This window comes from Epinephelus lanceolatus, chromosome 4, assembly GCF_041903045.1.
Source record: "Epinephelus lanceolatus isolate andai-2023 chromosome 4, ASM4190304v1, whole genome shotgun sequence".
NCBI classification, from domain to species: Eukaryota; Metazoa; Chordata; class Actinopteri; order Perciformes; family Serranidae; genus Epinephelus; species Epinephelus lanceolatus.
Window position 1 is genome coordinate 26,568,473 of NC_135737.1, and position 144,179 is coordinate 26,712,651.

Here is a 144,179-nt window from a genome sequence, read left to right on the forward strand (position 1 = left end):
GTTTTTGTTCTCTGTAAAGCGTCTTTGAATATCCAGAAAAGTGCTGTATAATCCAAATTATTATTGTTCTTATTGTTTTTATTATCATTATTATCATTAATATAATAATAATAAAAATAATAAATAATACCATTACTACTATTGTTATTATTATTTTTTTTAAAAAATATATTTATTATTATTTATAATTTTTTTTTATTATTATATAGCAGACAAAATCACGGTCTTTGTGTCGTGGAGATTTTTTATTTTATTTTAACATTAAACTGGAAACAAAGTTGTGGATAATATTGGCTAACTTTACTATTCTCAAACATCCCAGTTCACAAAATGGCAGGAAATGAACTCCCCTAGCGACACGTTCATTGTGTATTACAGCAATCACGGTCCTTTATTTGTCAGCCACAGTGGGCATTTCCAGCAAACACAAGGAGGAGGAAACAAATCCGGGATATACAAAATAAGAGCGGCAAAAATCATTTTAATACCTGCTCTGAGGGATAGACCTTTAAGGGCCATACTCCGATGTTACTTTAGTAAATATATACAGAATGGAGAATTGATGCTAAATACGGTTTATTGGTGATTAAATAGGCCACGTTGGTGCAGATATGTAGCTTGGTGGTGTTTTATTTTGAAGGTTTGAAAGCGGAAGTGTAGTATTTTGCTGTCTGAATAGTAATTTTGCTCTGTGCTTGTGAGAAAAGGAAGAAAAGAGGGTAGCCTTTAGCGAGGTGCTGCTGGGTTGGAAGAAGGGTCCGAGGTACTTTTCTATTATTATTGTTCCTACACTCCGCCCGTTTCCACCTCCTTGTCCTGGCGAAAGGTTGAACCGTTAAAATGGAGGCGGATAGATCCGGCGGAGGACCAAACCCGAACTCCGGAGGCGGCGGCAGCAGCGGAGCGGGGCGCAACCCAAACGGGCCCAAAGCAGCACCGGGCCAGGCGACATCAGCTGCGGCGACCGGGGCGATGGCACCAGCAGTGGCGGCGGCGGCGGCGGCGGCGGCAGCCGGGGCCATGCCCGGATCGTCGCAGGCTCGGGAGCTACAGGACGGGGACTCGGGTATGACGCTTCCTGGGATCCTGCACTTCATCCAGTACGAGTGGGGACGCTTCCAGGCCGAGAAATACCGCTGGGAGGCTGAGAGAGACGAACTCAGGGTAAATTTGTTTATCATTTAACATGCGTCTGTAACGTTAACGCCAAAGAAAGGCCAGAGCGGATATTGCAGGAGCTCTGTTACAGTGGCTTTGTGACAGCACACATGCCCAACAATCAATTTCGGGTTGCCAAAATGCTAACGGGCTAACATTACACCCTATCATATTGTATTGCCCAGGATGTGTTATTACTAGACAGTATAAGACAATGAAGGGACTCCATGACCTCCAGCTGATCATCACATAAAGCCAAACACCCCCCTGTAGGCTTTAAACATACAATAAACAGCATTTTTGGCCTTTAAATGACCAGTTATATATATATATATATATATATATATATATATATACTACAGATATACACATCACAAAGCTACATGTTAAAGGTCAGCATATGTCAGCCGAAAGCAAGCAAGCTATCCTGCAAATAACAAAGGTAGGTAAACAGAGGCTAGGTGTGGCTACCTTGCACTGTCTTCTTGCAGGTGCACATCAAAAGCATGCCTGTATCAGACTCCTCTTAGGATGGACTGTATTTTGGTATTTAAGTGGCCACATAGTTTGTTGAGTATGTCGACCATTATTGGGTTTTCATATCCTACAGGGACAGATTAAGTGATCTGTGGCTGTATTTTTGAGGTTAACAGGTTATGACAGTGTCACCAAGTTGTGGCTACCCTTTGAAATCACTGCTTTTAATAATCATGATAATTTGAGCATCAGCTGTCAAAGTGGTGTCCTTGCACAAAGAAAACCCCTATTAAAATAAGGAATAGTTAATATATACTACATAGGAGATGTTAAATTTTATTTTTATTCGCCAGGCAGATGGCACGGTGAGAGAAAGTGACCAGGGTGACCTTTGAACGAAGGCTTTCACTCTTACCTTGCAAACCATACTGCAGTTTTTGTATTAAATATTTTGCTGCAACATGTCCTCAGAGGTATAATCTTAAAGACAGTGGATAATAATCTGTCAGCATTGAACCAAATCCACATTTTGAATTGAGGACTGTCGTATAGATTAGTTATTGGTGTATTTGTAGTGTAATTGTCAGTTTCCTCATGCTCTATTGAGCCCCTTAGATCATCATCAGTCACGTACGATCCTATCTACGACTAAACTTGCCACTTACAAACACATATTTCATGTGCGTTCCTCCCTCAGATTAGAGAAGTGAGCTTGTGTCCTTAAAGGTCATCAGTTTGAGTTGATGAAATGGCAAGAAAAATGTCATTTCTGTTGCAATGCCCTTGAGCAAGGCATGCGTCCCCTAATGGTCCCAGTTATTCAGAGACTGACAGCAGGAGACAGAGGTTGCACTGTGCAACATTTCCTACATGTGTGCGTTTAGCATAGCATTGCTGGGCAAGATTGTGCTTACTCATCAGATTGTTCCAGGTTAGGAAAACATACACACATTCACCCATGTTTTCGCTCTGCGTTTGGAACGAAGGGATGAACAGTTCATCTTTTCATTCCTAAACATAAGTGGGCCTTCCTCCTGTAACCACACTTGTAATTAGGATGAACTGTCTTCCGGAGTTCATGAGCTTGACACAGAAAACACAGAAAAAAAACACATCATCGCCTCTACTCTGTCACAGTGCTTCCCACGTTGCCCCCGACTCAAACCTACGTAGTTATAAATAGGAGCCGCGATAAAATATGGATGAACAATAACAAACTGGTTGTGCTCGCTGCCTTTATAGTCGTGTGCAGGGAGGAGTGGGAAGGGAAGGCAGAAGTGGGCCATCTCTATGTCCAACACGCCATTAGTGCTTGTTATGGAACTTTGTTTGAGTATTTGCTGCACATGGTCTGGTTTCACGGGTACAATTAGTACTACGGCCTGTGCTGAGAGAAAGAGAGGATAGCTGGAGTGCCAGGCTGAAATATTGACCTAGCTTACATTTTAACACCCACAGGCCACAGGCCTCTGGCTTTTGTTGCCAATTTGCTGGCGGGGCTCTCAACATGCCAGTAAGCATGCTCCCCCCTCGGTCACGTCCTGTGTCGTTAGCACCATACTGTACATGTTGACTACACATGGCATTTTGTTCTGACATTCGTAAAGCTAGCAAGGAAGCTGCATGTAAAATCTAAGATGCCAGCAGCAGCAAAACCATCAACAATATTTGAGATCAGCACTATCATGTTGCGATTATGTGACTCTGTGTTTGCAGCGCAGTGTGTATCTGCGAGACTGTAACACATGCTGCCTCTGTGAGTGTGTTTTTGGTGTGAAAGGCACCTGTGGTATTGTGTCTCCAGTGACAAGCCAGGAACGACGGCCCTCCCCGCTCTGGGCCAGGTGGGGCGTCCCAGCGTGACCATGGGGGGCAGGTGGCGCTGGCCTTGTCTCTCTGTCCTTCAGACACACAAGAAGCTTTTGCCAGTGTATTGTTTCAAATTACACTACTACTGCACTGCGAACAAGCTTGTATTCGCCTGGTCCTCATTATAATTTAATTGACAAACACGCTGAGCAGCCGACATCGAACCCAGTCACTACTATCACTCCACAGGGAAAAGGGCAGACCTTTACCCGTCCCTCTTTGAGTTATTCTCATTTTCAGCCTTTTAATTTTATTAACAGTGTCAGTAGTTGTGTAGAATAGATTACTGGTGACCCAAATGACATCACTTCCTGTTGAGTGTGGCCTAGGGGGCCCCTGGGTACACATCTCTAATTAATAGCTCTGCGCTCTCAGCCATGACACACATATGACATCCATATGTACTGCATTATTACAGTGTGTGCCTCCCACATACAAACACTTGCAGCAGTCCTGTTCTGTGTGTGATCTGACCTTTCTTTTTGTCGTGTTTCTCAGTTTCCATCTCAGCTCTTCCCTTTAAATCCTAAAAATCTAATGACTTGATGTGCTTCCCTCTCTTTTGAAAGGATGACATGCAGTATTTTTGCTTCCCATTGCACACCAAACATCTCCTAATCAAACTTAGGCAGCAAGCCCAACTTTTTAGGATGCCATCCTCCAGCTAAATACCTCCCGCACACACACACACTCAACGCACTCTGACACGCTCCATCAAAGCGCACTGTCCCAGAAAAGTTCATTGCTCTACTTGTTGGCTCATGGATTCTCCCATGGGGATGAGGGGATGAGAAGATGGAGGGTGGCTAGTGGAAGAGGAAAGCTGCCCTTGACCCTGTTCTGCAGCTTGTAGAGGCACACTGACAGAAAAGGCTAAATGTGTCACTTCACCATGCTACAGCAAACCCTGGAAAGGTCAGCAGCAGCTGGCCACATGGAGGAAAACCCAGCCACCCACAGGAAAGAGAGATCAGATGGCACGACAGGTTCGCTCGTTCCTTTGTACTTTGTTAGTTGACCAACATGATACAAAGAAAATAAGGTCAGTGTCGGTGTTAGCAGGGTGTTATCAAATGGAAAAATAGTATAACTTTCTTTATGAATGCTGTGATGTCTGTTGACCTGCTGCTTTATTTTGGCTCTAATTTGAAGTGTTAACACCTTTTTAATAGCTGATGAATGGACTGCCTTGTCTCACTTATTTTGGCTGGGTCCCACACACGAGTAAAGACAAGCAAGTCCCAGTTTGAACCAGACAAAGGCCAGAATAACAGAGACAAGTCAAACCTAAACAATGTGTATTATAATAGTAGATTTGTTTTTCATGTTAAAGTATTCACGCATCTTAATAGGAGCTTTTGGGATCTTATGTTACAGACAAGCTAATCTATTGAAAGCTGCATTTTTGTTCTTGTCTCTATAACAGCCAGTGTGTGCTGAGGTAAATTAATCCTCTCTAACATCATATTTTACCCACTGACCCCCATTACCCAAATAATGAGCAAGTAAAACCAGGTCAGAGTCAAAGAATGAGTGGTTAAGTCATAGATCCAGAATGACATACAGCAGTTAACCCTTTTACACACTAATCTGACTATTTTGGCTACCTTAGTGTGTGTGTGTGTGTGTGTGTGTGTGTGTGTGTGTGTCTGTCCACATGCAGCCTTGGCTCTATCTTGGGCCAATAAAGCAGCGTCAGGGATTTAAGGTTTCGGACAGCGCTGGGAACCTGTCCTTTTAGGAGCACAGTGTGACACCGGTGCACAGGGGTGTGATGGTTATCTCAGCGTGTGAGCAGGTTGTAGCTCGTCTGTGTGCGTGAGTAGGAGTAGAAACACGTGCCCTGCCCCCAAAGGATGAACTACACATTCCTTTCAGAGGTGGAAATTACAAAGCATTTTGCTGATTCGAATATATAGTTAAAAGATTCACTGACTATCTACTTTGTTTTTTTGTTTGAGCCAAGCAGTTGCATCAGTGTTCATACTAGGACGATGTTACTGTGACTGTTTTCAGCAAGCTGCTGTTGGTTCAAGCTCTTTTGTTCAGTTCAGTACATATTAGGCCTACATAGGGCTGTGTTAACAAGTACTTCAATTTGATACCTATAGTTCTACTTGATCCTGTGTCGATCATGTGAGTGGAAGCATTCAGTTGCTTGACATGGTACAGACGCCACAGATGTGTAGTATGCCAACTACCAACTTCGACAAATATTGGCTGTGAGCAAAACCATACAAATGGTATTCTAGATCTACATATAGGTACAAAAGGAGTTGAATGCAGGCACTGTTTGACTAGAGAAGTTTTGATAGTACGTGGTACTGTTATTTCAGTCGATACCTTAAAGGTACCCAGCCCAAGGCCTACATAAAAACTGTTTACAAAGTCAAGAGCTCAGCATCCATCTCTCTGCAGCTAGTTGTCACACCATTATTTTAGTTCATGGTGTGACATCTAGTTTTAAACTAGACTGTGTATCAATGCTGAGCTGACAATGGTGTTTTCATGCATCGAGAAGCAGCCGAGTCAGTACACTGAGGATTCTGTGTTCGAGATTTGTTTATTTGCCTCAGACTCCACTCTGGTCCCTCCTGAATTCGACAGATTTTAGCCAAGTTGTCTCCACTTGACCCACAGCACATCACAGTATTTTAAAGCTCTCTCTCATTATTGTGGATGCCAAGCCAAGCTTGTTACCTTCATTGACAGACGCAAATAATTTGCCATTTCACTTAGAATATCTTAATGTGAGCTGGGATTTAAGTTGCGCTCCATCTGTTTCCCACCATTTATAGTGCCCAGTATATATGTACATGCTGCTATCTGTTATCTAAACCTCCCACAGTGTGACACTGCCCAGCTAGCGACACAGCTGAGCTCTGCTTGGCTTGTGTTTTAGCATGTAAGTATTTACGTCTGATTATGTCCCACACACAGCAAGAGTTTCTGCTTGTGTGAAAAATGCAAACGCAGTATCACATTTAACATCACAAAACACGGCGACGACACAGTTACTTGTGTGCGGCTGAAAATGCTAAGTAGCTTCTGCAGCTAACCCTGTGCTAGCTGTTTCTATCAACCACATAACCACAAATGATATGTTATTACATAGCTGTTCATACAAATTTATGTTTCACTGGTCCTCCTGGCTTGTTAAATGAATGCATTGCTTTTCACCCTATCCTGTCAGTGCTCCACATACAGAAACACTGCTAATTGATTTGTTATTTTACTTATTTTAGAGGCTGAGCTGCTCCAAAAGTATAAACTACATAAAGTTATTCGTATTCCACAACCTCTTAGATCATGCCTGCAGTGTTGACATGCTAGCTTTGACAATTATCTCCAAAACTCTCCGATAAGCGTTCAAAATCACATTGCATTAATCAGGATTACTCAGCAGCAGCAGTAGTAAGGTTTGCTTGGCAGATTATCCTGTGTTCCACTCGCCCTCCTAGCTGGTTACATGACCGTGTGTGTGTGTGTGCATGCGTGTGTAAGTGTGTGTGCACACTTTCCCGGGTGATTGACTACCCTCTCAAGTAGACCGAGTGCCTGCCCCATGAGATAGTGTTTTTAGACTGTTCTAGTTTTACAGAACTGCGTATGCGTGTGGGAGCCGACTTGTGGACACACACACAGGGACGTGCAGAGGAGAAATGGACTGTAAAACAATCGGTATTAATGCTCCAGCACCGCTTGGCACAGCAGAAATAGAGAGAGAGAGAGGACAGGGAGAGGGTGAAAATGCCAAACTATTGTGCCTACCGTCACCTGCATGCAAATCCAGAGAGCGAAACAGGGGCAGGCCTTTTTAACTAACTACTAAGTGGGATCACTGTTTGTTTTTTCACTAGGGCATTTTTCTCCTCCAGCCAATAGAGGGCAGGGTTTTTATTGTCTGGTGTAAACCACAGTTTGACCCACTGCGATGCATCACCTGAATCAAAATACAGCATGTTATAAATGTCATAAATCATTTTCATCCACTCTGCCAGCCATAACACATCTTTCTCAAGTCTTGTCATATGATGCCTTACCCAAGGGAAGACCTTGTCTAAAGATAGTGCTCGTCAAATGTCGACAGCATCATCATCCTGCATTCTCTCATTATCACGTTTTCTCTTCCTCTCACGAAACCCTTTAATTGTTCGCCATATGGCGAGAACGGGCAGCGAGCATCTATTTCCTCAAGGTAAGAATTTTATCAGCTCAGTGAGGAAGGAAACGAGCGGAAACTGAGAGGGGAAGCACACAAAGGAAGGATGTGTCTTAAAAGAGGGTATTTGAATTTGGCTGGTGTGTGTCTTGTTTTTCCTCCTCTGCAGATGCGCACTGAGGCCCTCGGTTAGGAGAAGTTAAAAATAAGAGCCCTGTTCCACAACCCTCTACTTATTCCTCTGGGTTCTCAGAAGTCATGTTTGTTATGCTCGTCACATCGAACTTTTTCCCCTTCACAGTCTCCGCTTGTGATCACTGTTGATATCAAATGCCGTTCTCGTTTTAATGGAGACCGTTAATACCTTTTTCATCCACTGCAGTTATGGTGTCAATATAAATTGATTTTGCAATAATGTGTGTTTGTGAATCTTTGCTGTGTGTGTGTGTGTTCCTTTTTTTGAAGGTACTTTGTGTTCCTTACCATCCTGTATGTGTGTGTTTCAGGCTCAGGTGGCGTTCCTACAGGGTGAGAGGAAAGGGCAGGAGAATATGAAACAGGACCTGGTGAGGCGGATCAAAATGCTGGAGTATGCTCTCAAACAAGAGAGGTAAGACAAATGCCTTCTTTCTCTTCCTGTGTCCTCCTGTCTGTTCTCCACTCAGCCTGCTGTCATATTGTTTTGCGTGCTTTAGGCATAGTGATGTGATAGTGAAAGCTTTTCCTATATTTGCTTGTAATGCTTCCCTCATGTGGTGTTTTGTGGGGTTGCAGGGCTAAGCACCAGAAGCTGAAGACGGGGAACGACCAGAGTCCCGGAGACAAGAAACCAGAGACAGAGGCAGACCAACGTATGTCTAACCAAGCTTTCATACACTCTGTCACTGCTGCTTTGCTTTCAGAGCAACTCAAAGTTTCTGCTCTTCTCTTTTCTTGCTCATGCCTCGCTGTTGCATCACTATTGACCAATCTATTTTCTGTAGTTCCCAATGGGCCGGCTGAGTCAGACTCTGAGCCAGCCAATCAGATGTCCTGGAAGGAGGGACGTCAGCTACTACGCAAGTAAGCCCTCTCCGTCATCAGCTCCTTTTTATCTTCGCACCATACTAATGTGTTCCATCAGCACTTTATCATTAAAAACTTGTGACTTAGACAAGAGGGATTGATTTATACGGCTGTGTGTGAATATTTCTGTGTGCTCTTCCCTGTGAATATAGATATCTCGAGGAAGTGGGTTATTCAGACACTATCCTGGACATGCGGTCTAAGCGTGTGCGCTCCCTGCTTGGGCGGAGCAGCCCCGAGGCTAACGGGCCTCCACCCAGTGAAACCTGTCCCGAGCCTGAGCCCCGGGCAGGTGGAGAGTCATTGTTGGTCAGACAGATAGAGGAACAGATCAAGAGGTGAGACTGTGGAGGCAGACATGCTTTCTTTCTCTCTGCTGTTGCTCCACTGATCAGAGTAGATGAGAGGCCCAAATCATGACGCTTCATATGAGTGTTTGTTTTTCTCCTCTTCATTAAATTACTCAACAAGTATGATCTTTCCATACTAGCGCTAAAAAACTGCACACATTTTCCACCTAATCAACATATAATGTCCATGCACTTGTTGTCAAACTCCTTTTAGCAGATATTGATACCATAGGCCTTCAGTCTTGCAGCACCCCTTATAGACCCTTTATTTACACGTCACACCATTATCTGATTATCTATTCACAGACATAAAATATTATGGTATGTTGAATTGGGGTATTTCAGTGCAGTGAGTAGAATTTGACTCGGCCTGTGTATTACTAAGTGCAATGTTGTTATAAACTGTGCTACACTAGAAACACGTAATGGATTTACAGGACAGAAAATGTGCAGATGACTAAAGCATAGTTAAGATATTGACAGGACTTCCTAAGTTCAGTTTAGACCAAACATTGTGATGAGACGAGTTGAAACTTGTAACTGCTCACAATGTGCCGGTCTGTGACGTTCTGAAAACCTGCCAGTTTATACCAGTGCAACGAGACGAGATGTTGTATTGTCTCTATAGCAACAAAATTTCCAACTTTTAAAGCTTATTTTGTTGCTGAATATCATTTTATAGCTTCTTAAAAAGGAGTGAAGATAGTGAGAGTGAGATACTTGGTTACAGTTGCACCTCTAGTAATAATGAAACAGTGAAAACAAATGCAAAACCATCTGAGCCTCAGGTGGACTATATTCATAATAAATATGCCACAATAATTTAAATTACTAGTGCCAGTTAATGAGTTAATGAGTGTGACGTGCACAGGATGTTTGAACAGTTTGATTCAGCTAACTTCGCTACAAGTATGTTGCTGTTGAAACAGGCGACGTGCCAATTGTTCTAAAAACCAGCCGCTGGTGACTTGACAAGCTGAGTCGCAGGTGACACCATCAGCTCACCGGCCAGTTCACACTGCTGCTACTTCTCTGCAGCATTTTAAAATGGTTTCGTCTCGTCATGAGTCTTTGGTCTAAACTGGGCTGAACTCACTGCAGTCGTAACACAAGAAAGTTTGTCATTGTATCATGAGGTTGCTTTGTGAGTAGCATTTGTCTGTAGCAGAAATGTAAAGACAGTGAAACAATAGCACTTCCTAATCTCAAAAGCCAACAGAACAAGACACAGGAAAGATGTCTAAAACGGAGGGCATCCTCCATCATGAGAACATGGTAAGATAATTAAAAAAAAAAAAAAAAGCAGACATCTAGTAAGATTTTAATTGATCTTTCGTTAAGCCCCGCCCCTTTGTGATGGTCCGACAAGCTGTCGGAGTAAGCATGGAGCCCACACTGAAAGAAAATCTTATCTTGCTTTTGGGAGAAATGAAACAGTGATTCCAGAGGGAAGCAGACAGAGGGGTCTACAGTCTGTGTTTGAAGGATATATCCAGGATGTCAAACTGACTCAGCAGCAACAACAGGTTAAAAAGACAAAGATAGTTAGAAGCTAAAGCCCAACTATAGGCTACAGATCACAGTGTAAAAGTGAACCACCACATCACTGCTGATCGCCACAGAAGACAATGAATATAAAGGGAAACTTTGCTGATATTGAACCAGCTGTGTGGCATCACAGTGTGTGCAGATGTCACTTCACTAGTTCCTATACAGCAGGGTTGTTTTTTTTTTATAATCATTAAAAAGCAAAAGCAGCATGTGTTCAACATTCAGTAGGTTATATCTTCAGTAGCTAGCTAGCTAACCCTACACTTTTCAGGGTTTGATTTTGGTTTTGGAACAGGGAGGAAACGTATATCTTTTTCCAACCTCTCCAGGGAACGAGTATCATTAATACACGACGTGCCCCAGGCACAACATTTAGCTCCAAATCCACAAAACCAGCCTGAAAATGAAGGAAGTCTGAAACGATTGCATTAGAGTCAATGGAGCACAGCTGTGTTCGTGTCGGATCCTGGTTGGCCAGTACGCGTCCAGCGGCGGGACTTATCGAAGGGTCAATTGCACAGAAAATATATGTACATATCAGACAGGTATCTTGCAATGTAAAGATTAAATCTGTGAGTGGAAGTATCTTAGTAAAAAAAAAAAAAATCATAGAAAAAACTCTTAGTTGTTGCACTTGTAAAACCTTGTTAAGATAAAGAAAATCCAAAAGCTGTACTTGCTGTGGCCAAAATGTATAATATGGGATTATATAAGTATAATTGGGGTCATCCTGTCTCTGCAAGTAATGTCCTAAATAATGTCTTTGTCTTTCATAACTTGGCATGGAGGGAATAACCATGTGTGCATTTGTAGGAACGCGGGCAAGGAAAGCTCGAAGGAACGTCTGGGCGGCTCGGTGCTCGATAAGATCCCCTTCCTGCATGGCTGCGAGGACGACGATGAGGACGACAGCGACGAGGAAGATGACTTCCAAGGCATGGCCACTGACTGCATCGATGGACCGCGCAAGAACAAGAAGTCTCGTGTAAAGGTGCGACCAGTGATTAGACATTGAGCGACTAAACAGGAACTATAAACTGTGAGTTTTCTTAATGACTAATGGCGTAACTATCCCTTTTTCTCTGCTCTCCTGTCCAGATGGGTTCAGAGCCCATGACCACAGACCTGGACCCGGAGGACGAGGAGGACGAAGACGACTCGGAAGACGCCCTCAGTGAATTTGACTTCCTGGGCTCGGGGGAGGATGGGGAGGGGGCGGGAGAGGCCCGGATCTCGGGGGACGGACGGGAGTTAGGTACGCTGTTGCCATAGCAACACCATCAGCATCAGCACTGCCAGAATCACTGCCACCAGTGTATCTGTCTTTTTTGCCCCCTCACCCGACCCCAACACCCACCCCCACTTCCTCCCTGCTCACCTTTTTATCTTTTACTTCTCATTGTGTCTTGGCATCTCTTCTTGTCAATAAAACCAACCTCTTTTCCCAACCACCTGTCTCTCTGTCCTGTTTCACAAGCTGTCAGTCTGTGACTCCTTAGAGCTGTGTAGCTGTCACCTCTGTCTGTAGATGTAATTACTACGGTGCAGGGTCACTTCCAAGGTTATCACGCATGCTGCCTTCTCTTTCTGTATGTCCACATTTCACTCTTTGAGCCACATTTACACTGTAACCCTGTGCTTTTATCTATTTCATCCTCTCACGCAAAGAATCTTTAAAATTTGATGTTTTGTATTGTAAAGAATGAAGTCTTATCTTTTTGTCTACATTCGTTTTGTCTCATCTGTCCATCTGCTGGCCTCTCCGTCTGTCCTCCGCCTCTCTGCATGACTGGATGTTTTGTGTCTCTCTCCTCTTGCCGGGTTCAGAGAACCGCAGGAACAAGTTACAAGGCATGATGTCGGACTTCCCCCCTAAACCTACCCCGCCCCCCACTGTACCAGGACAGGCTCGCTCCGGAGAAGGTAAGACTGCCCCACAGAAAACCGTAGATCATCCTCTACTACCACCTACTATCCCACGCGCATGATTGTAGCTTAGACGTTGCATCACAAATTTAGATGCTGTCTCAGTTTTGTTCAATTTTAAAACCTGCGTAGGGGTAAACTTACAAAACTGTTCCTGCACCTATAAATATTTCCTCTGGTACACAGTGTGGGAGTGAGGAAACAAGATGAATGGACTCTTGCCAGGGAGATCTAAGATCCACTGCTATGTTTTCCATTCTCCTCATTTCAGCTTGTATTAATAGGGCCGTGATGTTTTGTCATAACTTGTGCTTTTCCACCTCCGACCTGCAGGTGGTGCCCTGGGTTTTTCCTCTGACGTCTTCATCATGGATGCCGTCGGAGGAGGGGACATGAACCTGGGTGAACTGGCTGATCTCACCGTCGCCAATGACAACGATCTCTCCATGGATGTAATTACACATTCGTTCTGGGCTGGGTGTGATCCAACCTGTGTGAAAATATGTGAATGCTGACTCTTTTTCTTTTTTAATGCGTGTCCTGTCAGATGCAGGATAACAGAGAGGAGTTTAAGAAGACATGGAACCCTCGTTTTACACTACGCAGCCACTTTGATGCCATCCGCGCTTTGACCTTTCACCCCAGCCAGGCGGTGCTGCTCACTGCCTCTGAGGACGGGACACTAAAACTGTGGAACCTCAACAAGGCCATGCACTCTAAAAAGTAAGAACACTTAGATCCACAGGGAGTGAGGGACAAGAAATACATTCATACAGTAATTTTTTATACTCGTAGCTCACTCCAAAGCCTTTTCTAAACAGTAGAAGGACAGATAACTTACAAATGTAAACTCAAACACAGCAAACAAAACTTAGAAGCAAATTTAACAGCATGTGTCCATCCACAGGAACGCAGCGTTGGATGTTGAGCCCATCTACACATTTAGAGCACACAGGTGAGTTGAAATTCTTGTGCGCAAACCTGCCACAGACTGACTCAGATGCAGTGTGAAAACTAATGCCTCTCTCTTTGTGTCTAGTGGAGCTGTTCTGTCACTAACCATGGGTGAAGAGGGAGAATCCTGCTACAGCGGAGGTCTAGATGGAACCGTCAGATGTTGGAAGATGCCTGACCTCAATGTTGATCCTTATGATAACTACGGTGAGTCCTCGCCTGCTGAGTTATAATAATTATATTCCAATTTAGAGGTGTATCCCTTTTTTTAACATGTGCTTTTATTCATCCAGATCCTGGCATCGAGAGCAGCGTACTAGCAGGCCACGAGGACAGTGTGTGGGGTCTGACTTACTCGGCAGTGCACCACCGGCTCGCCTCATGCTCAGCTGATGGCACCATTCGCATCTGGGACCCTCAGAACTCGTCTCCCTGCCTGTCTGTCTTCAATAAGGAGAGAGGTAGGCGTCTTTGTCGAGTCCTTACATGTGCTTTTTGAGCTTTTATATTGCATCCGTGCCTCAAAACTTCCTGTCTTCTGCCAGAGCACGGAACGCCCACCTCTGTAGCCTTTGTGGCCACTGACCCCAACCAGGTGGTGGTGTCGTTTGACGCCGGTGAGACGCTTCTCTACGACCTCAACACGGAGCAGAGCGTCACGGCACTAGAGACACAGACCAAGGATGGTATGTTGTGGACCTTATTTGTGACAGCTAACGAGTAATATCACCCACTCTGAGATCAGTTGAAAATAAAGAGCAGATACAACAGTTGGATTCAAATGGAGTTGTTTGTCTGTCTTTGCAGGCAGTGAGCTGATCAACCGTGTGGTCAGTCACCCATCTGAGCCCGTCTCCATCACTGCACATGAGAACCGCACCATTCGGTTCCTAGACAACAAGACAGGTATCTGCAAGAGGTCTTTTATTTGTCATCGGTTAATTTTCTCTGTTTGAATGCATCTACAAACAATTGCTTTGTGTGTGTGTGTGTGTGTGTGTGTGTGTGTGTGCAGGTAAAGTTGTCCACTCAATGGTGGCTCACTTGGATGCGGTCACCTGTCTCACTACAGACCCTAAAGGCACTTACCTCATCTCCGGCAGTGAGTACTACTCAGCTTCACTGTGCCCTTATTTAGCCGAACGTCTCAGATTAGGGTTTCCTCTGGAGTAAAGACAGTCTCTATCATTTTAAAAAATACTGTAAACTATGATCTAATTCTTGTGCATACTCTGTTTTTATATATCATTGTACCCAAAGAGAGGTTTGAGTTTCAGTTTCATCTATTCTGTACACAAGGAGGAATTTGTTTAGGAGTTAATTAATAGGTAATGTCAATTTTAGAATGAAACAAATTGTCAGTGGTTAGTTACACACCATCAAACTCATGTTTAGACAGAATGAAACAGTCACAAAGCCGCTGTACAGTCTGAAGTCCAGGCTAAAAATTACACAGCCTTTCAGAAGAAGCCGTGCATTACGCCTATCTTGTAAAACAATCTAAAGGATTCCCTTACGCTCCGCAGTGATCTTTGCCCCGCATAACACTGCTGTCTTTGTTTCCGCCCGCTCTCCGCCCCCTGCAGGCCACGACTGCTCGGTGCGCCTGTGGATGCTGGACAACAGGACGTGCGTGCAGGAGATCACGGCTCACAGGAAGAAGCACGACGAGGCCATCCATGACGTGGCCTTCCACTCTTCGCAGCCCTTCATCGCCAGCGCTGGGGCAGATGCACTTGCCAAGATCTTTGTCTGACAGCGCTGTTGTCATTTTGGTGAGACAAGGGGTGATTTAAAATATTTAACAGAAAGCCTGTTTTACAAACTGGGGGTGTGGAGTTTGATGGAGGGATGTTTAACAGGCAGTGAGGGGTTGAATGAAAGACTACAGAGCTGCATTATGGGATACTGTAGAACTAAGAACTTAAAGTGGGGATATCTCAGCCTCTGATGCTTCTCTTTTGACCACTCATGTTTAAAATCTGTGTCTTGACTCCACTCGCAAATATCTGCATGGGACTGAGCTCGAAATGCGACCATGCCTGTGTGTATTTCCAAAGCGCTGTCAGTCACAAAGGGGTTCAGCCTTTTAGACAATTCCTCCAGTCATCATGCATACACCGAGCATCCTCTCCCGCCTACCGCTCCATTAGGTCCCAGGGAAGCTGAGCCTCCCTGGAAGTGACGATTTTGTCGCATTTATCCAATGACTGTCTCACTTTGCTGTATCAGAAAAACCTGCTCAGTGCTGTCTCATAGGAATGCTTGGAGGCTCCGCATCCACCATGCTGACACGAGAATGTATGACAGGGAGGTCGCATTTGAAAACTGGTGATAAACAGCTGACGTTTGAACATCATAGTCATGATGTTAAATGCATCCTAACGCACGTTTAATGCAGTGTAGATTCTTATTTTAATGTAAATTCAATAGTACATATTTGAGCATTTCTTCTACGAAATTTTAGGGGAAGTTCAGCCTCCCTTGTTGTCTCAGAGCAATTGCCCCTGATGTATACAGATTTTTTACTTAAAAAAAAAATTCTTTACACACAGCTTTCATTTTTCAGAATATCTCCGCACACGCTAGAACGCAAAAGCAACTCCAGACGCTTACGGTCTTCCACAATCTCCCCTCACCACAAAGGTAGCAAAGTGTGCATCCTACCTTTGTCAAACACTCAAAGATTGACCGATGCTTTGGACATGCAAAAGTTTTCCTTTCAGTCATCGACAGCAATCCCATTCTAGAAATTGTCCCACCATCTGCTGGTTTGACTGTTCCTGATCCCAAACCGTTGTTTCTGTAGAACTTTATACCGCAGACGTTGAGGTAGATCAAATAACACTGGGTGCAGGAGATGCCTCTGGTCATCTGTGAAGTGATGCAGCTATACTAAATTAAGATGTGAAGTAGTCAGTAGACCTAGCAGTGCTGAAAAAAACCTAAACAAACTGGTAGTGAGCTGTTGTTGTTGTTGCTGTTTTCTTGCTCATGCTGATCACATCCACTTCTCTTCAACCGATCACAACCAAAATTTTATCATCTGTTTCTTGTCCCATTATCAACCTTTCCTGAATTTCATCAAAATCCGTTCAGGACTTTTTAAGTTATTTTGCAGACAAACAGACCAACGCCGGCAAAAACATAACCTCCTTGGCGGAGGTAATAATGGAACAATGGGCATGCACACATGTCCACATAGGTAAAATTAACTGGAGTTTTCAAAAATCTGTACCTAAGAAGGCATTTGGAAGAATCTCCATTGTAGTAACTTAAAAATTTGAGTGTGGACGGAAGCCCAAATGTAAAGGAAAATATTAAATTTAAAAAATATAGACAGTGTAGACAGGGCCTAAATTTGCAGTGGACCTCAAGACATTTACTCTTTTAACAGAAATTTAGATTATTCTGAAACATTCTTTAAAAAGTCTATTTATTTTAGATCAGCTGAACTTTACAAATTGACTTTAAAACTATTTTTTTTTAGATCCCCTCAGGCTTAAATCTTACCGATTTAGGAATTTTAAATGCTTACCTTTTCCCCATTATATTATCACTATTACAATTATTACATGACCCCCAAATTAGAATTAGATTCAGTGAATAGCTTCTTTTTTATCATTTATGTGATCTTGTTAGATTTTTACAACTCTGAATTGTCAGATTGAGTCTTTCATGTCAGTGTCATGAACAGTTCTGAACGACTATCTAACTGTGTTTACTCTTTCTGCTTTTAGAGTCCAACAAAAACAACTGGGCCAAAAGAGACTGAAGACTACAGTGGACAAATTTCACCTGCTTACACACACAGACACACACACACTCACACCTGTCCTGCACCCCACTGGTTGGGTCATCACCACAGGACGTCACCTCCCTTCAATCCCTTACTGTCCTCTGATGCCTCAGTGACTTCTTGTAATACTAATCACACTGCTTTTTTATAAAATCCCGGCTGCTCCGTTTTCGAATAATCACATTTGGAGTAACACTTTTTCTACACTACAATATTCTGTTCTGCTTTTTTGTTCGTTCTACCAACACTTATTACAAACCACCATGTGTGTGCGTTTGTGCGCTTGAACTGCTGACACACTACTCACACTTCACCGAGAAACCACAGAGGGAACGCTCGCACTGCACAGCGCACACGATGCACCACTGCATTTCATTTGGGATCTTTTTTTTTAATGACTTGCTTGTGGCTAACATAGATATGTAGGCATGACTATAAACAGTTATCCTTCCCAGTGTCGGCAGAATTCACCTGACCAACCTCCGTTGGGAATTAATGTATTACATTCCAAAGACTCCAGGTAGAGTGTGTGTGGTGTCGTATTCGGGGGTTGGAGAATGTAAAAGTGAGTTGTGTGATGTGATGAGGCATTAGACAGTTGCTAACCAGTGTTGAACAAATAGCTTTAATTTCAACTTTACGGCCAAGACACCAAGTCTCACTGTATGTCTGAGTATTATAGCGTCCCCATGATTCTGCCTCTACTTGTGTGTGTGTGTGTGTGTGTGTGTGAGATACAATGTCACCCTGCTGTACAAGATAAATGAACATATTTCCACAATCATGGTCCATTTTTACAGACGTTACAGTTCGAACTGTGCAGACTGATGCTCCAACACCAAATTAACCACCTAAAGATAGATATCATGAGAGTGCAGTTAAAGTTCGTGGACTTAACAGGGGTGGTGAGGCCAGTCTGGATGCTCTCAACAAATGACGCGGATTGTGTCATTTGGTGCTTTTTACTGTACAGAAGACGAGTGCGTGCGTGTGTCTGTTTATGCACTAGTTAAATCACGGTGCTACGAAAGACCTTGTCAGTCTTGAGTCAGAATCAGGGACCTGCTTTGTGTGTGTATGTGTGTGTGTATACGCGTGAGAAAGAGAGACTGTGTTTCTCGCTCATCGGGCTACAGATCTCCACGGAGTGAATCTGCTTTTTAAATGACATTTCATCGTTGAATCATTTCATTAACTGTGGTCACATTTTAGAATTAGCGGTCACTGTTAATGTCTCTCATTAGAGGGATGTGAATAATGTCGGGCTTTGATCGTTTCAGGCTTGAGGAGTGTACAGAGCTGATGATAATTTTATTACAGTGAGGACCACTTGGACTGAAAACGTTTTCCTGATTTCCTGAGATGAGAGCTGCTTGGATCGTCTTTTTCATTTCATCGAGTCGGTGCCAGTTTGTAGGCGGTGCTTGGTTCTGGCTTGTTATTTATTCAGGCTTTCAAAAAATAAAAATAAAAAAATAAATAAAGCTTGACTTTACCTTCAGTTGTGTGATGAGGTGAGGTCCCCTCATCTTGTTTTTGATGTGCATCAGTTGCACAGTAGCACATTACCCAGAGAGCTAATGATGTGAAGCTGCTCTCCTCTTTCAAAGGAGGTGCGCTGGGAGAAAAGTCCATTTAAAATTCAGCCACTTTGTCATTTCAGAAAGGAAAAAACGATTGATTTAAGATGTGTGGGTGTCAGTTAATATTCGTAACATGACTCGGCACCTAACCTATTTTCAATGTAACCTCGAGAGCATTTGGCTTAGCTGGAAACGTTCCTTTGAGACACCTCACATCTATCTCTGTCTGTGTCGTGCATTTACACTGATACCTGCAGGACACGTTTGCTTTAGATGACCTGACTTCAAATTACCTGACCAATCATTTTATCTCATTACCTTGAGAAGACTGATAGAATCTGGTGTTAAATCAGTTGGTTAAGGGGCACCCTCCACCTCTTAAAGATTACAGGGTCACACTAGGGGTTGGAGGTCAGATCTAAGGGTTCAAAGTATCCTGGAGGTAAATACTTCCCTCCTTTCCCTGTCACTGGGGACACTAGCATTTATAGTTCAGATATTTTGTTTCCTGAAACAGGGTGGTGGACTGTGGACATTATTGTACTGCTGCTGGACATAACGTCCTGGTGTCACATTTAACTACTACTTGGCTCCACTTTGCACTACATCTAACAGTGGGAGCTTCTGGTGAGGAGTGGTTACACACAGGGTGCAGAAATAATGTGTTGCAGGTATTTCTTATACAATCTGGAGTAAATACTACAAAGGCGGAACCTGCTGTGGCTCACGGTTATATGATAGTGAGAGCTACTGATGGCCAACTTTCTTTTCACTCTGAGCAACTACGCCCCCTCTCTGAGAATAAAGACAAATCACTATGACACATCAAAAAAGAAAAAAAAAGAAATCGAAACAGAGGTTGTAAATGATGACTAGAGATGCCATTACGTGCTGTAAATGTCCATCATTTCCTTGTTTTCTTTCTTGCATTTCTTTTCTTTGATTATGAATATGATTAATGAGATGTAAGAATACTGTAGTATCATAAGTGAATCATTCTTCCTTGCTAGGCATAGAACTTGCTTGTGATTGATAATGGCAATGTATAACTTGTAAAAAAGCAAAACGGTTAAAAAACACGAAAAATGTCAAAAATAAGTTAAAAAAAAATCTGTTACCAGTCAGAGGCCAAGGTAAAGGACTCTCATTTCTTTGTGTTTTTATTTTTTTATTAGCAATTTATCACTGTGTGATATTTTGTACATCATATTAAGCTGTATTCAAACTATTTCCTCTAACTACAAGGGATAAGAGACCTGCTTTTTATTAATTTTGTTTTATTATATATTTTTGAACTGCATTCTAGCTTGTATCAAATGACTTTCTCTTTTTGTTTACGGGTCCCCTGTTGTATGTCATTAAGGAAGAAAAAAACAAAAAATGAAGATTTTGTACAGTGAATTGAGAGTTGTGTTTCTGTTGTCTTTCTTGCCATCTACTAACAGATAGAACACTTACAAAAACAACTGGATACATGGAAGTATTGTCCTTTACCTGTCTGAAAAGAAAGAAAAACTAAATGCTGTAGGAGTATCCTGATATTACTAATAAAAGCACACTCAGGCAATCTAGTTGAGGAACTCTTAAGAGACAGGTTAAAGGTCTAGTGTGTTGGATTTAGTGTCATCTAGTGGTGAGGTAGCAGATTGCAACCAACTGAAAGTTTTACCATGTTCTAACGCTAGGGATGGGTACAGAAACCCAGTATTAAACGAGCCCCACGGCTAACGTGTCAAAGACCATAGAATTGATGAGCATCGACATTATCGGGTCTTTTATCTGTACTTTTAAACAATTTGGTTTAAGCCATTATCATCCTGTTGCATCTCACCTGCCCTCTGAGCCAGGGCTGACCTCCTCCACATACACACAACCACGTGAAGTCAGAGAGGCTGTAGTGGAACTAAAGTGAAGATAACTTACTCAAGTTGGCAGCAACTACGCTTGTGACTTTAAGTGTGATTAAACATTCGCGTGTAAAAAGCCAGTACAGTGATATTTCATTCTGCCCATCCCGCAGTCTCTCATCCACGGCCACGAGCATTATGTTTTACACAAGGACAGCATGCTAGTTTGGCTAATAGTAAATTATTACAAATATGCTAAAATGACAGCTGTCTGCATGTAGTCTGCACATTTAGCTTGGTTTGCTACTCATCTTAAAAGTGGGCAAATACTTTTTAACTAAGCTGCTGGCTAACCCTAACCCTAACCCTGAAACAAACAGCTCCTCCTCTCTCTACCAGCGGTAATGTTACCAGCACGCAGTGAATCACATCAGCAGAGAGGAAGCAGGACAGAGGACAGGAGGAATGACTTATAGTGACCAATAAAAACTATAGCCCACACTTCACTCAGTACTGTGATGTCAGAAATATTATTTATATAGTGACTTTACTGTTGTGAAAAATACTGTTGCTGCTCTAGAAATAACATTCATTGATTCATTCATTCATTTTCTGTAACCGCTTATCCTGTAAGGATTTCTCGGGGGCCTGGAGCCTATCCCAGCTGACACTGGGCGAAAGGTGGGGTACTGTACGTCGCCAGACTGTCACAGGGCTGACACATAGAGGCAGACAACCATTCACACTCACATTCACACCTACAGACAATTTGGAGTCACCAATTAACCTGCATGTCTTTGGACTGTGGGAAGAAGGTGGAGTACCTTGAGAAAACCCAGGCTGACACAGGGAGAACATGCAAACTCCACACAGAAGGGCTCGACCACCCTAGAGTTCGAACCCCCCCCACTCTGGGTTTGAACCAGGAACCCTCTTGCTGTGAGTTTATTCTTCCTAAGTTATTTTAGTTTCTAAAAGCAATTATTTAGAAATGAAAAAGAACCGGTAAGAGTACCGATAAAAGTAGTAGTATTGATCAAATCTTAATGACTGTATGAGAATTACGGTGGCTGATGCAAGAACATGCACAGCCCTATCTAGAGTCAGCATTTGGTTTGTCCGCTCTGGGCTACTGTAGAAACAACATGGTGGACTCTGTAGGAGAAGACCCGCTCTGTATGTAGATATAAAAGACTCATTCAAACAATATTTCTTATTTTCAGGTGTTTATACACTAATGAAAACATACTTATTATATTTCATCTCTGCTGATATATCCCCCTAAATCTTGCATACTGGAACTATATGGTTAAAATTTGTGCATCAACGCTGCATGTCACACTACCCATAACACGATTTGATAGCATCTCTCATTGGACCCTCCATGCTTGGTAGCACTGACATTATTCACATCCCTGTAAAGAGGTAAGTCTCAAGCCCAAGCCAAGATAACATTGATGGCATCATCAGGATCATTTTCTCAGGCTTATAAAAGGTCCATCATGGGAACAGAAGACAAGCATGTGTAGCCAAAAAATCGGACTCAAGTTTTTCCCTATGGCTTTCAGCCACATCTCACAACGAAAGGAGTTTACTCAGTTGTCATAAGCTAAAGATCATCTCTGTTTGAAAGGAATTTGGTGCTTTGAATAATCATGTTTGGTGTGATTTTGCTACAATAAAGTTTGATTACCTTTTCAAAACTCCTAAAACACTACTCCAAAATCTATGACCATACAAATATTGTTCATTTGACTTTTTTTTTCTGTCAAATGACTTTTTCCAAAGTCAAGAATTAATTTTCACACCCAACATCCTCTTGCTGTTTTCATGGGCTGAGTAGTCTGAGTCTGAGTCTTCATGATGAGTAAACTAGTGATGAGTAAATAGATGTGGTTCCCCTTTAAAGGTCCAGTGTGTAGGATTTAGTGGCATCTACCAATGAGGATGCAGAACTGAAACTTCTCTTGTATGCCAAGTTTGTGGAGCTACAGTAGCAGACGTGAAAACACAAATGACTATCTAGACTGAGCAAGTGTTTGGTTTGTCCATTCTGGGCTTCTGTAGAACAACATGGTGGAGTCTCATATGAATGGCTCATTCTAAGGTAATGAAAATACAACAACTCTTAATTTCAGGTGATTATAAACTAATGAAAACATAGCTATGAATATTATGTACCATTTCTGCCAATAGATGTCCCTAAATCCTACACACTGGACCTTTCACATGGAAATAGATATGTTTTTTGCTCTAACTCATCATTATGAAGTCAATATTGGTTGGTTGATTTAATGGCTATAGAATAATGACAGCATTAGCGTTCAGATTGGTTTCCTAAGAGCCTCACTGTCACAATCTGCTGGGAAAATGAAAGCTGGATTTACGACACAAAGGGAGTGCGTCAACCACTGAGCATTTAAAACAGGGAATGGATAGCGCTTTTGTTTCCCCTGGTAGGTATTGGCAGCTATCCCCAGTTACCAAAGAGTATCAGACCTTTGCAGTCACTACCCACAGTAGTGGCAGACTGTGGAACCACTGAAGTAACTGCAGAGAAACAAAATGCAGAGTGTCCTGTGTTGTTGGTAGTTGTTGGGTTCTGAGTAAAATGGAAAGCAATCTGTCTGTCTTTGGGACAGCGGTGCCAATAATCCACTTGGAAACACTAGAGGAGAGCTGAAGAGTTGTCTGTTTCCACTTTTTTCTTCACCACACCATAAAATCTTCAAAAATGCTGTATAATATAAGCACCTGGGGAAATAAGATTTGTAAAAACATGCTGTGACGTCATCACACTACTCAGGATTGTGTTCGTTTTATATTGCATGTCCATTATATGAGACCAAGCGAGAGCAGCCCTATGGCCTCATCTCTGCCTTAAAATGACTTATCCAGTACCCATCTGTAACAAACATCGCCCTCTTGTGGTCCAAAGCAGAATCCGAGCACGCATTATTGGCAGCTGCTGAGTTATAGATGTCTCCTGTCACATCAGCAGAGCGCAGTTGCCTGTGGTTAATTACTTTAATGAATTGGAAATTGAAAAATAGCTGCACAGAGAGAGGGATGATGTGATGGCCTTGGGAGGAGGTGAGATGATGAACTTAATGTGGTTAGAGAGTTTCAGCATTACAATCCAGGGAGGTGTTCATGTGCAAGGTAATAAGTCAGTATTTTCATCTGCGTGCTCTCAATGAGCGCGTTTACACGCACACTAATAAACTGATCATTATCTGATTTCTGGAAGTTACCTGACTATTCAAGTGGTCATGTAAACAGCATAATCCGATAGGCTTTATCAGATAAAAGCCATTATCTGATTATGAGAAATCAGATAAACACACCTAGCTTTTTCCCCAATAGTCAGATTATTGGGTGCATGTATATCCTTTAATCTGGTTTCTTTTGGGTTTTGCTATTTTATACTCCTACTCCACTACATTTTAGAGGGAAATATTGTACTTTCTACTCCACTACGTTAATCTGACAGCTTTTGTTTCCTTTCAGATAAAGATTTTACACAAAATAATATATTTTTATATTCTCAGTGTTTAAATTGTCACTTTTATTTTATCTTACTTATATGTTATGCACTTTGTGTGACAAGTTTATATACAATACACTTGTATATTGCACTTTGCAGTACTTTTACTCCGAATCTACCCGAAGTATGTAAAATTGGCTCCACATTGATAAACTACACATTAGAATGCTCTCACATGTATTTGTTAATGATAAAACAAACAGTACTGTAAGAATATAAGCTGTCAGCATGATGAGTGCTTTATTTTGCAAATATATGACTTGCGTACTTTTCGAGGTTTTTCAAGGATATGAGTACCTACTGTAACAGGAAGTTTGAGTTTTATGTCATGTACTTGGGGAGAAATCCAACTGAAGGACTGAATCATGTAAACCAGGTTTTTCTGATTATCAGATTATTGAAGTACACGTAAACACGTCAAATTGGATTATTACCATTACCTGATTATTCACAGTTATCTGATTATTGTGCGCATGTAACCGTGCTCATTGAAAGAAAAGATTGATGGTGTCGAGTCACAGTCATGTTGATGATTGCAGTAACTCAGCATGTTTTCTAAGCATATGGTATATCCCGGTGTGTGCAAAGTACCACCCTCTTTGCCATGAAAGTTCCCTATTTTACTGTCAACTTTGCACAAATCAACTCTGCAGTAGGTGTGGTCCCATTCTGCAGTCTGGCAGAGGTGTGTCTGCTAAAACTGCAAAGAGAAAAGGTGTTACAAAGGAAAAAATAAGTCAGGAAACAGAGTTTCGTGCAGTACAGGGGAAGATGAGACAGACATGGGAGGGTTTTTGAGTGTGGAGCTGCCCCCTCAGGCAGTGTAAGAAGATCTTTGCTGGCCTGGACTCAGGAAGGGAGCAAACAAGACCAATAACCCCAAAGTAAGGAAGGGAGAGAGAAAGAGGAAAAGGGAGGAGGGAGAAGCCTGGGAGAAGGGAGTCAAAGGGCGGGACTGTCTGAGAGGTTATTGGCTTCAGGCTGTGTCAGTCATTTCACTTCCTCCTTGGCTGAGGCAAGAACACAGATGAGAGGGCAGGAGGGAGGGGGAGAGGGAGGTACCCTCAGACAGCTCTCTCTCTCTCTCTCTCTCTCTCTCTCTCTCTCTCTCTCTCTCTCTCTCTCTGTGCTTTTTCACAAAAAAGACTGAAGTGGAGCTGAAACTGAAACAGGGCAAGTACTCGTAAAAGGAGTGCAGCCTCTTGCTCTCCTTCATTCTCACAGTTTCCTGTTTAAGGAGGCCATTTTGTAACTCAGCCTGGAGAAGAGGCACAACAAAGTTTGGCATTGTTTTTGTTTTCTCTCACCCACGGCCGGGGAGTTTCACAATCGAGTTTGGACTTTCTCCCCTGCAGAGCAACTTCTTTGGACAGCAGAGGTGAAGGAGGGAAGAAGGTGGAGGAGGGCAAAGCAGCACGAGAGAAGTTTTCTCCCACTCAGTGTGTCTTTCTTTTATGAGCCTCTCACAAACATTGCTCATGCTTGTCATGCCGAGACAATAACAGGAGTCTGAAGACGACAGAGCACAAAAGAAGTGGCAGGAGGGAAGACAAAAACACAACTTCCTGGATAAGGATTTCTTCCTTGATCCACTGGGAGGGGGTGGACACAGGACACAGAGGAACCGGGACTCTCTGCTCAGTGTGTGTGTGTCCATGTGTCAGTGTGTGGACCCCTATCTCCTCCGCTGAGACAGTTTGAATGAGTGCGGGTTTTCTGACAACTCTAGACTGCACCTGGGTGTGTGTTTCTGAGCGTGTATGTTGAGAGCTTCAGGCAGCTAACAGACAGAACTCTGAATGGCTAATGCTAGCCCTTGCATGTCTTCAGGGGCCATGGCCCAGGTTTTCTTTCCCCCTGGGGGCTCCTCGCCACCAGGCTCGGCTGTGATACAGCAGGGGACCCCCATATCCATGCCCTCTATGCCCACTCAGGGTGGTTTTCCCATGATGGACCTGACACCAGTGCAGGGTCCAGGTGGGGTTGTGATACCCTCACTGCCTCCCACTCCAGCCGGGGTGTCCTTCATCATCCAGATTGGCCTGACTAGAGAATCTGTCCTGATGCCCCAGAGTGCGGACCTGGCCTATGTGAAACAGATGGCCTGCTCCATTGTTGACACCAAGGTAAGACGTGTGTGTGTTTCTCTGGGGTGAGGGTTCATATGTGTAAACTGGGAAGGGTGGCATGTCAGGTAAAGCTGATTTCTCCAGGTGGAAAGCTGTTTATCGACAAGGCTCTCGTGCCACACTTTCATATTTGTTCTCAAGCAGTTTGACAGTTTGGGTTCTTATTTTTTCTCTTTTACTCTGTTTTTGTGTCTCAGTCTTACACAAAAACCTTTATTTACACTCTCATATTCTCATAGGTAAACGACACGGTTCAAGCATGCAAGCAGGCAAAGTCTTTGAATGGACAGCTGTGACAGACTCTGAGAAAATGTCCAAAATGTCACAATTTTACTCCACTCTAATTACTGCAATTAGCATTCCCCCCCCTCACACACAGTAGGAAGAGAACACAGTGTTCAATTAGGCTTTGTTATGTCACATCCAGCACTGCAGACTAGCAGAGGGATGTTTGATTGGCTTAGCGTTGGAGACAGTTTGATCTGGCTCCATTCATGCATGGGCCAACACATCTGCTGTACATGAAACAGGAAATGTAGGTCGATAATTGCAGCAATTAACGTGACTTATTTCACCGTATAGCATGTCTCAACATGCAGTTAAACAAAAAGAAGTCAATATCTCATTGCTCAGGAGTGTAGTAACTTCATTTCCCATCGGTTAAACAGACTAAATGTGAAGCTAGTTACAGGACGGGATGCTTCTTTCTATCAGAAGACAAAATCCTCCATGCCTATGATCTTTCTTTGAGATGGTCAAAAGTCCCTTTCACTTCTACTTAGTGCAACATCAGAGGTTTTGCATTTCATGCCCAAAGAGCTGATCACATTAGGCCAATTTTAGTCACTTTGGTGAGCACCTCACTGAATTGTGCCTTTTTTGTTGCCATCACTGAACACATTTAAGTCATAGCTTTGTACTTCCCACATCTGTTAAACTTGCTGAAGGACAAGACCATAATTAAGGTCTTGTTTTTTATGCTTTCCAAACAATTTGAGCAATGAAATCAGCTCCTTCACTGTGTTTTACATTACTAGTTCACAATTTAAAACACGAGGAGGGCGTTCGTTTTTCTACACAAGCAGCTGAGACTTTAACGTGCGGTCGATCAAGTAAAAGACCTGTGGGAATAACAACTTCAAACACATGATCTTCTTCACTAAACTGAAAAAGAAAACTTCAAAACAAATGTGCAGGGTCGGGGAGGGGGGGAGAAGTAGTGACATCCTCTTTGCAACAGGAAGCTGTGAGTGTTATGGGAAATATGGTCTTCACAGTATTTGAGAACCACCAACACAAAGTCATTCAACTATGTAGGGCAGCAAATTTTCACTATATGTAGAGTAGAAAACACACACAGGGAATAACATTATCCTACGCTGGTGTTGCAGTTTGAGAAGGCCATTAGTTCTCATACACCAGTGAGGCTGGTAGGTGTTTAGCAGATTTCCACAGCCTGCTCAGAGCAGCTTTGTAAAACTCCCCACATTCGCAAATCTTCCAGGAAACACTGGTGGCTGTCTCCAGCCAGCTTACCCTCTCTGCTAATCTGTTGCTGTGCACAGCAGTCTTTGTTTTCCCCTCTCATATACTGTAAGTGGTTCTCTGTCATGCACTTTAATTTCATGAGCTGATGCAGCTGTACCGTGCATCTGATGCTGGATGGCTGACATCAGTAGCTGTAGTGTGGCGTGCTCCCAGCTGTGTTTCCATATGATTTGAGCAGCTATGGCTGGAACAAGAGGTGTCGCTTACCATAATCAAAATGTAAACAGCAGCTGCATGTCCGTGCCAGTCCACTTCACATGAGGCTTCATCTTCTTCTCTTCCTCTTTTTGTGTTCCTCTGACAAATTCAAACCCTTCTGTGCAATGCTGTTTTGAGTTTTCATTCAGCAAGGCTTTTATGTCTTTATTTTACTTTGCCTTGCTTTTCCAGGGCTGGCAGAGTATTCAAAATTCTTCCTTGCATGGTTTTCAGCTGGGGCCACAAAATGTCCAGATAAAGATTTGTGTTACCCAGCCAGTTACCTCTGTGACTCAACAAAACCTGCAGCTGCTTCACAGTAGAGCTGCAACGATTAGTCGACTAATCAATGACTAATCGACTATTGAAATCATCGATGACTAATTTAGTAGTCGACTAATTGGTATGAGTGATTTTTCATAGAAAAGTACGATAAAAGTACCCCAAAATACTCTTACTGCAGCTTCTTACGTTCAAATATTGGCAGCTTTACACACTCTCCCGTGACAGTGAACTAAAACCCTTTGGTGTGAGTACGAAACAAGATGACACAATTTTGGGGTTAGGGAGAGACAGACCGATATTTTTCGATATTTTTCAACATTTTAACACATTTTTCGATAAAATGATTAGTCGACTAATCGAAGAAATAATCAACAGATTAGTCGACAATGAAAATAATCGTTAGTTGCAGCCCTACTTCACAGTAAATGTTATATTAAAAGCCCTCATTGTTGCATAAGGTGTTTACATTTACATTTTGTTGTACATTAGAAACACATTGGATCCAAACATGATTGGAAAGCTTAATAAAAGCCATGTGACACTGCTGCTGGGCGGCTTTTTGTAGGTCACCATGCTCGACCAACAAGAGCTAAGGTGCCTCTACATTTAGATTTCGAATCCCTTTAATACTTTGTATTCTTTGTTGATCAGTTTAAAGACATACAAGAAAGAAATTGATGTCATCACACCTCTGGAATAACAATGGTGAAACAGCTTCCATCCATGACTAATCAGGGCAGCAACCCCTATGTCACAACATGCTTAAACCAATTGGTTAACTGTGATTTTAATACAACGTGGATTAGAGTGTCCCCGTTTTAGCCCTGCTTGCAAGTATGTAAATAGCACAAATCGCACATTTTGAATGTATAATGAAGCATGGGATGATGCAGTACGATTTGTGTGTGTGTGTGTGTGTGTGTGTGTGTGTGTGTGTGTGTGTGTGTTTGGGTAACTCCACACAAGGAGCGACGTGTTGCTGTGAGGAAAAGAGTCAGATGCAAGGAAGGAAGTAGAGGGGTCAGTCTGACATGCTGTAAGGTCGCACTAAGGGTAATTAATAAACAACCTAGGCAACGGTACAGCTGAGAATGATGGTCACAAACCCACTGAACTTCCAACATGGTAACACCCATCTAGACTTAACATTTTCGGTGTTTTTAGACACAGAAAGGAATGCTGATTCGTCTGCAGAATTCTATATATACATTGGGTACCAGTTTGTGGTTCTCGCTCCACAGCATCTAATTTAGAAAAAAGTCTACCTCGTCAGCAAAAGAAGAGAAATAAACTTTCTTTTATGGTTTGGTTCTTCCACACTTCTTCCTCTTCAGCATCTTTAGTCTCACTGTCCCAGCCACAGGCCAGTCAATACTCTGATCCCAATATGTGACTGAATTATGGGAAAATGTGTATAAATTATGCACGAAACATCTAAAACATATTTAAATTTGATTGAAAGGTGCAGCCTTATAACGAACAAGCTATACATTGGAGTATTTTTCTCAGTATAAACATTAGGGATGGGAGTCACCAGAGTCTCCATGATACGTTATTACTGTGATTTTAAATGTGTTGACGATATGCTATAGTATTGCGATTTATTACATGTTTTCAACTGCAATTAATGAGCCCAAAGAAAAACTTTGTCAACATCTTTTTTATTTAATAAGATAAAGTTTTCGGTCTGTTCATCTCACCTCAGTCATTTTTTGCAGCCAAACTTTATGTGGTGGACTATTATATTATTCAAGAAGGCTTCCTAAAGTTTAACTTGTAGTTGTAGTATTAAAAATTTATGTAATAAAAAAACCAAAACATTACATGGCACCGTGTGACGATACGATATTGCCTCACAAAAATATCGCGATACTGTGCTGTATCAATTTTTTTCCCCCCACCCCTAATAAACATTGTACACTTTTGATAAAGCTGGAACGAGATGATGAAGTACACTGCCTGGCCAAAAAAAAAGTCACCACCAAAAAAAAAGGTCATACACTCTAATATTTCGTTGGACCGCCTTTAGCTTTGATTACGGCACGCATTTGCTGTGGCATTGTTTCGATAAGCTTCTGCAATGTCACAAGATTTATTTCCATCCAGTGTTGCATTAATTTTTCACCAAGATCTTGCATTGATGATGGTAGAGTCTGACCGCTGCACAAAGCCTTCTCCAGCACATCCCAAAGATTCTCAATGGGGTTAAGGTCTGGACTCTGTGGTGGCCAATCCATGTGTGAAAATGATGTCTCATGCTCCCTGAACCAGTCTTTCACAATTTGAGCCCGATGAATCCTGGCATTGTCATCTTGGAATATGCCCGTGCCATCAGGGAAGAAAAAATCCATTGATGGAATAACCTGGCCATTCAGTATATTCAGGTAGTCAGCTGACCTTATTCTTTGAGCACATACTGTTGCTGAACCTAGACCTGACCAACTGCAGCAACCCCAGATCATAACACTGCCCCCACAGGCTTGTACAGTAGGCACTAGGCATGATGGGTGCATCACTTCATCTGCCTCTCTTCTTACCCTGATGCGCCCATCACTCTGGAACAGGGTAAATCTGGACTCATCAGACCACATGACCTTCTTCCATTGCTCCAGAGTCCAATCTTTATGCTCCCCAGCAAATTGAAGCCTTTTTTTCTGGTTAGCCTCACTGATTAGTGGTTTTCTTAAGGCTACACAGCTGTTCAGTCCCAATCCCTTGAGTTCCCTTCGCATTGTGCGTGTGGAAATGCTCTTACTTTCACTATTAAACATAGCCCTGAGTTCTACTGTTGTTTTTCTTCGATTTGATCTCACCAAACGTTTAAGTGATCGCCAATCACGATCACTGAGGATTTTTTTCCGGCCACATTTCTTCCTCGAAGACGATGGGTCCCCACTATCCTTCCAGTTTTTAATAATGCATTGGACAGTTCTTAACCCAATTTTAGTAGTTTCTGCAATCTCCTTAGATGTTTTCTCTGCTTGATGCATGCCAATGATTTGACCCTTCTCAAACAGACTAACATCTTTTCCACGACCACGGGATGTGTCTTTCGACATGGTTGTTTAGGAAATGAGAAGCAACTCATTGCACCAGTTGGGGTTAAATAACTTGTTGCCAGCTGAAAGATAATCGCCCATGCAGTAATTATCCAATAGGAGGCTCGTACCTATTTGCTTAGTTAAATCCAGGTGGCGACTTTTTTTTTGGCCAGGCAGTGTATGTGATACTATGAGACCTTGTAAAATAAGCTGATTTTCCCCGACTTGAAAGATATATACAGTATATGAAAGGGAGCTGAGTTATTTGAATGTACATGAGTTGATTTAGTGACTAATAACTCACAGATGTATTTAAGCATTAAGCTTGAAGTGTTTATTTGCCTAATTTGCACCTCCCTTGGTTTGACTAATAGTGATGGGTGAGGCCTGTTGTGAGATAACTGCACTACAGATCAGTTTGAGTCATTCTGTGCAAGGTTTGCATGTTCTCCTTGTGTTTCCTCCCATCCCAAAGGATATGAAAGATAGAAATGAAGATACTCTTGCTTGTGATGTTGACCTCAGCCAAAGATAGCTGTCCATGACTCCTAAATGGTAATGATGGGTCAAATGTAGAGCATGAATTTCCCCACAGGGATTAATTGAAGTTTAGTTTCTCTAATGTCTGTTGTTCAAAACTTCAGTATAATGGCTGGTGTTTCATTCTCCCTTGTAGTGTACAGTTCAGAGGTGTCTTTGTTGAGTATGGTCCAGAGGGAAGAAGTGATCATGTCCAGAGCCATTTCTATTCCTTGTCCACCCCTGAGTTATTTTGAAAATCAAGCAAGCAAGAGAAAAAAGCTTTCATTCCTCCAAACACAAACACACTCAGAGCGTGATCTTTCTCAAGCCCTGTAGAGCAGTCACACACACTCTCGGCAATCCCCAAAATCCCCTGGATACAGAATTCCTGCCCTGCTCAGAGCTACAGCTTTAGGTGGGAGATTTGGACAATCGACGGCTTGTCCTGGTCAGGCTAACTAAGTGTGACACATGAGTTGGACTGTGTGTGCACACATGAATGCCTGCTTTTTTTGTGTTTAGGGGGGTACTGAAGGCAGTTTGGTACCCCACACCCCCGCCCACGGTCATCTCTCCCATCCCAGAAAGGGTGAGTCACCGATTCTGTTTATTCACAGGCTCCCTCCTTGTGTTCCATTGACACGTTTTTCCATTCACTTCTCTGTGGAGGAGCACGCACTCCCCTGGCCTCAACACCAACCCGGAGTTAAAGGCGACCTATTATGCTTTTCTTTATTTTCTGTCATAACCTATATGTAATGCTACAATGTTGGATGTCCATATTAAACGTGACCAAAGTTTCAAACAACAAGATAAACGTGTGTAGAGGTAACAATCTAAGGTTTCCAACCGTTCTGAATACTCTGTTTCTAGTGGTTTTTTTTGGTCTTCTTTTGAGACAAGGTGACTGATTTCTTTATATGGTAATTTACTCCAGGCACACTGCCGCAAGTGTTTACATTACGTAGCCTACACTGCTACATGTAGCAACATGCTAACGCTAGGGAACCCTGTCATCTTGGTTGCCTGTTGTTGTTAATTTCTCCCAGATTTTGGATCATTTTCTCTCTGGAACATATTCGATTGTGTTTAGGAGCTTTTATTGGTGATTTTCCACATAAGAAAGTGCCACTACTCTCTGTTACGGCCATTCCTATAGAGGCTGACTGATCAGACAGCAGGTGAATACAAGTATTTCAGTATGAGCCAAATACAGTGTTTTTGACCTTTTAAAGTATGTAAACATGTCCCAGTAGAAATGAAAATACAAGTTTGAACCTTAAAATGAGTATTATAGGGCCCCTTTAACGCCCATCCTATAGCTCTTGTCTTCAGAGCATTAAGCCCAGTCTCTCAGGCCCAAAATCAAAACCCACCTTCAGTCACAAACACTATCTACACTCTATACTTCCCATACCCTCCTAAAACCTAGCTTGGCTGTATACCTGGCATTAGTGCTTGCCAAAATCCCATTTAGCCGGCTTACCTCCAGCTGCCCAAACCCCCTCCTCCTCCTGATGGAACAAGAACTAATGGTGTGGCCTGGAAACCAGAGGTCTGTCTCCATTCAACCATGATGCAGCTCTGATGTGTTTGCTCTTTTGCTGGACAGGCCTCACTGACCCCCTTCTTTTTTCCCATAGCTATTTCCTTTCCACATTTTACCTTCCAATCAGCAATGTTCTTATTCTGTCACTTGCGTTTTTATGTTACTCCTAATGGTTTTTTATATTCTGTGTGGTGTTTCCTGAAAAAAAAAAAAAAAAAAATCTGAATATTTTTTTTCTACAACTATGATAATGTTGGAAAAAGTCAGATGGGTCTCCTTATCCTGCCTTATCGTTCTCCCTTTTCCTCTCCATTCTCTTTCCTTTCCATATCCTCCTCTCCTCTTTGAGACTTGGGATAAAAGCTACTGACATTGTTTATCTCTCACTGTCTTTGGAACTGCCTCCAACTATTCGTTCTCTCGTGCCTTTCCCTCTCCAGATCCTGTACATCCTCTCCTTATCCGCTCATCTCCGGCCCCCTCTGCCTGCCTTATCGTCAACTTCCTCTTACGCTCTGTGTCCTCTTCCTCCACGCATCCCACCTCCCATTCATTCACTTTCCTCTCTTTGCACTCGTCCACCCACTGCCACTGCCCTTCCTGTCAGCCTCACCTTTTAAGTAGGTTGTTTGTCCTTTTGAACACACGTCAAGTGAGTGAACAAATATGGTAAAAGTCACACTCTTGCCCGGTCGTACAGGGCATGACGATACAGGTTTGGAGGACGTTTACTTTCTATTAAGTGATGAGTCAAAAAATCCAGTACTCCCACCTCACCTCAGCCAGAATTAATCATGTTTTCCGGTGAATATTAGACATTGGTGACGGGTTAAGCGACGCGTTGCAGTTTAAAACACAAGGAGCTACAGATCAGTACAGTTAACATATTGTGTGGTGAGGTTTGGCTTTGTATTCCCCCCTTTGCCTAGTTTGCCAAAAGGTGTGTCGTCTCAAAAGCCTCTACGCTTCCAACACTAACAAGTTGTCGTATTCCGTCATTAATGAGATGCACGGCGAGCTGCGCTGATGTCAGTGGGTGTGTTACAGTGTATGTGTGTCACCGTGTGAACGCAAGTGAGAACCTGCTGAGTCCTGTCAGTGCTCGCTGTGGTCACATTACTGGATTGTTAAACATGTCTGCAGACTAATCTGTGATGACACATTTAACAGGCAGCGAGCTGTGTCGAATCCAGCAGTGGATGGGCATGGAGCACAGCACACTGCTGAGAATTCATTTGTATTGTAGAAATTTGCTGAACATTCAGTCTTTCATAATAGATGTCTGTTTAGCGATGCCGTTTAGTGCTGTGACGTGATCAACTTGCACCTAAGTTTTCATTCTTTCTTTATAATGGAACAAGAAATGCACTGATTGAACAGTTGTAAGCAGGACCAAAGTTTCTTTTGTTCTGTAGTTAGATGGTTAAAACACAAAGGAATCACAGCAACTACACACACACACACACACACACACACACAGCTGTGGCTGAGAGCCCCTGCCCTGGCCATTGTTCCCACCTCCGTTTTGGAAGGGTCTGTTTCTTTATCTCTCTCCCTGGAGAAGCAGTTTGGCGCTGGGAATGGGATCATATACACCACCTCCTGTTTACCTCACTCTCTTGCACATGTATGCCACCCACACACATACACACATGCACACACACTTTGTAAAGTAACGTAACAGTTGGCCCTGATTTTCCAGATAAAGGCTCAGTGTGACAGACAAGGTCGTATTGTTTGTATGAAATCAGGACAGTTCCGCGTTCAGCGCTGCTGCTGTAGGTGAGGACTGACTTAATTTGGTCTGAATTACAACCCACAGCTACACTTTCGTCCACTGTACTGATCGAATGTCATGGGGGGGTTTTGTCTTGCTACTTGGTTTATTAAAAAGCCTCCTGTATGCGTCTGAGCTACTGGGCAAATACACTCTGCTTATCTGCCCAAACCTTTGTTGATCAATGAATAAATGCCAGTTAATTAGCAAGAGACAGGCAGGTGGACACACAAGTGAGAGAACAAACCACACCTTTATCTGCATGACATCTGATGATTGAGTGAAGATTACACAGCCGCTGACTGACCAAACGCAGCAGCTTTGGTTAAACGCTACAAACCTCACAGAGGCTTTATCTGCTAAAACCTTACAGCTGTAAGGGAAAACATGTCTATTTTTAAAAAAAGGGTAGACCCACAGCAGCGTGTATCAGTTCTGCTTACCCCTCTCTCACTGTGTGTGTGTGTGTGTGTGTGTGTGTGTGTGTGTGTGTGTGTGTGTCTTTGCTACATTTGCATGGTAGCGGAACAGCTTTGCATGACTGACCGTGCCTGCTGTCCCCTGGCTATTAGCGGCAAACTGCAGGAGAGGCTTCGTATGCACAAGGACATTTGATTATTCAAAGCACACACTGCTGGTCGGAGCCCTGTGACAGGGATGTGTATCAGCTGGAGAGTCAGGTGGAGAAGGTGGGATGATGGGTGGAGATTTGAGGGGTTTGAATCTTGCTTGAATCAGCTGAGACTGTGATCCTGAAGTAAACATTTATGAGAAGGCACAGACTCAAATCTGAAGCCCTGGACAGGGTATTAAAGGATGATTTTATTTCTACTGGTAACACTGTACTCACCAAGTTAATGCTAAAAACTGGGGCCACAGCAACATCTCCCAAAGAGAAGTCTGATGGAGAAAGACGCCATCATTGTACATGTTTTAAACAAACTCCTTGTTTGGTCAAACTTATGTGGAAGAGAAAAAGGTTAGCAGTAAACATCACTCCAACCATCCACTATAAACACATTCAATATCACAGTTTAGAGACTAACTTCCTGTTCACTATTAACTTTTTCCTTAGTCATACTGAGAGTCTGAGAACCCTACTTTAACTGCAAAAGTGCATTTTGGTTCATTATTTGTATTTGTTTTAATTAGATTCATTTGTTCAGTAATGGTTGAAATGTACATTAGAAGAAGTTGATGTAGCTGTTTACATGACTGCACTAATCCAGGGCTACTTCCATTTTATTGCATGAGATCCCTCTGTAACAGCCGGGTGTCATTTGCATGTGATTTAATCAATGGATGGTCGTGCAGTGGCACAGGGCTCTGGCAGGTTGTGTTCTCTACAGATTGTAAAACCCTTAGAAGCAAATTAGTGATTTTGGGCTCGATCAAGCGTCAGCCTCCAGGGCTGAAAAATGACGCCAACATGAAAGTGCCAAAAACTGCAGTTCCCTGAATGGCCACTTGAGGCTGGCTCCAAACGCAAGTAAATTCGTAAATATGTTAAAATACCCAACTTTACAGCAGAAATACACATTTACAGCCTGGTACGAAAAACAGTTTTGGTCTCTATAGATAATTTTCCCTTCTTGACAACTGTATGAGGGATGCATTTTTATGTAACTCACCTGTTTACATTTAATTAAGGCTTAAGTTATACATGATCAAGGCCGAGCCGCTTTGAGTGACAGGCTGTCTGCTGATAGTGTCCAAGGCTTCTCAGTCAGATCTGCCCCCCTCAGCTCCAGCCTCTCGCCCAAATATGGTCACCTTTGGCTCCAAAAAACAAAGATGGCAACAGCCAAAATGGCGAACTTGAGACTTTAAAACAGGAGTCCACAAACCAATGGTTGGCATCACTGTAGCTACAGCCATTATTCTTACAGTCTATGGGCTAGATAGGCTACATAGAATTAATTTGAATTGACCTTTGACCTTATGTACTTGCCATAGTTTTGTGGCCTATGCAGTGCACACAGTTTTCCTGTGTAATGAGGGATGGCTGCAGGCATTCTGGATTGGTCAACTCTTGGTTTTATATTCACATTGACCTTATGTGACTATGCCAACGTTTTAGTCAACTTGTCTTATAATCTGAAGTGTCTTGATTCCGTTGTTTTGATGTCATTGTGTTCCTAGATCCAATCAATTATTTGTTAGAGGACAATGTTTTCATACCCAGCAGAAATGATGTGCAAAACTAATAAAATGAGACCCAAGAGTTTGAGTTTTTTTGGCATTTGTGTGTTTCTAGGGCCCGTTCGGCCTCTCAGACTCCCACATTCCTTCTCTTGTTCTTAGCAAAAGAGACCTTATGATACTAATCTGGCGATTAGCATCTGTAAAAACGGTTTTGTGCTGTAATCCAATTGGGAGCTGCAGAGCAGAGCTGAGCGGCATTTGGTGGCATGTGGAGAGTTTGTACCAGCCGGTTGGAGAGAATTTCTTCTCATGTCAGGGAAACAGCACAACACAGGGTTCTTTTAGAGAAGGGGGGACACTGGACACACACACACATACATACACACACACACACACACTTTCATGACACAGGAAGAGACTGAAGTTAGTAAGGCCTGTCTTGATATTTATTGCCACTGCAATAGCTGAAAACTGAGGGACCTATAAGGGACCAGACTTTGTAAGTGTCACACTTTTGGTTCTTTAGCCTCATTTAGTGACGTTTAAAGGATCCTGATTTTAGTATAGATGATAATAGAAGGCAATACGTCCACGTGAGGCAGACAGTGAAGCACAGTAAGATATCTTGCACGATCCACAATGTCATAGAAAAGAAGAGCTGCGTTGCTACAGGGCATGAAACTATTTGCTGCTATACCGTCAGGTGTGTGTGTGTATGTGTGAGTGTGCCTTGGGAGGACCGCAGACAGTGGACTCAGTGTGAGGGTTAACAGGGTGGGTTGTGTTGGTCTGGGGCACTGGTGTGTCGTGCATAGTGCAGCGTGTGTTAGTGTGCCCTGACGTGTGTATGTCTGCATGCAGGGGACGCTCAGTTATGAGGGGAAATGGGCAAAACCACAGTCTTACCTCAGTAGATAAACACATGACATCAATACTGAAGACTGGTCAGTGGAAGAAGCAACTGGAAAATAATGACAGGCCCTTTAGTTGTGAAAAGGGAGTCGTTTTTTCCCTTAATGATTTAAATTTCACATTAAACAGTGATCACAAGTCCATTATGTACAAAATAAAAAAGACTTTTCAAACACAGCCCACACTCTCAACCCTGCTTCTTGCCTTACAGCATTAGTCACACATTTTGGAAAATACTTTTGTTTTTTGCTGTCTTGCCAAGAGTTAGACGAGAAGATCAACATCGGTCACATTTGTCCATTAAATATGAAGCTAGAGCCAGAAGACACATAGCTGAGCTTATCTTAGATTAGCTTATTTTAGCACACAGACCAGAAACAGGGAGAAAATCTAGCCTGGCTCTGTTGAATGGTAACACAATCCATCTGCTAACACCTCTAAAGCTCATAAATGAACACTCTCTAACTCTGCCAGAAAGCAAAGAAGCATATTTTCCAAATTGTGGAACTATTGCTTTAATGCTCAGTTATGTAGATGTGGTTGCAGTTGTGCAGAATACTAAAAAGATGTTGGCTGTAGTATTTGTGCAGAGCGAAGCATGAGATGCTTTAGTAGATTTACAATCACAATTTCAAGAGAAGCGTGGTTTGGTAAGAGCTGAGACGCCAACAACTCAGCTCCATAAATGTAGCCACACGTTTGTCATATGACTGGAGTTCAGTGTGTAGAGCCTGTAGTGTTCTCTTCTCCCCTCTTTTCTTTCAATTAGGATCTAAAGCCGTGCCACACATGGGAGAGAGGGGACGAGTACAAAGAGGGGGAGAAAGACCAGCATGTGGAGAGGAGAGTGGAGCAGGCAATAAAGGAAAGGGGGATGACTCAGAGTGCAGTTATGTGCCTATTGTGGGCCTCAGCATGCAGCACTAAGTGTTTGTGTGTCCATGGCACACATTGGCGCATGGACAATGTGCTTCTCATGGCCCAGTGTGGTGTGTAGTATTTTTCTGTGGTCACTCTTGAGAACTCCTTAAGGTAGATGTGTCAGTCTGTCAAAAAGGATAGATGATTGGCAGTAAATGGATGAAGGGCAGAGCAAAGAGCAGATCAGTAAGGTGACACATGGCAAACCAATCACTGGAATAAATGCTCTGTACATTTCTGCAAACCACAGATAAGTTGAACCTTTATGTTTCTTTACATTTCAATTTTCAGTTTTATGCACTACAACAGTGTTGTTAACGTGTGATTAGGCTTAAGAACAAACATCACTTGGTTAAGGTCAGGAAAACATCACGTTGTGGCTTAAAATACCTCGTATGGTTGCCACAAACACTGCTGGAAATGTGTCATTAAAAAATACCTGATTTTTCATAACAGACATGGCGAGAAATGTTCTGACTTGTCGCCTTCCACCATTCCCTCCTCCTGATGAGATAAACATCTCATACACATGTAGTCTGACTTAGAATGACTTTAGAAATGTCGATATGATTCACATGAAATGTACAAGTGTAACATCTGTGGTTTGTAGGAACATACAATGCCAACATTTTATTCTGGAGACGACTTGTAATGTGTAATTGTAGGGAGATGTCACCACAGGACTCAGAAGCACCTGTGTTTACAGTCGTCATTCTCAGTTTATATTATTATCGCTCATTTGATTTTTGTTGTTGGTGTGTCATTTGATCTGACGGCACCATTACCACTATAGGGACTTTTTCTGCTGTCAGGTCACAGATGCTTCAACAGTGAATAGATCGTCACGGGTTAATTTATGATCAGTCATGCAGAGAAGTGAGAATGCTTCTCTTTCCTCATATTTCAGCATGATTGTCACTGCGGATGAAAACAATAATTTTTGTCAGTTCTGCAGCGACAGTATATTAATTGAGGTATAACTGGCTGAACTAGTCTGTGAAATTGATCTTAAATTTCCTTGGAAAGGTTCCTTGCTTCACTAAGAACAGTGTGTGTAATTATCTGCATTGAGAAGCTGCACTTAAAGGTCTTTCTGCTTAGCTACAGTAGTTGAGTTGGTGAAGTGATGAAGAGAACATGTGATGGAAATGAATGATGGAAAATATTTTTTGGAATACATTATGATAATGAGCGATGATCTGCTTTCACTTCTTCTATTATATCCTGTGTTGTAGGTTCACTATGTGGTGCTGTAGCACTCCACCAGCAAATACACCACACAGTAGACCTATATTACAAATTAAACACGTAACTAATACTAAGTATGTGCCATTATGTTGCACAATGGAAGGCAGTAATGTTATCATAGAACATATTTTCTAAGTTGGGTATTTCCCTCTGAATCATCTGTTCAACTGCACCGGAATGTTGAATTTCTTTGTTGCTGTCGAGGCGGAGAAGGTTAGTTTCTGTCATACAGAGGTGAGCACGTATGTAGCACATACCTGCACTACAATGGAGAGTTAGCGGAAAGACAGTTTGATTGGATATTGTATGCTATTGTTTGGGGAAAAAAAGATGAATGCATATAATCTAAAGGGATGTTAGAAAGGTTTTAGTCCAAATGTACAAATGTTTTTTGAAAAGTTAAAAAACTGTGAAAACCAATCTGATTCCATACTGTTGTTCCATAACAGTAGCCCCTTTTACACTGCCAGATTTTCCGTGAATGTTGGGCCGTTTTGCCGGCAAGCTGCGAGCGTTTAGACACACAGAGCCGGACTGGCGAGTTGATCCGAAGTGCCCAATTTTCCGCCTCGTAGGGTAGTCATATTGGCAGAACCCTTTTAGTTTAAACAGACCAAGGCAGCCTTCCGCAACGGGAGGGGCTGTTGAAGACTTGTGGGAGGAGCTGTTGATGACGCAGCACGTGTGACCCACTGGCGGTGGATAAACAGGAAACAGCTGATAGCAGGAATTAGCGAGCAGCTAGTAGCAAGTTTGTCCTTGCAAATTAAGAGGCCACGGTGAAGGACGGGCCAACTTATGAGAGAATCGCCGAAGGACTGACTAGCCGCGGCTTCCCTCCCACATCACTGTTTACGTCACATGCAGAGCTACACGTTTTGTTACTTGCTCACACCCCCCATTGCCCCGAAAAAGGCGCATTCTGTATAAACAAAAGTAGGCAGGTGGCATTTTGCTGCACTCCCTGATTTTGTTTTTATAATGCCAATGCTGAAAAAAGACTGATTGGGCTTTCCTGCAAATTTGCACAATTCCTTTTTAAAAAGGGCTAGTGAAGAATAGAATAAAAACTTTATTGTCTGAACCAAATGGTACCAGAAGTTCCTCTTTGACAGGGCTCAACATAACATTTACACATGCAAGACATTACAGACATTATACAAGGACCTAAGAATCTAAAAAATACACGGGATGGAAAATCAACAACACACATCGATACATTAAAGAAAAGGACCAGCGGCATTAGCAAACCATTACTGTGGCACTGAAATTCCTCTACTGTTGAGGGCTGTTATTGCATTTGGAATGAATGATTTTTTATAGATTGTTTTTCCTGCCTGATGGGAGGAGACTGAATGAATGATGGAGGGGATGAGAGGGTTCCTCTGTAATCAGGGTGGCCTTCCTGATAACAGAGTGCTCATATAGATGGGACAGTGGGGTTTGTGGTGAACCGATTATTTTGCTGGCTTGATCTGTGGCACAACAAGACACAAAACAAGTGGCGTGCATTCACAGTACAGTCATCAAGTATTTTCTAGAATCAGGGCGCTCCAAGGGGCCTAGGGTGTTGTAAATGTAATTGCAATGTTACTAGTTCTAGTCTGACCTGGGCTCTTTGTTGCATGTCATCCCCCGTCTCTCCTCATTTCCTGTCACCAGGTAGGTATAGCTGTGTGACTAGAGCAGCTATGTGACCCGCGCACTAGCTACATGAGTTGCCCACTGTACCGATCAGCCCTGTTCGGCCTTGGTCTGGAAGCGGAAGCGGCTATGAAGTGTTATGCTAAAAGAGAGGTGGTGCAGACGCAGGTGCAGGCCGTACGTGCTAGTAGGTTGTTGACTGTTGTCTTTGCAGTGTGTTCAAGTGCAACTTCTTGGCTGAGACACAGGCAACGTGAGGCGACTCAACAGTTGATCTTCTTGCCAATACAGTAGTTCTTTGACAGCAGTGTGGTGAGTCTGGGCCTTAAAACACACACACAGTATTTCACAAAGAAGTCTGATAAAGTAGTTTCAGCATCAGCACTCTTCTTTGTTGCTCATTTTGTTTCCATCCATCCCTATTTTCCTCTTTACTCGTCACTCAAACTCGCCGTCTCATCTGTCATGAAGGCCTGTTTTCTGTCTCTCCCTCTTGTCATGAATCAGTGACTTGTTCACTGCACAGAGTGGACTGAATCCAAGGTTCCTATCAGCTTACCTGCTCAGGAGCAAGCCAAGGAAAGACAGAGAGGTGGAGGAGGATGGGTGGGGGCTGATGGAGACAGGAGCTGCTACCAACAAAGGCTGCTTCATAATAGCAGTGCGTGTCTCCTTTATCCCCAGACCCCTCTCTCATGCCTGGTCACGGCTCTCATGTTACCTCCCCGTCCTCCTTGATGCTTGGAGCAGAATGAGACGCTTTGTCCTTGCGCTCCTGCTTGAGTCTAAGCCTCTTCCACTTACTGGCTGCACACACACACACACACACACACACACACACACACACACACACACACTGTAAAAGGCTCTTTATGTCTGTCTTTTCAATGAACTTTGTCTATTTCTATTAACTCTATGGTTAGTCTCTCTCTGTCTTGACCTGTTCTTTTCATGCACGCTGTTTTTAAAATATTTTTGCAGGAAACATATCAAATTTGTTTTATTGCAGTGCGTACATGTGTGTGTGTGTGTCATGTGCTTAAGGGTTTTTTCCACTGTGAAATTATTAGGTGTGCATGTTTGTGAGTTTTGTGTAGGAATCCATTTATGTGTGCATGTTAACGTCATCACTGTTGCATTTTTGTGTTGTTTTGTGTGTTGCACCCTGACTGTTTGTGTGTGTCTGGGTCTCGTGAGGTTTTTTTTTTTTTGCATTTTGCATTTTGTGTGTTTGTGTGTATGTGTTTTCCACTCCCCCCTCCAGTCTCGCAGGTTTACACAGTTATCTCTGGTATGTAGAAACTAGCAGGTCAGGAATGTAAACCTGATTATGTTTCTGCACACGCAAACACACACACACACACACACACACACGCACACACACACACACACACACACACACACACATACATAGAAAACATGAGTCAGGGGAAAACCACAGTGTACAGTACTGTGCAGCATTAGTCATGCTAATTATTAAGAAAATTAAACTTAATACCTTCACCTTTACTTTGTCTCTCTGCCATGCTTACACGAGGAAAACCATTAGACTTTGACCATGTAGACTGGGCAAAAAAAGACACACCTGCATTTTCTTTTTGAGACCCCAAATTTTAGCCTCTTCTAATAAATAAATCTGCCTTTGTACCCCCAGTGGATGTCCCATTGGTTTACACTTTTAAAACATCCATTCCAGGTTTCTTGTCCTTCCTCAGTATCAGGTTTCAACAGGAAACACATTAGATCCAGGAAGAAAGAAGCTTGTGGCTTTTAATGTCTCATTGCAAAGATCATGATTGTACTGAATGGATTCTCATTATCGCCTGTGATAAACCATATCCTGCTGCTGCACAAGCCCTCAAGTCACTTTGAAGTTCTTGCCACCATTAACTGTAAAAACAGTGGATGTAGCTATTGTGTTGAAATCCATTGGTTTGTGGACTGCTGTTTTGAAGACTTGAGTTCAGCATTATGGCTGTTGGCATGTTGGTATTTTGGAGCAAGAAGTGATCATATTTGGGCAAGAGGCTGGCGCTTTGGAGGAGCAAGGGGTGGATAGCACAGAGAAGCCAAGGACAATGTTGGCAGCCAATCTGTCACTAGAAACCTTAATTATGTATAACTTTAAGCCTTAATAAAATGTAAACAGGAGAATATTAAAAAGAATCACCCCCTGTACAGCTGTCATGAAGAAGGAAATTAGCTGTAGAGACTTGTACCAGGCTGTAAACATGTTTATTTCTGCTGCCTTTAACATGGAGGTCTATGGGGATTGACTCTCTTTTGGTGCCAGCCTCAAATGGCCATTCAAAGAACTGCAATTTTTGACACGTCCGCGTTGGCTTCATTTTTCAGCCCTGAAGGCTGCTGCTTCCTTGCCATGTTTTTGTAGTCACACAGGTACTTTCTGTCACATGCAGTTATTTCTGTGTAAGTGTGTATACATCTACGTGAGGAGTATTGACGGTGACAAACAGACAAAGGAAATAGGAAGGCTCAGATCCATCCTTAATCCACACTCAAGTGAGTGAACAAGTTATGGTTTGTGACATCATGAGGGCATGGGTAATTGCACTACGTCTTGTAGCTTTTCAGCTGTCCTTCCTTGTGTACACACTTTTCTGTGTTGATTCATCGTCATTGCGTTTTCCTTCTTTGTGTCTGCCAAGCCCAGCACTTAGCTGACGTCATGGATATCACCCAACCGCTTGTGCTCCTGGCACAGAGCTGTCACTCACCGCTGTGATTTCATGTGTGGTGATCTAAAGAGTGTTTTATGAATAAAAATATATTTTAAAAAATTGTAAGGCCAACAGGTCATGTTCTTTTATTGTTTCCTTAAAGCCAGCGTGAGCACAGACTACAGGTGACTGAAAGGACAGGGAGAGCAGGGATGGCTTTCATTTTCGTCGTCTGCTCCATATCTTCGTCAGCATGTGACCTCATTGGGGTTAAAAATAGAACGTCCGGATCTGTGACACATTTGTTCTATCACTAACACTGTCAGCACAAAAGGAAAAATTCCTGCGTTACGCCAAGTTGTTGTCAGGAGCTAATGAGGGCAGATCGTTGACGTCTTTACATGCCCATTGCCACGGCAACCCCTCATTAAACACCTCATCACTTGCAGAGAGGTGGGGTGGTTCTTTCTGAGTCCCGTGCCTGACATGTTAACAAGGATAGAGGGAGTTATGGTCCAACAATCAGGGGCTTTGTCTTCAGGAGAAGGATGCAAATAGATGCAGAAACACACACACACACACACACACACACACACACACACACACACACACACACACACACACACACAGAGTAAAGTGCAGGTGCATTACAATCCTCCAGCATGATCACAGAGAATACGAGTGTGTATGCACACACGTGTGCAGGAGGTTGTATGATTTGTTACACAGTAAGACGTGGATGTTTAAACAATGTCTGTTGTTTGAAGGGATGCAGCATGTTTCCTCTTGACTATAAAATGGCTGGATCAGGTTCCTGTTGTGATAACCAGCTTCTGTTGCAGAAACACATCAGCGTGTAGGACCATGTAAGGCTATAGAGGTCACACTGTTTACAGAGCTGAGCCTGCAGTGTCACACACAGCATGTGTTGTATCTTGGCCATGCAGATTCTCAGTTGTTCATCATGTGGTGTCATCACTGCCGTTTGACCTGAGTGATTCTGCAGAGCTGCAGAGTCTCTGTACCGTAGTGTGCTGTGTAAACACAAATCCAGCTTCTGTCACTGTGTCATCTCAGTCCCCCAGTTGTTCTTTACTGCACTATTAAAAATTAAAGCAACCACTGCGAAGAACACTTTAAGTGCACAATATTTTTTATTCCATTTCAATCTTAACTTCAACTTGTTGCAGGGACATAAAACTGACAGTTTAGTTAATGTTCCCTGAAGGTGGCTGTTCACTGTACTTTCAGTGCCATTTTGAAATTACTCTGCCATGTTATTGTAACAAGATGTGAAACCTTAAGTTCTTTATATATTCACTGATCAGAAAAATAAACTGAATTAACATAATAGCTGATATTGCAGGGGTTTTTTTTTGTTTTACTTTTTTATATTTTCGTGTTTGATACAGAGTGTGTGTAAATGGACTGCACTTGTATAGCACCTTTCTAGTCTTACCACCACTTGAAGTGCTTTTTACACTACGAGTCACATTCACACACTGGTGGCCAAGGCTACCATACAAGGTGCCACCTGCTACACAGCTTTAACACTCTTTCAAACTGATGGAACAGCCATTGGGAGCAATTTGGGGTTCAGTATCTTGCTCAACGATACTTCCAGTGATCAACTTGCAGATCTTCCGATTTGTGGACGACCCACTCTATCTCTGAGCCATGGTCGTCCCTCTGTGTGTGAAAACATTCTCAATTAAAGTGGCAATGATTATTTTCATAATATTTTGTTTATATTGTATTAATAACGTTAAAGTTAAATTATCCATTTTGACAGAAGTGAAGAAAGTCGCTGTGGGAAACAAACACTCATTAGGTGAAAGAATGGGTATAGACAGTTCCACTGCAGTAACTGGAGGTCCCCTCTTTGAGAGACGTTGCTCAGGAATGCAAGCCGCCTCTTGGCAATTTCTTTAAAAATGTATAAAAAGCACCTTTGCAATAGAATAATGGGAAATGACCTCAAAAGTAAATTTTCTCTTCTATTTTTGTTTTTTCAAAATGACCAGAAAGAGAGGTCCACACTTGGTGGGGCTATAGTGACAGTCCACTGTTGGTAATGTAGGTGTGTAAGTGTGTGTTTGTGTGTGACTGTGGTAACTACCTTATATTTATCATGCTTACTCTTCCTCCTCAGACCGACATTGCTTATAGGTATATTACTTTACACCTTTGAAGTGCTATAAACCACATTCTCAAGGTTGCAGTTTCCTGTGTTGTGGAGGTAACGGATACTACTTGTGCTAGTCAATATAATACAAAAAAATGACTGGTAATCATGCTACTGGCACTTAGTAAATAAGTATAAATGTTCTTATACTGTGAATTGTACCGATGTATAAAAGTATAGCAGTGGAGTAGAAGCCTCGTGGCCCGAGGCAACCAGAAAAGGACTTTCTTTGACCTTGTGAAGTTTCCCTTTATGTGGGGAAAAACATATGAAAGAAACCAACAACAACTCCTAATAGCTGACAGAGCACTTAATAGAGGATAAGTTACGCCCCAAGTGTCGTGCACTTTATGTAAATTCCCAGTGTTACAGTAAAAGTTGCTTTCATTCGAGCCATTTGCATCCTTTCATGAAGTAAAACTAAGGACCAAAAACACCCTTTAGGGTTGCATAAGAATCATTCCATCAGTCAGTCATTCAACAAGTGACTATCTAAATTTGTTGCATGTCTAAAAGAAAGAGCTTGACTAGATGGCATCGAAGCTGTTGCATCAATCTGATCATGTGCGAGTGCTCGCGTGTTTTGTGCGGCTTGGTGGTCGAAGGTGGCTCTTGCTGAGCTGCTGGAGGGGAAGTGATGGGGATGATGAAAAGCAGAAGCGAGCGGCTTTCTCAGCAGGACATAAAAGTCTTTGTGTTCTTCACACATGCAGCATCTTTATATAAAGAGGGTCTATATTTAGAAGCTCTACACTTCAGCCGTTTGACAAGCCCTCAAGGTCGAACTGAAATGGCCTCAACTGGACATCGATGCTGGTGCTTGTGTAGTAAGCATCAGCTTGTTGGAGGTGACGCTAAACTGTTGCTGAACTGTTGCTGAACTGAATCTCTAATGTAGTGTCTTGTTATAAAACCATCAATCATTTATTAATTTCTCAGAGAGGTTATTAATATTCCTGTACACCGTGCATGTAGCAGCACAAACATACAGCATAGTTAACTGGAAGAGGAAGGAGAAATTAGGTCATCGTTTCATACTCTACAGGTTCCAGTTTGTCTGCACTTCAGGCAAAAGATCTCAATAGCTATCTCTGTACTTGTGACCTGCATCGTATGACCAGAGGTGGTCAAAGAGAGAGTAAACCAACAGAAAAAGAGCTCACAGGAGAGGAAGTGGCAGCCAGCACTGTGGCATCATGTGTGTGTGTGTGTCATGTGCGTGTTTGAATACAATGTTTTTGAGCTCAAATTTCACTTACAAAAGCCTTGTTCCATGACATCACGCTGATATGATGAGAAAGGTGTTTCTGTGTTTGTAGCGTACACAGAGTGACATCACTTGTTTTCTCTGATCCTTTTGTGTGACTGTGTGTTTTTAATAATGACTGAGTAATGTTTGACCTTATCGACGTGAACAAGTGACAGTTGTCATTGCTTAGGGCGATGATGACAAGAGATCCAGCATCAGCTGTGTATTTCTGTAGTTAGTTTATAGCGTTCGTGCTCCAATATGAACAGCTTGGACTAGTTCCTGTTAACCCCATCAGTCCCAATGTACCACCTACTATATTGCACATGAACTGAATGGATAAGGATTAGGATTAAGGGAGATATATTGGCAGAAATGGAATGAAATATATCTTTAGTGTATAACCGCCTAAAGATAAGCATTGTGTTTTCATTACATTAGAATGAGCCGTTTCTATCTACGTAGGGAATAAGTCTACGTCCACTGAGTCTGCCATGTTGTGCCACTAAGAACAGACAAACCAAACACTGGCTCTCAACAGGGCCATTCATGTTTTTGTGTTTTCATGTTTTCATGTTGGCCATTGTGGTTAGCAGGAGGAGACCTCTACGGGGGTTCACGCTTGGCACACAGGAGAAGTTTAAGCTGTTTGCAATCTACAATCTGCAGTCCTCTGCCAAACGCCACTAAGTACCACACACTGTTCCTTTTAAACACCTTCGTAATCCTAATAACATGCATTTTGGAGCAGATCTGTTCTAGTTGAATCTAAATCCCACATGTGGTACATGTAATCCAGCATAAGTATTTAAAAAAAGACAAATAAATAGAAATCTTGACTTAAGCTTCTCGAAACTAGAAAATACATCCAGGGTTAGAACTAATTGTTTCTATTGTCAGTTAATGTTTAGTTTGAATAAAATGTCAAAATAAAATAATGAAAAATGTCCATTACAATTTCCTACAGCCCAAAGTGATGTCAGTGAATTGGCTGTTTTGTCAAGCCAGTGTCCCAGTGCCCAAATGTGTTTAATTTACTGTCATATGTGACAAAATACAAACAGCAAATCCTCACATCTGAGAAGCTGGAACCATTAACTGACTGAAACAGTTAAACGAAAATATTAAAATATATAACTTGTGTAACCATGTAAAATATGGAACTAATCAGCTAATCATCACAGCTCTAACTACATCCATATTTAAAAGGTATAGCAGTGTGTAGGATTTATTGGCATATAGCAGTGACGACTGCAGATTGCAACCAACTGAAACTTCTCTTGTGTGCCAAGTGTGAACTCCCGGTTAGGATTCCTTCAATGTTAATTGTTTAGGAACTTTTTTCCGGAAGATGAACTATATGCAGAGGTCTCTTCCTCTCCAAAACAAATGGACCAGGTGATTAAACCCAGTAAAAACACTGAATAAAGCAGTTTTACGCTAAAAGTTTCAGTTTCACGCTAAGTGTTTTTGGATGCTGTTCCAGCTCATTGTGGAGGAGCTGCTAACTATGGTGGCCGACATGAATACATGAATGGCCCTATCTTGAGTCAGTGTTTGATTTGTCCATTCTGGGCTACTGTAGATACATGGCAGAGCAATAAGGGGGACTCCATGAATGAGTACCGGCTCCCTATGTAGCCATAAACAGCTCCTCCTAAGGTAACGAAAACGCGACAATTCTAATTTTTAGGTGATTATAAACTAATGAAAACATACTCGTTACATGGTATTCCTTTTCTGGCAATGGGTGCCCCTGAAGCCCACACACTGGACCTTTAAAAGACACATAAAGGACATGAAAGTAGACATGGGACTTAGATAGTTCAGTAAGAAAAAGAAATAGAGAATTTTAAAAGTGTTTTTAGTCTCTTTGTGCTGCATTGATTTCTAGATTTCTTTGCTCAGTGTACCTACGTGGAAAATCATTTCATCATGCCCTGAGCAGAACGCAGCATCGAACCTTTGAAGAAAGGTTAGTTAAGTCATTGGCGAGGACATGCGCCGCTGGCCGACCTTAACATTACGTCAGCTTGCGAGAGAGGGAGTGGACCACATTGAGGGCAAAATTAGTGAAGATCAGAAAAGATGACACAATGCTTTTCCTTCTGCATCCTTGTTTCTGTCTCATATGTTGTTCCTTTACAGAGAGGCTCATAAAACATTGTGGTAAAAAAAAAAAAGAAGAGATTGATATCTGATAAGGACAGCTGGACAGCCCAGAAGAGAAAACTAAGGAGAGGTTGATAAACAAGGCACTGAGGAGGAAATTAAGAGTGATAGGAGAAAAAGAGGGAGGGGTTGGGGTAAAGAAAGCCTAGTCCATAATTCATTTCACTCATAATGGCTTCATTGGCCCGAAGAGCTGCAGGAATAGCGCAGGCAGCGCAGGGCAACCTGATCCCTGGTAACCCAAAGAAACCAGCTAGAGACACAGCCCTGACTTCAGGCAAGCCACACTACACTATACTACAGTATGTATGATAATACAGCCAGCTCTTTGTCTGCAGACTTGACACACATGCACACACATGATACTCCTAACCTCTACCCTCACAGCAAGATATACTGTGTACACACAAACATTTAGAGCTGGTTATGTAATTACAAGACAAATAGTTTTTTTTTTTTACCATATTGACATACAGACAGAAGTATTGTGTGGCTTTCGTGCTCTTCCCACCCTGTATTTTCTTTGAGAACTGGGACACGGAGAGAAGAAAAGCAGAAAATGGTCATTTTCTCTGAGGTAACTGTGGTTTGGGGGAGCTGGGATATTGTGCCTCTCAGTCGAGCTGTAAAGACTTGTGGTCTGCACAGACGTGGCAACTGCAGTTGCGGTCAGCACATTGTGTATGTTTTGGACAGAAGGCGTAGGATAATATGACTTGCCTTGTTTCTTGAGTTGCTCAGGAAAGAAGCGACAGTAACAGTAACAGTGTGGGGTTAATGGCAGAGTGGCTGGCATCAAACGGCGCTGTGGGACTTACAAATGACTTAGGCCGAGGGTTGTCTGTGGATTTGGGCTGAGCTGGGAGTCTCCTCTGATCTGGGCTCTGTGGGTGTTTTGTAATTACAAGTGGCAGCAGTTGGTCTTATTTGTGGCAACCCCAGGTACTGATGCATGTAGTTATTACATGATTCACTCCTGTCAGAGAGCTTGTGGGTTTTTTAAGTCTGGTCTTGGTAAAGTTTGGAGCCTCTTCTTATTAGCATCTGTATCGTCTAATTGACCTGTAGACAGAACCATTAATGTAGACGTCTGTTTGGGTTAAAGGCCCTGTTCACCAACAAAGAGCATATTTTTCTCTTGTACTGCTAGTGGTATCTAGACATGTAGATAGTTCTGGTTTTATCTGGTCATCACAAATTGGGATTTGGGTTGCTCACAGCATTTAAAAACTGCTAAACTACTACCAGAGAAATAGTCCTTATTGACATTGAGTTTATGGCTTATTCAGACTGGAGGGTTACGGACTCATGAAAGACACAATGCTGCTGAATTTTTAGAGTTCTGTGATCACTGCTAATGAAACAAAGTTCAGGCAGCCCAACTCGAATCCCTGCTGCACTCACATGTCACTGAAACACATCTAACACTTCCTTATTATCAAGGCAGTGCACTTAAAGCCATCAGTGCTCTGCTTACTCTTTTACTGTTCACCTGCTAGCTGGGATTTTGCTCACTAGTACTGTTGGCACCACTGCTGCTGCTGTTCATATAGTGCTTCAAAAGTCCCACCTCCACCCTAGCATCCATCTGTAGGCCCTGAGACAACATTCCCACAAGAAGGGGAAGTTGTTATCACCACTCTGCACTCCCTGCTTTGCTGAACTCGGTGCTTCCTTGTGAGAAACCAAGCCAAGCATTAATGTTTAACATATTAATTCACATACAATTTAGCAGCTAAAATGAGTTTCCTTTGTAGGGTGGCTGGGCTCAGCTTTAGAGGTAAGGAGTTTGGACTTCTGGAGGGAGCTCGGAGTAGAGCCGCTGCTCCTTTGTGTTGAAAGTGGTTGTTGAGGTGGTTCGGATGATGTGTTCCCAGGTGTATCAGGTGAGATGATATCTCATCTGACCTGGGAACACCTTGGCGTCCCCCAAGAGGAGCTGGAAAGTGTTGCTGGGGAGAAGGATGTCTGGGGTGCTTTGCTTGGACTGCTGCCCCCGAGACCCTGCCCCGGATAAACGGATGAAGTTTGCTGACTGAAGTAAAATCTTTTCCACCAAGCCATGGTCAAAGTCTACACTCCAGAGCCGCTGTGAGCTCTGCTCCCTGATGTTCTGATCACCTCATCACCCAGAGAACCTTATAGTCTTTCTCTGTGATGGCTATTGTACTCACAGTGATGTTGTAGCCTTGAACACTGTATCAAACAAGATGCACATATGTTCAGAGACAGTGAGGTCTCCAATGGAGAGACTGTTTGGTCCTAAACCAAGTGTAAACTAGGTTGAGTGTGTGTGTGTCTACGGTTGTGGGCTGGACCAGTATTGTAGTCCAGACCACCTGAAATCGAGACCAAGTCATGAACAAGACCAGAGCATATCAAGACCAAGTCAAGACCAAGACCAGTGACACACTTAAAATAAAATGTAGAACATGCAAACCATGCAGCAGGCGCTCCTGAAATTCCCATAAAAACAACCACAGAAAACTAATGAAAATTCCTTTATATTCACCTCTTTTATTGCTAAACTGATTATAAGTGTTTATGTACAAGGGTACCATAAGATTTGTCTTAATAAAGTTAAGGCTGCAATGGTGAATTTTATGTGTGGGGATTTCCCTTTGTTTTGTACAAGTCAGCAGTTACAGACAAAAACTAAGGAGCTGAAATAAAGGTAACCATCTTTACTCAACACTCCTTTCTTGAACAGGCAATTTGGCGATAATCCCACAGTTGTGGTTCTGAAATAAAATCCAGAGTCCTCTTCGTCCGAGACTGAGACAAGACTGAGTAAAAATGCAGTCGACTACGAGATGACACTGATCTTGAGTAGTACAACACTGGTGGACCACACACATGTTGGACCAAATTGTTGGACTCTGTAATATTTAAGCCCTGAAATAGTCTGGCAACCTGTCCAGGGTGTACCCCACCTCTTGCCCAATGTCAGCGGGGATAGGCTCCAGCCCCCGTGACCCCTAACAGGATAAGCAATTACAGACAATGAGTGATATATTTAAAAACCCAGTTGTTGCATGATTTGAAGTGTTTAAAGTCACTTACAATCATGATTTTTCCTCACTTGCAAACCACAGATGATAAAAAAATCTGCAACAAAAACCACATGATGAAATGTTGGGGATAAATCACCAACAGATAAGGTCACACTTGAAATTATTTTTAAAAAGATATTCTTCTGTACTCTCTGTGTGAGAAAGCCTCTGGGGTTTCCTTTGCCAAGTTTGTGAATCAACTTTGCATAATAAGTCTGCTTAACAAACAGAGGTATTATTTAAATGGATGCAATACATTGATTTGCTTTCACCTCTCAGGGTTTGTATTCCACCTCCTTCTAATTATCTTTTTTTTTTGGGGGGGGGGGTTGACCTTATGTCTGTGGTTTTAATGTTTGTTTATCAGGTCAAGGATCCTCTGCAGGTTTTGAAAAAAGGCCACTGCATGCTTTTCATGTCTTGTAGTTGATTGTGAGGTCAGCAGCAGTAGCCCACTGCTGGGGCGTGGTGGACTCACTGTGTAGCTTGGCAGTGGTACAAACCAGGCCTGGATTTCAGATGTGGTGATGTGGAGAGCCTGTTGGGAAACTAAGAGGGAGGTGTGTGTGTGTGTGTGTGTGTGTGTGTGTGTATGTGTGTGTGTGTGTGTGTGTGTGTGTGTGTGTGTGTGTGTGTGTTTCGGAGAAAAGAAGGGAAATAGGGGGGGAAGAGAGGGTGCATGTTGCTGTTTGTAAGGAGGGTGTGTCTGTTGGTAAGTGAGGAGGAGGTGTATATGTGTCATTGTGTCGTTCCAAGGTGGAGACCACGGTTCCCCTTCCTGTAAGTTGTTAGAGTCTGGCCAGATGGTGAATCTTGACTCCGCTACAGGAAAAACAACAACAACAGAGACGGGGAGAATATTTTCTTCCGTCTTCTTCTTTCTCCTTCTGGTCTCACCAAGTGTGTCCGGAGTATTCTTACTACTAGTCAAGTTTTAAAACTCCGTGAATATCTTCCTCTCTTTCTCTCTGTCTGTTTTCCTATGTGTGTGTGTGTGCGCGCATGTCTGTGTGTGTATATAGCCATGGTGTCCTGTGTGATGTGGCCACTGAAGTGAACCAGACAGTATTAACTATTCAGGAGAGCAGGGTTTCCCTATGACAGCCTCCTTTGCTCTGCTGACTTCTGACTGACACACTCATCTCTCATATCTTCTTTGGAAGAGCTTCATGGAAACGCCTGTGTGTGTGTGTGTGTGTGTGTGTGTGTACTTGTATATGAATAACAGGAAGATAGGATAGAGTTTCTCCATGTCTTGCTTTCCTCATTGCCCAAGTTGCTTGATTTGTGTAATTCAGTCAGTGGTTCTTGTATATCAACGGTTACATTTGTGTGTGTGTGTGTGTGTGTGTGTGTGAGGTGTGGGGGGTATATGGTTGTTTGCTCATGTTTGTGTTGGCTGCTATATATTCCAGGGGCTTTACACAGCATGGCATGATATAATTAGCTGAGGACATACAGACATGTCATATGCTTGAGTGCATATAGACATTCCTGTGTTGTATCTACATGTACCATGTTTACAGCTCTAAATGTGATGTTTCTAAATGTTACAGTAGATGATTACTGTAGATGAAAATGGCAGAGCAGTGACTGTTTAGGATGTTTGGTGTAGCGTTGAGTATAGTATGGAATTTCTTATTGAAGTTGTAAAAAATTACCTGTTATATACTTCCTCCCGGCCTGATTATGAAAAAGCACTGTTGAGTTTATGAAGTATTTGACAGAAGGCTGTTGCTGAGTTGTGTAGGCAAGTCAGTTTAAAGTGATCAGTTTTGATGTGATATTTTGTAACTTTTTGTAGTCCTATACTTTCATACAATAATTTTAAAAAGACACAAAAACAGTTTGCAAATAAGTTTTTGAAATTATTGAATGTTCCTCCATGTTACCTCAAAGCACAAAGATATACTGTGCAGTATATACGTACATTGTTTCTCAAGAAACAATGTATTGACTCATACCTCTCGATCATCACTTATGACCCACTAAAAGTGTGTGGCGGTGTATTTTTCCGCAGGGACTGTGACCTCTGCCTGTATTTTCCTACTAGCAGGACATTTATGGGTGTGTACCCCCACAACACTCAAGTGAGGCAACTAGGGTTGAGCCGAGCACTCCGGTGAAATGCGTATATGGTACAGATAATGTATTTTTCACAAGTACGAGTATCATTCAAGTTAAAGAATGCGTCAATATCCATACTTGTGATTAAGGAAAATCCTCATTTGAGTAGATGTGTGAAGTCTCTTACTCTTGTGAGTAAGTCAAAAATGATCTGAAGCTCAAGCCTGAGGCTGTTCTGGAAATTGTTTTCTAATAAATAGTAAATATAGCAACTGATCAACCCACATCAATTTCAGGTTTAAAATAACAACGTCTGGTTAGGTCCCATCCATTTCCAGTTTAAAACCTACCCATTCTGAATAGAGATAGGAATACAGATAATTTAGTTGGTGGAACAGATACAGATAATGGTGTACTGACTCATATATAGTAGCAACCAGGTGCCAGACCAACACATTATATGTGGAAATTTACATTGGTACAACACCGTGAATTAACATCTCTTTTTCCTTCAACAACAAACACACATGGTTGGGTTTAGGCAACAAAAGTACGTGGTTAGGTTTAGGGGAAAAGAACAGGGTTTAGAATTTTACGTGGTGCAAATACTGCTCTCTGGGGTGAAAGTCGGTGTTTATCGGGCCAATCCACCATCCCTTCCACCTGCCCCACTCGGACTTTTGCCGCCTTAACTTTTGTCCTTGCCCTGCTGCGTTTCCCCCTGACACCGCCAGTTGTTCTTAAACTATAACGGCAACTGGCCGCAAGTTACTGCCCAAGCGTCGGATTCCGATGACTTCAGAGTGAGACCGGGCTCGCCAGACGTAAGCAGCAGGCATCCAAGAGACACAGGCCAAAAAATGCTAACATAGTGAGGCAAAATGAGAGTTAATCTGGGGTTGGATTTTACCTCCTTCCACCGGGTTTTGCTTAGCATGTTTACAAACATAACCAACAATCCAGCATAGTATACCTTTAAGGTTTATACATGTATTCATGTTTATGGTGTCTCATGAAACATGTAAAAAACAGTATGGTGGTTGCATGCTATTTTGTGAATATTTAGTAAAGACCATCTGTATATTAGTTAATATTTAGCTCTTTTTGGAAGAATGTAAATATATAAACATTCTGATATAAATATTATCCAATCTGAACATGCAATTTAAACCTCTTTTAACAATGCTTTCATGTCCCGGCCTTTAAAGTGTTTGATGGCTTGTTTTCTGCTGTTACATGGCAGCTTGGATTGTGTATCTGCTTTTGATTTTATTTGAAACGAGACATTTTTTGTCACTAATAGAAGCTCAGTGAACTGTTGACATAACTGACTCACCTAACAGGCAACACACATGCACACATACAGCATTTGTTGTACAGCATCTGCCTTCTTAACCATTTGATTCTTCTAATCTATGTTTCCTTTATTTCTTTGTATGTTCCAGTTCCCAGAGTGCGGCTTCTACGGCATTTATGACAAGATTTTGCTGTTCAAGCATGACACGACCACCAACAACATCCTGCAGCTGGTTAAAAGTGCCAGTGACATCCAAGAGGGAGATCTAGTGGAGGTGGTGCTCTCTGGTAAATAAGCACCTCTATTTTCTTTTATCTTGTGTCAATAGGGTACAAGATAGCCACATTAAAATCTAAATGACATTTTCTTTCCTCTGCTATCTCCCTTTCATTACTGTTGTTACTCTGCATCACAACCCTTGAAATCAGTCCTTATCTGCTCATTTTACTACAGACATTATCTTTCACTGGCCTAATCTCTTCTTTTGTTGTTTCAAAGTGTACCGTCCCGCTGTCAGGAAGAAAACCCATATATATTTCCATACTGTTCCCATCTCATCCATCTAATCATTCTTTATTCTGCCCAGTTGATGCTTTGATTGTATCTTGACACCCACTGTGACCACGCTCCACATCTGTTATCTCTTTTAGCGGCAGCCACTTTTGAAGATTTCCAAATTCGGCCCCACGCACTGAACGTGCACTCATACCGGGCCCCGGCCTTTTGTGATCACTGTGGAGAGATGCTGTTCGGACTAGTCAGACAAGGGCTCAAATGTGACGGTGAGGAAAAAAAGGGAGGTGAAGTGTAAATAAGAAAAGATGATGTGGTCCTGACATTTCTCTGAGAAATGAAAAGAATTGTAACACTCACCAAATATGCTCCATCTCTCCTGCTCACTGGTTCTTTGATTGATGTCGCCCCCTGCAGGATGTGGGCTAAACTACCACAAGCGCTGTGCATTCAGCATACCAAACAACTGCAGTGGAGCTAGGAAACGGCGTCTGTCCACCACCTCCCTAAGCAGCAGCCAGTCACTGCGTCTCTCCACCACTGAGTCTCTGTATAGTGCAGGGACGGCCTCCACCTGCGCAGAGGATGTCAGCCTCATCCGCTCACACACACAAATGGTACTGGTGGATTCATGTACACAGTGCTCTGCTTGGGTTTAGACTACAGAAGTTAGGGAGGCTTTCCAGTGGACAGCATTTGTTTGACCACATCAAACAGCTTTTTTTTAAAGTGGTGTAGGGTGAACCCACCTTAACTCCGTTTAGTCACTTACTCACAAGGCTTTTAGGTTGAGACTAAAACCACAGGTGATGGACACATTTGTGATGGTGGTGAAACTTTTGAGATGCAAAGTCACTCAGAATAATCCACAGACTTTCCTTCCAGAACAATTTTAATAAGAAGTTTTATCTACCAAGGGCATATGAAATGTTGTCATGGATACCTCATCAAACCAAACTGCCTGCATGAGTGCAATCCTCTAGGGGGGGTATGTAGCTGTTGAAATTTGGATTAACGCTTAAAGTAAACTGATAAGCTCATGGCAAACAGAAATAACTGCTGGTTGATTTCTCCTTATTCACTTACTCTAATTACAAAAAGAATGGAAACAGTTTATTCAGAGTGGAAACATGAGCTTAGCGTGGCTATAATCAATATTTGTATACTCACAATGTATCAAATGAATATGAGAAAGGGGTTGCTGTTATTGATAAACCTACAGGGAATTGTCATCCTGTCATTGTTGTCCTCTGCAACGCTTCTCTAATTTATGAAGCTCTATAGTGAGTTCAACCACAATTTGTAGTTGTCTGCTCATAGTGTTGTCTCAAGCTACAGCAGGCGGCTGTCTTTAATGAACAAGCTCTAACAGTCCACTGTGTACTTCCTGCTAGCAGACAGACGCCATTAGTGACTAGCTGGTGCAGCATTTATCAGCAAAGAGACAGATATTTCCCCCAGGAATTGGTAGAAACCAAAAACAGAGCTTAAAGAGAGTGAATATCAGACATACAGTCATCAGGTGGGCAAAAACAGGGCTCCAAACGAATAATAATGTCACTTCTTAACAGCTGAATGTAAGCAGCTGTTCACCATATGTAATAATGCATCAATGTTGTGTTCATAATTGGTTCCTGCTGCCCCCAAGTGGCCAAAATAATCAGATCTTGCAGGTTGAAAGGCACAGATCACAAAAAAACAACAACATATGTTTCCTCTTACCTCTAGTGCTTTTTATCAGTCTAGATTGTTTGGGTGTGAATTGGATATATCCGCCAAGAGATGTCCACCCTCTCTCCAATATAATGGAACTTAATGGCACTCAGCTTGTGGTGCTCAAAGTGCCAAAAACAAACTTAAAAAACTCAACATGAGTGTCTATTTCCAGAGACCATGAGTCAGTTGCTCAAGATAATCCACAGACCTTGTTGGGAGCAGTTTTATGTAGGAACTTTCTATCAAAGTACAGCTGTCAACTGTATCACCACGCAGAAGGAAGTGTGCATCTACTCATGGACATAATGTCATTTAGCTCCATGGTGCTAGGTGAGCTTGCAGTGGATGTCGTTCAGTAGAAAGAAAATAGTTCCTACATTAAACTGCTCCAACACACCAACACTCAGACACACCAAAACAATCTAAACTGATAAATAATGCTACAGGTAAGAGGACAAATATGTGTTTTTAATTCTGAGGTGAAGTATCCCTTTAAGCACAAGAGATTTTCTTTTTAGAAATTCAGTCTTTATAATAATTAATTAATAATTAATTAATTGTAATTAATTAGCTTCGTAGTTATTTTCTTAGTTGGATAAATCAGATAATAGTGTTCTTACTGTTTTACCAAAACAGTTTACGGTTTAATTGATAATCTTGTTTCCTTTCTATTCTGCTAGCCACGAACCCCTAGTGATGCTCGTCGCTTCTACACGGGCCGACCAGTTCATTTGGACAAGATCCTGATGAGCAAGGTGAAGGTGCCCCACACGTTCGCTGTCCACTCCTACACACGACCGACGGTGTGCCAGTACTGCAAGAGGCTTCTTCGGGGACTGTTCAGGCAGGGCCTACAGTGCAAAGGTGAGTACAGACAAAGAAAGAGAGACTAATTTCTGCATGTCCAGGGCGACACAGAATATCAGCTAAATATAATCGCGAGTATACGTGTGATTATGATGTGTTTCATGTCTTCCAGACTGCAAGTTTAACTGCCATAAACGCTGTGCGTATAAGGTTCCTAATGACTGCCTTGGGGAGACCATTGGAGGTGAGAGAATATAAGAATCTAATTTCTTAATGACTCTGTTAACCCTGCATGGATTTGATAAACATATTATTTTCTCATCTGCATGTTTCTATTGTCAGAACTACAGTAGGTTACTATAATAACATGATAACATGATATAACGCATTGTCTAACAAGACTGAAACTCACTGGCACTAATGTTTTTATCTTCTCAGACAACAGAAGTAACTGCGGTAAGTGTAACTGCTACTCTGTATTGGTGCATGTAAAGCCTTCTCATAGCGGTGTTAGTTGTATAGCAGTAGCAAACAGTAGTATTTTTTCCACAGCATTTTAACCACATAGTCATTTTAAATTTACGATGGACTCAATCCCTTCCCTCTTCTTTTGCCCCAGACATGTTGAGTCCCAGTGTTGACCCTGAGGTGCCCATGGACTACAGCAGTGAGTACGATGCCTCAGACAAGTCTTCGATAGACGACTCGGACGAGGCCTGCAGCATCCCTGGGTCCTTTTCTCCTGAAAACAACCAAGATGGAACCAGCGGAGACCAGAGGTACAAGGAAAATATTTGGAGAAATAAGTCCTTTAAAGGAGCAGTGCGTAGGATTTAGTGGCATCTAGTGGTGAGGATTGCAGATTGCAAAACCAGCTGAAACTGGCACACTCCCATGTGCCAAGCATGAACTCCTGGTTAGAATTCAATCAGCGTTCAGTGTTCAGGAGGTTCGTACCGGGAGCCAAATTATCTACAGAGGTCTCTTCTTTTCCAAAAAAAATGGACCCTGTATATAAACTGAGCAAAAAGTTTCACATTTCAAATCAGCGTGTCTCCGATGCTGTTCAGCTCTTTGCAGACGGTCCACTAGCCCAGCACCTGCTAATGTGTGCTTACTTTATTTCTTTGATAACTTAAGATCCAGACGTTCAGATGGTTTTATTACTGGGAGCCAAATCTGCAGAGGTCTCTACCTTTCCAGAACAAACAAACCTGGGGTCTCATTTATAAAACAATGTGTAGGATCCATGCTAAAAATGTACGTACGGACAAAAGCCGAAACTGGCATGTACCAAAAAATATTCAACAATTTCTACAATCAGGCTTCCACCTCACCATCTGCGTCATCAGTTTCTCGTCTCCAAAATGTTGGGAAACATTGGTCAAAGTTTCTCCTGTCAAGTATGTTTTTATAGATCACAACTTTTGCATGGGAGCTGGCGTACACCTCTTTCAGACCTCGTCTTGGGCGTACACAGTGTTTATAAATCCTGAGTCCTGGTGATCTGAACTGGTGAAAACACTGAATACAGCAGTGTCATGCTAAAAATCAGTCTTTTTCCAATGCTGTTCATATCATTGAGGAGATGCTAACTACGGTGGCCGACGTGAAAATATGAATGGGCCTATCTATAGCCAGTGTTTTGTTTGTCCGTTCTGGGCCACTGTAGAAACACAGCAGTGCAACATGCCACACTCCATGGACAAGGACCTGCTCAGTATGTAGATATAAATGGCTCATTCTAAGGTAACAGGTGATTTCACACTAAAGAAAACCCATTAATTATATTATGTTTCATCTCTGCCAATATTTGCCCCAAAATCCTACACACTGGTGCTTTAATGAACAGGAATACCAAAATAACTGTAACACAGAAATTGAAACACACGTTTTACTCACTGAGCTCTGCCCCTCTTCCTCCAGTGTTTACATCCCGTTAATGAGGGTGGTGCAGTCGGTGAGACAGACAACCCGTCGATCCAGTACGGCTATTAAGGAAGGATGGATGGTTCACTACAGCAATAAGGACACACTGGTAAAAATATTACTCAGAATTCCCACTTCACGCTCTTTCTGGGTATCTAAACCAGTTCCCCTGAATAGTATCTTAGTCATTGTTGTTGCTGCTGGACGTACAGATTTAAGTCAGTTTATTCTCGATGCACTTTCTTTACTTTCTTTTCTATGATTTACTGCTGAAAGTCTTTCTGTTTTACTCTCCACTCACTCAGACAGACAGAAAGGACCTTCTAGTCTATTTCCTCTGTCTACCAGTTTCTCTCTCAACTGTTTTAACCTTAATCATTTGGCTTTATGCACTTTATTACTTCCTTTTGCTTTTATATTTCTTTTTTCTTTTATATTTGTGTGAGCATGTGTGTGTGCGTGTGTGTGCGCTATGGAAGAAAAAACAGTTGAAGACTGATGATGAGGTTCCCTGCAAACATAACAGCACTCAGCCGATGTGTGGTGAATTCAAGCTAAAAGCCCATTTCCTGCCTTTTCTTTTTCTAACGTATTCTCTATATTTGTCCTCAAAGAAACCTCGCTGTCTCTTCTGTTTTGTTCTTGCTTGTTTTCCCCCTCCAGCTCACTAACACACTCCTTTTCTTTCTGTCACTTTTGTCTCCTGTCTCTTTCTCTTCACCTTCTCATCCTGCAGCTTGTGCTCCTGCTCATTCTTCTCATCTCTTCTTTTCCACTGGACGTCAACGCCAAAACTTGAAATGCATTCAAATTGATCCCTGAACTTTGCCCCGGTCCGTGCCCCATCCCTCACCCTATGTCCTCTCTCCATCCAACCCCCCAATGTCCTGCCTTACCTTGGTTGCCCCCACCTCCTCCAATCCCCAACAGAGAAAGAGGCACTACTGGCGTCTGGACTGTAAGTGCATCATCCTTTTTCAGAACAACACTTCCAACAAATACTACAAGGTAAATATAAATTACTCCATGAAAAGCTATAGATCTCAAGTCATTTGTTTAAAGTGTGTAACCTCACCGGTCCATCCCTCTCGCAGGAGATCCCTCTATCCGAGATCCTGGAGGTGCGTCAAGCTGGCAACTTCACTCTGGTCCCCCCAGGCACAAATCCTCACTGCTTCGAGCTCATCACAGGGAATATGTGCTACTTCGTAGGCGAGGACCCCAACACCCTCCCCCCTCTGTCCCCCACCACCCCCCAAACTCACCCTCAGACTCCTCCCTCCCCCAGCCAAGTAGCTCCCAACAGCGGTATTGGGCGTGAGGTGGCAAAAGCGTGGGAGAGCGCCATTCGCCAGGCCCTCATGCCAGTCATCTTTCAGGACGCACCCCCAGCTGAGGGGAACACAACTCACAGTAAGTTAAGAGCACATTGCTGCATTCAATATATGGATGGGCATGTCAGTATAATATGCCAAAAAAGTGTGTGCGTGTTGCTACGTCACCAACGAGATGCTTGAGAAATAGTGGATCAAGTGTGAAAAAACAACTTGCCAACTCTAGCTGACTAATTGGAAGAGTGGTTTTTAAATAATAGACAATTAAGAACTCACAACACTGTGTAACCTTTACATTGTTTCTGGTGCTGTATTTTCAGGACAAGCTTCTATCAGCATATCTGTGTCCAACAGTCAAATCCAAGAGAACGTGGTATGACTTTATGTCAATTTTTAGGAAGTTCCTTCCATCTTTAAATGAATTACACATTGAGGATGATGATTATTGAGTGAAATATTGTTGTCCTACAGGATATTGGTACAGTGTACCAGATTTTTGCTGATGAAGTGTTGGGATCTGGACAATTTGGAGTGGTGTACGGAGGTATGTAAATCTATGTCCAACTGATGCTGAACCCTAGTTTGGTTCATTTTGTGAAGGTCAAAATTAGTTTAAAGTGGAAATAGTTTTTTTTCTTTAACCAATTGTTATGATGTAAATGTTGATTGCACAACATTTCGATTGGTTCCCTATCAGCCTCACTTTCACAACTGTCTGGTACGTTTTCCTAGCAAAATAATTCACTTCAATTCAATTCAATTTTATTTATAAAGCCCAATATCACAAATCACAATTTGCCTCACAGGGCTTTACAGCATACGACATCCCTCTGTCCTTAAGACCCTCACAGCGGATAAGGAAAAACTCCCCAAAAAAAACCCTTTAATGGGGAAAAAAACGGTAGAAACCTCAGGAAGAGCAACTGAGGAGGGATCCCTCTTCCAGGACGGACAGACGTGCAATAGATGTCGTACAGAACAGATCAGCATAATAAATTAACAGTAATCCATATGACACAATGAGACAGAGAGAGAGACAGAGAAAGAGATGCAGGTAATGACAGTATCTTACAACAACATTAATGAAAGTAATAATATTATAGTTATAGTTCTGGCTACTGTGGTACAATATGTTGAAAGTATGTATTAATATCTGGCAGTATACTTGTGTGACAATAGTCATATGTGTATAATAACAGTAGAAGTATGACTAATGACTAATGATGGCAGCAGCAGCAGGAGGCATCTGGCAGGACCACGGCAGCAGCACAACCACACACGTCACGCTGTCCAGGCACCGCTGCGGTATGAGTTAATCTGAGAGACAGTGGAGCACAAAGGCTCCGGAGAAGAAGCCGAGTTAGTGACATCCAGAATGGCTGAGTTAGCAAGATGCAGTAATAGGATGAGAGAGAGAGAGACAGAGAGAGAGAGAGAGAGAGAGAGAGAGAGAGAGAGAGAGAGAGAGAGAGAGAGCCCGGTGTATTATAGGGGGTCCTCCGGCAGACTAGGCCTAAGTCAGCCTAACTAGGGGCTGGTAAGGGGCAAGCCTGAGCCAGCCCTAACTATAAGCTTTATCAAAGAGGAAAGTCTTAAGTCTAGTCTTAAATGTGGAGACGGTGTCTGCCTCCCGGACCGTAACAGGAAGATGATTCCACAGGAGAGGAGCCTGATAGCTGGAGGCTCTGGCTCCTGATCTACTTTTGGAGACTTTAGGGACCACGAGTAACCCTGCGTTCTCAGAGCGCAGTGTTCTGGTGGGATAATATGGCACTATGAGCTCTCTAAGATATGACGGAGCTTGACCATTTAGAGCTTTATAAGTTAACAGTAGGATTTTAAATTCAATTCTGGATTTTACAGGGAGCCAGTGCAGAGAAGCTAAAACAGGAGAAATATGATCTTGTTTCTTTGTTCCTGTTAGTACACGTGCTGCTGCATTCTGAATTAGCTGGAGAGTTTTTAAGGACTTATTAGAGCTACCTGATAATAGAGAGTTACAGTAATCCAGCCTTGAGGTAACAAAAGCGTGGACCAATTTTTCTGCATCTTTTCGGGACAGGATAGGCCTAATTTTCACAATATTACGCAGATGAAAAAATGCAGTCTGTGAGGTTTGTTTTAAATGAGAATTAAAAGACAAATCTTGATCAAATGTTACTCCGAGGTTTCTTACGGTAGTGCTAGAGGCCAGAGCAATGCCATCTAGAGAAACTATGTCATCAGATAAAGAGTCTCTGAGTTGTTTGGGGCCAAGAACAATAACTTCAGTTTTGTCTGAATTTAACATCAGGAAATTGGTGCTCATCCAATTTTTTATGTCTTTAAGGCAGTTATGGAGTTTAGTTAATTGATTACTTTCTTCTGGCTTCATCGATAAATACAACTGTGTATCATCCGCATAACAATGGAAATTTATAGAGTGATTTCTAATGATGTTACCTAAAAGAAGCATATATAGAGTAAATAAAACAAAATAAAAGGTCAATTTCAGTGATAAGGGAACTGTGTCAACCATTGCAGAACCAAAACAGGAAGAGGGTGGCACTTGTGTTTTCTACGGTAGCTAGCCCCAGTTACCGGGTTTTTTGGGAAGTTTTGGGGAGTTTTGGGGAGTTTTTATCTTATCCACTTCGAGGGTCCTAAGGACAGAGGGATGTCGTATGCTGTAAAGCCCTGTGAGGCAAACTGTGATTTGTGATATTGGGCTTTATAAATAAAATTGATTGATTGATTGATTGATTGAGTTACCAAAGAGTATCAGTGTAAGATCTTAGCTGGTACTAATCCCAGTAGTGGAAATGGCAGATGGTGAAACAACTGAAGTAACTGTGGAAAACAAAAAATGGTGTGTGTCCAGTGTTGTCAAGTTTTTAGGATCTGAGGAAAATGGAAAGCAATTAGGTTGTCTTTATCACAGTGGTGCCAACAATAATACCTCTTGGAAACGCTAAGGGTAAAAAAGATGAGAAGTTGTCTGTTTCCACTTTGAAGTGTTGTGTAGTAAACAGTAGTGTCTAAAGAAGAACAAAACATGGACTATACTGATGCATTTGTGAGTAGATATGTCTTTGAAAGGGAACCCCCAAGATTTCACACAGTCCGATTTAGACTATTTTATCAAAGCAATGTTAATTAAGTGGAGCGTTATTTCAAGTGCATCATAACTCTGGATGACAGGGCCCAATATACTAAGTCCACATGTATGTGAAGAATATCTCACAGCCACATCTGTCACTAACGCTCCATTTCTTCAACAGGAAAGCACAGGAAGACGGGGAGAGATGTCGCTGTCAAAGTCATTGACAAGCTTCGTTTTCCCACTAAGCAGGAGAGCCAGCTGAGGAACGAGGTGGCCATACTGCAGGTAAACACACTGCAGCTGTAAATGGTTGTGCTTTCATGCTGACACAGTAACAGGTGCTTTGCTGTACATCGGATTTGTGATTTATATCGGCTTATACATTAAGAATGATAACAGACAGTCCTTTACGAGTGCTCACTGTGAGATTGATGAGGTTTGTATGAACTCAGTTTGACTTTGAGTCTCAAAATATCCCACATGAGTCATTCAAAGAAATAAAGAAGCATTTCTAGAGGGACAGTTTCCTCTGTATTTTCTTCTTAGGAACAGATGATTTAGTGTCTGATCAAACCAATCCATGGCTCATGGACAAATTTTATAGTAAAGGGAAACCCCACACTCATAGTGCTTAATGTGTTTTAATAGGACAATAGTATCAAAGAGGAGGGACAATCAGTTTGGGAAACATTAGCCTGGGCTATACGGTTTAACAAAAGCCAGACTGGCATCTATAAAGACTGAAAAGGTCAGATTGCAAAGGTCAGAGTTATCTGATTACTGCCTTGTACAGTTGCACTCATGTTCCCAGTGATGATTACATGAATTTTTTGAACATCAAAAAACTAGAGGCAACAAAAGCCTCGTGTTGCCTGTGTCTCTCAAACACTATAGGCAATAGCCAACCAGCATGCACGCTCTGCACCTGCATGAGAGGAAGTATCTCTCCATACCAGCAGCAGCTGAGCTGCCAATCAGAGTGCTTTCACACCACAGCCTTTGCCATCTTTGATGCCGATTTTTTTATTTTTTTTTATTTTTTATGTTTATATGTTGTCTGTATATGTGGTGGCTGTGTGACGGTGGACGGTCTCTCACGGGTCCAAAACAAATTTCTCCTAAGGGAGACAATAAAGATCTTATCTTACATGCTACATTGGCCAAAAAAAAGCTGTTGTGGGACACACCGCTAAAAACTAGGGCGACAGATGCTCACCGACAGCCTGACATGGATCAATGGCCGACCATCGGCTTGGTGTGTCAGGCTCTGCAGGCTGTTTTAAAATAATGGAGGTAGCTACTGAGATGTCACTCAGTGGTTTGTGGACTCCTGTTTTGAAACCTTGAGTTTGACATTTTTTCCATCGCCATATGGCTCTAAAATTTAGAAACTGACATAGTATTTGCAAAGTTCAAAATAAATTGCTAATATGAAAACACTGACCAACAGCTGACCATTGGCTTGGTGGGTCAGGCTCCATATACTGTATAAAATAATGGAGGTAACTACGGCAACGTCACCCTTTGGTTTGTAGACTCCTGTTCAGAGGCCCTGAGTTTGACATTTTGGCTGTCGCCACTTGGCTCTAAAATTTAGTGAATTTAAAGTTCAAAATAAATTGCGAAGATGAAGTATTTTAGTTTTTTTAAACAGCTGAAAGCCAACATGACTTAAAAAAATTTGCACTTCTGAGGAAAAAAAGTGTAAATATCAATAATTGTTTGGTTAAAGGAGTGAATTAATAGAACAAATGTTATGTTGTACAGTTTTCTACAGTACATTTTGTTGGGAATAGTTGAATTTAGACATAATTTGGAAACAGAAATGCATTTCAATTTAACTTCCTTGAACTGCCAGTTTTCTCTGGTTTAGTTTTATTTAAATGTACAGTTCATTGTTCACCAGCAGATGGAGACAGGAGCTTTGTTAGTCCGTTTGTTGTCTAAACTTGATAATGACTCTGTCGCTGAAAGGCAGTTACTCATTCAGCCTGCCAGTCCAAAAAGTCTCTGCCACATTCACCAGCTTTCAAGTGGAATACACTTACGGCTCTGAATTATATAAATATGCCTTCTGGAGGACATTTTATGGCATTTTTGAAGCACAACTACGTAATAATCCATTTTCTGTTCTTCCTGCTGTGATTCACATTTCTCTCCTGTGGTTTACCATTTTTTGCTGACTCCATCTGTCTTTGTCTGTTTTGTCTTCAAACTCTGTCACACTGACTCCTGTCTCTCACACTGTTTAATATTCTCTTTCAATTCTCATTCTGTCCATACTCCTCTTTCACCACTCTCCTCTTCTGTTTGCTAATTCATGCTCCCCCTCTTTTTCAAATAAATCCCACATTGCCATTTAATCCTATATCTCCTCCTCCCCTCTGGCCCCTCTCTTAGAGTTTACGTCACCTGGGCATTGTGAACCTGGAGTGCATGTTTGAGACCCCAGAGAAAGTGTTTGTGGTGATGGAGAAGCTACATGGTGACATGCTGGAGATGATCCTCTCCAGTGAGAAAGGCAGGCTGCCTGAGAGGCTTACTAAGTTCCTCATCACACAGGTGTGTATGCACCCCAGCAAAGACAGGATTAGTTGTGTGTATCAGTATATTTATGCAGTGTGAATGTGTGTGCTGGTGTGTGCCACTTATTGCCGACAGTGACATCTTTAGGCTGCAGTGTCTGGCTGCATGCTTTTTGTGGTTTGCTTTCTGGGCGTCCTGATGCCTGTCTAATGCGTCATAACGTCTCTTTGTGTGTTGTTTGTATTCGCCTTTGTAGTTACCTCAGACTAAATCATATCCTGTTTGTGTGGTTGTGGGCGTGCATATGTGTAGATCCTTGCAGCTCTGAGGCATCTACACTTTAAGAACATCGTTCACTGTGATCTGAAACCTGAGAATGTGCTGCTTGCCTCTGCTGATCCCTTTCCCCAGGTATACAAAAAACACACTCAGATACTCCTATAACACACACACTAAAACGCAATCGCATTGTGCAGCCATTATGGTTTTCACACTCTGTCAATACTTCATCAAAGCACTTGTGGTGCAGTTGCTCAGAAGTGTTTCCTCACTTGTATTTACTGTTGCCTCTCTGTCATTTCACCACTCTTCTGTTTTCACCCGACTGCTTCTTTCTCTCAGGTGAAGTTGTGTGATTTTGGTTTTGCCCGTATCATTGGCGAGAAGTCTTTCCGTCGTTCGGTGGTCGGCACCCCGGCTTACCTGGCCCCGGAGGTTCTGCTGAACCAGGGCTACAACCGCTCACTGGACATGTGGTCGGTCGGCGTCATTATGTATGTCAGCCTGAGTGGGACATTCCCCTTTAATGAGGATGAAGATATTAATGACCAGATCCACAACGCTGCCTTCATGTACCCTCCCAACCCCTGGAAACAGATCTCCAGTGATGGTAAACACAGGGGGGGCGGGGGAATGAGGGGGAAGTTTCATTGTGAGACACATCTCGAGATGCAAAATGATCATAAAGTTGAATCATCAACTCTTAGTGTTGATGAGGACGGTTAACTTGAACTGTAAAAGCAGGACAAGCAATTTCAAATGAAAGTGTATTTCACAATAATGTTGTAATAACGCACTTCCTTTACAACCTGCGTTTCCATCTACATCATGATGATACAGTCATATTAAACATGCTTCCTGTTTACTACGTTATATTTCTACCACAACTAGGTACAGAGTAAAACAGTCATATAGAGTTCAAAACTTTGTTTCCTTTTTTTTCTGCAACTTGACAGTTTCATACAATATATGGATTTGTATATTTTTGTGTTTCCAGCGACCGACTTAATCAACAACCTGCTGCAGGTTAAGATGAGGAAACGCTACAGCGTGGACAAAAGTCTCAGCCATGTGTACTTACAGGTAGCGCATAGAAACTCTTCATATGCACATACATGCACAGATACGGAAGTCTGTCTGACACTCTTTATCACACTTTCAGTACAAGCATTAATCCCCAATTTAAATTACAATAAGAAGCATTTCTGCCAATAACTTCGAAAGCAGAGCAATACCTTACAAGAACTTCACCTTTATTTGACTTCTGCAAACAAGTCAATGAAATTTGTAGCCACTCCAAAAAATGGCAAATATAAACACCAGGCGTTTTCACTCATAAACAAGCAGCAAGACAGACTCTCAAGGCTGATATTTAGGAGCTTTATTGAGGATAACTTAACTGTAAAAAATGTGTTTTCATCAACTGCAGAGTTCTTATATGTCTCCTTCAAAACTAAATGTGTAGCAGTAGAAAAACAGGCTCTGTCAGTTTAAACCAGTCCACTCACTGTTGCTGTTTCTTTGCAAGAACGTCCATGTATTAATTAACGTTTCGTGTCACAGTGGCCCTTACTTGGATAGAAGTGTCTTTTTAGATTTTCTCAGAAGCAATCAGACCAGTCTGGGGTCATCCAAGTTCGAACTTGCACATATACAGTTACATACACACACACACACACACACACACGCACACACACACGGTCTAATGTGATTACCGGTTTATGTGCTATAAACACATAAAAGCCAATTTAACGTTAATCAAATTTCGAGGTTCCCGAAACTGAAACTGAAATTTCATCCCTGTATTTATTCCCTTGTCTTGTGTCTCAGGACTATCAGACATGGTTGGACCTGCGGGAGCTGGAGACTAAACTCGGCGGCCGTTACATCACCCATGAGAGTGATGACAGCCGCTGGCAAGCATTTGCCCGTGAACATACTCTGCCTTACCCTGCTCACCTTGTGCCTCCTCCTCCTGCACCGGCCTCTGATGATGAGGAGGGTAGGGAGGATGCAGATGTGCAAGGCCTCACTGAGAGGGTCAGCATCCTCTGACCAGAGAGAGACATAGGACTTGAGCTCACTTACGAAGGAGGAAAGAAGTAGGGAGAGGGAGGGAGGATTGGGATGGTCGACTAAAGCCTGAAAGAGACAAATAGTTGTATGGGTCTGATAAAAATAGCCTCCAGCTGTTTAGACTTCCACAGCACATTTGTTGACAGTTTTACAGCAATAAATCCAGTTTCTCTTCTCCAGCCTGAAGTCATCAAAACTTCCCTCTGGGTATTTACCTCTGCCGTTATTGGTCCTCTTTCATCTGTTTTGATGACTCTTTTATGATGAAGACAGCTTGACTGTGCGGCTGACCTGGGGAGTTTTTACAGATGAAATTAGAGTGAAACTTTAAATCATAATTTGTCACACAAAAAGAGGCATGTTCTTTTCCTCCCACTGCAAGATGCCCTGAAGTGTGGCAAGGAAATGCCACATCACCACAAGAGATAAAGATAAGAATTTGTTGTCGATGTTTTTTTTATTGAGATGTTTTTCTAAAGAAATAGATTTAAATATTGAAAATGAGACTGCCTCCTATTAAAAGAGTAGTAACATTTGTTTCTGGTGTCATTTAATGGGACTGACTGGAAGTACAGTCCCTTTTATGTCTTCGATAAAGACCGCTTCAATCTCTTTTGGGTGCTCTACAGTGACAAAGGACTTCCTCTGTGCTGGTAATTACTAATGTGCAGACGTAGAGTCAAACCCATCAACATTCACAAATGCATCCCCATAAATGCATGTCCTGTAGTGAGGACTGGAGGTATTGATCTAGTGACAGCAATTCCTCCGGTAATTACCACTAGTTTTGAGCCACAATAGACTCTTAGAAAATATATGTGATTAAAGATGTTTTTGCGGGTTTGAATGAACTCCAGCATTGGGCTGTTCATTACCTGACTTGGCAGTTCTCACCCATCTCTAAAGTCAAACAGCTTTGTATTTAAAATGGTGAAAAATATGTCCTTACAGTTATGTGTACATAGGATTCAAATACTGCCAATGAAGGCAGAACTTTTACACCTTAGCAGGTAAACGGACACCTCTCAACCATCACAGCTCCTTGTTTACTGTTGTTAAGAGAAGCAGACCTCTTCCTGTGATCTAAGTGCATAGAGAGACAGCTTGGGTTACTAAACTAGGTTTTGGAGAGTGCATGTAGTTTGATTATTGACAACCTGTCATGTCAATATGTTGCATGTTTCTGTGAAGTAGTAGAGTTATCTAATACAATATAAAACATACTGTAGTTATGATGGTCTATTATACATGTGTAACCTGAAGTTTATGTAGTTGTCAAATAATATGCCTAGACTGTGTATAACATGTTTGAAGGATAATCCCAGCCTTGGTAACGGATAATACAAACTTTGAACAATATTCTTTTTTGTCTTGGATGTTTTATTTGTTTGTCCGTACATAAATGTCATCTAGAAAGTGTAACTTTCAGCTTTTTGAAAGAAAACACCCACAAAATTGAGCAGTCAGCCAGATGCAGACAATGTGCTTACTCTGCTTCCATGCCGGTGACAGCTGTGACTGGAGACATTATGTATTTGGATTGTCTGTATGTCTGTACATCAATTTTTCATGAATGTGATATCTTGAGAACGCCTTGAGGGATCAAATTTGGCACATACGTCCACTTGGACTCAAGGATGAACTGGTTAGATAAGGTGGTCAAAGGTCAAGGTAACTGTAGTCTAGATAGATCAGCCTCTTATTGGGCGGAATGAGCCACCCGCTGAAGTCCCGCCCCACCACCTCCGGTTTTGTAGCAGTTTTCAACCATTTCTTTTCTTGAGAACGGTCTGGTGAGCGAGACTACAGTCTCACGAATGTGTTATCTCAAGGTGGCCTAGAGGCAATTTCTTCAAATTTGGCACAAACGTCCACTTGGACTCAATGAATAACTGGTTAGATTTTAATAGTCAAAGATCAACAGCACTGTGACCTTTTGTCTGTCTGATTCTAGTAAATGCTATATCCGAAGAAGGCCTTGAGGGAATTTCTTCCAATTTGGCACAAACCTCCACCTGGACTCAAGGATGAACTGATTAGATTTTGGTGGTCAAAGGTCAAGGTCACTGTGGCTTTGTCTGTCTCATTCTCATGAGCATGATATCTCAAGAACATCTGAAGAGAATTACTTCAAATTTGGTACAAATGCCCACATGTACTCAATGATGATGAGAATTTGGTGGTCACAGATCAAGGTCACTGTGACCTTGCATCCATCTCAGTCTCACGAATGTGGTATCTCAAGATGGCCTAGAGGGAATTTCTTCAAATTTGGCACAAACGTCCACTTGGACTCAAGGATGAACTGATTAGATTTTGGTGGTCAAAGGTCAAGGTCACTGTGGCTTGGCCTGTCTCATTCTCGTGAATGTGATATCTCAAGAACATCTTAAGAGAATTTCTCCAAATTTGGTGAAAACATCCACTTGGACTCAAAGATGAACTGGTCAGAATTTGGCATTCAGAGGTCAAGGTTACTGTCACCTTGCATCCATCTCATTCTTGTGAATGCCATATCTCAAGAAGGTCCTTAAGGGAATTTCTTCAAATCTGATGCAAACGTTCACTTGGACGCAAGGATGAAGTGAATAGAATTTGATGGTCAAAGGTCACTGTGACCTCACAAAACATGTTTTTGGCCATAACTCAAAAATTCATTCGCTTATTATGACAAAATTCTAGTTCTTAATCATATGTTCAAGAAGCAATGATCATTACTGTCTCAGGTTCTCTATAGTCTCTTGTAAGCTGAAGACATGTCTTCAACTAATGAGTAAGGACTGCTTGCACTGCATAAAATACCTTTTCACTCACAGTCTGACAGACTGTTATTTTGGCCCTTTTTAAAGAAGAGCAGATTATAGCAGATTTGACAGCTGTAATTTATCTTTGAATGTACTATGATTTGAGTCCAACCAATGCAAATTGTCAAAGATGCTTGCAACAGCATGGACCTACTGATTCAACAGATTTATGTATGCGTTTTAGTACACACACACCAACACACACAAAATCACTCAGAGCTGTCAGAGGACAAAGACTTGAATCTTTTACACATATTACATGTCACAGACTGAGGCACTCAAGAGGACCTTGTGACTATAGAGGCAAAGGGAGTGAATTGTTTTCCATTCTGTACTGAGAGCACTCCAGTCAGCCACACTGTTGAAAATACACCCTTGTCTCCTCCTACACTACATCCATCATTATTGCCAAACAATGCCAAATGATATACTCTCTTTCTCTTTCTGTCTCCTTTTATTTCTTTCAAGTGTGGGCAGGTTTGTCACTATCTTATCAGCTATGCTTCTGCATACTACTGTCTTTGCACCAAGTGGCAGGGAAGACCCTCCACTTAGTAAAAGATCCAAACCTCAGAGAGACTGGTACCTGGCATCAGCGATTAAATCTCTATTTAGCTTTATGTAATTCTGTGAATAGCAACATTCATCTAATTTGCCAGAAGAGGAAGATGATTTGAGATATTTGAGTTTTTCTCTGAAAGCTGCAGTGTATGCTGTGTGTTGTGAGTGATGAACATGAGAGATGAAAGGCACTTCCTGAATGAAAATGTACCAGTGCTCTCAGCTGCCATCGGAACAGGCTTTGTAGATGGTTTCTCGTCATTAATCAAATTTCTACCATACATGACATGACATACATGACAATTAGAACTGTTTTGTTCAATCTAAGCCCGATAATCAGACTGAATTGCCAACATTAGGTTACCCTCCTATTCAACAGTATTTCCTTACAGCCCATTGGTTCCCATACTGACAACTTAACCCTTTCAAAAGAGCTTACACAATATTTAATTTCATTTATTAAAAAGGGTTAATAATTTCCTGAAACAGCTGGGCTCTGTAGCTTTTAGTAAATATTACCTGGACAGGAGTGAAGAGCACACTTGTTGGGGACTATTTACAGCAGTGGATTAATACACATGTGGGGCCCTTTTGAAATGATGCGCATGGTGCAAGTGCGTTTAGGGCGCGTCCAATGCCACTTGTGCTCTTTAATTCCGCAAAGTAAAGCACATGGGCATAAGTGTGTTTTGGGCATAACATGAATTCAACCACTCATGTCCTGTCCCATTCCCTTTAAATGCCAGGTGTACCTGCACTGCTATTTACATGGTGGATGTGGCAAATTGGTATTTCCCTCATTAACAATTTATTATTTCACCTACCCACAATCCGTCTGTGTGTACCTGTTTATGTTACAAGCAGAGTGAACACGCTTTGTGAACCCACCTATGCAAGCATATGTTACTTATTTGAATAATGCGCCCATTAAATAGCAGAAAAATGTTCTGCCGTTGACTGTAGACCGACTGTTTTGTCGTCAATGGCTGCCCCAAAATAGCAATACACCAACACTGCATATGACCATACCTCCTTTTTAGACCTGCACACCCAGAGACGCACAAATGGTTGCAAGTACATTTGATACTCAAGCATTGTGGGTGCTGGCCATGAAAATGACAACTGCGTCAGTCTGAAAATAGCAGCTAGCAAGCCCTTGGTGCTGTGAATATTTCTAGCTGCAGAAAGGTGTACGTGGATTTGACTAAAAGTAAACCATGTTCATGGTAACAAAGGAACTCACTGATGTGTTTGGACAACAGTGAAAGTATGTCGCAGAGAAACAAGATGTGTCGGGTTTTGCTATGCAGAAAGTAAAAAAAATAAAATAAAAAATATCACGACAATCATCTTTAAAGACAACAGCAACAAAAATACGCGTAAAGTGAAACATTAACCTTTGACTTTTATTTTATTAGCTTACATTTTCCAGAGCCAGTGTTCTGTCATCTTAACTCTTGAGGAAAGTGTGTCACCATTAACAGACTAAAATCTGAAAATTGAATGATTCAACAGTTGATCTATACTCACTGAAGTCCTTTGTTGTTGTGTGTAACATTTTGTTTTGCGTCAGGGGAAATAACAGGAAATCTACATGGAGATAGAGTTTGTTGAAAACCCTCCCAAATTTGGACTGTGGACCGGAATTAGAAAAAAATGTTTGTTGCTGTTATTTGTGACCATTATCACGTCAGCTCAGCTCAGTCATCCTGTTTCCTGAGATACTGTCAGTGTTTTATGGTTACAAAACAAAAACCTTATTAACTCTGGAAATGCTTTGCTGTAACTGTGTAACATGATCGCAAACTGTGATTGCACTTTCCTCATCAGCCATTGTGACTACAGAACCACCAACCTTGGCCATCGAATACATTAAAAGGCTTCGCCAGCTGCTGAGCTTGCCCTCTGTGCACTCAGGCATAATGCATTTTAAAAGGAAATAACTCAACAGTGTAAAACAATTTGCAAAATTAAAGTAAATTGCAGAGCGACTGTAGTTGTTAGACAGATGCAAAACCAAAAGGTACATCAGAATTCGTTTCACATCACAACAGTTTTTCTTTGCTAAAGCTAAACTATGACTTTGTGAAACAATAATGTGGGGGATGAAAGACCCCTCATCATGCTTATTCTCAAAATTAAGAACTCCATCAAACAAATATATTTTGCTCTACATGTTGGCAAAAATTAAGAATAAAAAAAATCTGAATAAAAATCAGTTTACAGAATGATTTAATCTTTTGTTAATTAATAAATGAATTTGCATTTTTTTAAAAATTCAGCTGTGCTCTTCTCATTATTCTCTCACAGCGGATTTGTCTCTTGCTATCTGGTCATCCAGCTGGCACCCTGTGTTTTCCCCCTCACGCTCTGCATCAGTCAAAGGTACATGACTCAAAAGGTCACTTGTCAGAAGGTCGTTTCAAGTGTTTGAACAAACAACCAGTGCTCTTGTCTTACTGGTAAAGACAATTCTTTTTTCATATGTCAACTTCATGCTTAGGGATGAAAAAGATAAAAGTAATTTTTACAGGCCCTGCCATCTTTAAAATGTCAACACACTTCACATCTCTTGAACTTTGATCTATCAAAAAATTTCCACCTTCAAGTTGTGCTTTTAAAATGTCAACCCAGCTTCCATTGTGAAAGCTTTCCTTTACGGAGGAAGATGCAGCACAGTGAGGTGACTGACCTGTCTGGGTGTGACTGCAGTCTCGCTATAAAATGCTTTGTTACTTACAAAGGCAATGTGGCCAGAAGTTTAAGTAGTAGAAGTGTGGTATCAAATCAGCATACAAAATGACTTAAAGTAAGACAATGTCCATTGGCAATATATTGTTGCTGCAGCTGGAGATGGTAATACACAGGGTTATTATCATTATGTATTATTGTGTACAACATAACAAGCATTATGTGGTACAGGAAGCAGGAGCACTTAGCAGTAACAGTTATGCAACACATGCAGTATAATGTCTGTGCTGCACAGCATATCCATCATCCTAAAGGTCTCCTGCTTCTTCCTGCTTTCATAAGATTTACTTAAAGTTGTTACTTTAAGTTGTTATATGTTTATTAGAGAGCTACGTGCAGTACAGTATACCTTCAAGTTTGAGCATCTACAGTGTAACATCACACTATATTTGCAATGATGAAGACCAAACATTATGACAATAAGATAGCTAAATTCAAACCATATAGGTTCACATTTTTTTCAAGTCATAAGACAATACTTACATGGACATATGTGCATTTTCAGAGTTACTGGTTGCTGTAATAGTTCTTCCTCTCATATCTGCTTGTTAAGTGATCCCCTCCTAATGCAATTTCAGTGCAACAGATATCAGGGAACAAAGTTATAGTCTTTTTAGTACAAAATCCATCCTCTCTCCTGCCACAGCTCAGGAAGGAAACACTGTCCGGAGAATGAGAAGCCAAATTTGGGGAATTTCAAACTAGAAAGGCTCTAACTCTGTAAAATACCCTTATGATTTGACCAACACAGACTGCTTAAAGGAATATTTCTCTCACAGAATGGATATTTGTGAATCAGTGAGTCATGCTGTGTTACCTTGAATTCGTGAAGGAAACGTTTTTCTTGTATGCCTCCACGGGAAACAGTGAACATATTGATTTGATTGATTGGAATATTGTTTCACAACAGCAAAAGTATTTTAAAACATTAATTTACAAACTCTCACACAACGTCTGTTGTATAATCCAAGTCTCATTCATCCAGTCGTATACTCAGTACTTCCCAAACATGTGCATTTTCATGAAAATCTTACTAAAACTGAACTGATAAAAAAAACATGCCCTCTTCAGAGCTAGACTCCAATACTAAGTTTTCTTTTAAAATGCAAATGCCTGGGTTTGGGATCTACTGAGTATATGACTGGACAAATAAGACTTGGATTATAAGCAGGAGTTTTGTGACAGTTTGTAAACTGGTGTTTTGTTATAGTGTTGTTGTTGTTGTTGTTAAATGTGGACCCCAATCAATCAATCAATAGATATGTTCACTGTATTCAATGGAGGCATGCGAGAAAATTCTTCACAAATTCAAGTGTTATGCCCAGCTCGTTTAAGAGCACAACAAAAGAGGGAGAACCACACAGCAACCAGTTAGATTAACCAAAAATTTATTTAAAGAATAAGATTTAAGTGCAGATCAGTAATCAGTGGTGGGGTGAGAGGTGTTGGATGTATGAGGTGTATGTGTGTAATCATAAGGAACCAAAAGAGCCAACGTAACACAACCCAAACCAAGACCCCACTAACAGGGTCTTGTGCAAAATCAGCAGGGCGCACGGGAGAGCGCATCAGCCAGAACATTATCACTACCTTTGATGTGACATACGTTCACATATGCATATGTTCACGTATGCATGCTGCTCAAGAAGGTCAAAGGGTTATGGTCTGTGTAAACGGTCACAGGCAGAGAGGGGCCAACATACACTTCAAAAAATTTCAGGGCCCAAATCAAAGCTAGAGTCTCTTTTTCAATCACTGAATAATTCAGCTGGTGACAGTTGAACTTACGTGAGAAAAAACATACAGGATGGTCAATTCCCCCCTCCCCTTCCTGCAGAAGGACGGCCCCAGCACCAACTTCACTAGCATCCACCTGGATTTTAAAAGGTTTGTGGAAGACTGGAGCTGAGAGCACAGGAGCAGAGCATATACATTTTTTTACACGTTCAAATGCAGCATTACAGTGAGAAGACCAGTCAAAAGGTGTAGTCTTCTTAAGTAGGTTTGTCAGTGGAGCTACCACAGTGGAGAAGTTGGGGCAAAAGCTACAATAATACCCCACCAACCCAAGAAACCGCATCAGTTCTCTTTTGGACGCTGGCACTGGATAGTTGAGAATGGCCTCCATCTTAACCTGTACTGGACGAACTTCACCTTGACCAACCACCTTACCCAGATAGGTTACAGTTGCCTTAGCAAACTCACACTTTGCTAAATTGACAGTTAAATTTGCCTGGGTCAACCGATCAAGCACTGCACACAAACGTTGAACATGAGATTCCCACGTCTCACTGAACACCACAACGTCATCCAAATAAGCTGAACACCCTGCTAACCCAGCTAACACTTTGTTCATGAGACGCTGGAAGGTTGCTGGAGCATTTCGAAGACCAAACGGCATGACAGAATAAGAAAACAAACCCCATGGTGTAATAAATGATGAAATTTCCTTGGCCCTAGCTGTCAGTGGCACCTGCCAATAACCTTTCAAAAGATCCAGTTTGGTCACAAATTTGGCACCACCCACTTGATCAATGCAGTCCTCAATGCGAGGGAGTGGATAACAGTCAGGCCTGGTGACTGCATTAACTTTCCTGAAATCCGTGCAAAATCTGTCTGACCTATCCGCCTCATCTACTAACAGACATGGAGAAGCCCAGCTTGAGCCTGATGGTTCTGCCAACCCATGTTGCAACAAACACTCCACCTCTTTCTCCATACGCTGACGCTTTTCCACTGGCAGCCTGTAAGCACGCTGCCTCACAGGCAGAGCATCCCCCACCTCTATGTCATGCTCGATCATAGTAGTACGTGATGGTGTATCTGAAAAGAGAGACAAATGAGACAGCAGCAGTTTCACCAGATCTTCCTGTTGAGTATCTGAAAGATAACTAAACTGACTGGGAAGACTGTTCAAATACTCAGAATTTTTAAGCTTTCCAGTTAGAATGGCCTCAGAGGGAACATCAAAATCGTCCGAAGGCCCAGCACCAATTGTGACCACGGACTTAACACCATCACCTACAGGAAGGGTATCATTGTCTGTCATGGCAGAGGCAGTCAAAAAGGGTTTCAACAAATTCACCTGACACCACTGCACTTTCTTCCTCCTTTCGGGTGTGGCAATCAAATAGTCCCGGTCAGAGATCCTGCTTTTCACTGTATAAGGCCCACTGAATCTTGCCTGAAACGGTGAACCAATCACAGGCAACAAAGCCAGAACCTGGTCCCCTGGCTCAAACAGCCGGGTCTCAGCTTTTTGGTCAAAGCCCTCCTTCATTTTTCTTTGAGCTCCACCAAGGTTCTTGTGAGCAGTAGCACAGGCAATGTACAGTCGTCGACGAAAGTCATTTACATAATCCAAAACATTCTCAGACAGCTCCTCAGGTTTCAAATCAACCCCCAGAACTGCTAGTGGACCCCGGACAGAGTGACCAAACACCAACTCATTTGGACTGAAACCAGTACTGGTCTGTGACACCGCCCGTATCGCCAACAATAACCATGGTAGGCCTTCTTCCCAATCCAGAGAAAGCTCAGTACAGTAGGAACGCAACATAGACTTCAACGTCTGATGAAAACGTTCCAACACACCCTGAGACTCCAGATGATAGGCGCTGGAGACATGATGTTCAACCCTCAGCTGCTTTAACACCTGGGAAAAAGTACGGGACATGAAATTACTGCCCTGGTCTGTTTGCACTATCTTTGGAACGCCAAAAGTTGACATAAAGGAAGTAAGTGCTTTCAGCACTGGTTTAACCTTTATAGAGCGCAGCGGAAAAGCAGCCGGATAGCGTGTACTCTTACACATCACTGTTAGTAGGTACTGGTTACCTACCTTACTCTTTGGAAGCGGGCCCACACAGTCAAGCAACAGATACTCAAAAGGCTTCTCCACAACAGGAATTGGGTACAGGGGAGCTGGCTTCAGCTTCTGGTTGGGCTTTCCTGTTAGCTGACATGTTTTGCAGGTTTTACAATAGTTAGCAATATCCTTTTTCAATCGAGGCCAGAAAAAATGGCGAAGCACCTTATCATATATTTTCTTTACGCCAAGATGGCCTGCCACCCCATCATGTGAAGTGCTTAACACCACGTCTCTGAACCTGGAAGGAACCACGACCTGTATCACACTGTCAACCTGTACCCCACTCACCACACGAACCCACTTCCTCAACAGTAACCCATCACTGAGAAAATAACCACTAGAGACACTCTTGAGATCACCCTCCGAACCAACCATCTCAAATAAAGGCCCCAGTGTAGGATCCACAGCCTGCTCCTTAATCCACTCCTCCCTAGAAAATGCAGACAAAGGAATGGAAAAAAACTTACATGATTCCTGTCCCTCAGAGAGACCTGCCTGAGAAGACTGACCCTGTCCAGAGAGCTCAGACTGTTCTGATAGAGCTTTAGTCCTAGCCCGGGTCACAGCACAGGAGGGAAACACTGTAGGGCTCTCTTTAGCACACCCTTCAGGCTCTTCAGGTACCTGCAAAACTGAACCCACATACACAAGTGGTGGACCCTCTTTCCAAATCTTTGACCCTGCCAAATCATTTCCCAGGATGACATCAACCCCTTGTACCGGCAACTGAGGACGGATGGCCATATCAACTTCACCACACACCAAATCAGAATCAAAATGGAAACGATGAACAGGAACCCAGAGCATAACCATCCCAACACCCAGTACAGGAGCTTTCCCACTAGTAGCTGTATGGGCTGAAAAAGGCAACACACTTCCCAAAATAAGACTCTGATTAGCTCCTGAGTCCCTCAGAACCTTAACCGGTACCTTCCGCTGTCCATCTAAAGACACAAAACCATCTGATACAAAAGGTTTATACAACTCATCCACATGCTTAGGTGGCACAGTCCCTGGTGGATGAACAGATTCAGATATGTTAGCGTGAAGCGCAGAGGTCACCAGGCCAGCTGGCTTCACATACACACTGGCATCTGCTGATTTTTGACCAGTTTTACTAGGTGGACATTCCCCTTTCCAGTGTCCCTTGTTCCTACAGGCATGACAAATCCTGCCTGGATCAAATTTCCCATCTGTCCCTGGGACATGTCTGCCAGCATGAGAAACTTCATGAGCTACTGGAGGCCTATTAGGCCCAAGCCTAAAATTCTCCCTCCGTTGCCCTTCTCTCTGGCCATGACCACCAGGTGAGCCCCTGCCATGCGTTAAAACATATTCGTCTGCCAATACTGCTGCTGCGGCTGCTGTTTTCACCTTCTTTTCAGTAATATAGGTGGCCAACTGGGCAGGCAATGAACTTTTAAACTGTTCTAACACAATCAAGTCACACAAATCATCATATGACTCCACACTGGATGCCGAACACCACCGAAATGAGTTAAAATGTCTTGAACAAACTCAACATGGATTTGCTGGTCTCTTCTCTTCCAATTCCTAAACTTCTGCCTATAAGCTTCTGGCACCAGTTCATATGCTTTAAGGACTGCAGCTTTGACTTTGCCATAACTAGCACTATCAACAGAACTGAGGGCAGAGAAAGCTCTCTGGGCCTTGCCTGTGAAAACACTGTAGCATTAATGTCTGGTGGGCATCTGACCAGCCCCTAATGCCTGCTACCGGTTCAAACAAAGCAAAAAATGTGTCAGGGTCTTTTTCGTCAAATTTTGGCAACAAACGCAACCCTTCAGCAACATCGAAGCCACGATGCAGCCCTGTAGCTCCACTCTCATTCATTAGCTTCAACCTCAGCCGCTCTACTTTAACCCTTTCCTTCTCTAATGCTGTAGCAGCCCTCAGCTTCTCCTGCTCCAACTCAAATTGAAATCTCTCCCTCTCCAGCTTCGCCTTTTCTCTCTCCAGCTGCAGACACTGCTCAAATGACCAAGCCCCATCCCCAACACATGGACCCACCAGAGCTGCTGGAGCCTGAGCCACCTCCAAAAGATTGGCAGACACAGCCAGCCCCTCAACAATGTCTCGTAGCTCAGCCTTAGACCAACCCAAATGTACTGCCAAGTCCACCAGATCTGATGTGGCAAGCTGAGCTAAAGTGCTACGAGATGGTCGCTGGAGGAACTCAGAAACTAGTGTATTACTGTGCTCACTATCCATGTTAACTGTCAACCTAAATCACAACCAATGCAAACATCAGACCTCATTCACAGAGAAAGCAACAAGTCACACAGTACATAGCCACAGAGAGATTGAGTGACAAAGGAGCGCCCCTCCTAGCTACCTAAGTCAAACTAGCTAACTGCACCCTAGTCTTCATGTGCGTACTGGCGGCGGGTATTTATGCACCTGTAAACCATCTGTATTGGGGAAGACACCTTGTCCCAGCCAATACTCCAGGGTGCTCCCGAGACAACTGCTACTAACTGCATGGACAACACACAAAAACAACAAACAGCCCTGCAAAACAAAAAAAACAGAGCAACCCCTCCTTGTGAGAGAACCGCCACTTCAGCCTACATGAGGGACACAACTGCTCCAGCCATAACCTCCCCACAGCCACACACAGCGCAACCTAAAGCCACCATTCTCTGAACGCAGGTCAACAAAGAGAGCACTGCACCATTTACCCCCTGGTTAACACAACACTCAAACAAGCCACTGTGAGCCTCCCAGTTTTAATGCCACACAAGAGCCAAACATTGACACTCCCAAGTTCAAAATTGGACGAGCCCCCACTTGTTACGCCCAGCTCGTTTAAGAGCACAACAAAAGAGGGAGAACCACACAGCAACCAGTTAGATTAACCAAAAATTTATTTAAAGAATAAGATTTAAGTGCAGATCAGTAATCAGTGGTGGGGTGAGAGGTGTTGGATGTATGAGGTGTATGTGTGTAATCATAAGGAACCAAAAGAGCCAACGTAACACAACCCAAACCAAACCAAACAACGCTGGGGTTGCCTGGAGGCCCCAGCCATCCAGGAAGGAGAGAGAGCCATCTTGGAATGGCCATGCCTTTATAGACATGGCCACAGGTGAGGTGAATCCCCTGACGAGATGGGAGGGAGACAGGCAGGGAGAACCTGGGAAGGGAGGAGCACAGAGAGGCCAGCAAAACACAACATGGCCGAGGCCATCACACAAGTTAACATGACATGACCAACTGATTTACAAATGCTCATTTTGTGGGCGAAGTGCTCCTTTAAGCCTCACGCTAACTTCAGCTGAACAGATACAGTACATGACCTGTGAGTGATGTTTTGTCACAGACCAAATAATGTAGCCACATCCTTCAAAGATGATGTTATTAACTCTGAAAGTGAACGTTAGATTTTGTTTAATTAAAACAGAGATGCTCAAGTTTGCACAGTTTGCTCCAGATTTGCGTACACACCTGTTAGTAAATATGTTGTAACTGAAGCTCATTTTTCACCTTATGAAGCTCAGCACAAGTTTAATGAGGAAGACTATGTTTATGTTTCGCTCATTCACAAATCTCTTGATCTACCTCACTTCCCCCGTACCACTTCCAGTCAGCTGATAATGGGTGTTTCCTCTTTCAGTTAAATTTATCAAATTGCCATCAGTCCATCAAATTGTCTCATGTTGTTGTGTTCAGACTTCTAATGTGTTCTCTCCTATGATGCTTCCAGCTGTCATTTTAGGCGAAATCGTGGTGCCTTCTCCCAGCCCACTCACCTCCGGTCATCATATCCGGTGCAGAGGTCATCAAAAGTCCACTCCTCATCACATTCAGATCTACAGCACCCTTCCGCTAAATCTCACCATCACCACCTCCACCAACGTAAATACTCAACGGGGGTATTCCCTAAACTATTATAGCTTCACCACTTCCCTTTTAATATATGACATCACGATGGGGTCCAATTGTCAAAAACTATTCACATCTCTCTTACTTTCTCTCAGAGTGAGTTTCTCTTGATGAATTAACATTAGCTAAACTGAACTGTCAGCTGAACTAACACACACACACACACACACACCCATAAACACATTTACTCACCTCCTGCTTTTTCATTTTCATTACAGAGCCTGAATCTGAAACACTCACTTATCCTGTATGGATGCCAAAACAGATGATGGATGAGGGGAGTTGAGGTAAGAAAGCCCCTTTTTGAATACTTCACTGCAAGAGTCATCTGGAAATATTATTACAAAGCATTTCCCCTTTCTAACCTTCCTCTTTCCCTCCCTCAGCTATAACTGTAGCAGACCTTAGGTATGCATTCCAGCTATTAGAAAAATGCACTACATTCACAGCTGGTGTAAATGTTTACTCTACACATTAACAGAGCAGCTGCAGGCTTCCGTCACAGATACTTTTTTTTCTTTTTATAAACATGAAAAGAGCCTCGTATGTTGCCCTGAGACAGGGGCAGTGTTCATACCACCGCCTGGTACAGAGCTCGCAACGTGCAAATCTGACTCAGCTCACTTCTTAACTTCAAGCTTTTTTTCATGTTTAGCAGTGAAACGGTTGCAGTACTTCAGTTTTCCTGCAATGAGTCATAATGAAGGTGATCAACCGAACACTGCGTCACAGGAAATTTACGGCGAGGAGAAAGCTGTTGAAAAGAAGTGAAAATATCCCCATTATGATTTATAGTTACACTGGTTACAATGCAAAAAGACTAACATCACTGTGAAAGTAAAATGGGGAAATGGAGGTTTGGTTTTGCGACATTTGGCTGTCTGCCCGCAGAGTTTCGATTTCCATAATAAACAGTAATAGACTTCTTTTTCTGTCTTGTGAGAGTATTAACGTCTGCATCATATCTGGTCCATCACAGTCTGGTGTCTCCCCCCCCCCCCCCCCTGAAGCCTTCATGCACATGTGCAAAACCAAACCTCCCTCCTCCTACATGTGTCTTCCCCTTTTTGTACTTCGTCTCTTCCCTTCCCTACACTCCTTGCTGACATTTCAACTGTGGCTGTCAACAGTAAGTTACCTCTACTAGAACAACAACAACAACAACAAATCTGACAGTAAACAGGCAGGAAAATGAGTTTGTAGTTACTGTATAGTGTAGAAATCATTTGAGAGTATCATGTGGGAGTGCAGTGGCCTGGCTGCATGTCAGCAGCTTTGAAGAGTCTCTTCTCTGAAGCTCGTCCTCTGACCCTCCTGGACTGACTGAAGTTGAAGCAGCTCTGGAATATGTCTGAAACTCTTCACAAACTGGACAGCTTTGTTTTACAGTCAAGACACACCTCTTCCAAAAAACAGCAGGTGAGTTCATCACTGATTACAGTTCTGAATATAAGATATCTAGAAATTATACTGGACTTAAAAAAAAAACACCTTCAAAAAGTTTAATAATTTGAGATATTTTTAATGTTTTGTGAGCAGGGTGTTTAAGCTATTCATTTAGTCTAAAACCTTACTTTCTTTGCTAGATTTCTTTTCGTCCCCAGTGGACTGTTGTCAGGGGAAAGACAGCATGCTTGAGGCAGCGTGGCAAAAATAATTAGGCTAGAAATGTCGATTCTCTGCAGGACTGAATATTTTCTGCGGCTCTCCCAGCGGTGGTCACCTCACTAGGCTGGAGATTGCAATAGAGAACTGCTTGACAGCAAGAAAAATCACAGGAATATGCTGCACAGGTGGCCTGTGATACATTTAAAAAACAGCTTTGGTATTAGGGAGGCAAACTATAAAACATAAAATCAATCATATTTTTCCATTTTGCTTGGAGAGCAAACAGCATTCCTCTCAAGGGAAGGGGCTGAAGTTTTGCTCTTTAAAAGCTACACTGGTGACAAGGCTGTGTAATAACAACCAGGCTTTGTTCAGTTTATAATTTTAACAAACACATAGTTGGCTCCAGACGAAAGGGTGGACTAGAGCTCAGACCAGCTGCGAAAAGTAGGCATGTATTAGGATTATGTGACAGAATAAAAGAAACAATGCTTCACCAAAAGATGTAGGTTACAGGAAAAAGAAATGAACCCATACTGACTGGAAAAAATCAGAGATCAAATGTAAATAAAACACACTTGTCAGTTTTAGGCCTTTTTTAATAAGGGGAAGATCAGTGGTTAGTCATAACTGCCAGACTGATGACTAAACAGCAGCCTACGAAAATTTTTTAGAAAAGGTATGAAATTTATGAGCAAAACTTTCCGATACTACAGACAGAGCCACTTCCCAACCCACATTATTCAGAAATTTTATGAATAATCCATTAAATCAAACCCATTTGTACATGCACAGGCACGCACACGCACACACGCACACACATGCACAGGACCACATTATTGTTCTCTAAAGATGGTCTGGCTCTAAATGGTTTCTCCATTATTGAGTTTGGATGGGACAGCCTATCTCTGCCCAGACGTTAATGGCATTAGATGCTTCCTGAGCCTATAAACACAGCAGGGCCGAGCCTAAGTGATAGAACACAAGGTAGAGAGGAAACAAATATCAAAGAATGCCACCGTGCAACAGGAAAAAAACCCAGACACAAAGATGCAGAACAAAGATTTCATTTCCTAATGCTGAAATCTCAGAGAGACGGGAAATTGAGAGAATAAAATCTACATTTAAAAGCTTCAAAAAAAAAAAACAAAGAAAAGCTGCTGAGGGCTCTTTTACATAAAAAAGCAACCATGTGTTGTCTTTGTAGGAAATGATTCAAATGATCTACATTGTGGCTTCATTATTAGCCATCTTCTGATGACATTTAGCTGTGTGGTCAGACCTTTTTGCCCTTTCTGTGCCATTTTCATCAGGAAGCAACAGAGACTAATATCTAGGATGTGTCTGCCTAATAGACGGGAGTCACACCCACAGCTCTGTGATGAACTGGAACTGACCGTGCGTCCACAGTGTAAATCAAGGAAGGAATGAATTAATTAATTCATACAGGGCATGAAGTTCACATTACTTATTCAGGCCACAGTAAACATTTAAATGCCTATTGTCTAGGGGAGATGTTTAGACCACCCTAGTTCTGCTAATGGCTGTTACATCGGACATTAAACTGGACCGTCTGTAAGGATGCATTTAAATTAGCAATAACTGGTTGAGTCTGACTGCAGTTCATTGTGTCCCTGCAGAAACACAAAGATTAAAGCTGTATTAAGCACGAACACTCAGTTTGCGAGTACAGTCTGTGCTGTCCCTGTCTACCACTAAGATTCAGACCATGCAGGACAATAAGTGCAACGACATATAGACAGTTTAACATGAGGCATTAGCTCCTTAAATGCTCTCTGTTTCTGTAAAACCATTTATGAAAAACTGCGTGACATGTTCTCTCCACACGGAGCAGTTAAAGCAATGAGGAGGGAATTTTGGCTGTTTGTACCAAGGGGGGGAAACTGTTATCGTCAGGGAGTAACTTCAACTTTGCCCAAGCACAGTATGCTGCAGAGCCAAACTACCTCACTTTGAGAAACACCAGGGGAGAACTGAATCATTTTATCTCTTGAGTCCCTTGAAGCATGAAATAGAATGCAGCAAACAAAATGTCCAAACTGAACCATGTATTTTATCGTATGGAGTAAGCTCATTCTTCCTGCGTAACTTCTGTTTTTTTTTTTACAGGTGAATTTCTAACCAGGAAAGTGAAAGAAAACTTAAGTGAGAATGAACGTCACAGTCACACCACCAACCACAAACGTAACTCCAGTGTGTGTTAAAATTGGTGACAGCGCCATCAGCGACTTCCTGATGTCTGTGTACATCCTGGCTTTTATCTTTGGTTTGATCTTCAACGTGCTAACCCTGTGCCCCATTTTACAACAAGTGCGGCGGCAAAATGTTCTGGGCATCTTCCTGCTCAACCTGTCCCTCTCTGACATGCTTTTCATCTTCACTATGCCCCTTTGGATCAACTATTACCGGCAGGACCACCACTGGAAGCTTGGCGTTATGTCCTGCAATGTAGCCGGCTTCTTCTACTACTCCAACATGTACAACAGCATCTACCTGCTCTGCTGTATCTCCGTGGACCGCTGCCTGGTGGTCACCTACCCGCTTCGCTCCAAGACCCACCGTACATCCTGCTACGCCTGGGCACAGTGTGCCACTGTTTATGTTGTCGTGATGGCGCTGCACATCATGGTACTGGTCAATGACAATCTCACTGATGCTCACGATGAGGTGAACAACAATGACCGCTGTTATGAGACGTACCCCATGCCGAAACCTGTCGCCCTGTTCAACCTGCTCAGAGTGGGCATTGGCTTCCTGTTCCCCCTGCTGGTATTGGCGGTATGCTATTGGAAGGTGCTGGCCACAGTGGGACAGAGTCCTGGCCTGAGCACCCAGGCTAAGAGGAAGGTCCGCCTGCTGTCCTTTGGGGTGATTGGGATCTTCTCAATTTGCTTTGCTCCATATCACATTCTCCTGCTCATACGCTCACTTGTCTTCTACAACAGTGATAACGTGCACCAACAAGGAAGTTACTGCCAGTTTGAACAAAAAATGCACTTTTTTTTCTCATGTACGCTGGCACTGTCCAGTCTGAACTGCGTGGTGGACCCTGTGCTGTATGTGCTGGTCAGTAACGGAGTCCAGGAGGAGGTGAAACTGTGCTTTAGGAGGCATAGAGCGACACAGACAGGGGACTGTGCTCTCACTGCATACAACAGAGGAAAGACTAATACTAACTTAATATAAAAAGTAAGCTATATGTGGGTGTATACATACGCCTGTGCATTTGTATGCATACTGAATATGGGCATACGCGATTATGCATGGCTGTTTAAACTCATTTTTTCAGAGTTAGCGAAATTTACATTCCATAATCAACCTTTCTGAACAATCAGACGTCTGTTGAGAGAACCACATTGCCGCCTGTGGTTTTTTTTCACCCTCATTTCCTGCAGAGTTAAGAGGAGGGGGTTGAGCAACATGCATCTCAGAGCTCTGTAATTGGATTGTATTCCCAGGTTCTGCTCTCCCAAGAGTTCTTCAGTGGCAGCTACTTCTGGTTTGTGGCTGGACACTGCTGGAGTTGAAGAGCCCTTGTGTTTTCCTTCCAATCTATACAAGGATGTTGTGATTGTAATTGTGTGACCATGGTATAGCTTAAAGTGTATAACTCTCAAGCATGCCAAAAAAGAAAAAAAATCATTTATTAGCATGACTGTATGCCTTGTTGAATGTAAATCCAAATAAACCAGTGGTTTGAACAGGTGCTCTGCGTTTCAGTTGTTTATGTGGCAAAAGTGTGATGAAAAAATAATGATATGAAATGAAATAAGCCCATCAATCAATCAATCAATCAATCAATTTTATTTATAAAGCCCAATATCACAAATTGCCTCACAGGGCTTTACAGCATACAACATCCCTCTGTCCTCAGGACCCTCGCAGCGGATAAGGGAAAAACTCCCCCCAAAAAAACCCTTTAACGGGGGAAAAAAACGGTAGAAACCTCAGGAAGAGCAACTGAGGAGGGATCCCTCTTCCAGGACGGACAGACATGCAATAGATGTCGTACAGAACAGATCAGCGTAATAAATTAACAGTAATCCGTATGACACAATGAGACAGAAAGAGAGACAGAGAGAGAGAGAGACAGAGACAGAGACAGAGACAGAGACAGATGGTAATGACAGTGGCTTACAACAACATTAATGAAAGTAATAATATTAGAATTATAATTCTGGCTGTTGTGGTACAATTTGTTGAAAGTATATATTAATATCTGATAGTATACATATGTGACAATAATCATATGTGTATAATAACAGTAGAAGTATGACTAATAATAACAGCAGCAGGAGGCATCTGGCAGGACCACGGCAGCAGCACAACCACACACGTCACACCATCCAGGCACCGCTGTGATACGAGTTAACCTGAGAGACAGTGGAGCACAAAGGCTCCGGAGAAGAAGCCGAGTTAGTGACATCCAGAATGGCCGAGTTAGCAAGATGCAGTAATAGAATACGAGAGAGAGAGAGAGAGAGAAGGTGCCTGGTGTATTATAGGGGGGTCCTCCGGCAGACTAGGCCTAAGTCAGCCTAACTAGGGGCTGGTACAAGCTGAGCCTGAGCCAGCTCTAACTATAAGCTTTATCAAAGAGGAAAGTCTTAAGTCTAGTCTTAAATGTGGAGACGGTGTCTGCCTCCCAGACCGCAACAGGAAGATGATTCCACAGGAGAGGAGCCTGATAGCTGGAGGCTCTGGCTCCTGATCTACTTTTGGAGACTTTAGGGACCACGAGTAACCCTGTGTTCTCAGAGCGCAGTGTTCTGGTGGGATAATATGGCACTATGAGCTCTCTAAGATATGACGGAGCCTGACCATTTAGAGCTTTATAAGTTAACAGTAGGATTTTAATTTCAATTCTGGATTTTACAGGGAGCCAGTGCAGAGAAGCTAAAACAGGAGAAATATGATCTCATTTCTTAGTTCCTGTTAATACACGTGCTGCTGCATTCTGAATTAGCTGGAGAGTTTTTAAGGACTTATTAGAGCTACCTGATAATAGAGAGTTACAGTAATCCAGCCTAGAGGTAACAAAAGCGTGGACCAATTTTTCTGCATCTTTTCGGGTCAGGATAGGTCTAATTTTCGCAATATCACGCAGATGAAAAAATGCAGTCTGTGAGGTTTGTTTTAAATGAAAATTAAAAGACAAGTCTTGATCAAATGTTACTCCGAGGTTTCTTATGGTAGTGCTAGAGGCCAGAGCAATGCCATCTAGAGAAACTATGTCATCAGATAAAGAGTCTCTGAGTTGTTTGGGGCCAAGAACAATAACTTCAGTTTTGTCTGAATTTAACATCAGGAAATTGGTGCTCATCCAAGTTTTTATGTCTTTAAAGCAATTACGAAGTTTAGGTAATTGATGACTTTCTTCTGGCTTCATAGATAAATACAACTGTGTATCATCCACATAACAATGGAAATTTACAGAGTGATTTCTAATGATGTAACCTTGAAGGAAGCATATATAGAGTAAAGCGGACTGGTCTGAGCACAGAACCTTGCGGAACTCCAAAACAAACTTTAGTACATAAGGATGATTCATTATGAACGTGAACAAACTGAAAATGATCAGATAAATAAGATTTAAACCAGCTTAGTGTAGAACCCTTCAGGCCAATTAAGTGTTCCAGTCTCTGTAGCAGAATGCAGGCACTTTGCCATTAGCGTCACTCATAAAGGTAATAATAAATCCAGCACAGCTGTTTACTGTACAGGTGTCAAGCTGGTGAAGGCTGTAATCCGCAGGTGTGTGTTTGTGTGTGTGTGTGAGAGAGAGTCAAATATTTGCTAAGATGCCTAAAAAGGTAAATAAATCATAGAATAAAAGAACAAACAAAGGGGGGGAGTGAATCAACAACATTAGTGCGTTATTGCTTTGTTTCTTTGTTATATATTTTGTCTATTATTCATGCAGTGGCACTCTCATCCATCAATAGAGCCTTTGTGCGTTTTGATACACCACCAGCTGAGCCCCTGGCATATAACCAATAGGAACCCTGAGGTTGTCAAGGTCTGAACATGTTTTCTTTCTTTAAAAGCCCTGACTGCTGAGTCACAGGTCTATATATGGAGACAGCATACAGCTTTCACCTGAAAATGGCTCTCCTACCACTAAAATGCTTCGTCTTAAATACAGTAGAGTTTGATGGAAATGTAACTGATAACGGTATGTGTGATATCTAACAAATTAGTGCCCCACGAATGACGTTGTCACATTACGTACTGAACATAAGGTTACATAGATTAGGTTTATAAAAGTAAAGGTAAGTAGATTAGGTTTAGGTAAAAAAAAAAAAACAAGGTAATGATGTACCATAAATAACTTAAAGTTTGCTTGTTTTCACACAGGACATGCACGCCAGTCTCCTGGGGGAAAGTCCTGTATTTATTTGACTCATCCCAAACCATAACCCTCCTCACAAGAGCAGCGCAACAATTTCAATTTATGCTTTGGCAAAAGGTTTCAGTCGTCTCCATGGTAACCAGGGTTCCCATGCGTTTCTTAGAGGCCCAGACACACTATGCCAACATCAAAGAACTAGATGAAAGCAGACTGTTGCATCACCTCACACTGTCTGTGTTTCAGCCAAAAAGTTGCACTTGAACACACCACAAAGACTACAGGTGATGGCAAACTAGCATGTACATTCTGCACCTGCGTGAGAGGCAATAACGCTCCATACCAGCAAGCAGCGGGAGTTTGTATTTGTCATTCAAAAAGGGAGACCAGAAGACCGTCATGACGCTAGTTAGCCAGTTAGCACATTAACAACACAATCCAATGTTGACAACAAAGCATATTTACTGCACGCCAGTAAACAATAACACAAACCAACATGAAATGTTTCTGCTAAAGAGCTCAATGGCTAAATAATCTTACCTTACCTCACACGCGCTTGCCTTTAGCTGTTTGTTTACGTTCCTCACTTCCATTTCTCTTCTTGTGTGCTGAGCTGAACTGCTAATCAGAGTGATTTCATTCACTGATGGGCCTTTCAGTCTCTGAAACTGATTCAACATGCTGAACTGGCTGAAAAAAAGACGACAAGCCCAGTGAAGGTCAATGGTGTGGGACATTCAGCAAAGATTAGGGCGACAGATGCTCACCAACAGCTAACCGGCGTGTCAGGGCTTTACAGTCCAAGTCTGTGGTGTTTATTAAAACGTAAAATGAACAGGCAGCTGTTCAAAATCACACAGGTATCCCGCTGTATATGTGTTTTTAACTCATTAACTGTATCTACACTGATTGATTGATCAACTCCCAGTCTGTGAGCAGCAGATTCCCCTCACTTGCTACGATGGGCTGGTGGGCTGCTTCTCTGCACAGAGACACTGAATGCAGGTCAGAGTTTGGGTGGACAGAAAACTACTGTCTCCATGGCAATGATCATAACACGACCAATCACATTGCGTGACAAAATATGACCTGGTCCGTGATGTAACAAAATTCTCCAGGTGTGTGACATGTAATAGAAGAGTTGAGTCTGTCAAGAATAAGTCATTTCTGTCAAGCAACACTATTAAAAAGTGTCTTCTACTTTTATACCACTTCCTTCTTTAAATCCATTAGTGCATTGGTCATGCAATCGCAGCCGTCCCTATTACATCGGTTGTACATGAATTACAGGCTGATGACATTGTAGGTTACATACGATTTTGATGCATTACTGTTTGTAAGTTTAAGTATGAACAGTGCATGAGAACAGCCTGCCTGGATTATGTTCATTGCCAATATTTTTTTTTCCAGCCCATGATTAGTGGATATTGTAGGAAAGCTAATAAAATATGTTGTGAGTGAACATTTAATTCCTCATTATGAAGATGAAAACACAATCTGGGTGGCATGATGTTCTTTCTAATATAGTGTTTTTAGGGAGTCCTGGTTGCAAATAAGCTCACTGTTGCTTCTTGTTAAATACCTTCAGGATGAGGCAGTGGTGATTTTCATACTTGTTTCAGCCCTCTAAACAGATTCAGGGCGGTGACTCAGCATATTTTGCACATATGTGAACACAAAGAGAACTCTGACCCTTCTGAGTTCCCTCTGAGTCTGCGGTGTGGTTCACTTAACCTGTGCCTTGTGAACACAAAGCCCTCCAGGTTCGCTTTGCTCTTTGCCACTGTATTTGACCCTCTAGATCACATGCTGTTGCACTGGGATGCATGAGAAAACAGAAGGCTATGGTTTTCTGCCAGTTTCAAGATCATCTGAAAGCGAAGGGTGTTATAACCACACTGTAGTGCAGCGTCAAAGTAAAAACAAAAGCATGTCAATATATATTATTTATAGGCTATAGTGTGAACAGGAAGAGGACTGAGGCCCCATGGGAGCTTAAGTTGGCCAGAGAGAGAACTGAGTGTTCTTTCAAATGAACTGACAAGGTGAACACAAAAAGAACAAAGTCCCTTTACTATTGGTCCACTTTTGGGTGCACTTCGGTTTGTTTAAAAAGAACTACATGTCAATAGTTTCCTTATTTTCAACAAGTCCTATTAAAATTCAAACTCAGTGAATTGATCCTAGCTATTGTCTGTGTAGTCAAGAGTTTGTATAGTTGATTTATCTGTGCCATGAACAAAAAAAACAAATCATCAATGAGTCATATGGGCTGAATAACATGTTCCTTCATTATAATGAACATGAGACACGTAGTATGTATTTATAGGCTAATGCTCGTAAATCAGCCTGTTGCCAGAAACGATCACTGGAGCGTAGTGTGTGTTAATCCCCTAGCTGAAAATACTTAATTTGCACCTGTCTGAGTACCTGTTTCATTTTCACATTTGTGACCTTTAAAGATTTTTGTCTTCAGTAGAAACAAATTAGCCTCAGACAGTTTAGGGAAGATGCAAAGTTCTGAGAGGTGGACGAATGCATGGTTGGTTTTGGTCCTCTTGTGAGATTTATTGACAAAAGGAAAATATAGAATAAAGCCAGCCTTTTTAAAACACTGGTGAGGATTCATCTGCCACATTGGATTCTGGGTTTTCATCAGGTCATGAGACGGCTCTGCTTCAGAGAGAGTCGCGGATAAAAGAAAACGAAATTCATATGAATTCATGAGAGGCTCCCAAAAGACATCTGTCCCTCACTCTATTATTTCTCCTCAACACTTTATCCAAACTAGAGGCAATTTGAAGAAGCACTACTTGAAAAAGTGATTTGACTCCATATTTGCAAATGTTAAAAAGGCAGTCAAGTTGAAAGAAATTACCCAAAGCTGCAGTCCATCATCCTGTGGCATTATGCCCAAGATATTACAGATCCATTTTCTCTAGACTCAGCTTTTAATGAGCTAACTCAGCCAGACTGTGGCCAGACTACTTGGGAAATCAATATGGTGTCATTGATTAGCTGTTCTGACTCATGGCTCATAATGCAGGGCTGGTCTGAATGCATTGTATAGACAAGCTATTCTTAGACTGAAGTTATTTTAGCTTTGAGTTGAGTAGTGTGACACATACAAAATATAACATATGAAATTCTAAATACATTTTAACTTCCCCTTCTGTAATGAACAATCGCTGCTAATTAGTAAACTATTTGTTTTGAAGTGCTGCTCTCCTGCTGCTTGCTGTGGTATAAGTGTCATTAATGAAAAAGCAAGTCTTGATAATCAAACTCAATTTGTCCTAATGGATTTCTGAACCACAAACCATAAGTGGTATATCATTAGATTTGATATTTGATCAGCAGAACAAATTCAATTTTCACAGTGTACTGTAACTACAGTAATGCAGGCTGCCACAGTTACATTCAAAACCCTAAATATATGTCATTAAAGTTTAAAATAGATGTTTTTGAGTTTACATTTGTGTTTCTTCAAATCTAATCTCCAAGTGTAGCAAGAAAAGTGTTGCTTACCCTGTTTTTCCTTTTACCCCATTTTGATTTTCCGTACTTCAAACTACGTGTTTATCAACCTCATTTCCTGCAGAAGACGGCTGTTTTCAGCCAAACTAACCAAAACTTAAAACCAAAAATATAGACATGAAACGTTCTCTCACACTTTTAATACACAGACAAAAACTCAGAAGAGCTCAATGTGGCTTTTAAACCTGCCTAAATATAAGCTTGTCTGTGTGGTTCAGTGTGCCTGCACATGCACATGTTCGTCCAACCACAATGTTCTTTGTTTTTTTTTTTCTCATTTACAAATTCAAATACACAGAAATGACCAATGAAACGTTTATCAGTGTTTGAAAGGAATAGCATGCGCTCTTCATGATATCACTATGGATTTACACACATTTCCAGTCCCGATGGTAATTTCATGGTTCAGTTTACTCAAAATCATTGCCTGCAGTATATTTTGTATATCCTCTTTTTCATTAAACACCACATGAATTTCCTCAGAAAACTGGCCCCAGCCCATGATTTAAAGTAGTGTAGCAAAATCTGGTAGTGCAGGAGACAAGCACATCTTAATCCTCGCTGTAAGGAGCTTCTATATAAATATGAAGCAAATGAGCTGTTGCAGCTCTCAGCCTCACCCATAAAACTGAAGTGGCCGAGGCAAACTGTCAAAGCTCTCATCTCTAGAGATCCAAATATGGCAAAAATAACATCTATTTATCTTGTGTGTGTTGGGTGTATTTTCTGCTTCTGCTTTTTATGACAGCAATGTATTAACAAGACGTCTGACAGTGTAGCATAAAGGCATCATCTGCTTGTTGCTTGTATCTATAAGCAGCAGAATCATAATATTGTATTATTAGATTTTTAGATCCACAGTGCAGTCATTTGGTTTTGATGGTTTGCCCATGCCACCACCACTGTCAATCAAATCATCACCTACAACAGCACCCTGATGTGTCATTTCTGGCACACTGAGAGCAAGTCTACCAGAGTCAAATTCCTTGTACTGTATGTACACACGTACTTAGTGAATAAAGCTGATTCTGATTCTGATTTGTGAACTTAAACTTTAATAGCTGCTTATATGTCATATGAAAATAGTAAAGACTTCAAACTAAGTTGCAGGAACTGTAACTGTGGATTGACATTATGGCATTGAAGGAGAGAGACATTTAATGTAGCCTCGACTACCCTTTTTAAGAAACAAACAAACAAACCAAAAAGCTTTAACTCTTGCCAACCATTTCTGAAAGAGCATCAGGCCAAAAATCCAATTGAGTAGAGCTGAATGCAGTCTCAAGGTTCACTTAGAAAGAAAAGCCAAGGCAACCGAGCAACAAAGAGCAAAGCAATCTGATTGTTAAAAGGTGACGGTTGGCATCAGCAGCATTGGCCGGGGAGCAGGGGCTTATTAACTTGCACTAAAGCTACGCTGAGTAGCTTATTTCAGTTTGTGCCAGCTGGCTGACCGAAATGGTGTTTTGACATTTTTGAATGGGCTGGTTGGGGTTGTTAATGGACAATCTGCCCTGCACTATGATACTTTTATTGAGAGTAATGCATTGTTGCAACCCTTCCAGTTAACAGTAGAAAAATTAATCATTTTTAATCATAAGAAGCAATAATAATAGATCTCTGAGTAACTAAGTGAAAAGGATTAACTCTGCCTTAAATGCAATTTAGACCACATTAGCTGATTCTTTGCAGAGCCTTTTAACAGGAGGCACGTTCAAAGATTGACTTGATACCCAGGCTTCAACAAACAGAGAAGGGGCACTAAGAAAGCTTGATGCGAACTCAATGGGAATGGTAGTGACACTTAGAGTTCATGCTTTGAATATCAAGTTGATCATTGTGCCAGTCGATTTTTCCACACAGAGCCAAAGCACTGAGACTTTGTTCATCAGGTAACACATTTATGAATTTTGCATTAATTACATTTTACAAACAAAGGTTTCAAGGTGACATAAAAGCTGCAGATTTGATTTCCCATTACAGTACATATTAATCTTTTCCACCCAGATCCTGTGCACACTACATATGCATGTACGAACATATTTATTCACGTGCACAGATGACACACAAAGTTAGACACTGGAGCCAAAACCATACAGAACAACTACTATAGAATGACACAACAAAAGCAGGCAACACAATAACAACATAATAAATCTAATAGCATGTAGGTAGTACGCAATACAAGCGATATATAACTAATCTGAAAGGACAAATATTCAATACCAGGGACAAATTAAACAATCACATTGTGTCTTTTGCACGTCCTCTTCTTGGTCTGTAATCCACGTCTGGTGAGAAGAGTTCATTGCTCGGTCAGTTCCCTGAAGTCAAGCATTTTCCGTTTAAGTATGGTCTCAGCCTCCAGCAGCATGTTTGTGGCAGAACCCCCTGACGTTGTGTTTATGCCCCTGCAGGCCTTTTTAAAGCCGCAAGACCTGCTTAGTTTCCATGCCAGCAACTCAGCCATCCAAGAAAAACACAGGGATCCCAGTAGATGACTTAATCTTCAGTCTGGTCTGGATCTGTGTCTTCGCGTGTTTGTCATAAGTGGCCTTATTTAGCACACTGCCTGTGGGGACACTGTACAAGAGAGGACCGAATGTCTTGACGTCACAAAAATGCTGTAAAAGCACAGGGAAATCTGACTTAAATGGATTTTAAGCCTTATTTTCTCATGGACACCTCAGGCATTAACATCAGTGTCAGGGGTGCGGGTGCTGGTGGGTGAAGACAGCGCTCTGCAGGTCAGTTGTATAATAGTGGACGAGGTCTGAAATCAACTCCTAGACGTCGCCCTCTCCACCATCCCCCTCTGAAGATTGCGACAAGGGCAGAGGTAGCCTTTCAGGTGCATGCGGACTTTGCTGTGCAGCGAGGCATAGATGAAGGGGTTGTAGCATGCAGAGCTCATAGCCACTAAATGACAGCAGACTTGTAAGACATTTATGTAGCGCTTCCCTATGATGTGGAAGTCTGGGTCCAGGTCGAGCAACAGGTTCAGCACCTACACAGTGACATGAAAAAACTCGTGTTATAGTCCTCGCTGTATTTGATTGCATCATATCAGTAATACCTATGTGCAAATACAGTCAACGTACAGCTACTTTGTGTAGTCTGACTAAATATGTAATTGAATGTAGATGGAATGATAATACTAAATACATATTGCGGGCAACATGCGAGTTTAGATAATTTCCTCTTGCTCATTTCACACCTTTTACTAATCACAGTAAATGTGATATTCACAGCTCCTGTAGCCCACTCGATGTCATGACGCAATCACTTGTGAAATGAGATGCTGCCGCCATTTTTTATTTGCATATAAGCAGTGTTCATGAAGCGCTCTTAAAAAACAGGGTCCCAGGTCTGTGCAGTCCTGCCACAATGTAAACTCTGCCCTCTTCTTCCATTAATATGATGATGAAATAATAATCTGTTAGGCTCTTGCATGGCTCATTGTGGACATAATGTTGGTTTCATGGGCACAATGTACCTGATGATGAGGTTCTGTGGTTAATGATGTATAAGATTTAATCATCTCCTGGACAGTTAAAGCTTCACTCTGTTTTATCACTTCACTGCTGTCGAGTTTATGATTTGCTAACAGACGCCTACAGAGGAATGTAAACTTGTTCTCCCTCCCAAGCCTATCTCCCAAATCAAGATCTTCCTTAAATTCCATGGAAATGTTAGGCTGTATAAGGAGTAAGGGAGAAGGATAGATGAGCTAAGAACAGCTTGCTCGTTAGGCTTTAGTTTAGGATCTAACAGCATGGATTTAAGACTCACCTGCAGGGGCAGCCAGCACAGGGCAAAAGCCAGCACTGACGCCACCAGCAGAGAAAAGGTCTTCTTCCTCCTTTGGCTCCAGCGTTGCTGGCTGTTGGATGGCTCTCCGGGTACTGAATAGCTTTTTAGGCTGACAGTAATGGCACAGTAGGATACACTAACAGACAGCAGCGGGATCATGTAGGAGGCTATGAGGATGAAGCAGGAGTAGAGCAGCCGCAGATTGCCACTCTGAGGCCAGAATTCCTCGCAAACTACCAGGTCTATGCCACTGGGTCGCAGATCCAGGTAGCGCGTGTAGAGAGAAGGAGGTGCAGCCAGGGCCAGAGATAAAAGCCAGACACCGAGAGTCACTGCACCACAACCCCACACCGAGATCCTCCTCCGTACTGGGTGAGCTGGGTCAGAAAGGAAAAACAGGGCATAGATAAAAGCACCAAAGCAGTACATTATTCAACACATTGAAGCCACAATGTTCAGCTTTTTTTATACTACAATAGCATTTTTAAAATAATTCTGAAGGTTTTTATGTATAGAAAAATGATCCAGGGGAAAATTGCTGAAGTGTTGATATCAGCCCATCTGAGGAGGAGTAAGCATGCACTGCTTTCTACCAAAATTGATCATGGCGTTAGTTCAGGCAGGACACGATGTCAAGCTCAGCTCACATCCCACCTACATCAGATGATTTCAAACAGCCAATCAACTGATGGAGCAGCTGATAGATGACCTTTCTATGTAACCAACTGGCAAATCTCATTCAGGGTGCCCTATTTAACCTGCTCTGGCCTGCCTACTTTTGCTGCTTCCTCTGCAAGCCGCTTTGCAACCCACCTCCACCCCAGCTCCTCCTTTTCATGCTGTGTCTGACTTATCAGTGTCATCTCTGTATGTCATTGATGCTGCTCTGTTCTGTTCCTGGGTGTCTTTGCTGCTGCTCTCCCTGCCTTAGGCTTTCCATGTAGGCGCATGGAAGGGCAGACAGGTGTGCTCTCTCTGCCTTAAGGCTTTCCATATGGGCACATATAAGAGGCTTTCTGCATAGGCTCCAGGAAAGGCAGAGGCCCCAGAACAGAGCCATACTGCGAAATATAATGCTGCAAATGGATATAATGTTTTATTTGACTAAAGTTGTCCTGACTGAAGTGTCTTTTTTGAGAACCAACACCATATGGTCCCAACCTTAAAAACAGAGAGGGCATGATCAACAGTAAATCAATCAGTACTACAGGAACCAATTAAACCTCACATGTGACATTCTGTTGCAGTGACATGGATAATCAATATATGTCACCTGCAGGTGCTCTGTAGGGAACTGACTTAATCAAGTTGTCACTGACATTGTCTTTCAGTAAATCCCACAAACAATGGGTTTAAACAAATACTTCTCATGAGTGTAAAAATAACGTCGTGTCCCTTACCTACAACAATGTAGCGATCTACAGCAATGGCAGTGAGTGAAAGCACTGATGCAAACACAGTGGCACATTGCAGCAAGGGGACCAAGTGGCACAGGGGTCTCCCGAAAGCCCAGCCATGACTGTCGAAGGCGTAGGACACAGTCAGTGGAACACAACTCAAGCACATCAGCAGGTCTCCAGCCGCTAAGTTACCGATGAAAAAGTTGGTGGCATTGTGGAGTTTCTTGTCAGACAAGATGCAAGCCAACAGGAAGGAGTTTCCAACACCAGCCACAACCACTACAAGGCAGTAGAGAGGCAGGAAGAGAGGTTTGAAACGCTGAAGGAGCTCCATGCCTATAAACATGTCCAGTGGATCACTGTGGTTTAGACCTTGGTCTTTGCTTTCTTCTAGTCTCTCCCGTGCTGTGTCATGGCTGATGTTACCAATCACGCTGAAATCCCCGTCCATGAAGATATCCATGTCTCTGGAGGCCAACCCTAAAAACAGAGAGGGCATAATCAACATTAAATCAATACATACTACAGGAACTAATTAAACCTCACATGTGTCATTTTGTTACAGTGACATGGATCAATATATGTCACCTGCACATGCTCTGTAGGGAACTGACTTAATCATGGTGTCACTGACATTGTCTTTCAGTAATGTCAGTGACACAGATTTATAGCGGTTCACAGCTGGCTAAATGTCATACTGTATATTTCTTATATTTCAATTGATTTCTCAATAATGCCACACATACAGGAGATATTTACTTCTCATATTGAGGACAAAGGTAGAGTTATATATTTTTTCATGGGGGAATATTGGGAATATAGAGTGTGGTTATTTGTTTATTTATTTCAATGTGAATTTTAATACTGTGAACGACACAAATACAACTCCTTTTGCCTCTACTGCAATTTAAACCACAAGTGACTGGATGGCTTGACACTACAAGAGTTGAGTAACTGGCCCTTTAAAGGCTTCTCTGAAGAGCTGGGCACCCACGTGAAAGTGAGATTGCGGCAAACAATTTAACAACAAACAAATGAATGGCAAGAGTCGTATTAGTGTGTCTGTCTTCCACAGAAATCTTCCATAATTTGGGGTCTTTGGGGGACGTAAACAGAAAAACTCAAAAATATGATTATGGAGTTCCGGAGTTGGAAGGAGTTTTATTCAAAGCGGATTTATGGGCGTCTCTCCACGATGGACATCGGATATAATGACACCCTGGTGCGTGGCTCACTGCACTTAATGAATATGCCAGCAAGATGTGAACTTGATCCAAAACCTATAATCAGACTACTCTCACAGTGATCGACCTGATCTTACAAGAGCTCCTGTATGTTATCTCTACAGTCGAATGTATTTTTAGTTTTTAACCACTTATGCATATGGGCATGAGACATCTTGAGTGTGAAGGAGGGATGTTTGATTAGCTTAGAGTCAAATGTCATTATCTTTATGCTTTCATCGTTATGTAGTCTTATTTCAAGATGTATCTCCTCTGTAGAAGTTTTCTGATACAGCTCTGACAAGAGATGAATAATACCTACAGGCAGGTTTATGTATATGGTCTATATGAGGGAAAGCTGCAAGTGAATGACTTCTCATGAGAAATGTTTTGAAGTTTTACTGACTTTTCTAGAGAGCCATCAAAGATGATAGACATGTTTTTTTGCACCCCAGTGCCTTGTGTGATGTAGGCTATCATGCACTGGACCATCATGCTCCCTGGTGCCTTTTCTGACAAATAGCTGTTCCATTTCTGGCCTCTGCGGGACTATCAGAGCGTCCTGTAAGGCAGGAGTCCACAAATATCACGAGGGAGGGAAATGGCCGTGAACTCCTTTGGTCATTTACAGTAACATTTCAAAACCCCATTATTTCAACAAAGACAATGTCTGATTATTTTGTAAGAATTTAATGCAATTTAACAACTGCAACTCCCATGCGACAATGAAAGCTCTCCAACTAAGTCTCATAGACAGGGCTCTAACACCTATTTCACATTTAGGGACACAATTTTCAGTTCACACCTTCTGCAACTCCACCAGGAAAAACTTTTAGAAGCCTAATTATTTTGGAGGATTTTGCAACAAAAATCTGAAAGCGGGTTCTCAAAGTGTTGTTTATTGCGTGCCATTTTAGGGAGTCAGCATAGGGCTGCACAGAAAAAGTGCACACACTGTAACTTTAAAAAAAAAGAAAAAAAAAAAGAATTATGACATGGCATTTTAATGACTTTATGAAATACCGTAGCCTACTTGTCGTTTTGGGGGTTTTTCTTTGACATTCTAACACTTAACAAAAACTATAAAAAATTGTCAGTGATTTAGCTTACATAACACTCATTACGCACATTTAATACATTTGAAAGAAAGGTAACTAGAGCCAGGATAGTGTTTGACAAAAAGTGTACCTGCCCACAGAACTGCAGTACACTGTAATACTAAAACCAGCAGTAATTATAATGGCAATCTGTTCAGTTTATTTCTGCTTGTTATCACATTTGCTAATGATTATTTCCAAAGGCAGTGTGCAGTTGTTAAATTACATTGTGCTCAAATTGTAATAGATACCTATCTTATGAGATGGACAGAAAACAACAGGGACACGTTTAAAATTTTGGGAAATGCAGACGACAGAAATCCTGTGAGGTATGAGAAAACCCAGTGTGTTTGGGTAGCAGGTGGAACAGTGCCCAGCTTAAACAGGGGGCTTGTTGGATCTGTTACAGAGCAAGATTGTCTTTTTTATCCACCACCCGCAAACCACATTCTCATGCAGTTGGATTGAACCATTCTGTGGCCTTTAAGCTTTGGCAGTTCATATTGAAAACACTGAACTGCCTCTATCGTATGAATAAATCCCTGCCGGCACTTCAAAAGATTCTCTGATGTCTTTTGAATCTCTTGGTTAATGTCAGTCTCTCTTTCTTTTGAAAAGAAGGTGGCCAAATAGATTTGCTCACCCTAAAGCATTTTGGAATTATATTTTTTCACTTGAAAGTAAAAGCATCTCAAGGTAGAGCAAGCTGTATAGATAAAAAAGTGACTCTGCTATTCAGAAGCGAGCTGCTGAATGCAGTGCTGTTTTGCAGCCAACTTTCTTTTGTCAAACAACCAACCTCCGGGTCAACCCACTCAAAATTCTAAATCTGCAGGAAACCAATGGTTTCCTGCAGATTTAGATTTGTGTGTCTGTAAAGATATATGATGTGCCGAATTGGCCTACGGCATTGAGGTCATGTCATATTTCTTAACTTCAGCAGTGTATTTAGCATACTCTGGTGGTAATGTGAATATTGTGAGGGGGGTTTCTATGGATGTTTTGTTTTTTCCCCTCCTCATTTTCACTTTAACTGCTCTCCTTACTGTTGTCGACTACTACCAACTTTTCCATTTCCTTTGTGATATTTGGGTAGTATGACTTAGAATATCACTCAGTTTTAGACTTTGGGGAAATAGTTATGAGTCAATGGAACAGCTTTTTGACAAACTAAAAATAGAAAATGCCAAATGCTCAACTTATGATCTTTCATGCCTTCATTAGGGAGGCCTGACAAGGGTGTCAAAAGGCCGGTAAGTTTCTAGAAATTTTCAAAGGAAGGTCAAAAATGATAAAAGCCATACCTTGAAATAGCAACCCCCTGCATGCACAGTGGATTCTCCCATCACATGTGCAGCCCACACTACTTCTGCAATGTCTGAGGTAAAGGACTGCATGCTTTCGGGCAAGTTTTGATTATATTACTGCAGTGGGTATTTAAAAAATATATTTCTATGATATTTCAGTTAACCAGCAGATGGTAGCCTAAAGCAAAGTATGCAGGTTATAACTTGTTAACACCTTCTGCTGGTTTTGTGAGCTAACTATTACCATATCAGTAATCAGCTTGATTGAGCATGCTAATTGTGGCGTGGTAATTAGCAACAATCTATTTCCATTCTTTTTTTTATTGTAAAACAATTCTTTTATAAATAAAGTGTGCACACAGCCCAACCCGGTTGCCAGAAACAAAGCACAGGTTACATTTGCACATTATTATGTTGCGGATACGTTGAAACTTTTATGTGGTTAACGTGTGGGTAGGTTTAGGCACAAAAAGCCCTTAGTCATGGTTAGATAAAGATCATGTTTTGGCTTAATATACCTGGCTTTGGGGGCACAGTCCAAGCAGGAAAAGCAGAGATGTCTTGGTAAAAAACAGTCACTTTTCATGGCACTGTCCCCGCCAGATTGCTACAGAACACCCATGTTGGGAGTCTAAAAAGCTGAGGGAAAACACAGCAATGACTCACTACAACAGAACCGATTTTATTGCTTGAACAGTGGTCAGATCTTGGCAGCCATCCCGCCCAGATGACAAAGCCAGCTTGCATTTCCTCACTTTGGAAATTTTGGCGTTGTACATATGAAATGCGCAAATGGAATGTAGGTTTGCAGAAATGTATCAAAGCCAACATTTTCTTCTGGTGAAAGGACTGCACAGCCCACATTGTTGGCTCAAACTTTGAACTCTCCCAATAATTCACTTGCTAGCTAGCTAACTCGCCACATTGCACATTATGCATTGTATTTTCTTTGACATTTAATGGTCTTCTCTGGCAAATTATTGGATTATGTCGATGGTAAAAGCTTTGTTTCTATCTGCATTTTACATGGTAAAAACAGCTTGAACAAACAATCCCTATACATCTGTTACGTCCAGTTTCAATCTGGAATATTCACAGAATTGTGCAACCCTAAGCCTGACACAGACTGTGCTTCACTTATCTACCTATTGTTGTCTGACAAAAGCCACATACCCTGTTCCATAGCTGAGTGAGTGCAGAATCTTCCAGGGGGTCAGTCATGCCTGGCAGGGCATGGCTTTTAAACAACAACAAAAACCCAGTCAGCCTGCCTCTGTGTTCTGAGTAGCCAGAGGTGCATAACATGGTTTGTTTTGCCTCAATACCATTCAGAAGCAGCAGCTCAAATATTTATATACTATATTTATAAGTCATAAATGTCCCCACTTATTCAGAAAAGCGACTGGATCCACTTAAATTGTTTTCTTGTTTGTTTTGAAAGTAGTTGCGCTTTCCCCATCCAAACTCTATTAATGGAGGTGAAACATCTTATAGCTGATTGCAATGCAGTGCGATGCTGTGGTGTAGAGCAGTGTTAGTACTGTTGCCTCACAGCGAGACGGTTTTGAGTTTTAATCCCATGAGTAAATCTGTTATTTCCCACTAATTCAAGTTTTCATGTTCTCCTTATGTTAGCGTGGGTGTTCTCTAGGTTCTCCGGCTTCCTCCCACAGTTCAAAGACATGCAGGTTAATTGGTGACTTTAAATTGCCCATAGGTGTGAATTTCAGGGTGAATGTTTGTCTATATTGCCCTTTTTACACAGAGATCACGCTATAGGGCCGCTAAGAAGTACCCTCTTTATGCTGCCTTTGCATTTCTTACACAGAGCCAGTCAACGGCACCATCATGCTGCTCCAGTGTGTGATTTCAGACAGCATGCCAGCATTGCTGAAACACAAGAGACGTGATAGGCGTGACATGTTACACAACCGCATTGGCCTCTAATGTGACATATAACAGATGCGACGACAGCACTTTATTGTCCCTGTTATACGGTGCCTGATCTTGTGCTCTGCTTAGATGGTTAGGAGCTCCTGGAACTCATCCGGTCATCCAATTTGCGGACATTTTCAGCTGCTGTTATTCTTCGAGTTAGCTGCTAACTGCTACTTTTAAAATCTCCTTTGATGGGTCGCACACATAACACGTTGTCAAAACATCACACCCGTCCTGCCCGTGATTCCATCCTGCCGCCTATCCAGTTTATAGCCTACAGACCTCGTTTCTGCGCTGTTACTCTGTCCCCCCATTCCGCAAATGTACCGTTTATACAGAACGACAAGATGGCATAATGGCATGAAATTCCTTCTTTGAATATGCATTTCAAAAGAGGCTTATTTGTCAGCCCTGTGATAATCTGGCAACTTGTCCAAGGTGTACCCTGCCTTTTGCCCAAGGTAAGCAGGGATAAGCTCCAGCAGGACAGCTTAGATTTCCCGCCATCACTGGATGAATAAATGATTCAGATAGTTCATAAAATATGTAGCTAATGGATCCACTTTAGTGACTCAATATGTGTAGCACATCAGTGCAAACAGTGTGAGGGACATGTAAGAAAATGTCCGATGTCCAATTGGAAAAACCTGTTATTATTTTATTAAGCATTACTTGCTCAGCAGCACCCTCCACTCGAGAGGTCTCAGTGGCAGACTGTATTGTGTCTTTGATTTCTTATTAGTTACGCGCGCGTCCATGATCAACAGCAGGAATATGTTTCCTGATCCCATCTGGTCTCACGCCGTCTACATTATCTGACAGCTTGGAAGAAACTCAGCCTTGCCTAGTAACGCTGTTGCCATGGCCTTTGTGGAAACCATCCAGCCCTTGCAGCTAATTTGTGAAGCGTGTTTAGAATTGAGAGCCCTTAAAATGCAAAACAGGTAGAACGACTCTTGATGACTCTCTCTCTTCCTATTTTGTCTGCTCTCTTCTCCTATCTGGATATCTGTCTTTACGCACGCTCTTTTTTTGCTCCGTGTGACTCCACTGACATTTCCTAACCCAGGCACTTTGTATTAATTTTGCATTTCCATCACTCTGAGATTGCTGAGGCGTTCAAAGAGAACTGGGGGCACAGGCTGGACAAATATGAAACACAAATGAAGTCAGAGTTCATCATATGCAATTCTGATGAGATGACTTAATTGTGTGCCACATCTTGAAGTGGGAATGAAGACAGCCTGCTCCTTCTGACATTGCATTATTGCCACAGAAATGTATAATGGTTTTACTGAAGAAACTTAAGTGTTTGTCAAGAAGGAAAGAAAAAAGTTTGTGCCTGTTTTAACTTTGAATGAGTATTCTGCAGTACAATCTCCACTAGAGATGATTTGCGTGAATTGCAGTCTGCAGTCAGAACACATTACTGCATTCTTTGAGGTGTTTTAAGGTCAGTACACTGAAAATTTTTCACACTGCAGCCAGAGTCTTTCTCAATCTGCAGGGCTAATGATCAACTGCTCGCTAAATGTTATTATCTTCTCCTGACCCTTTCATTAAGGGAGGTCAAAGCCGCTCTTATAGCATCGGCTCTGCCAAGGAACAGCCCATCACAATTACACACATATACAGGCTGCACATTTGAACAAGTGCAGTGAGCAGGAAAATCAACACGAGTAAGTTGTATTAGGTTGAATGACAGTTAGCAGAATCAGCTCTCAGAGTATTTCATGCCGGTGACAAACTTTTTTTGTGGTTGTTGATGCTGCAGTGTGGAAGTGTGCATCCATGTGTTACCTGACAGATAAGAAATTAATACTTCACTGATTGCCAGACTTGTTTTTGTTGCTTTATTTATGCACAAAGCTTTAGTAGTTTTATCATTTTCCTGACGTCTGTGTGTTTGTTTGTCTTCAGGGTGCTTTTCCAACACCACAGCTTATAAATGCAGTGCAGATCTGCACTCAGTTCTGGCACCGAAACCCTCCCTTCTGGTCTTCATTTGGACCGACAGGATGCACACATGCTACAGAGTATCAGGAAAATTGACAATTTTGCTATTGAAATTACACTCCTTGTCAACATACAAAAACACATGCATTAAAAAAAAATCTAGATAACTTGTAATTGTTCTTAAGACAGGGCTTTTCTTTTGAAAATGATATTGACAAACATGCAACAGCTGGTCATTTTTTTGTGTTTTGAAATACCACACACACAAGAGGAATGCATGTGCAGAAGGAGTGCCTCATATTCTGCTGTATGTCACGTATGATGTAGAATATTTTGGAGAGTGGGTGTAAGTATTTGTGGGTGTGCTGCCCAAATCAATATCTGGGCGATACTGCACTGTGTATGTTCATGTTGTACCTGTGCACATCTGTATTTTGCATAGTGCACCGTCACAAATAATTATTATTAACAAATCCTTTATGTTATAAAATGTACAATTATATTTTCTATCTGAACATGTTTTGTCTTCACTGATTTCAAAATAGAATAAGACCATATATTGCTAATATATGTATGTGCATATATGAACAAATCACACACGAGAAGCACTAAACTACCCACACACACACACAAAGGAAAATCCATGTAAGAACAAGATTGATTTTCGGGTGGCATTGAACAGATGCAGCTGCAGTTTGGTCAAAGATTTTGGCGTTCTGGTTATGCTGTTTATTTGAATACTCAGACATCAAAGTAGAGCTCGCCAGACCTCCTTTAAAGTCTGCAAATGCTGCTATTGGCATTCCCAGTAATTTGGCCCAGTTTTATGGCAGTGTTTGTAATTGTGATTAAGTTAATTTGCCATTTAGGTCTCTTTCCATCAGACGTTACATTATTTTGTGCAGCTGCTGCATGCTGTTTAAACAAGATGATACTACTTGAAATTGTAAGTGAAATCAAATAAAACTTTTAATTAGACAATTATGCAAATTGCAGCACACATTAAAGTGCACCTCTTAATTAAAAGCAATAAAAACAAATACATCATGCAAACATTTGTGGGGAAATGTCACTATTTGTGTGTGTGTGAAAGAGTAAATAGAGATTGAGAATCTTACCTGTGCAGATGTTTCAAATTGGAGATACTGAGAGTGTTCCTGTGTGGTGTCACCACAGTTCAGCAAATGAGCTTATTTTCCTCTTTTTTTCTTTGTCGCCTTTTTTTTGTTTTCTTCACTCCTTTTCTTTGAGTTACATATCTTACACGTCTGGTCAGAAATGCTTTCCTGCAGGTTATACAGAAGCCAACAGTGATATGAGGAGTCAGGCGAGGAGACGGTGTTGTCTCACTCAGCACTGAGTGAGAGTGACAGAGGGAGGGAGAAGGAAAAGGGACCCACATAACCTCTCTCCCTGAAATCCTCATAAACTGTGCCCCCTCCCACCTATCCTTCTTTACTTTGCCTTCATCCACACATTCATAGTTCACACCTATACACACGCACACACACACAAAAACATAGATTTGCATTCATTCCATACAACATGCTGCGAAGACCTGTGCAGCAACCTGTTATTAACCCTCAGGGGAGAGGCAACCTGTTCTTTAGTGCTTTATTTCCTATATGACAGCCTTGATTGCTGCCTATTCTTCCACAGTTGAAGAAGAATGAGGGAGAAATGAGTAACAGTGTGTGTATTTCCTGTGTTGGCTTCAGAGAAAAAATGTCCAGTTATTACACCCAAAAAAGAGCACATTGCAGTTGCATACACAAATAAGTCAAGAAGACATCAGCTCAGTCACACCTGCCGTCTCTGCAGTATTTACCAATTGATGACAAAAATAGATTAAGTTATCTACACGTTGTTTGTCACATCAGTCCTAATACAGAAGAAGTCTTTCAACACCCACTGCTTGTACTGACACTCCCCTACCTATTTATCTTTGTACTGCACTTTGTAGCATAATGGCCTCTCAAAGGAACCCCTGCTGACATATCGACAGCAGCTATGATGAAAGTGGCATCAAATAATGTTCAGGCTCTCGGCTATTCCTTCATCTCTCTTTGTAAAGCTGCTCCTTATCGCTATTGTTGAACATGTGATGAGGATCTGACACTTGAGCTCAGAACGCTGGAACACCGGTTCTTTCCCACCATTTCACATCAATTGGGGGCCCAACTCAATACAAGACAGACCACTCAATGGAACACACCATCCTGCCAAACATGAGAAGACTAAGTAAAAAGATACACATGGGAGAAAGCAGTAGATATGGATTGCTATATTTTAGGGGAATTCTGGGCAGCAGGTCTTTTTGTAGGAGCTTGAAAGAAAACTGAATGTTTGGCTGTGTCGTGGCTGTGGAAAGCTTATAGATAAACGGGGAACTAAAAGGCAAAGGAATTTAGGACATTTGCAGCTGCAGGATTTACAGTAAGACACAGCTGAATGGTAAAAACAAACACATAACATTTAAAGTAAATACAGGTTTGGTTGTATAACAGGTATCAAATGTTAAACATTTTATCCTTTTACAAACTATAATTTTGTCTTTGCCGACCCCTAAATGTTAAATGTTTGATATCTGTGTTTACTGTTTATGCATTATTTTTTAAATGAACGTATGGCCTCTTGAACTGGAAAATAATTGTGGTTGCTTTTGTTCTCTGCTGATGTGTCGGTAAGCATTCAGGTGCTGAGGTTTGAGTTGACATTTATTTAACCTTGTTACCGGTGTGTCACCGCTATCTGTGTAATTGACTGTGAATTTAATTGATTGTCAGCAGCTCTGTAAAAAAAAAAAAAAAAGGTTTCTGAGGCTGAGAACACACTGGAGCCAAAGAACCCTGGCCCGTTCTTTCAAGGGCGGTGATGACGATGCTGGAAATAGGATAGTGACATGAAGGGTCGCAGGGTTGCATGCCTTTGAGCCAATGTTGGGATGTGCATAAGAAATAATAGACACAGCTGAAAGACTTGGCAGCAGTGTGTTTCAGCCTTGATGGTTTTGTAGAACACATTCAATCTTTAACTTGTTGCAGCTATAATACATCCATTTTGAATGTTATCGCTGAATTAATCGGGCATTGCTCATGGTTATCAGCATCATAGATGTGGGTTGTAAGGGTCTCATTTCATCAACTAATATGCTCAGAACACTGTTATCAGAGCAATAAATCCCTGTCATTAGGTTTCATTTTCATTGTTAGGTTTAGGCATAAAGACTTTGTGGTTAGGCTTAGAAAAAAACGTCCTAGATGAAATAAATAGTTAGTTAAATTCCAATTCAAAGTACGATTGGAGATAATAAACTATACAAGGAACTAAAATTGAATATTGATCCATTAACAGTACACACATTAGATCTGTGATTTAAAGTATTGGAAAAGGCAAATATATTAAAATGGGCAGCTTATGACAGAAAGTTCAAACCTGCAAAATATGATCAAGAATTTAAGTAATGGGGAGCAAAAGGAATAAGCGCTTGGTGTGTTTCGGAAAAGGATAGGGAGCTGTAGAGTGTGAAAATCTGAGAGGAAAATACGAATTGGGAATGCATGAATTGTATAGACACCTTCAATTAAGGGAAATGAAGTCAGATTCTTCCGAGCAGGTGAATGGTGTATTCGGCATTATATTAAGGACTGAACAAACATTCAACTAAATATATCAAGCTGAAATGGGAGAAAGAATTCAATGTAGAAATTTCAGACGAAGATTGGCATAATATGTGGAAGATGCACCACTCAACCACTGATTCGCAAACCTGGAGAGAAGTCTCATGGAAGAATCTGGTTTGTTTCTTTATTGCACCATAACTGAAAAGTAAACATCTCCATAGTTGCCAGAAGTGTTGGCGAGAGTGCAAGTCTTTTGATGTAGACCACTCTCATGTTTTTTGGAAATGTCAGAAAAAAAATGTATTTTGGGAAATGGAATGTAAAGAGCTTAAGCACATACTAACAGGTGTTTGGTGCTTTATCTATGTAAACTTTCTGAAGAAAATGTTGTTGCTAGTGATAGATTTTGATCAAAATATTTCTAGGAGCAAGCAAGAAAGCTATCACTAGGAGCTGCGGTAAAGGAACACCATCAGTGAAGGACCAATGGCTAACAACTCTGGAAGAAATCTTTTTAATGGAGAAATTGACATACTGAGCATACAAACACAACTAGAAGGGAAATGGGAAAATGGACTCTATACAAGACACTGAACTGCAATAATAATTAATAGAAGCACTAATCCTTAAGGCTGTAATAATGTGTATTTACCCAAGCAGTCTTTGTTTCGTTAGCTCTCAATATTTTTCAATTATTTTGTTATTTTATTATGCTGTTGTAACTGACATGTCAGTGTCACAAAAGTGTTATAATATGGAAGTAAAAGTGGAAAAAAAGAAGTTAGTTATATGGCATGTCAGATGACATAGGTCATATACTTCATTTGACATACATCACATACTTATGTTGCCTTTTTGTTTCACATAGGACATAAATCCCAGAGTCCTTGGTGAAAGTCCTGTGTTTGACCTGTCCACCACCAAAACCCACCTCCCTGCTAGACCTTTTTGCTTGTTATACTAATGTTACATCAGACTTCCTCCATTGCTGCATAACAAAAAAACACTTTTTAACAGACCCTTTTAAGGTGTTTTGTTGTTGTTGTTTTAAAAGATAGGCCTCAACCAAGTTGAAAAATTATGTCATGGCAATTGTAAAACAGAAAGAAAAAAAATCTAAATTACAAACCCCATGCTGTTAAAATACTAGTAACATGTTAGTATACCAGCAAACATCAGTTTGTTACCATAAAATTGGTAGTACCAGTACCAGTTTCATCAAATGTATTTGTCTTTATTTAAACTCGAAAATCATTGAGGGCAAAGCCCTCATTAACAATGACGTTGAGCAAGAAAGAGGGCAATCAATAAAACATACATATAAATACTATTAATAAATAGAGTAACAACAAAATCAATTAAAAACAGATACAAACAGAAGTTAAAAGGTTTGAGACTGTGGATTTAAAATGACCACTAGTTACCAATGAATTCATTTTTAAAGTGCTTTGTAGTGTGTTCCAGATTGATGGTGCAAAGAAGCCAAAAGCAGTTCTTCCAAGCTCTGTATGAACACGAGGGACGTAGAGTGTAAGCCAGTCATTAGTTCTAGTGTAGTCTGAGTGGGCAGAAGTTCGCTGCATAGATCAGCCTCTCATTGGGTGGAATGAGCCACCCGCTGAAGTCCCGCCCTACCACCTCTGGTAGCAGTTTTCAACACGTCCTTTACTAACTTTTGTGATGTTTGATCTTGCGGGGATGTAGCCATTTTTCTGCCATGGTTCGCGTCCTATAGGCGATATTTTTGTGGGCGTGTTACACCAAAACCTGTTTCCCCCCAGCAATATTTTTGCAAGCGCACCATTGCTGTGGCACCGCCAAGAACGATTGTGATTGGTTGAAAGAAATAATAAAAGTCTCAATCTTAAAGTGAGAGTCGGCGCAGCCAGACCTTTCTTTTTTTTGAGAAATGACTTTAGACAGTAAAAAAAAATCATGCTTACAGAAGTATTTGGTAAGTAGACTGCACCTGTATAGCATGTTTCTAGTCTTCTGACCACTCAAAGTGCCTTTACACTACATGTCACATTCACACATTCACACACACACTCACACACTGCTGGCAGAGGTTGCTTAAGTAACGCACAAGGCCTCGTGTCTATGACCAAATCACAGCCGTGACGATATACGAGTATAACATCACGAGCTTGAGCGTGATATTGCTTTTATACAACAGTTCAACTGTTAAAGGGCCAGTGTGTAATATTTGGCATGATTTATTGTCAAATCTGAATCTGAATCTGAATATTCTACCCATTAATATGTTTATATAAGTGTATAATCGCTATAAAATAAAATTCATTTGGTTTTCATAGCCTTTTATATATATATATATATATATATATATATATAGCAAGGGCCTTGCTTTAGAGAGGTCACCATCTTGCGCCGCCATGTATGTACGGCAGACCGAGCGGACAATCCAGCCAGCCAGAGAACGTGTTTTGCGTGTATAAATAAACCAACAAAGACAGCGGAAGGAAGGAAGGAGGAGGAGGAAACAGCAGAGTGTGTTAGTAGTTCGTCGATGGAGAGTAGTGAAAAGTTTTTTTAGTTATAAAGTTTGCGAATGGACCACACTTACCACGCAACAGGAGAAAATGAACCCGAACCGTCATCTGCGAGGAAAAGAAGACGCAACTTCACTCCTTGTGATGCACTCTCTGCGGCACTTTTCCTCATGGTGATATATCTCCCCAGCGATGGTAGCACCGAATCCCATTCTGTGCAGCAAAATGGGAGCGGAGGATTCAGCCTCTCTTCTTGCCTGCTCAGCATCCAACACATGGAGTTCCTCATCTGTATGCTCTGGCTCAAACAGGTATGGCTCTGGGTCTGTGTCCGCTACAAGAAACTCTTCAAAATTGCGTTCAAAGTCGTCCATTGCAGCTACTATAGTCTGGAGATATTGCTAGGCTAAATAAACGGCTGAGCTTTGGTTACAGGCTACGCTGTCAGTCAGTGTGCGGGCTGGAGATTGGTGGAGCAGAGGGGGGAGGGGGTACCCGCTTGGTATTGTAAACGAGAATGTGTGTATGGAGTGTGTGTGTTACGCTAGAAGAGTCAGAGTTTGGGACGGAGTCTTTTACACCCTGGAGTGTTACCGGAGTTTTTGGAGTGCTCAAATAAACAAGCCTTTTTCCCGAACGCTCCTCTGGTCTCCTGCTCGTGAGTGATTCATTACAATATCGTGACATGGCTTAGATTTCTAAATAAACATTCACCTCGTCGCTAGATAGACCTACTCCTGAAAAACTCGTGTTGGCACAAGGCTTTTTGTCCCTACGAGGCCACCGTGATTTACCCGACGGGAGGGGTGAGCGAGTGAGCCCTGCAATCTAGAATTTGACCACTGATGTCACTGTTTTCAACGGTTTTCAACCCATTTTGCACACTGGCCCTTTAATAAGCAAGGCTGATTAAGAAATGTTGAAAATTGAGGACAAAATAGATAATTTAAGCATTTTATTTGTCTTCCGCCAACAAAAATAGTTCCCTCAGGACTCCGCTGTCACCATTGCTATGTAACGCAGACATGGTGCGCCAGGCACTTACTCTTTATACACATTTATCTGCACTTTTCCATCAATTGTGCAGCCGGTGAACTAAGTCTCTGGTGACTGCATGGTGGACTGTCGCTTCACAGGCACAGCCGACTCTGCCTTCTGATCTGACAGTATGTTGCTCCATCGTTTCCTGCTCTCCATGGATGGCTTCCAGTAGCTTTTTAACAAGCTCTCAGACCAGCAAGACAAAAGGTATATTTTAGGGCCCGACTCCTAATTAGAAGACTAACTTTGCACATAGGCTCAGTTTAAAAACAACATCATACCTGTGCCCACTCACTGTCATGATCTCCCTAGCTTCAAGACCCGCATCTGACAGCTTCTGTATGGCAGTCGCCCTGAGGCTGTGATTGGTGTAGATAGCTGTTGTCCCCGCCTCTTTACACATCTTCGGCAGCATCTGTGCGAGTGAGTTTATTCCCAGCGGAGCTTTAGTGTACCAGATATTGTCTGTGTGAGCTGCTGTCATCCTGGGCTTCAGATAAAGGGCATTTGCATCTAGTGGAAGTTTGTTTAAATACTTTTCCAGGGATGCAACGCAACTGCTGACCTAACTGACACTAACCGTCAGTTTTGATTTGATTGTTGATTGCAATCAGCTGTGAGGCGGAGTGATACATACACAGTGAAATAACCGTGATGTTGTACTCTAATATCGTCACGGTTTTACTGTCTCTCGACCAATCAGATTGCAGGGCCGGAACTAACTGTTGTATAATACAGTATATATGATGCCACCTGCTTCTCAGTAACCATTCACACATGCTTACACACCAATGAAGCAGCCATCAGAAGCATTTCTTGGGGTCAGTATCTTGCCCAAGGATACTTTGACATGCGGACTGGAGGAGCTGGGGAGCAAACTGCCAATCTTCTGGTGGACAATCCGCTTTACCTCTGAGCCACAGCATGTATATATATTGGAAAACATTAAATGTATCTTTTATCAACAATTAATGATCATAAGTGTTTTTATTTTGTAGCACATACAAAATTACATTGGCTTCAGTTCACCTTTACCATATGGACAAATTAACCATTTGACTTTAACCTTAAACTTTTATTTTTTTTCATTTTGTTACAGAGATCTATTCCATAAGAGCTCTAAAACTGTAACCTACAAAAATGTGCTTACCTTTGAAAATTCCACCACATAGAGCCCTCTAATCTGGAGTGACATTTTTGTTACTAACTTCCTGTAGGAGGCGAAGTTAAAGGCATACTATTGAAAGACACAGCAACATCTAGTGGAGTTTTTTTTTTGCAAAACATACCTAAATTGAATGGCAGCTAGTTCAATCAGGTTGAGTTAAGTTCAACACATTTTTCATTATGATATAGTTTGCGCTGCCAAATGGTTGAGCAGAATTTTAAAGGGCTGAGAGCGAATATTGAACTGCCATGTGGCCAGAAACACCAGAGGTAACTGCTGGATGATCAAATGAGCAACTGTTTGCAAACAAGTTTGCCAAATCATCTTAAAAGGTGATGTGCGATGTTGTAAGTTTAATTAAAAATACCAGTATTTTAATGTGGAAATAATGATGTATTGGTGAATCATCAACTGTCATACATAAACTCAGACACAGCAGTTATTCTGCACCAAGCAGAAGGGACTTATCTGAGCATTTCGGGGGCTGTGTGGGGGAGAAAAGAAGAAAAAAGTTCTCCTGCAATTTGAGTCTTTTTTTTAGACTTTTGTTCAATCTTTGTGTAACAATGGGTAATTGTACTTCACTGGGCTTTTAACAGTTACCCACTGTGAGTCAAACCATCTGAGGAGATTAGTGGAAAAATCTCTCTTGTGTAGTATCATCTTAAGTGTGTTGTTGTTGTTGTTGTTCTTATGAAAAATAATCTTAGAAGATTGGAGAAATGTAATACAATTATGAATTTGTGTGATTTCCACTGCTGCACTTGTGAGACAGCTTGTTACATTTACATTTACAGTTACTCAGGTTGAGCCTGAAAAAAACTACAGAGACCAGTAGAAAGAGGTGGCCTTGGTGTGCCTAATCTATTACTTTACCACTATGCATTTACTATTAAACATATGGCACAATGGGCTTTGCCCCCAGAAAGAGCCCACAATGGTTTCATCTCGAGAGCACCATTTGTGCACCTCTTGAACCTATAAACTGTATATCAGCTGGACTGACCCCGCAAAGTTGTTTACCACCTAGTGTCGAAACTCTAGAGAGGATTTTGAACATCTCTGGTCTGGGTCATGAAGCCTCCTCTTATTATGCAATGATTCTCAAGGCCTCTGATTCTAAAATATTTGCATTAAAATTATCTTGGGAAACTGATTTAAAGGTATCTTATACGGAGGAGGAATGGTTGAAAATTCTCAGCAACGGGAAGAAATTATCAAGGGAATTACGAACAAGATTGATTCAATTCAAAATTTTAAATAGAACTTATTGTACACCAGCCAAGCTCCACAGAGCGGGTTTGGCTGATAGTCCTAAGTGTTGGAGGTGTCTTGACAAGGATGGCGGGTTAGTGCACATGCTCTGGAACTGTTCAAAAGTTCAGGAATATTGGTCTGTAATTCACACTACAGTGGAAAACATCACTGGTGTCGATATTCCATTTTCTCCCAAGTTATTTATATTGGGAGATCCTTCCATACTAAAAGATCTGAATCCTCCCTTAGCGGAGTGGACCCAAACTGCCTTTATGTTAGGGAGGAAACTGCTGGTTAAAGACTTGAAAGCATCTGCTGCACCTGCGCCATCCTTGGGGTATACATCTCTTGGGCAGTTGGCTGCTTTTGATTCATCATACAGATTGTTGGATAAGGTGGGGAAATATGATTTGAAATGGGGAAAGTACCACACCTATACGTTGGGGTCTAAAGTGTGTCCAGCTCATAAATAATTAATTGTATATTCTATGGTGTAAACTTCTAAAATGTATACATGTATGATATTGCTGTGAACTAATTTACTATGTAGTCTGCACAATTCAGCACTAACCTGTTTTTTTTTAAATTTATTTATTTAGTTTTGTTCTTATTGGTTGTTGTACATTTTTGTCATCTGTTCTCTTTTTTCCCCTCCTTTTTTTCCCGCCTGTGTTTTATGATGTTGTTTTTTTTTTAAAATTTAATTTCTCGGTTTTTATATTATTTCAATGGGTAGCAACATAACTGAAACTTAAGCATTACCGCATTAAATGTAAAATGTATACCCTATATAAAGAAAACACAATAAAACTTTAAATCATAAAAAAAGTGACATTACTAAACCATGTTCTCTCACAGTATTTTGAATCCTTGAGTTTGATTACCACTGAACTGTGATGTATTGAGGGTATAGCAGCACAGCAATTCTGCCTCACAAAATGTCACCGTCTATTACTACATGTGTCCTTCCAGGGCATCAAAATTTAGACAAACAGTCATGGCAGATTAGCCCTGACGTCCATACGTCTGTATGTACATAAGCCACCCTCCAGGAGGGAAACGCTGCAGCGAGGGAAGCGAGGACTGGTCGCAGACGGAAAACTGAGGTGCCCATATTAAGAGGATTAGTGGTTTAAGTGAAAGCAGAAGAGTGGGGGCTTTTAGTGCAGAGTAGAAACAAAGGATAAATCTATTGGTTTTAGTAAAAAGCATGATACAAAAAGATGCAGCGCCTTAAGTGACAATAAGACAGAATAAGTATGCAGGAGACTTTGATTGAAAATAACAACACAGCAAGAACAAGACAAAAACATTGTGTGTGTGTGTGTGTGTGTGTGTGTGTGTGTGTGTGTGTGTGTGTGTGTGTTGTCTTTAAAGATGAGGGAGAGAGAAAGAAGATAACAAGAAAATCTAAAAGGTGTTCCAACCTATAGTTACAGGTGAGCTTGACAACAGAGAATTATTCTGTGTCAATTTATTTTGATTTCATACTTGGATGCCACCGTCCTCATCAAAGCAACCTTGCGATATGAAAATCCATAGTTTGCTGGTTCGTACTTGTGCTCTCAAAGACGTTTTCACACTCATTGTTTCTTAAATGTTTTTTCTCTCCTCAGGAAAAATCACAAGGAACGATGTGAAATGGCTGATTCATTCACAGCTCGGCTCTTCACTTCGTGTGGTAAGCATGGCATCAGATTTTGCTACAGAGTGGTGTGTACAATATGCAGGCCTATTTTACAAACCAAAGAAAAAGAGCTTCCATTCAACGTGAATTGTACTTTCAGTGAAACTGCTTTTTCAAGCTGTGTAGCTGTGCATGGTTCACACACTAGCACATTTGTAGGTGAAATCCTTGTAAATATTTTGATCACTTCCATCAATAGAAAAGATTTTTCTCCATAGTCCATCACCACCAGGGCTCAACAATTAGGAATGCTCAGTTGCCAGGGGAAAGCAAAATGTCCAACCAGTTTTTATTTCAGGGTTGTCAAACACAGACGCTTTGTCACACAGGGTACCCTTTGGTGGATCTATGTGATGCACAGCTGAAACACATTGCAACATGTGGTTAATGTTTTGAAACAGTCGTGCTCAGTTTTAAGCAACAAAACTACAAAACTACTTGGTTAGGTGTGGTAAAAAAGATCATGTTTTGGGTTAATGTAAGTACATTTGTTATGTTACATGACGTGTCACTGTCTGTATGTCTATGTCACTTGAGCTACGTCACTTCATGATGAATGTACGTAGATTGTGTAACGTTTCATTAAAAAGTCAGTCTGACCTTTGGTTTCACATGGGACACAAACTGGTCTCCTGGGTAAAGGATTTGTTCGACCCGTTCCCCTGCCTTCCCTACCACCCTACGCAGATTTTCTTGCTCTTTATACTATGTCAGTTCCTCTGAGCATCAAGTACAGGAAAGGCAGGGAAGGCAGAGGGGATGACATGCAGCAAAGGGCCCAGGCCAGACTCTCAAATAAAAATCATAGACTAAAATTAATGAACGTAACTAATGTGATGTCACGTAGGCTACTGGTTTTGACTCCCATTTTGAAGCCTCGAGTTCAACACTACAGCCTTTGCCATCTTGGATTTTTGGAGCCAGAAGTGACCATATTTGGCACTATGAAGAAGCAAGGGGTGGATCTGACCAAGAAGCTGAGGACACTATCCGCAGACAGCCTGTCACTCAAAGTGGCCCGCACTTAATTGTGTCTAACTTAAAGCCTTATTAAAATGTAAATGGGTTGGTATCTAAAAGTTCACCCCCTTGTACAGTCGTCATAGCGGGGGAAGTTTACCACAGAGACCAAAACTGCCTTTGTACCAGGCTGTAAACATCTTTATTTCTGCTATAAAGTTGGGCATTTTAACATGAGGGTCAGTGGAGAATGACAGGCTTCTGGAGCCAGCCCCATGTGGCCATTCAAAGAACTGCAGTTTTTGGCACTTCGCTGTTGGCTTCACTTTTCAGCCCCAGAGGTCGCCGTTTGAAAAAAATTGACCTTTGGCAAGTACAGTTCTGATCCTCTTAATTGACTGGGCAAGCAGAAAAAGAAAAAAAAAGGACATTAACCACCCTGCCAACTTTTATGATGCACACATTTCCCCGAGTGTGACTAAAATAAACACGTTTGTGAATAATTGTTGGCCAATTTTCACAGATAATCTCTCATATACCCCAGTGTTGTTGATTGTGTGAAATGGGAATGTTTGCCTGTCATTATATGTCCCCTGATAGCTTATCAACCCTAAGTATGAACCTGCTTAAGTAGATGCTGTTGCCTGCTGCTCATTTCATTGCCACACAGCTGGGGACAGAATGAGCTATGACCGGTCAGACATAATGAGCAAGGCATAGTTAGATTGTGTTTGAGAAGTACTGTGGTTTCAAATGCATCTGTTAGCACAGGCACTATTTGCTGCTGTTTGTTCTTGTCTGGTATGTCAACGGCTGGCTGGGAGATCTCTGATTTACAGGACACAATGCCTCAGCTGAAAGTACTGCCCGATCCTATCTGTCAGGTTGAAAGGAGCTGTTACTGCCTCGTGAAACACTGACATAGCAGGCACACAAGTTTTCTGTCATTTTTCAGTTTAAAACAATCTGGCGTTGCAGATGTGTTGACAGTGTCCTGACCTTTAAAATGTGTGCCTTTCTGGATGGTGGCACATTTTTGACTCATACGCAGTGTCACAGTTGGAATAGATGGAGTAGATCAATTTTAAAAATCTCTTTGTGGAAACTACTCACTCACCAGTATTTCCTATAGACTGATTTGTTTCTAATTAAAAATATTTCATCATGTTGAACAGAATAAAACAAGAGTTACCTATATGTTTTGCCCTTGTACTATACAGTCTGTGAATGCTTTACATGGCTGCTGATGATCTTCCAGAAAAAAACATGTTTTTAATCTTTTTTTTTTTATTAACCTTGTGAGCAGCTATTGGTTTCCATTCATTTCAGTTTGGATTGAAAATGAACTTGCAGGTACTTATATCTTACTATTCTCAGGTTGGTAGACACTGTTGTGTAATCAGTCTGTTCACACCCACTCACCAGACTGAAAAGGTTAAAGCTGTGTATCACAGGCAGCATGTGGTGACAGCTGTTGGCTGGCTATTAATGACAGAGTCAGGGAGTGAACATTTTTCAGAGCTATGAACACCTTAAGAGAAACTGGGCCTGATATTGATGTCTCCTTTGAACCAATTTGAAGTGTCAGAGTGACAGACTAATGTACTTCAGAGCTCTGCCTTAAATCTTTTTGAAGTATTGACAAATAGGGCAGCACGGATCCAGTATCACTCACAAGCAGAGCTCGAGAGGAGGACCTGACAGTCCTAGTCTGTAAGGTTTAAAAAGTATGTATGTTGCTCATTAAAAAGATTTACAGCCTTAGCTTTTAACTGGTAAACCATTCAGAGTGGTGATAAATGTACAAAATCATTAATGCAAATGGTACAATTATGAAAACCTTTTTTTTATTCCCTTTGTCATCTCTCTTGAGGTGATTCATACTCAGTGCACATTACTGCAGACCATCACGGTGCAAACAAATTACAGATTAGATGGAATTAAGTTGCTTTGTACTCCTCAGTGCCACCTCCATTATCTCCCTGCTTGTGTGTGTGTACATCGTCTGTCTGTCTGTGTGTCTGAGGCAATAAAACGATAAAATGAGTCAAATGAGCTGCCAGTATTGCATAAATATCAGTATTTACTGGCTAGATAAAGATGTGTCATGGTGATATTTGCTTCACCGACAACCATCACCCACTTTAAAAACAAACAAACCGATAGGTTTGCCCTGTCAGTCTCTGCTGCTAATTTGCTTCTGCTTGTCTGCTATATTTTTCCCTCTGAATTGCTTTGCATTGATGCAGTAAGCTAACCATGGCCAATCCAGACACCAAAAAAATGAGTTGAATCATCATTTCTCTTAAGAGTTTCAACAAAAACTTAACATTCTAGCCTTTTAGAGTTTGTGAATTTACTGCAGGACTGTAATAATGCCACTGCATGGATGTTGGGCTGCAGTATTTAGCTATGGCAATAGTGTGATACCATGAATGGGGTTTGGACAATGCATAATAGTAATAATAGAGGCAGTTATTACAGCCCCTGTAACATCCAGCAAATGAATGGTATTTGCCTATAAAAAAAACAAAAAAACAAATCTATTTCTATTCTATTTTCTTACACCTCCACTGCACAGCTTTAAATATATGGAACAAATGTGTCATCAAGATAAAGTAGCATGTAGAGATCCTCTGACCTTTTGCATAAAATACAGTGCCTCATGTGAAGGCATGTAAAATTACTTATGAAACAGGGCTTGGGAATCCCAGGTCCTCTACAGTGACCTAGCAACACTGTAGATTGTTTAAAACTCTGCCAGGCTGTACATTCCCAAAATAAGGAAATAGGGCCACATCTTGCACATTTAAGAACACATTTTAAACTACCCTTTGTCACCTTGCCCAGAGCCTAACACCTACTGTACTATTGAGCTTTTAAGCCTCCACATACTGCCTGAGATCCTTGTGGTCACGTTGTTGTACAGAATCCAAGCTAAAGACTAGAGGTGACCTTTGCTCTCAGGCTATGACCTGTCTGAAGAGATCTGTCTAGTAACTGTCGGTCACTGTCTTATTGTACATAGATATCTTCCAAAAGAGACAGTTTTATCAGGAATAAAATGCACTTGTGTATATTTATTATGCTGCTGTACATGTGACAGATCAGCTGTTTAATTTGTACAAATAGAAAAGCTGGACAGATGAACAGATGGATTAGTAGAGTAGAGAGTGAGGTGCAACAGGCCAATAAACTCTGTTCGTACAACTCAGCTTCGAGCTGCCAGGGATTCCTCCATCCCACATTGCCCTCTTGTGGATTTCACCATTTGATTTTTCCCTTTACTCATTCCTCTCCATTTCATTGATGCTAAGTAGTAGAGAATCCTGGCTGTGCTCATAGAAGGGGATTTGTAATGTGTAACCTTTATGTGGCTAGTGTATTGATGTGACACAGTGATGCTGAGGCATATAATATTTGTAAAATTCTGCATGATGCTATCACACAAGATAAAATACTTTAAGGAAGTTTGATGGCGATGTTGTGAAAGATACTGTCTGTGAATGTGTGGGACAGACATGATTTCAGACTGTTGTTTGAGACCACACTTGATCCTATAATTTTATAATGATCTCAGCAAATTTAAATAAAATATATACAACATTTGAAAGGAAAATGCCTAAACCCTATTGCAACCTGCTGTGGTGTAAAATGTGAAGCAAATTTTAGTACAAGGTACAAGGGAAGCAAAGAGGAATGAATGAATACGTTACAAGGCACCTTCCTTTTTTTTATTTTAATACTTATATTTAATTCTTTTAAAATCGTGTATGTTTCACAAAAATATTGTAACATCTTTGTAGTTAAAATGGGTTATTATAACTGGTATGGCTGCCTATAAACAAAAGGCTAATAGTTATGGATATACATATGGTTAGTCATTTTAAAACACAGATCAAGTAAATACTGTAAATCACTGCTGAATGTATGATAAAAAAAAACACAAAAAACATTTCTTGATGTATTAACTGAAGTATTTTACATTGTTGCCCTTCACTAAATCCTATACATTCATATTCCTTTTTAAATGACAAAGCTTAAAAGGTCTAAAAAAAATGATATCATGGGTTTTGTCACTGGGTGGTTCTGAATGCATGATAAGTTACAATTTTATAGATTGTATTATCAGACCATAAGGAATCAGCGTTTTCTTTATATATTTAAAAGTACAATTTACAGAACATCATTATCATATTAAGGAACTGATAAAACTGATAAAAAAGAAAAGGCAAAACCAAAAACAAATCACTATATCATTATCTGTGATTGGAATGGACAGTCCCTTTGATTGACTTTCTGTCTAATATTGCCATTATCATCACCGTCCTTATCTTATAACCAGGATAAAACAGAGCCTGAACTTTATTAGTAAATTGTCTCATTTCTGATAAAGCTAGCATACAGCACAACGCAGTCCTTTTATCAGCACTGTCCAGTGAGGAAGGCCTCCTTCAGACTGCACAGTGCATCCTCCGCAGTGATTTTCTTCCACTCCTCAGGAATCTCTCCTGGCTCCTGGTCATATGCGTTTGCGAACATCTCATTGAATCTTGCCAACACATACCTGTTAATGAAAGAATATTTAGCTAATTTCAGAAACATGTGCATATAAAAAATATATGTACTGATTCATAACAAATAGATTATGCAATGTAAGCCTTAATAAACCACAGAGTACCTCCAGTAAGTATTGGGCAACTGGCTGTTTGGGTCCTCAGGGGAGATGCTCCAGTCTGGGTAGAGGGAGTGGAGGCTACTGCATGCCACGGACATGTTGTACGTGTCTTCGCTCTGGTCTTCAGTCGTGCTTTCGGGGCAGCCGATGCAGGACAGAGAAACTGGGTCATAGCGCAAAATGCCTTTGGGCCTGTGGAACATTGCCTGGTGAACCTCATGCCCTATCTCTGCTAAGTCACAGGGGGCTCTGCAGAGAGGACATCGCTGGTCACACCCTCTCACTCTGTTGAAGATGGAGTCTTGGGGCTGTGTGGGAAGGCATTGAAGAAATTGGGTGATCTCCACTTTTTGGGTGAACTCCTGGGCTAGGTCCAAACGCATTGCAGCCAGTACCTCCATTTCACATGTGACAAAGCGATCCCATTCTGTGGTGATACTGAAGACCGGTCCATCCAGAAAGGCCCTGGGGACATCCACATCTCCATCTTTCTCTAAATTGAGGCACACTCTCTCCAGCAGTGGCTTTGTATCACTCAGCACTCCATTGGTACCTTCTGCAGTTTGGCTCACTGCTGCTGCAACCTTTCCTACGATTTGTCCAAGTCGCTGTTGCTTCCATTTCTCCAAGTTGGTTGATTCAGAGAGATGAGCCATCACTTTCTCCTGGACCTTCTTCATTCTGAAGATGTCATAGGAAAGCAAATATTCCAGGAAGCCTTCAAAGCGGTCCTCCTTTATCAGATCTTCCAGCAGGCTTTGGTGGAAGGCCTGTGGGGACCGGTACTGCTGAGCTTTACCCTGGATCTCTTCTACAATACGTAACCCCAGTGGTCTGTAGATGTAGTCCAACACTGTAGGTTTGATGACCATGGAGGTAAATGCTTGAGCCATCCTTTGGCACTGGTCTCTCTTCCTGAACTGGTAGAAGAACTCTGCCTGGTACATACTCTTGTTTGCAGTAATACATGTCAAAAGCTGGCTGTCTTTGACAAAACTGTCATGTAGTTTTTGGAAGTCTTTGCATGCAGCATCACAGAGGTAAACTTTCAGATCTGCTTCATAAGCTGATCTGATGTCCACTGGTTTTTGTTTCAGAGCTGTTTCAACATTTTCTAACAGTTCTGTAATATAGCTGTCAGAGAAATCTGCAGGTAAGCTACATTTATCTTCCACAAACTGATGGTATTCTTGTATGATATTGCATGCTAGCCGCTGAGCTTCTACCATCTGCAGTCTGTTGTTGTCTTCAAACATGCCCTTTAATCTGCTGCGGTATCCAAAGTGCTCATCATAAACTTGGAAGCTAGATCTCTGGTTTTGACCAATGACATTAAGTTTTTTCATGTGTTTCTTGAGACCACGGCTCATTAGATTCTTCATCAGTATACAGATCACTCTTGGAGTGATATCATCTTTTTCTGAAGGCCTGAAGTCAAAGTTCAACGACAGCTTACTCCACATACTCTCAAACACCTCTTCTAGTTCTGTATCTTGAACGAACACTTTGGTTAGCTTGCTGTTTTCTATCAGTGCCTGTAACTGGGATTCCTGTTCCTTTTTCATTAAGGTGTCAAATTTTTCCAACTGTGTTGAATAACAGTGGCTCTCGCTGAATGTCCCTAACCTTTGTATAATCTCTTCAGTTACTCGCTCCTGGAGGTCATCCATATTGCTCATTAGGATTGGACTGAATGTGTTCCTTTTGAGGAGGTTGTATTTCATCAGATAGGTCTCTACTTTTGACCTGAGTGTGTCCACTTCTGTTTTGACTTCCTTTCTGGCTTCATTCCTCAGCTCGCTCAGAACACCATTTTGGATCACAGCATCTAAAGTTTTTGCCTTTGTAGCAGAGATTTTCTTTGTTGCCTCCTTAAACCAGCTTTCGATGTGTTCCAGGAATCTATGCTCCCAATGGGAAAGCTCTGTGCACAATAAAGAGAATGCTAAAGCTATGTCGGTATTTTGCAGACCAATGGAGAATGATTCTGCTTTCACTGCATCCCAAACAGCAGACAAACGGCTCATAAATTCAGGCAGACATGTGGCTTTAGAGTTAGCTGGACACTGCTTTAATGCCCCAAACAGATTTTGCTTGAGCTTTAACAGAGCCTTACTATATTGGTTATCAACTGGTTCAGAGAGGGACATGTTGTTCCAAGGCCCTTTGACACATGGGATGCAGGTTGTGGCCTTTGCATAATGGTTATCAGCATTGTTGGTTCCTCTGTCCCTAGTCTTGTCCTGAAGCATATCAGATACACGCTGTAATTGTGCAGCTTGTAATAAGCTGTTTATTCCTTCATCCTGGGCCACGAGTTGGCAAATGGGCATGGAGCCACATTCTTTGATGCGAAGAAGAGCACTGGCTATGACAGCGAGATGGGTTTCAAACTCAGTGCCAGTATGTGAAGAGATGTTCTGCATTAAAACATCACTCAATCCTGTTGCAACAGTGGCCATCGCGCTGTCGTGAATCAGCATATTTCTTTTGCTGTCTTGAGACACTGCGCAGAGACCTTCTACATCAATTAACAGCAGAAAATCACACGCCATGTCTTTTCTGAGGTTATCAGGGAGAGACAGGGGGACCATGTATACCCCTCTGGTGGCTCTTTTCCTTCCTTCAGGAAATTTAACCCCAAATAAAGCAGAAAAAAGCTCACTGTTCCTACTGTGATGTTCTCCAAGGTTTGTCAGCACTCGGATCCTGCGCTGTTCTTGAGGTAGGCAGCGGTTGAGCTCTGCAAAGACACAGCCCACCCAGCACATCGGGATGTTTGAGGCATCTCCATCCATTAGTTCAAGTGGAATTCCATGTAAAAGAAGGTCTGTAGCTAAGCCAGGCAGACGCAACACATTGTGGTTTCCACTCCCGGGGCTGATGTGGGTTAGCTCAAAAATTAAGCCCATCTCTCGCAAAAAGTGCTCAAGTCCCAGTGAGGATGAATCAGGTTCAAAAGGCTTTGAACATGAGACCTCCGGATGTTCAAAGGAAACATCTAGACACATTTGTTGGGCACAAGAAGTCAAATCTGACTTAGCTGGTGTCAGCCCTGGTTCATCTACATCTAGACATATTTGTTGTTGGGCAGAAGAAGTCAGATCTGATTCAACTGGTGTCAGCACTGGTTCATCTACATCTAGACATATTTGTTGTTGGGCAGAAGAAGTCAGATCTGACTCAACTGGTGTCAGCACTGGTTCATCTACATCTAGACACATTTGTTGTTGGGCAGAAGAAGTCAGATCTGACTCAACTGGTGTCAGCGCTCGTTCATCGACATCTAGACATATTTGTTTGTGGGCAGAGGAAGTCAGATCTGTCTTAGCTGGTGTCAGCACTGGTTCATCTAGCTGTTTGGATTGGCAGCTAGAGGTTTCATCCTCTTCAAACTCCAAATGATGATTTTGGTCCTCAAAGACTGGAGCTGACTCCTGCAGAGTATGTTCTAAATCTTGGCCTCTCCTCCCCTCAAAATGTTGCTCAGAAAGTTCCTCCTCTTCAATTGTTTCTTCTTCAAATATTGAATCTGTGCAGAAACTCTCACTGTCCCCTAGAGTGTTACTGACTCCATTTTCTGTAGACACCTGCAGAATATGCTCTGATTCTTGGCCTTTCTCAGAATGTTGCTCAGAAACGTCCTGCTTTTCAGCTGTTTTTTCTTCAAATGTTGATCTATGACTGTCCCTTAGAGTGTTATTGACTCCATTTTGTAGCTCATGACAATGTTCTGACATGTTATTTTTCATTTCTGTTTGCAGGTTTGTGAATAGATCTTGTGGGCTGTTTCGTTTTTCAGTTTGTTTCAGCCGGAGCATTAGCTTCATCCAAGTGAGAAAATAAGCCCTCTCCACTTTATCTGTTGTAGAAAGAGCATTGGTGAAAGTCTTCATTGCTGGGGTCATTTTGTAGCTTCTCAACTCTGCCAAGATGTCTTTCTTTTCTTTTTTCAGTTGGGGATCCCTTTTTTTACCTTCTTTTTCCTGTCTACTCTCCTTCTTTTCTAGCTCAGCAAGTTTGCTCCACAAAAGCCCCTGTAAAGGAAGCTGTTTCTCCTTAAATTGAGCAGATCCCTCATCTAAACCTCTCAATACTTCCTCCACTGTTGCCATTGCCCTTTTACAGACTGGTCCTTCATCTACATTAAATCCTAGCTTCTCTGCTAATTTTGCTGCTGCCTCAAGTGTAACAGGTTGTAGCTCATTTGGTAAAAGATCTTTCAGAGTGTCACGCAGCCTATTAGCCAGTTCCTCCTCACTCAGATCTTGCCCTTGCAGCACTATTTGTCCAGGAAGCCCCATGTATTCTTGAAGGTTCTGATCAACAAACCCCACAACTCTGTCCTTATTGTTCTCATTATCTGATAGGTCAATCAGTATGAGCTTGTTTGCCATGTCATTGCAGTAAGCAAGAAGTTGTTTGTCTTTCTCCCTAAGATTCCCACAGAAAACAACCACAGCTGAAGATGCTTGACATAGGAGGCTGAGGTACTTCTCATGTGCACTAGCATCCCCTCTTAGATTAGAGATGACCATAGGGACAGGGAAAACATCACTGGCAGTGTCTCCAGTGGGTAGATACCATCCAATCTCTACCAGGCCATTAGAGAGCCTGCGGGGCAGTTGTCCTCCATCCATTCCCCTGTGGAGAAATGTGTCACTGGAAGATCTAAGTCCACTCATAACATTGTTTAGCACCTGTGACTTAGAGACACCGATGTGACCAAGCTTCACACATGAAACAACTGGCATGTATGTACTTGCCAAATCCCCCTCATAGATCTTCTTGTCATTATCTGGAAAGTGAGACCTCCACTGGCTCACAGCACCTCTCAAAGGCCAAAGAAGGAAGCGACTAGATTCTTCTGGATCCATGTTTGGAAGGACCAGGGGCACAGCAAACTGGCATTGCAACATGCGCACAGCCATCTCCTGCTGAAGGAAAGTGTTGGCAAACATAAAGACAGCGGTAACTAGATCAAGGGGGTTGATGGCACTGTGGCTGTCTTCTCCAAAACCACTGATTGTCTCCTCGGGTGAATGGGCGCTGTTGTTCAGAGCATCATCCAGAGGTTTGCAGCAAGGACTTCTGGTGTCTGGGCTAAGCAACCAAAGATGTTGGAGGAAAGCAATTGGTAGATCATTTGGCTCTAGAGGGGCTTGGTTCTCCAGAGTCCAAGTGCTGATGCCCAACATAGACGCTGGGTCCAATGGAACAGTCCAGAAGGCATCCAGACCCAGCTTATGTAGGACCTCTGTTTGGGCATTGTCTTTTGGAGGTTCTGGTTCTGGAAAAAAAACAATCATTCAGCCTGCAGATAAGCTACATTTTGAAATCTTACTTGAGAATATAGTTTTATCCAGTTACATGTAGAACGTATAGAATTTTATGTCATCACAAAGAAAAGCCAAAGAATTTAATCTGGCTTAAAGTTGCAAAAATGTTCCAGTTAAACTTTGGAAAATCCTAAAGCAAAGGTTAAAAAACACTTTTTTTTCCATTTTACTAATTAAAAGTGCTTTCGTTCTTCCTGAAAATGTGAAAAAAAAAAGAATATATTAAATTGGACTTGCATGATAGACACAGACCAAGCGGGATTTATTAAAAACAGACAGACGCAAGATAATGTAAGACGTGCTCTCTACTTGGTTGAAAACATGAATAAAAATAAGTCAAAGTCCCTGGCAATCAGCCTAGACGCAGAAAAGGCTTTCGATTCAGTATGATGGGACTTCTAATATTTGGTTCTGCAACGTTTTGGCTTCAGGGAGGAATTCATAGGATGTATCAAATCCTTATATGACTCACCAACAGCTCGGATTAAATTGAATGGCAGTCTATCAGGAGTAATTACTCTAGAAAGGGGTTGCCGTCAAGGCTGTCCCTTAAGTCCCACCTTCTTCGCAATATCCATAGAGCCACTTGCTCAAATAATTAGGGAAGATGTTGAAATAACAGGAATCTCAATCAACGAGACTGAGCATAAAATATGTCTGTATGCAGATGACGTTTTTGTGACCCTCTCCAACCCAGAATCCAGCCTGCCTAAACTTATGTCATGCCTTGAACAGTTTGGTTTTTATTCAGGATATAAGTTGAACATACATAAAACCCAAATCCTTTCCTATTACTATTCACCAGACGAGAACACACGTAAAAAGTACAATTTTAAATGGAAAGCCAACATGATCAAATACCTCGGTATCAATATACCAAAAAAACTGACTAATATCTATAAAGAAAATTATGAACTGCTACAAAGGAAATAAAAACTGATATACAGGTATACAGGTGGGCACCCCTAACACTAAATATGTATAATCAAATAGAGATTATAAAGATGAACGTGCTCCCACGACTGCTGTTCTTTTTTCAGTCCCTGCCAGTAGAGATACCAATGAAACAGTTCAATGAATGGAATCGATTAATTTCCAGGTTTATATGGAAAGGTCAGAAGCCTAGGGTGCGCTTTAAAACGCTACAGTTAGCAAAAGAAGAGGGGGGAATGTCTCTTCCCTGCTTAGAAGATTACTTCAAAGCAGCACAATTAAGATATCTAGTCTGCTGGTGCAATGATAAATATGAGGCAAAATGGAAATACATAGAATTAAGTCAGTTGGATACCCCCCTTCAATCCATACTGGGAGATAAAATGTCTAAATCCATACATTCAGATAAGTTAAGCTATTGGACCATGGTCCCCCTCAATATTTGGTTTAAAGAATGTAAAAATCTAAAACTGGAGGGAAATACTCGTTTGTTAAGATGGGTGGCATACGATAAAGATTTTATGCCAGTGAAGCTAGATTCAAAATTTAAGCAATGGGTTTGGAAAGGCATAACATCATACTGTGTGATCTCAAACAACAGAGGCTTGGAAAGTTTTCAATATTTTAAAGACACTTACGACTTGGACAAACGGGATTATTACAGATATTTGCAGCTTAGGCATCATTTTGATAAAAATATTAAAACTACTGAGGAAATAGAATCGAGTATTATTAACATCTTTAGAGATGCTTATAAGGGTAACACTCACAAAAGACTGGTATCAAGAATATATTCATGTTTATAATCCGCAAAGAACCGTTCAACCTTATATGTTAAAACCAAATGGGAGAAGGAATCAAACATAACTCTAACAGAGGAAGAATGGTTAAATATATGCAAAATACAATCCTCCACCTCCAGCTCTGGCCAATGGCGAGAGTTTGCTTGGAAGAACATTATTAGATTCTTTATTACTCCAAGAATAAAATATTTACAGAATGGTAGACCAGAATGTGGGATTTGCTGGAGACAATGTCACAACTTAATGGCTGATCATTTCCACATATTTTGGAATTGCCCAGCGATACAAACCTATTGGCTAGAGATAGTATTACAAATAAAATTAATACTGGGTCTTGAGATCGATCATAGTTTTGGCACTATATATTTAGGTAATATACCACCTGAATTAAGTGCTCAGGACAAGTATCTTCTTAAGATATTGCTTGTAGCTGGTAAAAAAGCATTGACTAAGAAATGGCTAGATAAGGACCCACCAACAATAGGAGAGTGGAGAGCAGTAGTACAGGGAATGTATGACATGGAGAAACTGACCTTTTCTTTAAGACTTAACAAAGAGAAATTCCGTAGGTATTGGTCAAAATGGTCATTATACATGTAACAGGGTATTGCCTCTATTTTCATCCTTGTCTTTACACATGTGGTCTAATTGTACTACCATATTTAAATTGTTTTTATATATGCTGTATACCCAGTGAATATATAATTGTATTTTATTTTATATTTATTTATTTTTTTGTTGTACCCTGGACTGAGTTGCTCAAAGGGCTTACACTAGAGTTGCAAGCAGATCTGTAAGAAAAAGGTGACAAGACACTGGACATTTTAAATTTCTGTGAATGCCAACAATGACTGAGATTGGGATGTTTTGGACTCAAAATCCCCACCAAATTGATGCCGGGTCCATGATTTCTTTGTACATCTTTCCATCTTTACAGGACTACTGAGAAAAGTAATCCTTAACATATTTGACTACTGATAACACAAGAATTGTATTGTATTACCCATGGTGACCTGTTTGTTAGATTTATGTTCCTTCATAACAAAAATCTAAAAATAAAGTAAATTGGACTTGCATAACATATAAGATTATGTTTGGTGCATGTCTTTGATTATTTACTTGTATTGAGTTCTTATCAGTCCTTTATATGTGAACTATGTAGTTTTCAACTGTTGCCTCTGACCACTTTAAATGAAGAGTAACAAGAGACTTAGATTTTTAAGGAAAAAGTAGAAAATGTCTTAAGAAAGTTATGACCAAGCCAACGATACTTTTTCTTTTCATTTTCTGTATGTTACATATTAATTGTTGCTACATACAACAGAGAGTGTTACTATTGTATTAAAGCAAAGGCACTTTTCTAACTTATTACTATATTTTAGCTAAGAGTCTCAGCTACACCTGCACACAAAACAGCAGTGTTCCCCTAAAACACACCATCCTGTGGAGCCATTAGCAGCCGAATTTACACTTGCTGCCGCCAACCCAATTATCATTAATGGGTAAACACATTAAAGAATTCAGCAAAGCTGTGCCTTTTCCCAAGTACATCCCTCCCATCCTGCAGATTTTTATCTCATTTTGTTTCTAAAGTTAGAGCAGTCACAGCAGGCTGCTGGTCAGCCCAAATTAATTTATGCCTTCCTTAATGGCATGACCAGACCTCCCAAAATAAAACTTGAGAGCTACCAGATGAGCTGGTATCATGAGTGTTGTGCACACATTTTGCATTTTACCAAAAGCATTTACAGTAGAATGTAAACATATTTGTATTAGCTGAGGTTTAGGAGAAACACAGACACATTTTTAGAGGTAACGTAAGTCTGTGTTGGCTCGGGTGCAGCAACGTCTCTACAAAGTGCCACAGATTTATCTGGAGAAGTGCACACCCGACAATCAAAATAGGGCAAAAATGGACGCCTGAATTGTCACCTTCTTTTGTTAGACACAATTGTACGCTACTACCTCAAGCCAAAGAATGAAAAAGCCATTCCTTTTGCCATTTATTTCTTTGTAGGCCTCCCTTCAAAATTGTTAGGGAGATTTTTTTTTTAGCAATTAATCTTAGTCAATTAGTCCACAGCATATTTGGAAAAGGTATGTCCTCTCAAAATTAAATACATTTCTATGATACCACAACCCCTGAAGAACAAAAAGGAAACATACTTTTCTTTTTGCTGCTCAGCCTCTTAGACAGCTTGACTGACATGATAAATCCAGTCGAGTGTCTCTCCTCTCTGGTTTAAATGAGTTTATCTTCTCCGGTCAGTCACATCACGAACAATGTGGAGTGTTGACTGGAAACCTGTAATTAAAATTCATAACAAACATTAGTGACAGACAAAAGCAACACAGCACAGTCAAAAGTACCTGCAAGCTACTTTGGCCTAATACCACATATAAATGTGAAAACCTCTGTTGTCCGTTGAGAGTGTGTTGTAGCCTGCCGTCTCAAGGGACTGCTTACTGTGGAAAGTACGGAGGAGGCTGTTTTTTTCACAGTTTTATCTTCCTGAAATGCCTCACTGAAGCCAGACTCTCCTCCCTGTTTCATTTGTCTCTCCATTACAATAAAACCTGAACCATAACAGGCTGAACATGATGTGCTGATATAGTGGCCTCTTGTCAGATCAGGAGACTATCAGAAAGATAAAGCACGCCACTCATAAGTCAACACAAAGATAACTACCCCTTAGTTTTAACACTTCACTGCCTAAAGCGCTCAGTGCTTTAGATTCAGCTTAGTTTTGGGTTCGGCTGATTTCCAGTGGTGAGCAGTGGCCATACCTCATTGAGGACATTTTACTATTGTGCAGCTGTTAGAAATAAGGGTGGTGAGAGTCAGGATGAAGTTAGTATAGCTCAACACAACATCATCACTAACATTTTGGATAACCTCCAGTGTGATTTTTTCTTTTGATTCTTTAACACTTGATAAATGCAGTGTTGGAAGAAGGACTTAAATCCTTGAGTAAATGTAACAATACCACAATGAAAAAATACTTTTATCTATTATAAGTAGAAGTAATGCATTTAAAATTCCACTTAAGTAAAACTACTAAAGTATTATCAGTAAATATACTTTAAGTATCAAAAGATAAAGTAGTGGTAGTGCAGTAAAATGTCCCCTGTGATTGTTATATCATTACAATACAAGATTTTTAACACTGATGCTGCAAAGGTTACTCATACTCCAAACAGTCACAAGAACAAGACAAATCTGAGAGGTTATGAGATGATTAATGAGATATAAAAGAAGAAAAACAAAGTTGGGCTACACAACTCTGTATTCTTTAAGAGAAGAAAAACCCCTTTCTCTAATATTTGCTTTTTGTGAAGTATGAAGTATTGGATAATTTTACCTCTTTGAGCCTATTCACATAAAACCATGTGAGATGTTTGGAGGGGAAATATCCCTTTGATGCACTGTTAATAACTCATAGATATCTGAAACATGACAGGAAGCACCAGCTTGTTTAAATCTTGAATGTCTTCTGTTTTATAATCTTATCATATGTTTCTCAATGTAAAATGTGAATCTGTAAAACATAACTCCAGCTGTCAGACAGATGTAGTGGGGTATAAACTATAATATTGGTCTTATCATTATTTTACTATATTGTCTTCGTTATACAGAAACATGTTCAATACTGTAATTCGTTCCTGATTCACTTCTTCTGTTTACAATTTTTCTCTTTGTGCACCCTGTTATTAAGTGTTACCTATATTGTCTGATGCACATAAATGACAGGTTTTGTTCATAATTCTTCTTAAGTAAGAGAAAAAAGAAGAACATTGCCTGCTCAATCAGGTAGATTTCAGGAGCTGTAATCCATTTAGTGAATCCTGCCTCTTCTGTATTGAATCTGCTATCTTCAGTTGGCCTAGATATAGCATTCATTGTGCACACAACTACACTTCTTCACAAAAAATATTTCTCCCCATGCAAGAAGTATGCCATTTCTTATATCAATTCTCAAATAAGGCAAGTATATTCATACTATTAATGCAAATATTTCAATATCTTTGTGATAGTGCATGTGTCTCTTGGTAGAATTGTAAATTCATATTTTTCTTACCTGTTTCTCATACAATTGTGTGGTAAAAGAAGTATCCTCAACATATTCTGTCAACATGTGGTTGTGTCTCTCCATCAGCTGAGCTCTTATACCTGTCTGCTCAGTGATAAGACACATTCCTGCATTTCTGTCTAAACCCATAAGAACAAAGTGAACATCAGTCGCACGCACAGAGACTCATAGCAGTCATCATGGCACACGTAGACAAGAGTACGCGTGTGACATGTTTGATTATGTAAAACGTCTTTACATGACAGACTTGATACACAGATAACAGCAAGTGGTGTCTGTCTGTCACAGTGCAGAGCCATGGGGGCATGTTTTTACAGACACCTGCACAAAGTATTATCATTGGTCTGCAGGGATCAGAGGCGAGGCTCCAGACAATGACGCACACGAACCCTCGTGTGTGATCTCTCAGATATAGGCCTGTCTGATTACTACCAATAAGAGGCTTGCATATTGATGCTCCCTTTTATTTGTAGAAAGCTTATTCTCCTTTTTCCAGCCTAAACTTTGAACTCTTTTCTTAGAAACCCCTGTGGCATAACTGTTTTACTTTTAAGGTGTTTGAATTCTAGTAAATGATTGTACTTATAGCTTGATACAATATCCTTTTTTTGTTTTTAAAAGGCAGCAATTTAAAACGTAAAAGCAAAATTAAAGGATAAAATTTCATACAGAATCAAACATTATCCCAACCACAAAACGCAGAAAGGTACATGGTATGCCCTAAATGTGTATTTTAAATGTTGTAAATTTGGAGTAAATGGAAAAGACCAAATTTAACTCAGACACCTTTGCTGCAGATATGCTGGCACTTACAGGTGGATTCAATGTTTTGCCCTCCTCACCTTCTCATATGGAATTTTTCCAATATCAATGGGAAGGGCCTATAAAAATATGTAGAAAGTGCGTATAGGCCACATGATCATAAATACAAGAGGGCAGATGAGTGTAGCAGTCTGAGTTTGAAAAAAAAAATATTATGAGGTTAATGTATTAATCAGATTTATACTTATAACAACTAAAAGCTAATCAATCAACTTGTAGCAAACTCCAGGGCTGAAAAATGAAGCCAGCAAAAAACTGAGGTTTCATGAATGGCCACTTGAGGCTGGCTCCAAAACATAGTAAAACCCCATACACCCCCATGTTAAAATACCCAACTTGCTAATAGCTAATAGCTAATTTCAACATTCATGACAGCTATACAGGAGTAAATTTTTGTATAACTCAGGTGCTTACATTTTATTAAGGTTTAAAGTTATACATAATTAAGGGAGGGTCACTTTGAGTGACGTCTCCACAGTCTGTGAGTCAGATCCACCCCTCAGTTCTCCACAGCTCCACCCTTTCATCCATCTGTCTCCAAAAACCAAGATGGCAACGGCCGAAATGCCAAATCAGAGGCTTCAAAACAGGAGTCCACAAACCAGTGGGTGATGTCATTGTATGTCCATTATCTACATTGCACTTTACTATTATGTTGGTCCCACTTTCTAATAAAGCAGAATTTATTATAGGTTTCTAAGTGGTAAAATGGCTTTATTAATGGTTAACAATTCACCTACTAAACCTTAAAACCATCAATGAAAACAGCTCTTGGGTTGACAAGTTGTTAAAATCCCTTTGATTGATTGGACTGAATGGCCACTTATCTTTTGGAAAAGGACTGCAGATGATCTAAAATCCATTAATTGACAATTTATGAAGCATTTATTAATACATTACCAACATTTATAAAAAGGATAGATGCCAGGCAAAGCAGATTTTTCACAACCAGGCCACCCCAAATGTCCTCTTGCCAAAGGCTTATATCTGATGTGATTATTAATTCCTATTTAGTTCATAAGTTACAATTGGAAACCATAAAGGGTACCCTATTAGAAAGTGGTACCTTTCATGTCAACTTGTGTGGGAACTCTGATTTTTCCCAAGTGTTACACAAAGGCTTGTATAATCCACATGCAAGATATTTGAACTGGTAGGAAAATAGAAATGATATGCAAAATAAATAATCAGTGAGGTTTATTATCTTGTTTTATTCTAAAATGGGATTAAAATTAATTCAAATAATATCAAATATGCCTCTTCTGCTGGAGAAGTGAAAGCACACCTGAGGGATAAGTGTTGTGCAAAGGAAAAGATTACTGCTCCTCTATTTCTGTCCTGTAAAGCTCTTTAGCAGCCTACCCTCGTGTGTCAGACACTGTGCGAATGCGAAGTGTGTGCGTGAATCTTTATGTATGTGTGAGCAGGTGTTTGTGTGTACCTGAGAAGTTGTGCGAGTGGACATATTCAACAGTGTGTGTTAATTTGTCCTTTCCCTGAGCAGCCCTGCGTTGCATTCCTGATTGCTCACATCTACTCCTGTGTGGACTTTCTGCATCTTTCCCTCAGCAGGAAAGTTATCGAACATTACGGATTAATAGAGACACTAAAGGAATAGTGGTCGAGATGTTGGTCACCATGCTTACAGCCATGTACGTGATGGTCCGAGTCGTAGAATCGGTAAGATGATTATAATGACAGACGGAATAGAAATAGAAATTCAGTTGATAATTAAATTGGTAAATTTAATTGAACATTTATTGTGTCAGATAATTGAATTTATATTATTTAATGTATTTTGAATATCAAAATATTCTAATAATGTTATTTTTTTATATTTATAGTGGCTTATATAAAGAATATTTCAATTTTATAAAGAATATGCTACTGGGTATTGGGCTGTGTGTTTTTGCTGTAACCATAACATAGTAGTTTTCTCACCCAGCAGGCCGTCAGTGTCAAATAGAAATCAGGTTTATATAGTTTACGTGAAAATGGGACTCGGGTGATGGTAAAACAAGCAGTGTGTCAGATCATTGACAGTATCCAAATATTTAAATGGATCAAAATGTCTCCGTTATACTTGTGTGCCATGGAGTAAGTGAGCAGGTATTACTTTTTTCGCCACCGCACACTATTTTTTGACACCTTGCACTTGTGTGATGAGTGTGATATTACTCTACCTCACACATTGGCACCTCTAACCCAAACTCCTTATCACTTTCAGATAGGGGTGCGGTTTGCACGTCAACAGGACCCTTTGCCTTACATGGTGTCCCAGCCTTTGCCTTGGCAGGTTCACTCAGTGTCACACAGTCGGAGGAGCAGCAAAGCAGATGAGGTTAGTAGTAATGAGATCTGTACCTCAGTATAGTTGCTGTCACACACATCGTCATGCTGACGCACCAAGGTGGTTGATTCCTTACAGCTAATACAACACACATTCATTCTGCACATGACTTAGTCATGCACCTTAACCACATCCTTTTTTCTAGATGCTGAGTAGCTCCACTGAAGTCCTCTTAGTTTCAAATTTGTCCCAGGATAAAATCGTAGTTTTTTGGGAGGGAAACAATAAATAAAAAAGGAAACAAGTAACTTTTGCAATTTTGAGTTTCCATGTCAGTCTGGAAATTTTACTCATAAATAAGCTCTTCTAATCTTCTGTTATCTGATGGCGAGACAGTGCATGGGAAGAGTTTATTAGTCAGGCTTGACTCAGCATGTGAGCTTGGAAGCTTGGTCACGTTTTATGTTTGGTTAATGTCGCAGGGGAGGACTTTAGAGAACAGGAATATGATTTATAAGATAGAGACAACTTTTGATGCCTCTGCAAACTCTCAAACAACAACAGCCAAATAATGAAATAAAATAAAGTTGAGTGCATCAGACTCAGTTACACGATGGCCTTTTGGCCCACAGTGAATCAATAAGTGCTTGTACATACACCAGTCAACACTATCCACAATTTCACTGTTATTTGGCCATTCTTCAGGCTTTCACTGTGGATTCCTGAATCAAAAAGAACACTTCGGTCCAAAGTGTTCACCTCTGATGTCCTGCACGTTACAAAACTGTAGTTCACATGTCTATAGATTTTTTTTGCCTTTTTCTTCATTTAAAGTCACTGGCTTGAAGGTTATTTCTGATGTCAACCTCTATAAAGACGAATGTGACAAATATAAAGACAAACAGAGGCAACGAGCTGGACTGCAGAAGGAAGAGGATCATGGTGGTTAACTGAGGGCACAGGGGCTGAGATGAGAAGGTGAACGAACACATTAGCCCACAGAAAAGTCCCTATTGCAAGCAGAGGCGGGAAAAAAAGATGTTTTGTGTCTTAGACTGGCTAAAGTTTAAATTCACCTTAACATCTCTGGTAAAAGGAGAGAGTGGACCTCATCATGGAGGTTGTGGAGCCAGTGTGTGGGACTGAACACGGGCACACAGCCAAAGTGACGAGTAAGCGGGCTAAGCTTGTCCAGTCCTCAGCCTCTGGCTTCCCTGCCACTGCTCTGCTTGAGCTGTAATCCCAATCAAGGGGATTTGTGTTTGAGGTCATTACTCTAACTGTAGAGAGAAAGGACACACACAGAGACATACAGACACACACACCCACACTAGTATATACTTCTGTACATACAGTTTTACTTAGGTCACTTTTGGGGACATTAAATAAACTGAACACTTACCCTACCCATAACCACTACTTGCTGTAACTGAAACCTAACTCCGACCTTAATGCAACCCTACCTTCAACCACCAACCCAAAAATCTGCCTTTTCCAACTGGGTACATAGCTTTTGTCCACACTTGCATAAACTGTCCCCAATTTAATGGTTTGAGTCTGAAATGGACCTCTGAAGGTAGCCTAAATTAGACAAAGACACACACACACACACACACACACAGTTTAGTTGAAGCATTTAGCAAAAGCACCTGTGTGACTATCTGTTTGCGTGTGTCTCATTGTGTCCCCTCAGTGGTATGTGAACAATGTTTTATCCAAGTTCCAGATAAGATTGTAATGCTGATCACTGTCATACCCGACTGATATCTCAGGCATCTTGTGCTTTTGTTTGCTCTGTGCGTCAATGAGTGTGTCATCTAACGCATCACTGTCCTGTTTCATTCACAGTTTGATGGCCTCAGGAGGAACAGCATAGGCGTTTACAGGAAGAGTAAGTAACACCGTTAATTAATGTAAATGCAGGCTATTTTTCTGCTATAATAATCCATCTTAAAGTTGCTTGTTTCAAATCAAGTGTCAAATTGGACTCACTCAAACTTTAACCAGAAAAATAGCCCGCTTGAATCAAGGCTAATATGAAAACCATGTGTTTGAACATCATTGCCACAGACTTTGTCTCCACGGCTATTGCCTCAGCCTCTCTGGCTATCCCTTGTGTCCTGTCGTGCTCAGACTCCAATGCCAGCAATGGGACATGCACCGTGCCCGCTGTTCCTCCACTAAGCCCTGTTGAAGTTGAGAAGGCTGCCGCCACTATCCAGACCCATTTTAGGAAGTTTCAACAGAAGAAACACAAGAACGGCAAGTAGCTGGACAAATAGAGGTGGTGAAACCGGTTCTGCAAGCTTGCAGCAGGTGGGACGTACGTGGATTCACTAAAGATGGATGAACTTTGTGATGACATATACAAGTGCACATATGCACTCAAGTACATACAATGTACATTGTACATACATTCAAACTGCATGATAAATACTCCTGGATTAGTGACACAATATAAACAATAATATACAGTAATAGCTTACATTTACAAACAGCTTGTAATAATAATATCTAAAATTCTATGTGAATGATACATATTATAATACACTATACATCTGAATGAATGATAGTTTTGATGTGTTGTGGTGACAGAGTGACTGTGAGAGTGTGTGTCTGTGAGTATGATGTAAATATGTATAACCAGTGTTTTGAGTGTATGAATATGAAAAAATAAATACATATAATCAAATAATTTGTCAACATTGTGGATCTTTCAAAAGGAAACATGTTTAAATGTCACCAATCTATTTCAATAAACTCCTCTGAAAGCCTCTGCTGTGTTTCATTGCAACATGATGCCCTCTAGTGTTTTGATCAGGTTCTGAATCATACTATGAATGAACTACATGCCCAGGTGCCTCATCCATAATGTGATAGTAGCTTTAAAAGTCCCCATGCAGTTACGCTTGTTTATTTATTTTGTATTTGTTTTGTTTTTTAAAATACTATTTCGCTGTCCACACATCCAGAACAAAGTGACCAAAATGCCAATTGCATAACTGGATTGGCCTCGTTCATCTTGACTGACAAGAAGGTCTTATAATCTAAAATTAGATTATATGACTATTTCATTGGTTATAATGTATGTCTGTATTCATTAATATCATCACACATGCATTTGTTCAACTTTAAACAGGTCACTAAAGGTAACTTTAGGTAAGACAATTTATAGATTTTTTTCATACATTAAATGTTGGATTTCTATGAAAAAAGAATTATGGAAGGCTAAAGTCAATACTAAAGGTTTAAGTGAGTGTCATAAAATATATGAACGACATATATGTCTTATAAAAGTGACAGAAAAATGTCATCATATAGTATGCTAAAAAAAATGACATAGAAACATCATTGTATAGTATGTCCAAAAAAATGACCCACGCACATCACTGTATAGAATGTTTTAAAAAAGTGACAAAAAGTTGTCATAGTATAGTATGTGCAAAAACATGACACAAAAATGTCATACTGTCAATAGCATGTCGAATTAATTGACACAAAAACATCATATTATAGTATGTCCTAAAAAAGTGATACAAAAAAACATCACAGTATAGTAAGTGCTTAATAAATGACATGAAAGATATCATAGTATAGCATGTCCTTAAAAAGTGACACAAAAAAGTCATAGTATAGTATGTGTATAAAACTGACATAAAATG

General features: G+C 41.4%; 6 protein-coding genes across 9 annotated transcripts; 4 read left to right on the forward strand and 2 right to left on the reverse strand.

Moving 5' to 3' along the window:
* Positions 1 to 656: 656 nt before the first annotated feature.
* On the forward strand, positions 657 to 20,299 carry strn4 (striatin, calmodulin binding protein 4). The gene is made up of 18 exons (XM_033631620.2): positions 657 to 1,164; positions 8,173 to 8,276; positions 8,441 to 8,517; positions 8,650 to 8,728; positions 8,884 to 9,069; positions 11,446 to 11,623; positions 11,731 to 11,887; positions 12,460 to 12,555; positions 12,892 to 13,010; positions 13,106 to 13,281; positions 13,466 to 13,513; positions 13,598 to 13,719; positions 13,806 to 13,973; positions 14,058 to 14,198; positions 14,320 to 14,418; positions 14,528 to 14,614; positions 15,099 to 15,287; positions 17,253 to 20,299. The coding sequence occupies exons 1-17, from the start codon at positions 841 to 843 to the stop codon at positions 15,266 to 15,268; spliced, it is 2,331 nt and encodes a 776-aa protein (XP_033487511.2). The 5' UTR covers positions 657 to 840; the 3' UTR covers positions 15,269 to 15,287; positions 17,253 to 20,299.
* A 5,082-nt stretch (positions 20,300 to 25,381) lies between these two features.
* Positions 25,382 to 72,532, forward strand: prkd2 (protein kinase D2). Of its 2 annotated transcripts, XM_033631869.2 has the most exons (19): positions 25,383 to 26,414; positions 57,060 to 57,198; positions 57,562 to 57,693; positions 57,842 to 58,041; positions 59,821 to 60,004; positions 60,120 to 60,191; positions 60,386 to 60,403; positions 60,567 to 60,726; positions 61,874 to 61,985; positions 62,807 to 62,884; positions 62,971 to 63,289; positions 63,531 to 63,583; positions 63,682 to 63,754; positions 66,471 to 66,577; positions 68,693 to 68,854; positions 69,131 to 69,229; positions 69,440 to 69,707; positions 70,095 to 70,180; positions 70,928 to 72,532. In XM_033631869.2, the coding sequence occupies exons 1-19, from the start codon at positions 26,088 to 26,090 to the stop codon at positions 71,150 to 71,152; spliced, it is 2,814 nt and encodes a 937-aa protein (XP_033487760.1). In that variant the 5' UTR covers positions 25,383 to 26,087; the 3' UTR covers positions 71,153 to 72,532. The 2 variants fall into 2 exon arrangements, with proteins under 2 accessions (XP_033487761.1, XP_033487760.1); XM_033631870.2 differs by lacking the exon at positions 60,386 to 60,403 and having other exon boundaries at positions 25,382 to 26,414.
* A 13,625-nt stretch (positions 72,533 to 86,157) lies between these two features.
* On the forward strand, positions 86,158 to 90,401 carry gpr184 (G protein-coupled receptor 184). The gene is made up of 2 exons (XM_033630741.2): positions 86,158 to 86,485; positions 88,805 to 90,401. Exon 2 carries the CDS (start codon positions 88,847 to 88,849, stop codon positions 89,879 to 89,881), a length of 1,035 nt encoding a protein of 344 aa, XP_033486632.1. The 5' UTR covers positions 86,158 to 86,485; positions 88,805 to 88,846; the 3' UTR covers positions 89,882 to 90,401.
* Positions 90,402 to 98,461: 8,060 nt separating this feature from the next.
* On the reverse strand, positions 98,462 to 110,834 carry LOC117259420 (prolactin-releasing peptide receptor). 2 transcript variants are annotated; one of them, XM_078167094.1, is made up of 5 exons: positions 110,434 to 110,834; positions 102,167 to 102,274; positions 101,795 to 102,073; positions 100,374 to 100,771; positions 98,462 to 99,588 (listed from the first exon to the last, which is right to left on the reverse strand). In XM_078167094.1, exons 2-5 carry the CDS (start codon positions 102,255 to 102,257, stop codon positions 99,361 to 99,363), a joined length of 996 nt encoding a protein of 331 aa, XP_078023220.1. In that variant the 5' UTR covers positions 102,258 to 102,274; positions 110,434 to 110,834; the 3' UTR covers positions 98,462 to 99,360. The 2 variants fall into 2 exon arrangements, with proteins under 2 accessions (XP_078023220.1, XP_033486631.1); XM_033630740.2 differs by having other exon boundaries at positions 101,795 to 102,274.
* A 15,068-nt stretch (positions 110,835 to 125,902) lies between these two features.
* On the reverse strand, positions 125,903 to 135,594 carry gvin1l2 (GTPase, very large interferon inducible 1-like 2). Its single transcript, XM_033630645.2, has 4 exons — positions 135,481 to 135,594; positions 129,947 to 131,523; positions 126,243 to 129,277; positions 125,903 to 126,128 (listed from the first exon to the last, which is right to left on the reverse strand). Exons 1-4 carry the CDS (start codon positions 135,521 to 135,523, stop codon positions 125,987 to 125,989), a joined length of 4,797 nt encoding a protein of 1,598 aa, XP_033486536.2. The 5' UTR covers positions 135,524 to 135,594; the 3' UTR covers positions 125,903 to 125,986.
* A 4,026-nt stretch (positions 135,595 to 139,620) lies between these two features.
* LOC117260086 (uncharacterized) lies at positions 139,621 to 143,291 on the forward strand. 2 transcript variants are annotated; one of them, XM_033631965.2, is made up of 4 exons: positions 139,621 to 139,907; positions 140,455 to 140,568; positions 142,366 to 142,408; positions 142,588 to 143,291. In XM_033631965.2, exons 1-4 carry the CDS (start codon positions 139,854 to 139,856, stop codon positions 142,785 to 142,787), a joined length of 411 nt encoding a protein of 136 aa, XP_033487856.1. In that variant the 5' UTR covers positions 139,621 to 139,853; the 3' UTR covers positions 142,788 to 143,291. The 2 variants fall into 2 exon arrangements, with proteins under 2 accessions (XP_033487856.1, XP_033487857.1); XM_033631966.2 differs by having other exon boundaries at positions 142,651 to 143,291.
* Positions 143,292 to 144,179: the final 888 nt, after the last annotated feature.

Excerpts from the sequence above, each read along its gene's own strand:
- strn4 (XM_033631620.2), top strand. The coding sequence starts at position 841 with ATGGAGGCGGATAGATCCGGCGGAGGACCAAACCCGAACTCCGGAGGC. Across the intron at positions 11,888-12,459 it reads GGGGGACGGACGGGAGTTAG|AGAACCGCAGGAACAAGTTA; the intron begins GTACGCTGTTGC and ends TGCCGGGTTCAG. Across the intron at positions 13,720-13,805 it reads TGATCCTTATGATAACTACG|ATCCTGGCATCGAGAGCAGC; the intron begins GTGAGTCCTCGC and ends TTATTCATCCAG.
- gvin1l2 (XM_033630645.2), bottom strand. The coding sequence starts at position 135,523 with ATGTCAGTCAAGCTGTCTAAGAGGCTGAGCAGCAAAAAGAAAA. Across the intron at positions 131,524-135,480 it reads GCTGAGCAGCAAAAAGAAAA|AACCTCCAAAAGACAATGCC; the intron begins GTATGTTTCCTT and ends TTCCAGAACCAG. Across the intron at positions 126,129-126,242 it reads TTGCCCAATACTTACTGGAG|GTATGTGTTGGCAAGATTCA; the intron begins GTACTCTGTGGT and ends TTTCATTAACAG.
- LOC117259420 (XM_033630740.2), bottom strand. The coding sequence starts at position 102,257 with ATGGATATCTTCATGGACGGGGATTTCAGCGTGATTGGTAACATCAGC. Across the intron at positions 100,772-101,794 it reads AGATCGCTACATTGTTGTAG|CTCACCCAGTACGGAGGAGG; the intron begins GTAAGGGACACG and ends TTTCTGACCCAG. Across the intron at positions 99,589-100,373 it reads TGTGCTGGCTGCCCCTGCAG|GTGCTGAACCTGTTGCTCGA; the intron begins GTGAGTCTTAAA and ends GTCACTGTGTAG.
- prkd2 (XM_033631869.2), top strand. The coding sequence starts at position 26,088 with ATGGCTAATGCTAGCCCTTGCATGTCTTCAGGGGCCATGGCCCAGGTT. Across the intron at positions 60,005-60,119 it reads GCAGGGCCTACAGTGCAAAG|ACTGCAAGTTTAACTGCCAT; the intron begins GTGAGTACAGAC and ends CATGTCTTCCAG. Across the intron at positions 60,727-61,873 it reads GGAACCAGCGGAGACCAGAG|TGTTTACATCCCGTTAATGA; the intron begins GTACAAGGAAAA and ends CTCTTCCTCCAG.
- gpr184 (XM_033630741.2), top strand. The coding sequence starts at position 88,847 with ATGAACGTCACAGTCACACCACCAACCACAAACGTAACTCCAGTGTGT.
- LOC117260086 (XM_033631965.2), top strand. The coding sequence starts at position 139,854 with ATGTTGGTCACCATGCTTACAGCCATGTACGTGATGGTCCGAGTCGTA. Across the intron at positions 140,569-142,365 it reads GGAGCAGCAAAGCAGATGAG|TTTGATGGCCTCAGGAGGAA; the intron begins GTTAGTAGTAAT and ends TTTCATTCACAG. Across the intron at positions 142,409-142,587 it reads CATAGGCGTTTACAGGAAGA|ACTTTGTCTCCACGGCTATT; the intron begins GTAAGTAACACC and ends TCATTGCCACAG.